This window comes from Delphinus delphis, chromosome 5 (genome assembly GCF_949987515.2).
Source record: "Delphinus delphis chromosome 5, mDelDel1.2, whole genome shotgun sequence".
Taxonomy (NCBI): domain Eukaryota; kingdom Metazoa; phylum Chordata; class Mammalia; order Artiodactyla; family Delphinidae; genus Delphinus; species Delphinus delphis.
The window spans coordinates 19,842,366-19,986,544 of record NC_082687.1 but is presented as its reverse complement, the minus strand read 5'-3'; the positions used below and the strand labels follow the sequence as shown (position 1 = coordinate 19,986,544).

The 144,179-nt window shown below is 39.2% G+C and overlaps 1 protein-coding gene and 1 pseudogene across 5 annotated transcripts; both read left to right on the top strand.

Moving 5' to 3' along the window:
- The first annotated feature begins 28,125 nt into the window (after positions 1–28,125).
- Positions 28,126–28,654, top strand: LOC132425682 (60S ribosome subunit biogenesis protein NIP7 homolog pseudogene; annotated as a pseudogene).
- A 38,570-nt stretch (positions 28,655–67,224) lies between these two features.
- On the top strand, positions 67,225–143,535 carry SLC39A8 (solute carrier family 39 member 8). Of its 5 annotated transcripts, XR_009519498.1 has the most exons (11): positions 67,651–67,770; positions 68,214–68,686; positions 92,996–93,158; positions 99,658–99,827; positions 102,756–102,878; positions 103,377–103,544; positions 135,707–135,914; positions 136,115–136,299; positions 138,427–138,459; positions 141,114–141,278; positions 142,199–143,535. XR_009519498.1 is itself a non-coding variant. In XM_060012049.1 (10 exons), the coding sequence occupies exons 2-10, from the start codon at positions 68,468–68,470 to the stop codon at positions 141,183–141,185; spliced, it is 1,341 nt and encodes a 446-aa protein (XP_059868032.1). In that variant the 5' UTR covers positions 67,651–67,770; positions 68,214–68,467; the 3' UTR covers positions 141,186–141,593. The 5 variants fall into 5 exon arrangements, 4 of the variants coding, with proteins under 4 accessions (XP_059868031.1, XP_059868032.1, XP_059868034.1 ...); XM_060012049.1 differs by lacking the exon at positions 142,199–143,535 and having other exon boundaries at positions 141,114–141,593; XM_060012051.1 differs by lacking the exons at positions 141,114–141,278; positions 142,199–143,535 and adding an exon at positions 139,082–139,896.
- Positions 143,536–144,179: the final 644 nt, after the last annotated feature.

Below are 144,179 nucleotides of genomic sequence, written 5' to 3'. Positions count from 1 at the left end.
ATGGATATGATCCACTAATGCTTGTAATAATGTTATTGCTAGTAAACTGTGCCATGCATACAAAAACCTTTAAATTTTTATGACTAGTTCATACAAAACAGAACAATGCTAGTTCATGGGATTAAACTGCCAATTATTTTCAACATCTGATATCTAAATAACCTGATTGGCAGGATTCCTAAAAATATTATGTCAAGGAAAAGTTAACACAAGGACCATGATGGATTCGTTTTGATTTGTGAATTATGAAAGGTCATTTTAATCCATGTTCCTATTGTTATTTCGGGGGAACAGTCAAAAGCAGATTTATCAAAGACGCTTACAATTTTAAAAATATATTTATTTATTTAAAAAATGAACCCATTACACGATAACATAAATAACATATTTATGTAAAATAACTATATATTCCAAACACATTTTTTCCCAAACGAAACATTTAGTGAGAAAAGTGGCATTATTTTCCAGTTTTGCTGTTTCTTTAATGTCTTGCTTAGTGCGGATGGCTGGATGCTTATATCTGCTTCTGCGGTCCATCTGCTGAAAATATATTGTTTGAAAGGCACTTGATTTAGTTACTGTTGAATGCCTAGGACCTACCAAAAGGCCTAGGACATAAAGAGCTCAACAATGCTGATTGAATAAATGATTAATGCCTAGCCTTTTTATTTGTACAAGTGCCTGAATTCTTCAGATTAATTTATGAGATTCTGTTTAAACTTAACAGCGGATATGGCCTTTACAATAAGCAGATTCATACTCTGTACATGCTGCTGGTTGAAGTGTGCTTCAGAGATTAGCACGGAGGGAATCACCAAGGAGCTTGTGAGAAATGCTGAATATCAGACTCTACCCCAGACCGCAGGAATCAGAATCTGCATTTAAACAAGATTCCCAGGTGACTGAGATGTACACTAGAGTCTGAGAAGCACTGTTTCAAAGCATTTTAGTTGCCATTATTATTTCCATGTAGCGATAGAATCCATTTTCTTCCATAGATTTCTGCTTTTCTAAATAAAATTATTCTATGACTAGACTTTGCACTGCTTTCTAATTGAGTCTTATGCAAAATAAGTTTTCACATCTTTGTTTCCCTCTTTCTTTTCTAAGCTTTGCTCAAGCTTAGAAACTGTGTGAAGTCCTTCTCCTGAACTGTGAATCGGGGGGGGGCTTTCTATAAGGGAAACTCCCTTCTAGGGCCATCTGATTGAAAATTTTAACTTAATGAACTGATGGTTGGCTATTTAGATAGAGCTACTTACACAGTTTTCTTCTTTTAAAAGAATGTTGGTTCAGTGTGCTGCAGACCGGCAGGGATTTAAGGGAAGACTTCCTGCCACAAAATATTTGTAACAGCTCCTGAAGGAGAAACTAACTATTACAAGTCAGGTCTTTAATTTAAAGTTGTTGTTGTTGTTGTTTTTCTAAGATTGCCCATGTATGAATTTATAGACGGGGTTGGATAACTTACTTGTTAATTTGTTATTTGCTTTTCACTTAATTAACTCAACAGCTTAGTTTTTATTAGAAGACAACTTTGGCCGTTTTTAGCTTGCTTAAAGTTATTAAGATTTTCAGTATAGAAAAGTAGTTACAATAGTGGTTGTTTTACTTTTCAATTTAATGAGATGCTTAAGTGTGTAGTTTCAGAGTCAGTTTCAGCATACAAAGCAGCCTGGGCCAGTGCCAGCTGCAGGTATGCTTTGGGGTGAGGCCATCCTTTGTTTGAGAAGAGGTCCATGTGCAGGTCTCATCGTGGTGGGAATCACTCTTTGTAGAAATGATCTGTTTGGGGAATTCCCTGGTGGTCCAGTGGTTAAGACTCTGTGCTTTCATTGCCATGGGCCTGGGTTTGGTCTGGGAACTAAGATGCCACAAGCCGCACTGGGCAGCCAAAAAAAAAAAAAGAAAACAGATCTGTTTATTAGCAGTTTGTATAGGATCCTAGAAAGAGCCTGGGCCTGGGACTTTGTGAAGTCAGACAGACTCAAGTCCTGTGACATCATGGGTCTCCTCAAACCTCTGGATCACTTTTTTTTTTTAAAGTTAAGTGCTACATATGGTCACTTTATCTTTGATAAAGGAGGCAGGAATGTACAGTGGAGAAAAGACAGCCTCTTCAATAAGTGGTGCTGGGAAAACTGGACAGGTACATGTAAAAGTATGAGATTAGATCACTCCCTAACACCATACACAAAAATAAACTCAAACTGGATTAAAGACCTAAATGTAAGGCCAGAAACTATCAAACTCTTAGAGGAAAATATAGGCAGAACACTCTATGACATAAATCACAGCAAGATCCTTTTTGATCCACCTCCTAGAGTAATGGAAACAAAAATAAACAAATGGGACCTAATGAAACTTAAAAGCTTTTGCACAGCAAAGGAAACCATAAACAAGACCAAGAGACAACCCTCAGAATGGGAGAAAATATTTGCAAATGAAGCAACTGACGAAGGATTAATCTCCAAAATTTATAAGCAGCTCATGCAGCTTAATGACAAAAAAACAAACAACCCAATCCAAAAATGGGCAGAAGACCTAAATAGACATTTCTCCAAAGAAGATATACAGATTGCCAACAAACACATGAAAGCATGCTCAACATCACTAATCATTAGAGAAATGCAAGTCAAAACTACAATGAGATATCATCGCACACCAGTCAGAATGGCCATCATCAAAAAATCTACAAACAATAAATGCTGGAGAGGGTGTGGAGAAAAGGGAACCCTCCTACACTGTTGGTGGGAATGTAAATTGATACAGCCACTATGGAGAACAGTATGGAGGTTCCTTAAAAAACTACAAATAGAACTACCATATGACCCAGCAATCCCACTACTGGGCATATACCCTGAGAAAACTATAATTCAAAAAGAGTCATGTACCAAAATGTTCATTGCAGCTCTCTTTACAATAGCCCGGAGATGGAAACAACCTAAGTGTCCATCATCGGATGAATGGATAAAGAAGATGTGGCACATATATACAATGGAATATTACTCAGCCATAAAAAGAAACGAAATTGAGCTATTTGTAATGAGGTGGATAGACCTAGAGTCTGTCATACAGAGTGAAGTAAGTCAGAAAGAGAGAGACAAATACCGTATGCTAACACATATATATGGAATTTAAGAAAAAAAAATGTCATGAAGAACCTAGGGGTAAGACAGGAATAGAGACACAGACCTACTGGAGAATGGACTTGAGGATATTGGGAGGGGGAAGGGTGAGCTGTGACAAAGCAAGAGAGAGGCATGGACATATATACACTACCAAACGTAAGGTAGATAGCTAGTGGGAAGCAGCCACATAGCACAGGGAGATCAGCTCGGTGCTTTGTGGCCACCTGGAGGGGTGGGATAGGGAGGGTGGGAGGGAGGGAGACGCAACAGGGAAGAGATATGGGAACATATGTATATATATAACTGATTCATTTTGTTGTAAAGCAGAAACTAACACACCATTGTAAAGCAATTATACTCCAATAAATATGTTAAAAGAAAAGTTAAGTGCTAGGTTTGAGCTCTAGTTTAATGGAAAGAACGTGCTCTTTGCTATCCTAGATTGAGAGCTCCTTGAGGGCAGCAATTGGTCTTTAAAGCGTATACTTCCCTGGCTTAGAAGAGGGCCAGCACACAGCAGGTGTCCAATAAATGTTTGTTTTCATTTTGTGGTATATTTATTTACTGGTTTATTGTTTCATTTTCTCATGGAACATGATTAGTAAGGACAGTGACTTGATTTTTTTGCTGGTCTGTGTGCCTCGGCCTCATATGATGCCTTGCACCTAGTAAGTGCTCAATACAAGTGAGGGCAAGAATGAAGTAGTGTCTAGGTGCTTGCTAATAGTTCAGGCACTACCCATTCATATTTTCTCAATTAATCCTTACGATATCCTTCTGATGCAACAGTAACTAGCATATATTAGCCTAGACAATGTTCTAGGATCAAAGTTCTTTACATTTATTCTCTCATCTGATGTTTGTGATAACCATTTGATACTTGAAAGTAGGTATTACTGTTATACTTTTCATTTCCTTATGAGAAAACTCAGACAACAGAAGGGTGAAGTAAGTTGCCCAAGGTCACGCTCATAGAGAACCAATCTAGGTTTTGAACCAAGTGGTTTGGCTCCAATATCTGTGCTCTTAACCACCAAAATAAAGTTGCTCATCAATTGTCCCATTTTGTGAGTGAGGAAGTTGAGATTATAATACAGCTCACCCTTGGACAACATGGGTTTTAACAGCGTGGGTCCACTTATACACGTATTTTTTTCAACAATAAATACACAGCACTACACAATCTGACGTTGATTGAATCTGCTGATGTGGAACCACGGAGATGGTTGAACAGAGGATAGGGAGGGCAGGGCAGGCTATAAATTATTCATCAATTTCTGACGGCGTGGTGGGTCAGCACCCCTAACTCCCTGCATTGAGGGTCAACTGTACCTACTTACCCCTTAATTGCACTTCTGTAAATTACCAAAGCAGGGAGTTGGATGTGAGTTGCCTACGTATAGGCTAGGGTTCTTTCCACTACACCACAATTCTAGATATTTCATTATGACCCTGGAGACAGGGATTTCCAAAAAGACCTAATATGTATTCCCATTGCCAAAAAGGTCAAAAAGGTTCATCATAAGAGGCACAGTAAAAACAAAACTCCCCTGCATTTCAACAAAGCCCTTTTAGGTATAAACCCGTAATATCCTTTGTGGCTCTAGTCAATATACTTTAAGAAAAATATGTAAAGATGTTGGGGAAAGTCCAAGGATTACATAGAAAAGGGATGGCAGAACTGCTGGGTGAGTGCATATTAGGAGACGAGGGTGCTTCAATCTAGGAAAACAAAACTGACAATGGATTTGCCTGACATCTAAGAATTATAAAACATATGACTGAATTTTTTTAAATTAATTAATTTTTATTTACTTATTTATTTTTATTTTTGGCTGCGTTGGGTCTTCGTTGCTGCTCATGGGCTTTCTCTAGTTGTGGCGAGCAGGGGCTACTCTTCATTGCAGTGCGAGGGCTTCTCATCGCGGTGGCTTCTCTTGTTGCCGAGCACGGGCTCTAGGTGCATGGGCTTCAGTAGTTGTGGCATGCAGGCTCTAGATCGCAGGCTCAGTAGTTGTGGCACACGAGCTTAGTTGCTCCACGGCATGCGGGATCTTCCTGGACCAGGGCTCGAACCCGTGTCCCCTGCATTGGCAGGTGGATTCTTAACCACTGTGCCACCAGGGAAGTCCCTGACTGAATTTTAAAACAAATCCTAAGATACCATTGAAGCTTAAGGAATTAAGATTTTTAGCGTTTAGTCTAAATAAAAAGTTTTAGACATTGGATTCTAAACTAAAGGAAGTACCTAAACCAATTTGGATGAATATATGAATGTGCTTTTAAATGTTTAAATAAGTCAGTGGACATATATTCCTAACATGGCATTGAGGAAAATTTGGCTTTCTTATCTATTATCCTTGAGTTAGACATCCGAGAGACTGGCGTCTGGAATCACACAGGCCGGGGCTTGAATCTCAATTCTGCCTCTTACTTGTTATGTGACCTTGGGCAATATTTTAAACCTCTTGGTTCCTCATTTTCCATATTTGTACAGTGGGACACTAATGATCCTCACTTCATAGATTTAGAGATCATTAATTGATTTAATTTTGAATTGCAGTAAACTCATTGAATTTAAACACATGAAAAGGACTTAAAAGAGAGACTGGGAGATCAGCTCAATGCTCTGTGACCACCTAGAGGGGTAGGATAGGGAGGGTGGGAGGGAGGCTAAAGAGGGAGGGGATATGGGGATATATGTATACATATAGCTGATTCACTTTGTTGTACAGCAGAAACTAACACAACATTTTAAAGCAATTATACTCCAATAAAGATGTAAAAAAAAAAGTTAAAAAAAAAATAAAACAGAGACTGGTATAGTGACAAGGTTCAATAAATGTTAGCTAATGTCATTAGCTTTTATGATGAACTACCTGCTCTTTGTACCAGTCAGTAGTTCTCAGTTGTAAGGAGATAATGCAGAGGTATTTCAGTAAAAGAACAGGATATATTATTTTCCCACACTGCAGAACTTCGCTGTGGAACCCTCTAGTGGTATGCTGGATTCGTCTGGGTAGGGTAGAGTGCATTGTCATTACTGTTCCCATCTGTTTGTATTTTCTAACAGAGAAGATTCGAAGACATTATGTCTCACAAAGATACTAAGAACTCTCTTATTAAACCTGAATCTTCTGTGCTGCTTCAAGTTGATTTTATATATAAGGCATGTGGGAAGGGAGCTCAATGAAGAAAATGACCAGGTAAATACCTAGTGAACGGTTCAATAAGTGGGCAGAAAACTCCCATGAACAGTGGACTGTGGCTGAGAAGTTAACTTGTTCCTTGACTCAGAGAGAAAAAAAGTCATACAGATACTGATACTAGGAGGCTAATTCTTTTTTCGTGTAGCAGTGGTCTAGCTTTTAATGCAACAAGTGATTAGAAAGTAGAAACCATCTCATCTGCAATAAATTCCAGTGTGTACTTCAGAAAGAAAGTACACACTTGAAAGTACAAGTATGACCTCTGTTGTAGAGATGCCAGCCACAATCCCAAAAAGGCAGGTTTAACAAGGAAAACATTCAATTTTGGTAATAAAACACAAAATTAGATGATTGTGCATAGGTATTTGTTTTTCAGGATGACTGAAGGATTTTAGATAATTACACATATTAAGAATTGGTCAAAAGAAAACGCTGTTAAAAAATTTGAGAAACTTGAACACTCATGTAGTTGTGTTGTAAGTGGGTTCAATTTTTTCAAAGAGCCATTGATACTGTGTAACAAGAACCATAAAAAAATTCATGCATTTTGACTGAAGTCCATTATTGGGAATTTGTTTTAATCAAAAAATTCCCCTGGGGCTTCCCTGGTGGCGCAGTGGTTGAGAGTCCACCTGCCGATGCAGGGGACACGGGTTCGTGCCCCGGTCAGGGAAGATCCCACATGCCGCGGAGCGGCTGGGTCCGTGAGCCATGGCCGCTGAGCCTGCGCGTCCGGAGCCTGTGCTCCGCAACGGGAGAGGCCACAACAGTGAGAGGCCCACGTACCGCACAAAAAAAAAAAAAAAAAAAAATTCCCCTGCCAAATACTCTTTCTGATCAAACTTTAGTCAGGCTCCTCTGAGCCCTCTTTTCAACTAGGCTTTGACCTTGGCCTTCCATGTCTGTCCTGTCCTCGCTGGGCCTGCATAGCCTAGTTTAGCAAGAATCCCCTCACCCTTGATATCTAATCATTCTTGATATCTGATCAAGTTCCGTATTCCTCACCTTTGATGTATGAGTCCTTGATCTGCCTTTAGGGAAAAATCCATGAGATGAGTTTAGCAAGAATCCCCCTACCCTTGAAGTCTCCTCTTAGCAATTTTTCCATCCATTGACCCCTCACCCTGCTTCTTGGCCATAAATCCCCACTTGTCCTTATTGTTTTCAGAGTTGAGCACAGTATGTCTTCCCTACTGCAACATTCTTGGATAAATTTTTCCTTGCTTTAACAAGTGTCGGATAATTTTTCTTTAACTCTGTCTATCCATCTTTGCTAGAGTAGAGAATTGAAAACAGGCTAAATATTTATTAGTAGGGGGTTGTTTTAAATAAATTTTAAAACATAATCTTTGAAATAGCACGCTGGCATTAATAAATAAACAGTGGCCAACATTAACAAGGCACTGTTATCTGCTTTGTATAGGTGCTTTATCCGCCGGACTTCCAAAAGAAACTGAGTCAGCAGGAGCCTAAGGGTGCAGCTTCTCCATTCTTTGCTCCATTCTTCTCTTCAGTGGCTTCCTCTGCTCCTTAGACCTCATGGCAGAAACCCTGGCTTCTGCACCACTGCTCACCTTCTTATTGTAGAGCAGACCCCTCTCCTTTTCTCCCTACAAGGGAGTAATATTGGAGGAAACAGTTCTATCCTTCGTTCTATTCCTGTGGCGTGCTCCTCCTCACAGAAGGAAGAATTCACATTATTTAAAACTATTCCATGAAAAGTACATTTTCACAGACCATTTTTTTCTTTTTAACTATAATAGAGCTAAAAGATTAATAAAGGTCTAGTTACAATTGATTGATTTAAACTGTAATGTAATGGAAAGATTTTTTTCTGCTTGTTTTTTGGTAACGGCAAAATTTCTATGTAAAATGAAAATATGGCAAAGAGAAAATGCCATGATGTTGATAATATTTTATTTTACTTAGTCCTAAAAGAGAGTTCCCATGAGCAATTATGATCCTATTGAGTAGAAACTCACAAAAGAAAAGCTTATTTCATAACCTACTAAGTTCCCTTATAGGGACAGTATTAACTCTTCCCTGTCAATTTAAAAGCTTTCTGAAAGAGAATCTATAAAGTGGGAAATTCAGGAAGCCCACGATTTTATCTAGCTATTCATCATTCTCTCTGAATTTCTTGCACATGGCCTGTTGAATGAGAATTTAAAGCAATCTTTACATGAAATCTTAAAATTATATATGATCTTCCAAATCAAACTGTGAAGCCACTATATGGGATTTTCACTATATAACTGTACTGTTGGCAAGAAACTCATGAAGTATCAAGTGCTATTCAAACATAGTTCTCTACAAGCCAACATTCAGAAAAACAATGAAAATAAACAAAAAGGATATATGTTAATAATGATATTATGAGGGACCACAGTAAATTTTGAAGCAAGCTACAAATTCTTTCCCTTTAGAACCCCGAGTCCCAATATTTTCATTAAGCCAAACCATTAGCTGCTAATAAATTTTAATCCCAAAATAAACCTTCCCTCCTAGACTAATGGCAAGAATTTAAAAAAATTTCTTTTTCAGTCAAAATTCTAGACTGAATCAAAAGGGAAGGAAAAAAAATTCATCCTCCTTGCCTTTTAGTAAGATTCAGAAATCAAGAGTAAATTAAGTCTGATAGAAAGATAACTTTATAATTCCTTCTTTCCAGATAAGGGATCAACATGTCAGCACTGGCTTCCTCCAAACTTGACAATGCCCAGTTCTTTCTGAGTGTGTGAGTGGCCGTGTTGGTGTATGTGGTCAGTCTGAAGGCTAAGCAAATGATTCACAGATGTATTCTAGCCATCTGCAAAATTGGAATGAGTAAATCATGACTCTGCATTTCCATAATGCTTGTCTTTATTTGCAAATGTTCACTCTATGTTTTCCCTTCCATGAACCTTTTGAATATAGCTTCATCTTGATTAATTTTCCTTAAAGTCACTTATGTTAACCGTAGAAATTATTAAAATCTGAAAAAAATACAATGCTATGATTCTTCAAGGTGAATTTGAGCTTAGAATATTTTAAATTAATGAATCTCTCTGGTAAAAATGAAATATTTCACCTCCCAGACCATTTGTTCTATAGGTAATTATTTTCATGATTTCATGTTATGCTTCCTGAGATTGTTAAAGCTTTAAAAATATTCGTTTAAATATAAATAGCAAACAATTGTATTTTGAGTTTAAAATAAATGACATATTAGAAAGCAAATGAATTAACAACAAAACAGAAACAATTTCACAGATACAGAGAACAAACTAGTAGTTAACAGTGGGGAGAGAGATGGGGAAGGGGCAAGGTATGGGATTAAGTGGTAAAAACTACTATTTTATACTATGTATAAAATAAATAAGATACAAGAATGTAATGTATAGCACAGGGAATATTGTCAGTATTTTATAATACCTTTAAATGGAGTATAATCTGTAAAAATATTGAATCATTATGTTGTACTCCTGAAACTAATATAATATTGTAAATCAACTATACTTCAATTAAAAATAAATAAAATAAAGTAAAATAAATGATATATTGAAAACTCTTTGAACTACTTTACAGATTTTTCAAGCTGTTAATAAAGTTTACTTGTGCTAAAATGCCCTTTCTGTAATAAGGTTTTATTATAGAATTAGGTAGGTATCTAGTCAGAATGTGAAAAGGCAACTTTAAAATCTAAAATCCTCTCTTGATTATTAAGAAATCTTCCTCCTTCCTCTCTTCCTTCCTTCCATCCTTTCCTCCCCACTCCCTCTGTCTGTCCGTCTGTCGGTCTGTTTCTTTCTTTTTCTTTTTTTTAAAGATGATCTCATTCTGGAATAAACATTCTTGCGAAATTCGCCAGGATTTTTGCCAAGCATAGTGCGTATATGTCAGCTGTTTTCTGGAAAATAATCGCACCGTGTAACAATATGTATTATTTTAATTAGTACTGAGGAATTTCTCCAAGATATTTCATCAGGTCAGTCTTTCTGACACAGGCAATGGCTTTTTACTTCCTGAAATGCTGATTAAGCAGATAGGTGACATTTGACATTTTATATAGGTGAACAAAATAATTGTTAAAATTAAGCCAGAACTCACAGAAGTAATAAATCACTTCCCACATATACAAAAGGCTTTAGGACCTGCCTCTTATGAGAACAGGGCATCTTTTATAGTGCAGTGTTCAAATTACCCAAAGGAAATAGTAACCAAACTCAATTTGTAGGAAGGCCACTCTCTGGGAAGGCCCTGGCACGCATGGGGAGATCAAAGTGCTTTGTCATAAGCTTCCAAGGCTTAGTCAGTCATCTGGAGCTGTTGTATTTCCAGGATACTTGCCTGTGTTTCTGTGTTAAATTCAAGAAGTATTGATTCCAAGATCTGAAAAAAGAGCACTTTGTGAAACTGTGTTGAGAAATTAAGAAACCCGTAAACACAGTTTTTAATAGTGCTGGAGAGGGGGACAGAAACTTTATTTCCTCTTTCCATCACTGTTCCTCAACATCACTGTCAGATGAACTAAAGATTAGGAACACAAGTGTTCATCTGAAAAGAAAGACATTTTGTCATCAACATGCCGTGTTACACAGTACCAATGTGATTTTCTAATGTAACAAAGCACACATTTGCATATTGGTTTTATATGTCTTCTGTGTGAATAAAGGTGAACACAGGTGGTTAGTCTGTTTTATTGTGAGGTTTTGTGGAGGCTGGCAGGCCACACGCTGTGGGTGAACTTGATCTCCTGTCAAAGAGGTGGTAATCACTGAGGTCAGTCCCTCTGGGTAGAGGAGGTTTTCAGACTGGAACTGGACTGATATTGGTTGGAGGAAAGGATTCTCCTCCTCTTCTAGGTCTTCATCTCTTAGTCTAAATAAATTAGGAGACACTGGTCTGTGCTTGTAGGTGGCGGGTTTTGAGACAGTGCACAGGCACTCAGACCCTGGAATCTAGGTCAAGCCAGGCTTCAGAAGTGCACATCATAGTTTGCAAGCTTTATAATCTATGTAGAGGATTGACTTTGCTCTGCTTCCACTTGGTTATTTATTTATTTATTGCCCTGTGGCACGTGGGATCTTAGTTCCCTGACCAGGGATCGAACCCACGCCCGCTGCACTGGACATGCACATATTCTTAACCACTGGACCGCCAGGGAAGTCCCCCACTTGGTATTTAAAAATGCTGTATTTTCCCACTTTCATCTGGTTCATCCCTCCATTTCTGAGTGTGGACAAGAAAATCGATATTAATAACTTGTCAGGACATGCTTTGCATTGCATAGGAATCCTGGGCTTTATTCAGTCTGGAAATTCAGGGAAGGCTGCAGTTTCAATCTGCACTGTTGTCGCAATCCCTTTTCATTGCCTGGTCCTACGGTACATTCAAAGTGGGGAGGCTCTACCTGTGATTTCCTCTCTTGTGCTTAACTCAGTGACAGATACCCTGCTGAGACCTCCAAGGCCCAATAACAGGGCCCAGGCTCCCGCAGCATGTGCTATATGTGAGGCTCTGCCACATCTGGGGGGCTGCGTCTGGGTGGGGTCTTGGTCTCCAATTGTGCGGGGGTTCTGTGGGAACATGCAGCCTGGCCCTCCCTCTTGCTCTCGGGGGACTCACCTACCAGGGCTCAGCCAATTTTTCTTTCTACCCAGAGTGGCAGCATTCTTTTTGAGCAATTTAGCCTAATTACCTGATACACCTTCCAAATAAAGGCCTGACTTTTTTTGGGGGTGGGTGGGTTAGGGGAGGGTTATTAGTGAGGATCAGTTCTATTTCTTTTTAGTTCCAAAACACAAAAAGGTCAGTTCCTTGCTACAACTCCACCCCCCAATGCTATCTCCAAGGGAATCCATTAGGATTTCTTCAGGCCCCAAGATTACCAAGCTCTAGTCTTTTCTACTGGAGAATTAAAATAAGGGCGGGGAAGGGATAATGATGGTTTCGTTTAATTTCCTCCTGTTGACTATTCAAAAACCAAGGGATTAGTTAAATATTTTCACCTATTTACCCTGATGGAGCTAGTATAATTTTGTTTCCATCAAGCTCCCTTTAGTTATTTCTTTTTATTTAGTCAAGTCTTGTTTAATATGTTAGCCCTTTTGTAGTTTTACTTGTTGGCATTAAAGAAAGGCTCTGTGTCCAAAAATAGGCCAGGAAGTTAAATGTGAAAGGTCACTCCATTTTTCCTCATCTTAAACCAACTTAGTTGTTGTCAGAAGTAAGATCCCTAAGGAGAAATTAATCTGTCAACTAGAGATGGGGCTTCAGGTGCCTGCTATCCTTTCTTTGTGTGACAATCCTTTGACAGTTTAGGAAGATCTGGATTTTATGTATATTAATGAGAAGAAAAATTTCTATACAAAAAGCTACAGCTGTGTTGGATTCCTATGCATTATGTGGCACTTACTGTTTTCAACTAGGGAAACCTCCTAAACCATGCATCTTGGGGCTGTGTTCCAAGGTGGCATAGTGTTTCTTTCTGATTGGCAGGAGAAATTAGGAAGAATTCTTAGCCTCAGAAGCAGGATGGAAGGGAAATGGAGTGATAATCACAGGGTTCCATGCCCCTTTCCAGCCCCCATTTCTTTTTTTACTTGTCAAGGCAGTATATAAATGAACATAAGTGAGCTGCACAAATTTCTCATTGGTTTTCTGCCTCTAAATCTTGACTTAGTAAAGTTTTGTTAATTAGTGACTATATATAAAGATTTGTGTGTGTGTGCCAATCATAAGTAGAAGCAGAGAAAAAATTAGTGAGATTCTGTTGACTAGGCTGGGCATATTAATATAGGAAACAAACAGTTATTTTAATATTTTGCCTCTTTTTGAGAATGAAATGATTAAAATACAAGAAAGTATATAGAAATTAACTAAATACTTTAAAGCAGATATTATAAATATGTCTAAAGAACTAAAAAAACTACACCTAAAAGAATAAACGGAAAGTATGAGAACGTCTCACAAATAAAGAATATCAGTAAAGAGATAAAAATTATTTTGAAAAAACAAGCAGGGCTTTCCCTTGTGGTGCAGTGGTTAAGAATACGCCTGCCAATGCAGGGGACACAGGTTTTGAGCCCTGGTCCGGGAAGATCCCACATGTCGTGGAGCAACTAAGCCCGTGTGCCACAACTACTGAGCCTGCGCTCTAGAGCCCATGAGCCACAACTACTGAAGTCCGCGCGCCTAGAGCCCGTGCTCTGCAACAAGAGAAGCCACCGCAATGAGAAGCCTGTGCACTGCAACAAAGAGTAGCCCCTGCTCGCCACAACTAGAGAAAGCCTGTGCACAGCAATGAAGACCCAATGCAGACAAAAATAAATAAATTAATTTTTTTTAAAAAAAAAAAAAGCAAAAAAATGTCTGGAGTTGAAAACTACCATAACTGAAATGATTTGAGCTGTCCAAAATAAAGAATTGGCAAACTTGGAGATAAGTCATTGTGATAGCCAGTCTGAGGAACAGAAGGAGAAAAGGACGAAGCATTATGGAGGAAGCAGAGAAATCAGAACCTTCAAAATTGTTAATTAGATGTAAAATGATGCAGCCACCTTGGGAAAGTTTGGCAGTTCCTCAAAATGTTAAGCATAGCTTTACTACATGACCCAGCAATTCTACTCCTAGGTATAAACCCAAGAGAAATTAGAGCATACACTTGCAAATCAACTTTTACAAGGATATTCATGACAGCACTATTCATAATGGTACAAAAGAAGATACTGTACAACCCAAATGTCCCTCAGCTGATGAATGGATAAATGAAGTGGCATAGCCATACAATGGAATATTATTTGACAATGAAAATGAAGTACTAATAAATGCTACATCATGGATGAACTTTGAAAACATTATGTTAAGTTAAAGAAGCCAGTTACCAAAGAACACGATTGTACAATTACATTTATTTGAAATTTCCAGAATAGGGAAATACATATGGAAAGTAGATTCATGGTTGCCAGGAATTAGGGAGAGGAGGGGATAAGAATTGACTGCAAATGGATATGAGGTTTCTTTGTGTAGTGGTCCATAGACTCTGGAATTAGGTCATGTGACGGTGGCACATCTATGTGAATATACTAAAAACACTGAATTATACACTTTAAAGGAAGACTTTTATGCTCTGTGAATTTATCTCAATAAAATTGTAATTTAAAAAAAGAAAGTGGTCATTTTTTAATGTGATCAACCTAGGTTGCACAGAATATTGTAAAAAAAAAACCCAACCCTGCAGTATATTTTCCTTTCTTTTGGAGTAGGTTATAGCTATTCTAATTTTTTTTTTAATGGATGAATAATTGCCCTCGAATGAGAGTAAACCATTTCTAACTCTTCATCAAAGTTCTCAAAGCCTCTTTAAAGGGAAATCTACTGCCACCTAGTGTCTAACTCCTAGAATAACTGAATTACTCTGCTTAGAAGTATTTTTTAAAATTGATAGAACCGCTTGGTGGCACTATGGACAAGTACATTAAAGGTACAACTTCCAATTTATGGACTAGTTGTTCTATCTCTGTTCATAAGAGTTGGTTAAATGTGACAAATACATTGCCTTCTTTTTCAGATTATCAGTGTTATATTTTCTAAGAAAATCTGGCATATCTTTGGAACTAAACCCTTATAAGTGATGAGAAACCTGAATATCTTCAGATATAATTTTTTTAAAGGTTTTTTTTGATATGGACCATTTTTTAAGTCTTCATTGAATTTTTGTTACAACATTGCTTCTGTTTTACGTTTGTTGGTTTTTTGGCCACGAGGCATGTGGGATCTTAGCTCCCCAACCAGGGATCGAACCTGCACCCTCTGCACTGGAAGGTGAAGTCTTAACCACTGGACCGCCAGGGAAGTCTCCAGATTTGAGTTTTGATTTTCGAAGATTTAAGGCTTTAAATAGTTCAGACTCGATTTACTTTTCCTCTCTGTTCTCCCCTTTTAGCCGTACAAATGTAGTACAAACCAATTTCAACACAGGAAGAGAGGTTTAAAACATTTGTGCAAATATTAAATGAAAATATGAAAGATTTTCCCAGATAATCCAAAAGAAGAAAGAAAAACAACTTAAATGAAACTATTTGATAACAAGGGCTCTTTGTATTTAGAAAGTGTGTTGCCGGGTGTGGGGATAACTTGTTTTAAGCATTAAATCTAGTGGGAAAAATTTACCTCTTAACAAGAACATCTGCCTGAGATGATGATTCATTATAAAGTGACACACAGCTTGGATGCAGAAAAATCAAGAATTCTACCATGAAAATTTTTGTAATTTATTATGTGAGCGTACTTCCCATATTATTATTATTATTTTTATGCCATCAAATTTGGTAGTTGTAGCAATGGGAAATGAAATTAATTCCATTTCCTATAATAGGCAGATTCTTGAAGAAATTAGTCTAATAAGATTTCTTCATGGTTACACAAGGAAGAGAAGGATAAAACAAATCAATGTTTGAAAACGTAACACCTGGTTAAAATAAACATTGTATCTCAAGCACATGAAATCATCAAATAAAATTTTGGTACTTAGTATCATGTAACATATATGTATTCATGTATCTATCCATCATATAGATATAACATACATCCATAAGGTCTACTATTGCTTTTGCAATTCTGTAAGTCTAATATATTACAGGTAAAGATATAACTACAATGACCTCATCTAAATACTGTTGCTAGTGAAACAGGAAGACTAACTGCCAACATACATTTTCGGTATGTTCTGGTAATAATGATTATTAAGATTTTAAAGGCTTACAAGAAATGAGTTCTCATAGCTTATCACAGAGCAAGAGCTTTTTACTTGTTTGATTAGATTTCTTTTTCATCCCTTTTGGTCTCTATTCTAAATCACCATCATTCTCCTCAACATTTAATTCACAGTGTTCTCCAAGCCTTGTCTGTTACTTAACTGAGAAAGTTGTGATCATCTGTCAATTGTCAGCCCTACCCCACACTTACTAGTATGTAAAGCATCTCCCTTTTTCCTTTCTTCATACACTGAGGACAACGTGCTCTTCCTGCCCAATACTAAACCCTCTCCTGGAGCCCTCAGTCTCTTTTTCCTTCCCCATCTCCATTGGGTGAACATTGCTTCTTTAATCATTCCCACACTGTTCCCCATCTTCCACCTTAATCTTTCTATTGGCTCTGATCCTGGACCCATCACAAACCTAAAGTCTTTCTCTTCCTTCAGAAAGAAAAACAAAAAAAATACCACCAAAATAATAATAAAAAATTCTCAGAAACAAAAAACAAAACAGACACTACAAACAACAACAATAGAAAACTACCCTTTTGTGACCTGAAATTCCCCTTTACCTTGCATTCCGTCTTTTCCCTCCCTTTCTTTTTTTCTGTGTGTGTTAGTTCTGCTTTATGTCAAAGTGAATCAGCTATACATATACATATATCCCCATATCGCCTCCCTCTTGCGTCTCCCTCCGACCCTCCCTATCCCACCCCTCTAGGTGGTCACAAAGCACCGAGCTGATTTCACTGTGCTATGCGGTGCTTCCCACTAGCTATCTATTTTATATTTGGTAGTGTATATATGTCCATGCCACTCTCTCATTTCGTCCCAGCTTATCCTTCCTCCTCCCCATATCCTCAAGTCCATTCTCTAGTAGGTCTGTGTCTGAAGTGGGTCTCTTGTAGACAGCATATATACGGGTCTTGTTTTTGTACCCATTCAGCTAGTCCATGTGTTTTGGTTGGAGCGTTTAATCCATTCACATTTAAGGTAATTATCGATATGTATGTTCCTATGACCATTTTCTTAATTGTTTTGGGTTTGTTACTATAGGCCTTTTCCTTCTCTTGTGTTTCCTGCCTAGAGAAGTTCCTTTAGCATTTGTTGTAAAGCCGGTTTTGTGGTGCTGAATTCTCTTAGCTTTTGCTTGTCTGTAAAGCTTTTAATTTCTCCATAAAATCTGAATGAGATCCTTGCTGGGTAATCTTGGTTGTAGGTTTTTCTCCTTCATCACTTTAAATATGTCCTGCCACTCCCTTCTGGCTTGCAGAGTTTCTGTTGAAAGATCAGCTGTTAACCTTATGGGGGTTCCCTTGTGTGTTATTTGTTGTTTTTCCCTTGCTGCTTTTAACATTTGTTCTATGTATTTTATTTATTTATTTATTTTTTTTATGTATTTTATTTTTGATAATTTGATTAATATGTGTCTTGGCGTGTTTCTCCTTGGATTTATCCTGTATGGGACCCTCTGTGCTTCCTGGACTTAACTATTTCCTTCACCATATTAGGGAATTTTTTTCAACTGTAATCTCTTCAAATATTTTCTCAGTCCGTTTCTTTTTCTCTTTTTCTTCTGGGACCCCTATAATTTGAATGTTGGTGCATTTAATGTTGTCCCAGAGGTCTCTGAGATTGTCCTCAATTCTTTTTATTCTTTTTTCTTTATTCTGCTCTGCAGTAGTTATTTCCACTATTTTATCTTCCAGGTCACTTATCCGTTCTTCTGCCTCAGTTATTCTGTTCTTCGCTCAGACAGGACGGGTTAAAGGAGCAGCTGCTTCGGGGGCTCTGGCTCACTCAGGCTGGGGGGGAGGGAGGGGCACGGAGTGTGGTGCGAGCCTGCGGCGGCAGAGGCTGGCGTGACGTTGCACCAGCCTGAGGCGCAGCGCCGTGCGTTCTCCGGCGGAAGGTGTCCCTGGATCACGGGACCCTGGCAGTGGCGGGCTGCACAGGCTCCCGGGAGGGGAGGTGTGGAGAGTGACCTGTGCTCGCACACAGGCTTCTTGGTGGCGGCAGCAGCAGCCTTAGCGTCTCATGCCCGTCTCTGGGGTCCGCGCTGATAGCTGCGGTTCGCGCCTGTCTCTGGAGCTCCTTTAAGCGGCGCTCTTAATCCCCTCTCCTCGCGCACCAGGAAACAGAGGCAAGAAAAAGTCTCTTGCCTCTTCGGCAGGTCCAGACTTTTTCCCGGAGTCCCTCCCGGCTAGCCGTGGCGCACTAGCCCCTTCAGGCTGTGTTCACGCCGCCAACCCCAGTCCTCTCCCTGGGATCCGGCCTCCGAAGCCCGAGCCTCAGCTCCCAGACTCCGTCCGCCCCGGCGGGGGAGCAGACAAGCCTCTCGGACTGGTGAGTGCTGGTCGGCACCGACCCTCCGTGCGGGGAATCTCTCCGCTTCGCCCTCCACACCCCTGTTGCTGTGCTCTCCTCCGCGGCTCCGAAGCTTTCCCCCTTCGCCACCCGCAGTCTCCGCCCGCGAAGGGGCTTCCTAGTGTGTGGAGACCTTTCCTCCCTCACAGCTCCCTCCCACTGGTGCAGGTCCCGTCCCTATTCTTTTGTCTCTGTTTTTTCTTTTTTCTTTTGCCCTACCCATGAGGTCTTCTGCCAGCATTCAGTAGGTGTTCTGTAGGAGTTGTTCCACGTGTAGATGTGTTTCTGATGTATTTGGGGAGGAAGGTGATCTCCACCTCTTACTCCTCCGCCATCTTAAAGGTCTCCTGTCCCTCCCTTCTTTGTCCGGAAGTTTTCTCCACTTTTCGCCCTCATTTCACTCAACTTACTAAATTCTTGTTTCTTCTCCCACCACTAGCCTTGTGATTTGTTAAAGTTGCCAGTGATCATTTTAACTCTAATTGGACCTATTTGCCAAATCTGAGAGAATTTATCACAGCCTTCTTCTTGAAACTATCCTATGTTCTCTTTGTAGCTTTTTTGTAATCCCTTCTTGGTCTTTTCTTAACCTGATCATTCCTGAAATGTTGATTTTCCTTTGTTTGATTCTCAAATTGTCTCTCTTCTAACTCTGCATCAAGAATTTTTAAGCCTAGGGTTCTTTAGGGGTCCACAGACCTCCTGAAATGGTGTGCAGAATTTGGGGTGTTTCGTTATGTGTAACTTTTTAGTGAGAAAGCTTTCTCAAAGGCATTCATGTCTCTCCAAAAGGTTAGTAACCACCATTCTACATGGTTTTCCAAGGTAATCTTAGCAATTAATTTAGTTTTTAAACAACTAATATACACGAAGTCCTAACCATATGCAAGTATAATAATTCTCGTTACTTTCAAAACAGTTGTATAAAGTAGGTGCGATAATCCCCATTTTACAGACTAAGGAGACACAGTTAGTAGGTAGTTGTCATGGTTTTAACTCCTATTTATTTGCTGATGATTTTCAAGCTCACATTTCCAGCCTAGATCTCCGAAGCTTCAGATAACTCATTAAGTCATTTCTGTGGATGCTGCATGGGCTGTCAAGCTCAACATTTCTGACACTGAATTATTATCTTCTTTCCCTGATCCATTTCTCCTGTATTCTACATTCAGGGGCCATGTTAGGGAGTCATCTTCATTGTTTCCTTTGCTCTCCTACATTGGACCAATCTTCAATCCTACCGAATTTAAGTGGAAATTATTGCTACTTCAGTTCAGGTCCCGATCATCTGGCTTTATGTATCAGTGTCCTACCTGCCTAAAATGCTTTGATGACACAGCACTGTGTGGTGACAGGATAAATGGGATATGAGGCCTCCCATGATCCAAACCCTACCTACCTCTCTACAACCATCTCCAGCCTCTCCCTTCCCATAAGTTACCCTTCAGTTACACTGAATTACTTGGTGTTCCTCCTAGATGTCCTTTTATTTCTCACTTGTATGCCTGTGCTCATGTTGTCTCCTCTTTCTGGAATGTACTTCACTTTCTTTTTCATCCAGCTAAGTCCTATTCATCCTCAGGTGTCACTTCATGAGACTTGAAGGCCTCCTTCCCTGGGCTAACATGATTTGCTGACAGAAAGGATGAGAAGGAAAAGAAATGAAGATGACTTCAAGGTTTTGGCCACAGCAACTAGAAAAATGGGATTGTCATTCTTTGAGACAGGAAAGACTGAGGCTTTATGGGCTAACATCATGATCTGGTTTTGGACATTTGGAGTTTGAATGACAGTTAGATTTCTGAGTGAAGTTATTGATTAGACATTCAGCTAGATGAGACTGGAATTCAGGGCCAGACTGAGATGTACATCAGCGTAGAGATGGTACTTAAAACGTCATGAGACTGAGTGAGAGTACCAGGGGAATGAACAAAGACAGAGGAGAATAGACCCAAAGACTGAGTCCCAAGGCATCTGTGTAGTAATAATCTGTTTATGGTATGTGTCCCCACCAAATGAGATCATGGTGCTCCTGGGCTGTTTTAGTTACCTTTTCCTTCTAAGTACCTTGTATAATATTGCATGTATAAGCTTTGCTTAGTAAATGCTTTTTGAATAAAACGAATGAATTGAGGGATGAGCTAAAATGGGTGATATTAAACAGAGGTCACCAAGTCAAATATCTACAGGACTCAAGCAACAATGCAGGTAAAAGAAGCATCTTCAGTGTAAGTAATAGGGAGTGGTACAGGTCATGGGAAATTGAAAAGTACATGCTTTGGCGAAAGGGGGAAACCTGGACTTAACTCCATTTGATTGCTACCATGCACAATGTGGGTCAAAGGCAGCCAAGTTTTCTGATTTCAAGAGAAGCTGGAAATCTTTGACTTTTTTAATGTAAGATTTTCTGTGAGCCAAGATTCTGCAGGTCAGATGAAATTTGTCCTAAATCTGTTCATTATCCTGACAGGTCATAACCTCTGATCAAGTAGTTCAACATTATTTTATAGGTGAAGAAAAGCAGGTTTTTCTATTATCTCTTACTAGATAGGGAGCTAAACTTTACAGGCAGCAAATTACTTTTTCACCTTTTGGCTAAGATTTTAGGCTGCCTTTTAGCTCCAACAGAAAAGCAGAAAAACTGTAACCATGAAGGCTGCTCAATAAATATTGTTATATGTATTCTTCTGCTTTAACTCGATTGCTTAAATCACTCCTTTAATTTGGATTCCGGAGATTTAATTACCACATATATCAGTTTTCCCATCTGAAAAATGGGGATACTAATCTTTACCTTAATTATCTAACAGGGTTATTATGAGAATCAAATAAGATAATCTGTGTTTAAGTGATTGAAAGGCTTAGATAGAATGTAGCTGTGATGTGCTAGCACACCACTCCAGAGGTTAATCCAGGATAAGGCATAAATAGCTGCCTAAGCTTAATGATCTTGGCCAGTTTGATATCATATAATGGGCTCCTTCCCAGGCACTTAATTGTTTTTCCCTCTAATTTTAAATTCTTATTAAACTTTGGGATCAGAAGATTATAGAATATTGTAATATGGAGTGTCTTGTTAATGGAAATTTAAAAATATTTCTTTCACTGAATAAGATATGAGAACCAACTGATACTCAAAGCATTAAAAATCCATTACATCTAGTTTAAGGAGATGTGACATGATACATTTCTTAAAGCTTTACTAGTTTTTCTAAGTGTTATTTATTTTCTGAGGAGGATTTCACTCTTAAAATTGTTTTCAGCAACCTAGTCATAAGTACTTCCACTTCTACATGATTATGGTTTTCTGAAGTTCCAGTTCATACCTTGTATCATTCTATGTCATTTTGTTATTAACAGAAAGTTAAATGGCTTTTAAAATCAACGTGGTTAAAAAAAACTCATAATATTTGCCATCTCAGTATTAATTTAGTATTGTTAAAAGTTGATAGTGTATTATTCTTAAAATATAAGAAGCATTTGTTGTCTCTTATTTTCCTTTCCATTGTTTTCTTCTAAAATTTCAGAAAAGATTGCTTGAGCATCACTTTTAGACAATTGAAATCATGTACAGATTTTGGTGGTTTTTGGTGGTTTTATTTTTATGATAGGGTCTCCAAGGTAGAAAAAACCTTTTCCCCCCCTATTTCCTGGATTTTATTAAAATTTTAAATTGAAGTTTAATTGACTTATTATATTAGTTTCAGGTGTACAAGGTAGTGATTCAATATTTTTATACACTCCAAATGATCATCATAAGTCTAGTTACCATCTGGCACCATACAAAGTTATTACGTTTATTATTGACTACATTACCCTTGCTGTACGTTTCACCCTTGTGACTCATTTATTTTGTAACTCGAAGTTTGTACCTCTTAATTTCCCTCACTTATTTCACTCATCCCAACACCCCTCTCCCCTCTGGCAGCCACCTGTTTGTGCTCTGTTCTCTTTGAGTCTCTTTTGTTATGTTTGTTCATTTGTTTCATTTTTTAGATTCCACATATAAGTGAAATCATATAGTATTTTTCTTCCTTTGACTTACTAAGCATAATATCCTCCTGGTCCATCCATGTTGTTGCAAATGGCAAAATTTCATTCTTTTCATGACTGAGCAACATTCACATCTTTTTAATCCATTCATCTATAGATGGACACTTTGGTTGCCTCCATACCTTGGTTATTGTAAATAATGCTGCAATGAACATAAGGGTGCATATATCTTTCTGAGCTACTGTTTTTGTTTTCTTTGGGAAAATGCCCAGGAGTGGAATTGCTGGATCATATGGTAGTTCTATTTTCAGTTTTTTGATGAACCTCCATAATGTTTTCCATAGTGGCTGTACCAATTTACATTCCCACCAGTAATGCACAAGGGTTTCCTTTTCTCCACATCCTCACCAACACTTACTTCTTGTCCCTTTGATTCTGACAGGCGTGAAGTGACATCTCTCAGTAGTTTTGATTTGCATTTCTCTGATGATTAGTGATGAGCATCTTTTTGTGTGTCTGTTGGCTATCTGTATGTCTTCTTTGGAAAAATGCCTGTTCAGGTCCTCTGCGCATTTTAAAATCTGGTTTACTTTTTGTTGTTGTTGTGTGAGTTCTTTGTATGTTTTGGATACTAACCCCTTATCAAAAATATGATTTGCAAATATCTTCTCTCATTCAGTTGGTTGCCTTTTCATTTTGTTTATGGTCTTCTTTGCTGTGCAAAAGCTTTTAAGTTTGATGAGGTAGCATTTGTTTATTTTTGCTTTTGTTTCTCTTGCCTGAGGAGACATTAAAAAAATATACTGGTACAATTTATGTCAAAGAGTGTTCTGCCTCTGTTTTCTTCTAGGAGTTTCATGATTCCAGGTCTTACATTTAGGTCTTTTTTTTTTTTTTTAAGAATCAATTTCATTTATTTATTTTTGGTTGCATTGGGTCTTCGTTGCTGTGCACAGGCTTTCTCTAGTTGCGGAGAGTGGGGGCTACTCTTTGTTGCGGTGTGCAGGCTTCTCATTGCAGTGGCTTTTCTTGTTGCGGAGCACGGGCTCTAGGCACACGGGCTTCAGTAGTTGTGGCGCATGGGCTCTAGAGCCCAGGCTCAGTAGTTGTGGCACATGGGCTTCGTTACTCTGTGGCATGTGGGATCTTCCTGGACCAGGGATCGAACCCGTGTCCCCTCCACTGGCAGGCAGCTTCTTAACCACTGTGCCACGAGGGAAGTCCCTACATTTAGGTCTTTAAAACATTTTGAATTAATTTTTATATATGGTATGAGAAAGTAGCCCAGTTTGATTTTTTTGCATGTAGTTGTCCAGTTTTCCCAACACGATTTACTGAAGAGGTAGTCTTTTCCCCATTGTATAGTCTTGCCTCCTTTGTTGTAGACTAATTGACCATGTAAATGTGTTCATTTCTGGACCCTCTATTCCATTTCATTGATCTATGTCTGTTTTTGTGCCAGTACCATGCTGTTTTTGATAACTGTAACTCTGCAGTATAGTTTAGAATCAAGGAGCATGATACCTTCAGCTTTGTTCTTCTTTCTCAAGATTGTTTTTAATCTTTGGGGTCTTCTGTGTTATCATACAATTTTTAGGATTATATGTCCTAGTTCTGTAAAAAATGCCATTGGTGTTTTGATAGGGATTGCACTGAATCTGTACATTGCCTTGGGTAGTATGGTCATTTTAACAATATTCATTTTTCCAATTTATGAGCACAGAATATCTTTCCATCTGGTTGTATCATCTTCAGTGGCACTGGGAAACATGACCATTTTAAATTGAGGCAAAATAACTGAGATACACTACAGTGTGAATGAAATTTGCAATTTGACTATACATCTCCATTTCTACTTTTTATAGCTTAGAAACTCATTTAGGATTAATGTTTCTTTGTCACATTTCTGCTAATGAAGCTTAACAATTCTGAGCAAGAAATCCTAGAGTTTTCAGGATTTTTTAAGATTATTATTCAGAATAAATGTTTCAGTAGAAACATTTTTTTAAACTGTAAGTTGGCTTCCTTTTAAGATCTTATATTATTGTTTTTATATAAATCAGATCATGGCTTGTAGTAATTTTTCATTTATTTAAAAATATGTGATACCTTCAGGGACTTCTATTATGAACAACCCAGCAGTTCTTTACCAGCTGTCTCTATTCTGCTTCTTAGCAAATCCTACCTACCACACATATACTTAGAAAGATTTCTTATCACAGGATTATGATTATTTATTAAATTATAACCTACTTCCTTTCAAAAAAGATTTGAGATATCTTACTGGATTGCACACATATCATAACATGAAAATTAAAGACACTTATTTACAGGGGAAAGAAATTTAGAATGTTGAGATACAACTAAAGAAAAAAGTTAATACACATAAATATATGCCACAAGGTCCCACACAACTCTTCAAAGACAACTACATATTTATACTTAGTTCTAAACTTCTGATAAGCCAAAGCTAAAAGGACAATATTATCACATAAAAAGAAATACTGTCTTAACAATATCAGTAATAATAATAGTAGCATAGTAATAGTAACAAAAATATTAATAAATGTAGCTAAAACTAAATAAGCTAACATTTTTCTGGTTATGAAATTTGAGAAAATTTTCTCCTCAAATTTAGTATTTTGGATGCTTAAGAGTAGGACATGGCATCCTTAAGAATAGGACATAGAGTCATAGAGTGGAAATATTATCAACAATATTCTTAAGATCAAAACAACTAGTTTTGTATAGCTGTTGCCTATAGTATCCTTCAATGTAAATTGAGAGCCTAAGGCCAAAGCACAATGCAGTAAATGCAATTCTCTGTAAGTAGGTAGTACAAAAAACCAGAACTATGAAATAAGCTTTCTTAATGTCTAGATTGGTCCAGGCGTAAATATCAAAACTATTTATTAGGCTGGGTGAACTTTATGCCCTTTAATTAGTCCTTCATGAATATTATTTCTTGCACTTTGACTTTTTCAAAAATTGAAGTATAGTTGATTTACAATGTTGTGTTAATTTCTGGTGTAGAGCAAAGAGACTCAGTTATTCATGTGTGTGTGTGTGTGTGTGTGTGTGTGTGTGTGTGTGTGTGTGTGTATATTTATATTCTTTTCCATTATGGTTTATCCCATGATGTTGAATACAGTTTCCTGTGCTATACAGTAGGACCCTCTTGTCCATCCATTCTATATGTAATAATTTGCATCTACTAACCCCAAACCCCCAGTCTATCCCTCCCCACCGCCCTCCCCCTTGGCAACCAGAAGTCTGTTCTCTTTGTCTGTGAGTCTGTTTCTGCTTTGTAAATAGGTTCATTTGTGTCATATTTTAGATTCACATATAAGTGATATCACATGGTATTTGTCTTTCTCTTTCTGACTTACTTCACTTATCTTGCACTTTGACTTTTGATAAAAGTTGGCCAGTGATGGACAACTGATTATTTGACAAATGTTTTGGAATAATTATTTGGTTTTACTAATTGAAATACATGTATTTTTAAAACTCATATACTTCAAAAAGTATATATTTTAAAAATCAACTGAGCAAAGACATACAAGTGAATGTCACCTGATGAAAATTAAGATGCCTAACTTAGACTTTGTTTTGAGTTGGAACTGGTCTACCTCTGAATAGAGGAGGTCTGGGATGACTGTAGACAGTATGAAGATTTTTCTCAGAAAACAATTCTGAGTCTGCTCCAGGATAAGGGCAAATCAATAAACAAAGTTCCAAAGTTCTATGCTCTAGACCATGGCTTGGACAATTTTAGCCTGGAAAATTTTCAAAGCAGAATTACCCATAGAAAAATTTCAGAAATCCATTTGTGAAATGTCTAAGTTTGACAGCTTTCTAGTCATCCTTCTGGGGAAAATGACTTGTGAAATGTACCCCATACTAATAAAAATGATTGACATGCTGTTTAGAATTGTTGGACATAAACCAGTTAAACCTTGGAGGACATCCGCCAGAAATATGAATTTGAGTTTACAGATAATTGACCTTAAATGAACTCATTCTATTACATGTTAGGAATATTGTGTATTGAGCCCAGTACTACCACAGAATATTTCTCTTTTTAGTCCCCCCACCCCCAAGGGGAATTATACTCGGGTTATAATATTGAGCTTGGTTTCTTTCAATTTCTAACACTCTTAATAAGACTGCTGTTAACTGGGTATTTGTCGACGAGTTAACAAACTGTAAATGTCACAATTTTCCACACAACTGCCAAGAAAGGTGGATAATTAAAATAAGTACTCAGAGGCCTTCTGAATTTCCACTTACTACCATGCACCAAAACTTTACGTTTTAGAGGTGCTCTCAGTGACTGAACTTGTGTATATATCATACTCGGTCACACAAAATGGCTCCTTTTCTCTACCAATGACCTCACACCTCCTTTATTAACATTTCTAATTTAACTCATGTGCTATATAGCATAGAGAATTCTAGGAGTAGATCAACAGACATCACCGTGGGAGGCTGGGGGTATGGAGGAAGGAAAAAGAAAGTTGGCATGTTCTAAGGCTTTAAAAAAATAACATTTTCCCTTTAACTTCTCTTCAAAAATTGCAAAAATAATATGAGTTTAGTGAGAGTGAAATAGAATAAAGATAAACAAAGAAAAAAATGAATGATTAATATTTTTTCTCACCTCCTCTCCCTGCCACCAACCTGGTGTATATCCTTTCGCACATTTCTACATGCTCGTTCATTCACAAACTGACTGGTACATATTAAATTCCATGGGTCTTGAATTCAGCTGCTCCATTCTCTCCACGGATCTGGCCTTGGACTCTGTGTTTCCTTCTGGATACCAAGCGGTTGCTGTAACATCTTGGGTTATGAAATGAGGTGTGTTAAGAAACATCAAAGAGCGCAACACAGATGGCTCTGGGAGCTCAGCTAGTATGACTCAGATGGCTGCGGATGACTTTACTGACTGGGGCTGGAGATGTAATTCTAGGACAGCTTCTGCACACATCTCTCCTAGGTGGAGATGGCTGAAGAACCGGCTCAGTTGAGATTGTTGGGGTTGTGTCTGTGTGTGCCGCTACGGCACGGTGGTCTCAGGGTAGTCAGACTTCTGTGGTGGCTCAGGTGGTTTCAAGGATGAGCAGAGCAGAAGCTCCACGGCTCTTTATGACCTCAACTTAGAAATCACATGGCAAGCTGCGCTCGCTCCTTGGCCAGGTGCTCCGGCTCGCGTTGCAGCCCCAAGCAGCTCAACTCCCTGAGGTAGCGGCCCACGTCAGGCTGCTCCCGCCACTGGGCCTCTGGGAAGCGGTCTCGGAACAGCGACGCCAGGTGCCCTTCATCCTCTACCTCCCCAAGACCAGCGGTGGTGGCCGTCACTGTGGCTGAGGCCGTAGCTGAGATGCGACTCTGGCCCTCGCCGCCATCTTCTCAGCAATAGCATCTCTTCCCCTCCTCCTCACCCAGGGAACCAGTTCCGAATCTCGGATGGGAAGCATCCTGGGTGCACTTCCGGTCTCTATGGTTCTCGCTAGGCCGGCTTTCTTTCCCCGATGGTCCTCCAGGCTACAGAGTGTTAGCGTGGGGAACGACTGGAAAACGGCTAGAGAGGCGCGGTTTGAAGTTGCCAAGAAGCGGCTGGGGGCTGACCTTCTGTTTCCGGTGACTGAGGCACGAGGACTCCGTGTTCCAACTGAGCTGGGAAATGCGGCCTCTGACTGAAGAGGAGACCCGTGTAATGTTTGAGATGATAGCAAAATCTTCAGCTGCTGGTCGACAAGCCCGATGACACCTGCTGTTTCAGGCTGCAGAACGACTGGCTGTATTACGTGAGTGAGAAGATCTTGAAGTTGACTGCCAATATCATCGGTGACAAGCAGGTATCTTTGGGAACGTGCTTCGGAAAATTCACTCAGACCCACAAGTTTTGGTTGTACATCACAGCTCTGGATTACCTAAAACCCTATGCCAAGTATAAAGTGTGGATAAAGCCTGGAGCAGAGCAGCCCTTCTTGTATGCTAACCATGTGCTGAAATCTGGACTAGGTCGAATCATTGAAAATACTTCTCAGTACCAGGGAGACATGGTGTACTCCATGACAGACATCCCTTTGGGCTTTGGGGTGGCAGCAAAGTCTACACAAGACTTCAGGAAAGTAGACCCCGTGGCGATTGCGGTATTTCATCAAGCAAGCACTGGGGAATATGTGTGGCACGAAGAGACATTGATTTAAAACAAAGTCATCACGAGGACTTAGGGCTGTGTGGAAGGGCCTAGCTTTGGTTCCTTTGTCTGTTTAGGCTCCACCGTCATGTTGAATTTTGTCAACTGTGACCTCTTCAGGGACTTCTTAGTTTAATATTCTCTCTATCATGGAGAAATGTAGGCTACATTCTTATAATGCAGAAATGGCTCAATAATGGAGTTTCAGATCGTTGTGACTGTGGCTAAATAGAATACTGTGTTTTCTGTTTGAATCAGAGGGCTTCTTGTTTTGAGTAACAGTCTAAATTGTTGGAATGGAGAAAAAGAATATCTTATTATTGTTATCTGTGATCACACTGTTTTCCAAACACATGATAAGAACATGATGGATTTTCTTAATTATTTATAAATACTATGAAAGATAGATATTGCCATATCAGAGTAGTAGGCCATGTCTGGGATTTTACAAATGAAATTTGGATAAAATAGTAAGATAAGTTTATTCTGCTGATTTTCTATATGGTAGGTGCTGTGGGTGTGGAAGAAAAACTTGGATTCAAACACCAGTTCTCACATCTACCAGCTGTATGGCCTTAGGTGAGTCATTAAACTTTAATAATTTTCATTTCCTTCTTCTGTTTAAAAAAACAACTTAACCATCTTCCTAAAAAAAGTTTTTAGAATTAGAAATCATGACTTTAAAGCACCTAGCACTGTGCCTGGCAAATGATAAGTGTTGAATAAGTGGTAAGAATTATTTTTATAATGCTTATACTAAGTATTTCTGCAACTAAGAGTAGGATCATATGAACAGAATTTGATTAGATCATCTTGACTTTTACAAGCGGTTTTCTCAATCTTTCTTTTTCTTGAATGGTATAATCCCGGGCTGAATGTTATTTTTATCACCTTGATTTCCTAAAACATAATTTCTCTTACAAATCTTTTGTTTTTTTAATTAAAAGAATTTAAATTGAAGTGCAGTTGATTTACAATACTGTGTAAGTTTCAGGTGTAGAGCAAAGTGATTCAGTTTTATATATTATATATATATATTTTTTTCATATTCTTATAAATCTTTACTTATCTGACTGGGCTGGACAAAAAGCACTAATCAGAGATCCTGAAATAATTCAGCTCTTCCATCTTTTCCCCATACCTTCCAAAATTATTTTTTAGAATTATTAAAATATTTTTTAATAAAAAACATATCACAGACAAAAAGTTTTTAAACTACCTGTATTGTAAAACAATTTCTTTAGTGAATGTACTGCTTATTTTAAATTCCAAAGATGACATCTCTAAAAATAAAGCATTTTTCAATTACCAAAAAAAAAAGAGAAAGAAATCATATGGTATTGCCTCTTCTGTACCCTATTGGTGGACAGAGTCACAAGCCCAGTGAGATCCAGGGGATGGGCACATGTGCTTACCTCTTGATGGGATGATGGGTACAGAATTTGTGGCCACTCCCAAAGAGTTTTCCTGTGAAATATTTATCTAAGAAGCTCATATTCGCATTATATCAAAGTAGAATATGGAAAAGCTAATAGGCTGATCATTTGTTTTGCTCCTTTAAAAGTTGCTGTTTTAAAAATAGGCCTGACTGTATTCTGAGTCTAACCAGGCAAGACCAATAGACTGCAATAGAGATTATAAGTGTCAAGGTCAGCCTGTCGGAGAAGACCTTGACTAAATCATGGCAAGAATTCTTTATTAGATACTTTATTTAGCTTAAGCTGTTAATCAGCTCTTCTAAAGGTGCAAACTTTCCTGAGAGTGAGGTAGAAATAGGCTGTCTCAAAGTTTAGGGTCATGGCCCTAAAAATAGAGCTGAGAAAAGCAAGCTTCTCAGGTGTCATGTGTGACTTCATGATCTCACCCAACACAATAATACTATTGGATTTTCCGTCTCCAAGTTTGCCTTCATTAGTGGTTCCAACAGTGAAACTCAGGCCCTGCACTGTCATTTATTATACCTAAGGTTTTATAGTGCAGCAAAAATTTATAGTAAGACCATGGCTAAGTGGTGGCCGTGGTACTAGGTGCCCAGATATAACAATGATTAAGGTAGGGTGGGGCTTCCCTGGTGGCGCAGTGGTTGAGAGTCTGCCTGCCGATGCAAGGGACATGGGTTCGTGCCCCGGTCCGGGAAGATCCCATGTGCCGCGGAGCGGCTGGGCCCGTGAGCCATGGCCGCTGAGCCTGTGCGTCTGGAGCCTGTGCTCCACAACGGGAGAGGCCACAACAGTCAGAGGCCCGCATACCACAAAAAAAAAAAAAAATAAGGTAGGGTGGCTGCCTTCAAAGAACACACAGTCTGGTGGGTGTTTCAGGCACATGAACAGATAAATTGCAACATAAGACATTACTTGTAAATGAACCATGTGATCTCAGAGGGAGAAGATCTACCTGCCTGGGTGTTCACAGTGGATTAGCACCTATAACCGCTCCATCTCTGTCCACACCTGAGCCTTTGAACCTTCTCTCCTATCTGGCCTACTAGGATGTCACTTTGATAGACTTCAAACCTGGTTTTTCCCTCTGCCTAGAATTTTTGCTTTTATGACTGACTTGGATATTTGTCTTTTGTCCTAATATTCCTCCTCCCTGCAATACTTTGTCTCAGCCCTGTTTTTATGGTCTCTGTGCTCTAAAGGCTGAAGGTAAGAGATTCATTCATTAAAATATATAAGTTGAACAGTATTCTATGCTGGGCAAAATGTTAGATGCTGGGGATACAGTGGCCAGCCAGTTAGAGTTCCTGTCTGTTGCAAGGAGCTTACTTCTAGTAGGATGCCTCCTAGACTCTTGGAATTAGGAGTCTGGGCTAGTCAAATGTGGGGTGGGTTAGACCCGGAGAAACTCAAGGAAACCTTTCTGACCAGGTGCGATTTGATTTATTATTATTATTATTTTCTAATGAAAAAAATAGAAGTTTTCCAGGTTGGGGTAGAGGTAGAGTAGGGGAAGGCCAGACATTTCATGCAGAGGGCATAACACATAAAAAACAGGAAGGGCATGGTCAATTTGGGAGTTAAAGAGAAATTCATTTGAGGGTGTAGTGAGGCATATCAGAGATTGAAGCTAGAGAAGTAGGTTGGGGTCATATTGGGAAAGGTCTTGAATGGCCCTTCTGGTTAAATTTTGATTTAATCCTGTAGGAAAGGGAGAGTCAGCAAATATTTAGAAGCAGGATCATGACAAAATTATATTTGTTGTTCTTTAAGACGATAAGCCCAGCAGGATGGTTGCAAGAGTGGAAAAAAGACAAGTAGCAGGAAGACCAGTTAGGAGATTACTGTATTAGCCTAGATGAGAACGTGTGAGCGCCTGAGCGAAGAGATCAAAAGAGGGGACAGAGGTTAATTCTGCAATCGGGCTTTAAGGTGGAATCAAGACCACCTGGCAACTCATTAGAACACTTGATGGATGGTAAGATCATGAGTCTAAGACGGAAAAAGAGGGAAGAGGAGCAGATTTGGTATGTAAGGGAACACCAGGTTTTGTTTTGGATACTTGGCTATTCAAGTGAAGATGTTCGGGAGGCAGCTGGAGACTTTGATCTGAATCTGAAGAGGGAGAGAAGATGGGCTGGAGACCCAATTTTTTGGAGGCTGTAAGAGAGGCAAATGAACAGAAGTTAAACAAATATTTGAGAAAGGAGAAAAACAGTCAACAAAGATTGTGGAATCAGTGAATAAGGAGGAGAAGCAGCAAAGATTAGCCTACTGGAAGGGAGGAAAAGTCAGATAGATGATTGGTGTTGCTTGACCAAAGTTCTTTGGGTGCCTGGTGCAAGTGTTGGCACATATGATGATGAAGGTGTAATAAGGAACAGTTGTTGGCTCTGCTGCTTAGGACGTTGCCACTGATGGTTGTACCAAAGGTGATATCCTATATGGTTTTGGGCCCTCCCTCTTGGTTCTTGCCAGTCAGGAGTCAGAATAGAGTTAGAACACTTCCCAGGCTGGTCTCACTCCTGAGAAGAAGAGGATCCTACTTGGTACACTACTTGGTAAACTACTTTCCAAAAGTTGAAAAACATGGGAGATATAATCTGCCTCTTGGGAGATAATAGCATTTTAGCTTTAACTCTAAACCAACTTCTCCGTTTCTGTGCCTGAATCTCATCTGCACGATGCATTTGGTTGAATATCACTTTTGTTTTTTATTGTACTAGAGATTTTTTTTTGTTTTTTTTTTTTGTCTGTGTTGGATCTTTGTTGCTACGTGCAGGCTTTCTCTAGTTGCGGCGAGCAGGGGCTACTCTTCGTTATGATGTGTGGGCTTCTCATTGCAGTGGCTTCTCTTTGTTGCAGAGCATGGGCTCTAGGTGCATGGGCTCAGTAGTTTGCGGGCTCTAGAGTGTAGGCTCGGTAGTTGTGGCACACGGGCTTAGTTGCTCTGCGGCATGTGGGATCTTCCCGGACCAGGGCTTGAACCCGTGTCCCCTGCATTGGCAGGCAGATTCTTAACCACTGCGCCGCCAGGGAAGTCCCTGGAGATGTTTTTGAGTTGGCATGTTATGCAATTTTATGCTGGGAAATATTTCAAATTTTCTAAAAACATCCTCCCCAAGGAAGTGTTAAGAATTTTCTCTTTCCTCCTCAAACATAAATATACAAGCTGACTACAAGAGAAGACTTTTGCCCAAATGTTATTTGTTTCCATAGTTTATGGAAACATTTACTTTCCATTGGGAAGTTTCTCTGGTTTCTCCTTGGATCACGTATCTGTAATTGATCTGATGCTCCATATCCTAGGCTAGCTTTGGTTACTGTTAGACAGGGTTTTAGTCTTCTAGGGCTGCCGCAACTAAATACTGTAGACTGGGTGGCTTAAACAACAGAAATTTATTTGCTCACATTTATAGAGGCTGGGAGTCCAAGATCAAGATGCTGTCAGGGTTGGTTTCTGGTGAGACCTCTCTTCCTGGCTTGTAGATGGCTGCATTCTTGCTGAGTCTTTATATGGCCTTTTCTCTGTGCTTTGCAACCCTGGTGTCTCTCTCTCTTCTTATAAGGCCACCAGTACGTATAAGTTAACCAAGTTAAGACGTCCACCATAGGACCTCATTGTCAAAATAAATTTTTAGGCTCAAGATGGAACTGCTCCTGCCTGGGGTGCCAAGTCAGCACATTGAAACCTAGAAAACGTTCATGTCCCTGTAAACCCTCTGTTTGACCGGAAACACGGTATATCCAGCCAGCCAATCCCCAAATGCCAAGCCAACTCTGGGCTCTACACTTATTTCCTCATTTCTTATTCATTTTCTGTTTTTCTCTGCCTTGTTCCTTCTTCTTTATCCTATAAAACTTTCTTGCCTTCTGCTCCATTTTGCAGTTCTCTGGACCCTTGGGAATGGAGACTGCCTGCTTCATGAAATGTTAAAGTTTGCTTGTATCACCTAAATTTTCTTCAATCATTTTTAACACTACAAAAAAGAGTTTTTCTCTCCGATGTCTTCCACGTACACTACTGCCTGAGTGTGTTGTGAGAATGTGAAATGTGACAATTCAGCCTACCTGATCCTCAGTTTCCTAATCTTTAAAATGGAGATAAGAATAACAGTCCCACCTATCTCACAATGGGATTTTTTCCTTTTCCTCTTCTCGGTATTAAATGCAATAATATTCAGAAAGTGCTTTACCAACTGAAGGTGCTATGTCTGAAATGTCCTTTCCCCAACTGCCTGATAAATGTTGACTTATTCTTAAGACCCAGACTAAATTATCACCTCCAGTGTGAGCCATTATTTTTCTTTATCATAATTGTTGACTGGTGGATAGGTGAAGTTTTTAACACCCCAGGGTCCAAATCTAATACAGGTAGAATATAAAAAGAGCATAGGTAATTTGCTGGAGTCTTGTAAGTAACCAGCACTAACTTGGGACGATACGGTCCTAAGTGTGTCCAGACACAGAGCAGACTTCCTGTCCCTTCCTTCCTTCTCGGCCCACTTCTTATCAATGTGGTATGGAAAGAGCATAAGATTTGAAGGTAGACTGATCAGGGTTTAAATCTTGATTCTGCAACTACCTACATATTTGACCTTGAGCATTTTACATCCATGAGCCTCAGTGCTCTACGAGTCGATCTGATACTTCAGATTTGGTTGCTTCCTCTGCATGGGCATGAAGTGCAGGGTCTGTGGGTACAAGGGAGGGAAGAGAGGAGTGGTGGAGAGGGAGAGGGAGAGGTAGGAGTATTGAGAACAGTGAGGACAAGCGGCATTTGTGCCAATCTTTGTGTTTTAATTGCCACAGCTGTTCCCAAATTGGGATCTAGCTCTAAAATTGATAAATCTTTTACGTTAATTTCCCACTAAGTTAAGTCAGGCTTCTATTATCTTTTACAAGTGGTGCTTTTTGTATTTTGAGGAGACAGATGTCACAGTTAATGCACAGATTTCTGGGAACTAGAGGAGGAAGCAGAAGGCCCATCTGGTAAAGCAGATGGGCAGGCCATGGATGACCGTCAAGCATGTGTGTGTTGGGTGTTGATTATTGTGTCGACCTGGTCTAGATTACAGGAGAGCTTGAATGTTCCAAGAAGGAAAAAAAATTTGGGGGGGGGCACTTGGGACTGAACAAAATAAATTAACCATCTCTGATTGGTTTCAGATTTGCAGATCTCTGAGGAATTTGAAAAGGGTCTGGCAATTAAGCAATAGTGGAAGCTCCACACACCGAATAAACTAAATATTTTGAGACTTGCACAAGTTCTGAAAATGGTCCAGGCATTTTTACTAAACATCTTCTACATTTCTCAAAACTGAAATGGTTGAAGGAAAAAAAAAGGAAACATCTAATGAGAAGAACGGACTAATTTATGAAAGGACAGAAAAGTTTTTTTATCCTAACGCTTTCAGTAAATGCTCTTTTATTCACGGATGATCTGTAATGCCCAGTAGTGACTTAGAGGTTTTCTCTCCCTGCCCTACCCAGCTGTGGAATACAGATTCATTCTTTTTATTAGAGTGATATTTTGTTCAATGGACAATGTTTATCCGTATCCATATCCAGTGATAGATTTAAAATATAGGTAATGTGGAAGTGGTTTGAGAGACTCCAGGGAAATGAATTGACAGGTAGCTAAGGGCAAAGTACTGTAGTCGTGACTGGGTTACAAACTGCTGGAAAGGGTGTAAAGATTCAAAGCAGACTTATAGGACTTGACAGCCTGTTCTTGTTCCACTGTCCTAGCCTTGATAATGCTGCGCTGTCTCCTAGTGCTGGAATGAGGATTCAAGAGTAGCATGCCATTTGTAAAGTTGGCACACTGTAGGTATTTTTCAAATGTTAGTTCCCTTTCCCTTAACTTCAAGTGCCAAAACCCTGCCCTTATCAAAATTACTTCCATCTTCAAGATGTGTGCGTGTGTGTGTGTGTGTGTGTGTGTGTACGCATATATGAGATGGGGGTGTTCTTAATAAAATACACGTGTTGGTGCAGTACCCCCAACGATTAATCAATCTTGAAAATGATGCTCAGCTCTGGATCATTTTGTTTTCATTTATTTAAGGGGCAATAAGTTTCTATTTTTTATTGTACTTTGGGCATAGATATAACGGGAGGCCTAAAAATTGGGGGGTTAGGGGAAGAAACATGTAGAATGGAAACTGTGGCACCATGTCCAGTATATAAAGGGGCAGGCCAAGGGCTTCTTTTGTTGGGTTCAAAGAGAGGCAGAAAGTGGCTGATGTGAAAAGCCTCTTTATTGGGGGGTTCAAAATAAGCTGAGTGTTGCAGGACAAGGCCTCAATAGGCTGCTGTGAGATGAAAGTTTCATCATAAGGACCATAGTCCTTGGACTTGGAGGCCATAGTCTTATTGATGTGGCAAGATTTTTGATTTGAAGAAAGGGCATACTTTGTAGGGAAATGGTAATAAGGCAAGATTCCTCAGGGTCAGTGGGGTGACTTAGCAACCCAATAATGTTGATGGGCATCTAATCTCTGAAAGGTCTTTGACCATACCTACCTAATAGTCTAGCTCTGATAATTCTGAGGTGGTGTGCTGATTGATATTCTCTTTGAAGAGAACTTTGAACTATAGTTTCAAACTAGAAAGAAAAAGTAATCAATAGTTAAAGAAAAGCAAGGCAGGTAATGAACCCTGGTTTAGGTGTTGAGTAGTTAAATGTACTGCAAATATATGCCAGGAATTTACACTGCGGAGTGAACTGGAAGCTGAACCTTCCCGGAAAATATTTCAATAAAGACTCTTGCTTCTTTCTTTGGTTCTTGCAGGAGACTATTTCAATTCCCCTTTTTACAGGCTGGAAAAAATAGTGCATGAGCAGACAAAGATAGTCAGAGTGACACTTGAGTTATGTAAAGCACAAAGCATCACACACATTTCCCTGCTGCAGGCCAGCACACCAGTGTGGACCCCAGCTCAGAGTTTTGTCAGAGGTCTGTCAGTCCTGCTTAATCAGGGAAAGACGTTTGGCTTAACACGTTTCTCTTTTCCCCACATCACACACTACAAAAACAAAAACCAAACCAAATAAAACACAACAAACAAAAGCAAAATCCCATACCAGACAATACATGATTTACCTCCATGGGGAATAAACATTACAGAAGCTGAACTCATGAAATAGTGAGTGTCTGATTAGCTGTCGCTGTGAGGTTGTTACCATTTTGTAGTCTGGCCCAGGTATGCTGTTCAACTGAAGAAGGTACTAAATCCAGGGATTTGGTGTTGAGATCTAATTATGGATCATAATTACTTGTGGGCTTTCAATGTGCCTGAAGATATAGTGACTGATGCAGGTCCAGGGCTCTGGACCTTTGCTCCTGGACTCACTATGGCCTCTTGCCTGAGAAGCTCTCCCCAAAGGAAGCTTCCTCACACATTTCTCTCAACTTCTACTCTTTCTGATCCAGGAAAGAGGCCAAGTGTTGTATATGTAATTCTTGAATATTTCCTTTGAAATTTGCATCTTGGTGGTCTGTCTCATAACTCAATTTTATATCTGATATATTTGATACCTTGGGTCTTCTAGTTGCAACTTCCAATTTAAGGTTCTGGGGTATGGGAATGGGGGTAGAGACAGATTTGGTGATCCTTATTTTCCCCTTTATGCTTATCTGTATTTTCTTAATTTTCTGTAATAACCACATATTAATTTTAAAATAAGAAAAATTCATATGAAAATATCACTCATTAATTTATCTTTTTACCTCTAAAATGCTCAATGATAACTTGGACAAATTTGTAATTGATACTACTCGTGTATAGAAACATTGTGTACATAAACAAGGCAAAACAGTGATTCTTTTTTTTTAGATTTATTTATTATTTATTTTATTTATTTTTGTCTGTGTCGGGTCTTAGTTGCAGCACACGGGATCTTCATTTCAGCGTGTAGGCTTCTCTCTAGCTGTGGTGTGTGGGTTTTCTCTTCTCTAGTTGTGGCACGCAGGCTCCAGAGCGCTTGGGCTCTGTAGTTTGTGGCTCGCAGGCTTTCTAGTTGAGGCGCACAAGCTCAGTAGTTGTGGCGCGTGGGCTTAGTTGCCCTGCGGCATGTGGGATCTTAGTTCCCTGACCAGGGATCAAACCCGTGTCCCCTGCATTGTAAAGCAGATTCTTTACCACTGGACCACCAGGGAAGTCCCCAAAACAGTAATTCTACTGCAAGTAATTCTCATTGTATCCTATCAGGTGACACACCATGGCTAATTGTCCCTTTACTGATGGAGCTAACATAGATCACTTTATCAAGATGTGTCTGCCTGGGTTTTCTATTGTAATGTTGCTTTTTCATTTTAATTAATAAATACTTGTGGGGAGACACCTTGAGATCAGGTAAAACCTTGTTTCTTATCCCACCTTCACCCATCAATTTTAGCATCTATTGATAATATTTGTGTAAATTTATTGTTACCATGATGATTGACAACTTGTGATTTTTCTAATTTCATCGTTCATTCTACACTTATTAGATGGCATTCTATGCTAAGGAAGAACTTTCTTTTCGCCCATTTATTTATTCATATATTTATTTATAGTCATGGTCCCTTGGATCCTTATTTTATCAAATGGGTTATAACTTTTTACTATTATTACTTATTTTGATACTCAAATTGCTCCAGATTCGGCAAGTAAGAGCTCTTTCAAATTGGTTACTGAGTTTGTTTGACATGTCACTATCATTTTTTGGACATGTTCTAGGTTCATCTTGTTCTCTCCCTATTCAAGTCCTGGAATTAGGCACTAATTCCAAGTGCCTTGGTTCCATTTAACGTAGAGTGATATTTAGAAGCCAAAGACCTGGGTGATCACATTCTCTCATTTCACATATATGCAATAGATATCCAGAGAGGATAAGTTGCTTGGAAAGGTCACATAATTAATCAGAAGCCACAGTCTGAACAGGAAGTCAAGATATCTGAGTCCCTGGAAGGTTCTGTCTTCACTGGGTCTTTCTGGTGCATTAGAAAATGGTTTATTTTTTAAAGTATCAAATTGAATTTCCATATTACAGTGGAGATTTGTTACTTTTCCCTCCTCAATATACCATTTCTTCCTTTTGGGAGACATCCCATTGTCACTCTTAGTTCACCCTCAGCCATCACCAAGTGTGGGACCAACTCTACTCTCTGGCTCCAGGGTTGGTCATGGACTCACGACTGGCTAATATGAGTCCCTGGGGCATCTGTGGAGCCATCAAGAAGGAGTCTTAGTCTCTGCTGGGACTGTTAGACTGGTAGGAGGTAAGCCTGACACTGCTGTGGGCAAATACAGCCCAAAGATGGACTTGATTACAGTTTAGGAAAAGTCTGACTATTAATGTAGCCCAGACATGAAGAGTTTCCTGAGGACGTCCTTAAGCCCTGGATCAATTTGTGCGTGAAACCATGTTGCATCCCTGAACTTCACTGTTGTGTGGTCTAGTAAATTCTTTTGTTTGTCTAAGGCAATTTGAGTTGGGCTTCTGTTACTTGAAACCAAAAGAGTAATATGTTCCCCTTAAAATCTTAATTTCTAAATCTGTGAAGCAGTAAAAGCATAGCTAGATTTATTTTCTGTTCAATTGATGTCAGGAAGTTTATTCCTTAATACTTTGATATAGGAGAAAGGAATGAGAAGTATTTGTTGAGTGCCTGGTCTATCAGGAAGAAAACCAGTCTCTTTGCTTAGTTAAATAACCCCAATTTCACCTATTTGAAGTTCCTAAGTGGTGAAGATTATTACTTAGCCACATAGATCACCAGTGTAAACCACGTCATTTTTCAACAGAATTTATCTTTTTTTTTTTTCGCGGTACGCGGGCCTCTCACTGTTGGGACCGCTCCCATTGCGGAACACAGGCTCCGGACGGGCAGGCTCAGCGGCCATGGCTCACGGGCCCAGCCGCTCCGCGGCACGTAGGATCTTCCCAGACCGGGGCACGAACCCGTGTCCCCTGCATCGGCAGGCGGACTCTCAACCACTGCGCCACCAGGGAAGCCCCTATCTTTGCTTTTAATAGTTAGCCTCTCTAGACATATGATTGCTATTGTGAAATAATGGTGGTTCATTTACCTCAGTTAAAAATAGAAATATTCTTAACAGGAATGGTTGATGGACTGTTCAATTTTCAGGGTGTTCATCCTCCTTAAAGTTGTTCCAAACTAGGTAGCTGCTTCAGGGAAACATGGGTAGGATGTTAATGGTGGAGTGACACATATAAAACAATTATACTCCAAGTTTGCTTATTAATAGAAGTCTGGGACCTAAAAGAAACCAGGCAGCCAACTTATGAGATAGTTTTATATATTATAACATTTCTTCTAGTAAAATAGTTTAAAGAATGCATGTTCATTTATTAATGTGATTTGATTATAAAACATACACTTACAACTATTGTTTATATATATATATTTTTTTAATTTTAATTTTTTTTATTGGAGTATAGTTACTTTACACTTCTGTGTCAGTTTCTGCTGTACAGCAAGCCATACGTATGCATATATCCCTTCTTTTCTAATTTCCTTCCCATTTAGACAACTATTATTTAATATCTCAATTATAAAATATAAAGAAAGCTTAATATATTTTAAGTAAATTAATGATGATAATATTTATTCAGCACCTATGTTATGTTAGACATTATTAATTAACTCATTTAATGCTCACAATAATCCCACTAAGCTGAGCAAATTTTATTCCTATTTTTGGAGGTTAAGAAATCAGTAACCTGGGACTTCCCTGGCGGTCCAGTGGTTGAGACTTCGCCTTCCAATGCAGGGGGTGCGGGTTCGATCCCTGGTCGGGGAGCTAAGATCCCACATGCCTTGTGGCCAAAAAACCAAAACATAAAACAGAAGCAATATTGTAACAAATTCAATAAAGACTAAAAATGGTCCACATTAAAAAAAAAGAGAGAAATCAGTAACCTGGTGTCCAAGATCACACAATTATAGGAGGTGGATTTCTACAGAAGTTTACCTATCAAGGTAAGTTCCTTTGATCCTCCAAACAGTACTAAATTTTACTAAATTTCATGTGCTAGTGATGATGGTTAATTTTATGTGTCAACTTGGCTAAGGCACTATACCCAGATATTTGGTCAAACATTTTTCTAGAAGTTTCTGTGAAGGTGTTTTTTACATGAGATTAACATGTAAATCAGTAGACTTTGAGTAAAGAGTTTCAATTATTTGATAATGAAAGACACGTATATTAAAGGAGGTTAACACTTTTGTTACTCGAGTCACAGTTCAACATTCTGCCAGTGGATCAATTAGTCTTAATAACACTCACTGAAGGAGCTTGAGATAAGCATGTAGGGAGTCCTTACTTGCTCTCCAAGTTTCCATTAAAGGAGTCCCCAAAGTACAGTTATGTGCGTAGAGAAGCAAAAGTCCTCATAACACGAAAACGTTTACTAATGAACTTCTACTTACAAAATTAATCTCCACTTACGCATCCCTTCCCTTTAACACCACTAGACATTATGAAGCCTACAGAATGCCTTCTCTATCAGCCCCTGACTGATTTTTGGATGCCAGGATAAAAGGAAAGTCAATTGCAAAGTGAAATTCCAAATCTTGCAAAAAGGTAGGATTACATGCAGTATTGAACACAATGTTGAAGAACTTCTCAGCCTTTTTACTGCAAAAGAACATTAGGCACAATTAAATCAGTTAGCAATAGAAGACAAAGGAAATCTACCCAGATGACAGAGTTTTTAGTTCTTTTTATTTTAATGAAAATTTTACATAAAACGAAATGCATAAATTGCTGACTTCGACAAATACTTCTGCCTGTGCAACTCAAATCCCTATTGAAATATAAACCTTTACCATCACACCAGAAACCTTGTGCTCTTTTCCAATTAATATTCATACCCACTGTTCCAGAGAAAACTATTATATGCATTTTTTCCCACCATAGATTAAAGTAGCCTGTTGTAGAAGTTCCCATAAATATATTCGTGCAGTATGTGCTCTTTTGTGTAAAGTGTCTTTTCATTCAAGACACTCTGTGAAATTCACCCATGTGATTACATGTATCAGTAACTTATTCCTTTTTATTTTGGAGTCATATTTTATTATATAAACATACCACAGTTTATGATGGACATTTGGGCTGTCTGCAGTGTTTAACAATTATGAATAAAGTTGTGAAGAGAATTCATGTACAAATGTTTTTATAATCATATACAGCTGTCCCTTCATATCCCAGGAGATTGGATCTAGGACCCCTGTGGATTCCAAAATCCGCAAATTCTCAAGACCCTTATGTACAATGGTGTAGAACAGTCAGTCCTCTGCGCCTGCAGGTCCCACAGCTATGGGTATGGAGGGCTGACTGTACTTTCATTTCTCTTGTGCAAATCCCTGGAAATGGAATTGATGTGTCTCAGACCACGTGTGTTTTGCTTTACAAGACACTAGCAGACCTCTTCCTTAAGTGCTCATACCATTCTCATTTAGTTTTAAAAAATGACCATATTGGTTGTAATGTGGAGAGGATTGTAAGAATTCAGGAATAGAAGCTGGGAAGCCAGAATATTCACAGCTGATAGTCAGAACCTCGGTGCAGGTTTTACACAGAATTTCTGTAAAATATTTGTATGATTTTTAATTGTTAGTAAAGCTGATATCAGACTCAGAATGTGATAACTAACCACAGGGCCAGTCTCAGCTGTGTACTTTGGAAATATGTAAGGAATTTAAAACTCAAGTCCTACTTACGGCAAAGAGTCCTTCATTTTAGAGATGGTAATCCTCGTAAATCACGCAGGGAAGATATTCCTGTGAGCCTCTGTGCCATTTTCCAAGTGAGTGAGGAGGTGTCAAATAAAGCTGTATTAGTTTTTTTTTTCTTCCCATCAGAAGGCTTATATACTTTTTCTTTTTTATTACAAAATAAAAGCAGATCCAGAAAAACCACACAAAGGAATTATATAGCTCTGAATTTTTATAAGCTGAACACTTAACTACCACTCAGGCCAAAATATAGAGTTTTGCCAGTCATTCCAGAAGCCCCTCCAGGTGACCTGTCCCACAGACCTGCCCCTCTTTCCAAAGGTAATCACTTTCTTCTTTGTGATTTTATCACTTAAGTATGCATCATTTGATACTACAGTTGATTTTGCCTATTAAAAACTCGATATGTTGTATGTCTCTTTTGATCTATGGGCTTATCCTCCATTCTAGTCTCTGCCTTACAGTTTGTGGAAGAACCTCGACCATTTCACTAAAGTGTTTCGCAGTCTGGACTTTGTCGATCACATCCTCATGGTGAAGTTCAACACGCTGTTTTATCCTCCATATTTCCTGAACATTAGCAGCTGGATCCAGGAGCTTGGTCAGACTCAGATTAATTCCATGGACCCATATGTCTGAGTGTTTTTCTGATGTTAGCAGACATTGACACTCATTGCCTCAAATCATTCATTGGGGGTCACTAAAAGGGTGATGCTCTAATTCTATCATTTGGTTTTCAATTATTAGCTGAAATACTTTTATTAGAGATGACTCTTTCACCTACTGTTGGGCTACCTAGTAGTACGATTTATATAGGAAAGGCAGGATACATTTGTGATTAGTGTTCTTTACTCACCTGTTTTTATGTAAAAAATTGGAATTGGTTTCATAGCATCCTCTGAACGTGAGTGATTAGTTTTATAGATGTATAGGGTGAGGGAGTTGGAAAAAGATTTTGAAAAATTCTCTTACCTGGAATGCTAGCAATTGTGCTAGCATTCGAAAGGAATGACTGTTTTGTCAAGTTTTATATTGTGTGAATGTAATTGTGTGTGTGTGCATGTGTGTGTGTGACAGGAGAAACAACTGGCACAATAAAAATGTTGATGAATAATTGTATTTTGGCTAATACAACTAGCACTCCTCATTTGCTACACAGAAAGTTTTCTGTAAAGCAAGACAAATTACCACTGTTTGTTTGTACTATGACATAACACACTGCATTCAATCACCACCTGTATGGAAGTTTCTGTTCTTATATTTATATAAAAAATTTTAAGTAGCCATTTTACTTACTTCACACATTCTTACTCACAAAAGTATTCTATTGCAGGACGAAGGAAAGTTAGGAATCATAGAAGTACCTGGTTAAGAGTTAATATGGGAAGATCTAAAGTTGATCTGACTTATATAATCTCACTTTATTTCTTTCATGCAGGAAGTAGAATAACTTCGCCTCCAAAAAATAAAAGAGAAGGGCCACACTTCCATGAAAAGGCTGTCCTTTGGAGGTCAGACATTTTGGGACATGGGATCGTAGCCCTAATCTGGGCACAGTGTCTGTGGCTCCCGTTCAGGTTGGGTGACTCCTCTGCACTCAGCACACCACTGCTCCATGTCTTTAAAGAGGGACAACCATAAGGTATCTTTGTTTACTCTCCAGAGGTGAAAAGGCAATTAAGTAAATCTGCATATTTTTTTTCAAGCCTCAGATAGAATTGGGAACACACCTAAGTCTGGAAAACCCTGTCCCCGGGGCTTTTTCAGCTGATGTCCTCTCTTTAGGCTAGCCGATGGGTCTGTTGAGATTTAAAATCATTATTCTATATGTCCTGTGCAATAATTAAAAGGTATTATGAAATCTCCAGTGGCGCCCTACCCCAGTTTTAGACTTCATTTCTCAGATATCTCTCATTCTCTACCTTATAAGGACTTCTAGTAGAAACTTGCATAATTGCTTGTATTTCAGGGAAGGGAACTTTAAAAAATATTTTTCAAATTCCCCTCCCCCTTAAAAATAGGACTATGCTTAAGCAACACTAGGAAGTACTTTCTGTAAATAATCTATGAATTGTGTATCAAAGTTTAACACTGAAGTTGTTGCTCATTTCAGAGCTAAAATGGTTCTGTCTCTAACTCTGGCTTTGTTTTGATTATGTTATTTATTTTGTAAGTGATGTCATTCTCTTAATGGGGTTAAGGTGTAAACTGGTGAAATGGAAAACAGCATAGTTACTATTTAATGTAGAGGAATAATTAAGAGTGCCATTATGAACCAAGGCCCCCCCCACCCCCCACCCCGCCACCGTAGATTACTGATTAGGATAAGCTGATTTTAGCCAGTTTCTATGCCTGAGTTCTGAATCCTGGTTGTTTGAACTACGTATTGCTGAAGCTGCCATCTGTGAGTAGGTTGATTGACCCAACTTAATCAGCAATCAATCTGTGCTAGCTGTGGCCACTCTGTGCTACCTGAGGAGGTATAAAGGTGAACAAAACATGCCCCCATCCTTGAGGAACATATATCCTAAAGCATTGTTACCCAAAGTGTGGGCCATAGACCAGCCCCAGCCCGCAAACTGTTTCTTACCTAGTCAATTATGAAATAAGTACAGCAATTGAGAGAAAACGTTTAAGAAATATGACAGAAATTTAACAGATTAATTTTGTGTGTTGATATCATTCTGCTAGTTATTTATTTTTATTGTATTTTTTAAAAGTATTGGTCTGAGACAGACTGGAAATTTAAAAATATTGGTTCTATGCCACTGATAGTTTCAGAAGCACCAGTTAAAGGTGTAAGTCAGACATGTTAGTTCAAATTTTTTGATAATGAACATCATAAAAAATGCCTTTATATGTTTCATATGTAAGTACACATACATATGTTACACATACATATGTAAAACAGAAATGAAACTCCTAAGAAATATTTACCTTTAGTCTAAATAATTCTTGCCTTGATATTTCTATTTACTTCTCTTTTATTGTATAAAAAAATAAATTGGTATTAACCCACAAAGTGGGCTGTTATGACCAATTTGAACACTATGTGCTAAGGGGTATGATTTAAAGGTATCTTTTCCTAAACCCTCTTATGGATGTTGCATTTCTAGAATTGGAAGTTGAGATTTTTGGTTCTCTGTTAAAGCAAACATCTTTGGAAAGGAGCTAAATATTGCCAGCCTTATATCTTAGAGTGAATGATTTATTAATTTTTCTGGAAAGTCAGTTATATTAGAGGAAAGAATAGAGGAAACATAGAAGCCTGAAATGTGTGCCTGAAAGGGACCAAAGGTGAGAGAGATTTCTGAGAAAGAAATCTTACCTTTACCATTTTACCTAGAGGGTACCACAATAAGTACAAAATAAAATTGATATTTATTGCTAAGATAAGACCTTAGTAGTTCATTCTCTGAATGAAGAAAAAAGAATCTGGAAAGGAGGTTAAGCCAGGACTGGCAAAAAGGACAGTAATGCATCATTTCTTAACTCTGTAGATAAGATATTAACCAGTATTTCTGGAAGGTGGAAGACTGGAAAGGGAGTGGTTTGGACCAGAAGAGGAAAGGCAGGAGAGTGTGGGGTTTACCTTTCTTTAAGCAAGGTGTGACAATGGCCCATAATAAAAGTGACTCAGGTCCTCAGGTTTAGGCAAGGTGCCTAGTCTGGGTCTTCTATCTTTTGTTGCCAAAACTCAGTCCCACTAGAATTATCTGTCCAAACAAGTCAATGCAGAGGGAATTAAGAAAACTGGCTCAAAGCTCATCAGTGGTATTGTTAGGAGGACAGAAGAGTTCAGGCAGCTGGTGTTTTCCTGGTGATTCTAAAGATTGAAAAAAAAAGATCATATCAGAAGAGTGGCTTAGGGCACATGCCTAAATTAGTGGGTGCAGAGAAGGACTCTTTCTAGTTTGTTGTGAGAGTCCCAGGTTGACAGCTGGAATTTCAATGTGTTGGTATGTTCTGCACCTCCATGATTTTGTCTGGGCCGAGGGGTTATTTATTAACACTGCAGGGTTATTTTGTACCAGGTCACTTTGTCAGTATGTAGAATATGGCAATTTCACGCTCAAACCTGAGGTGTTAATGAAGCACAAACAGTAGTCAGTGAGTGAAGTCAAATAATCTAAATAGGGCACAATGGCTGCATTAAATTGTATCGTAGCCCATCTGATCTCTTTTACCAGTTGCATGAGACTACTTTTCTCTGAACGGACCAATACCCTTAAAAGAAAGATCGATTTTCTCTTATTTAATAGAGGCATGAAGTATTATTTGCAACTCAGTCCTCAAAAATTTGTAACTGAAACGTTCTCCTTAATTCGGAGTCAAGTCTGTGGAACTGGAATAACCAGATGAGATAATCCATTTTCTCTTTGTCAGCTTATAGAGAAGGAGTCAGATGAACAGGTATGGCCACACTGCATTCTTCCCACAATAACAATCACTCAGGTGCCGAGGAGAAGCCCAGCGCAATCTCTGTTGCGTGAGAGGAAGCAAGTGGATCTGTCCTCACCTCCTTGAGACTGAAGAGGAGGGGAAGGTTGTGTGTGACTTTGATATTAAAGCCTTGCATTATTCCAGGAGTCCCCCACTTGCCCTACACTAGAAGCAAGAGAATTTGGCTGGATGGTGGGATCAGGAATCTCCCTGGATGTCATGCCCTGAGGAAAACTTTGCCATTTTTGGTAATAGTGTAAAATAACTCAGAACTAACACATGGATGTGACCGCTACCCCTCAATGCAGATGCTCCTCACTCTCTACTCCCTCTCAGAGATAGAGGGAAATTCTAGCTAAGTCACACCTTGTGATGCTACTGGCCTGGGGCAGAGATGAGAGCCTGCAGAGGCAGCAGTGGACCATGGGATGGATCTAGAAGCTCTGAGCCTCTTCTTGTCGAGGAGCAGTGAGTACCTACTTGAGATCATTGGGGAGTCACGACACCTGCCTCCTCTGGCACTATGCTATCATCACTTCATTGATTCTGCAGTGAACCGTATTCTAAAGGTTTTATCGGGAGATTTGTTCTGTGAACATACACTCTTAGTTCTGTTTCACAGGAAGAGATGTGAGAACTTTAAGGGCATGAACAAGTCAAATGACCACCTTGGAAGACTAATTCACTGTCTTCAAGACATTAGCATTTGAACATTTCACTTGATTTCACAATCACGATAAATAACAAAGAGCAGCGTGGAACATGGGACCAGCCAACGGCTCGAGAATGGCTGACTTCAGGAGATGGACACTCCATCCTCAGGAAGTCCAGGCAGAAGAGTCTTGATTATTATAGCACATCCCTCCCCATTCCTGGATTGCAGTTGGGTAAAACATTGGGCCATAGACCAGGGATTCCCAACCCATGTGGGGCAGGCGTTCACAAGGGCACGGTGAAATGAGAAAAGTCGCAAAATGGAGTGGGTTTTTCATAAGACCAAGTTTATTGCATTTAATGGAATTTTTCTTACTTTAAGGTTATGCTTTTACATTCTGGGTGAGAAAATGTCCCTCCTTTTTAAGGGCTATTGTGGAAAGAGTGAATGTGTGTGTATGTGCACACACACATATAGATTCAATATGCTTACTTGGCAAAAGAAAGTGGAAAACTCTCTCTTTCTGACTCTCGGGGAAATTGTACTGGTCTCTTAAGTTCCAAGGTCTGGGAGCCACAATTTTGTACAGTGTTTTGTACACTGGAAGGTCAAAGATGGAGTTCATTATAGCCCATTGCTTAAAAAAATTAATAGATTTATTTTAAAGTAGTTTTAGTTTTACAGAAGAATGAATGGAAAATACAGAGAGTTTCTATAAATCCCCTCCCATTCCCCCAGTTTCCTCTATCATTGACATCTTACATTAGTGGGGTGCATTTCTTATAATAGATGAGTCAATATTGATACATTATTATTAGCTAAAGTCCATAGTTTACATTAGGGTTCACTACTTGTGTTGCAAATTCTATGGGTTTTGACAATATATAGTGACATGTATCCACCATTATAGTATCATACAGTACAGTTTCACTGCCCTAAAAATCCTCTGTGCTCTGCCTATTCATCCTTCCCTCTACCTGAGCCACTGGCAACCACTGATCTTTTCACTGTCTCCAGACTATTTTCCGCTTTCCAGAATATTGTGTAGTTGGAATCATATAACATGTAGCCTTTTCAGATTGGGGCCTCTTTCACTTATCAGTAGCTTTAATATTTTTCCATGACTTTTATGGCTTGATAGCTCATTTCTCTTTATTATTGGATAATATTCCATTGTCTGGATGGACCACAGTTTGTTTATCCATTCTGAAGGACATCTTGGCTGCCTCCAACTTTTGACAATTATGAATAAAGTTTCATCTTAGCCTAATTTTTGCATTTAAAAATACATAATGTTATATTCATTTGCTACTATTAAAAGAGTATTCAATATGAGATTTTAGAAAGTACAAGAAATATAAAAAAGAAAAGTATTATTGGTAATCTCATGCCAAAGATAACACTAGTAACTGTTAGTGTATATCCATACTCTTTTTTTAACCTAAATCTATATCTAGCTATATCTAGAACCTATATCTATGTCTACATATGCTTCTATTAATTCTTTAAAAACTTTGGTATCATACATATACATTATGTATGTTACTATATATAGCATATATGGTTTTGTATCTTAGTTTTTTCCCACGTAACATTATGTGTACATATTTTCAAATCTTTAAATTTTATTTTTGAGGAATATGATATTTAATAACTACACAGTGACTCATTATATGATAAGTGTTTTTAAAAATGAACTATATGTTCATTCTTCTCCTAGTAAAATATGAACTCTAAGAAGATAAGGGTTTTAGTCTGTTTTGTTTACAGGCAATCCTTCAGTACATAGAAGAGTGTCTGGCAGGCACATAAAAGGCACTCTAAAAAAAAACTTTCGTTGAATAAATGAAAGAATTGTGTTTTTGAAATTTGTATGATTTCGTTAACTACTCCTTAGAATCAACCCAGCACTTGGTTTTGGTGAAAGTTATTGCCTCCTAAATTGAGGATCAAAATAATTGTGCAGTCTCAAATATAGTGTTTTTAAGGAATGGTTTACTATAGTGGCTTTTTCATATAGTTAGTGATGACAATATATCTACAACTGAGGGTTTTTCAGTGATGCCGTATCTCTTCTCTTGAGAACAGTTAAGCATTATTGTTAAGAGACTGGTAAGGAATAAAGCTTTGTCTTGAGCAGAGCAACTCTACCTGGATTATGCTGGAAGCAACTCTTGGTTGCAGTGATGCCCTGATGATAGGGTCTCAGCTAGGAAGTGCTTCTTGATACTTCCTGGATGGGAACCACTTACGCAGAGTGATTGGTGAGGTTACACATATTCCTGTAGATTGCCCAGGAAACCAACCTCTCCATTTTAGCTGATTGGAGATTCTTACTGATGTTCTCAAGTGTTGGCATTTACTTGTCCAACAAGACCAAGAGGCGTGGATTGGCAGTGATTACACGTTGTTTAGATAGTTGATAGCTGGAAAGGGCAGTTCACCAGGATATCCTGGCAATATTCTTAGATTTAGCAAGGGGCAGGGCAGTGAACAGACATAGAAGGCTTCTGATTTCAGAGCAAGGACTTGAGGTGGAAGCAGCAAGAGGAGAAATCATGGAGTCAAAGGCCTGGAACAGATTTTACTTCTCAGCCTTACTGAGAGGCTAATTCTGTTTAGCACCTCATTGTTTCATTGGGTGAGGTCTTACATTAAAACCGTGTCATTAAAAGTCATTTAAAAATTTACTAATTTATGGGATTGACTTAATTTTCCATTTGAAAATGCCTGCTTTGTATTACAAACATTTAAAATTGCTTTCTAAGTAATAGATTAAAAGAGTCTGAGTAGGCATGTATCCATGGTTACAGCAGTAATGGTATCAAAGATTTCTGAAGATGGCATTTTTGTCCTAGATTTTTATAGAGTCTATTTATTAATCTTCCTTCTGGTTTGCTTCAACACTTTCTATATGATTTGAAAACTTGTTTGCCAGTCTTTTTGTTATTAAAAATCTTTAGTAACACTATTTAACAATTTTACTTGTATTCATTAATTCATTTATTTTACCAATATTTATTGAATACCTAAAATATGTGAAGTTCTTTAGACACGGTGGGGAATAAAAACCCTCAAAAAGTAGGACTTCCCTGGTGGCGCAGTGGTTGAGAGTCCGCCTGCCGATGCAGGGGATACAAGTTCGTGTCCCGGTCCAGGAAGATCCCACATGCCGCGGAGCGGCTGGGCCCGTGAGCCATGGCTGCTGAGCCTGCGCTCCGCAACGGGAGAGGCCACAACAGTGAGAGGCCCGTGTACCGCAAAATAAATAAATAAATAAAAAGTATATTGATTGTATGACCTGAACAAATAAACAGGCAATTAAAATATAGCATAATATGTTTTAGGAACACATAGGAGAGGCACCTAATCAAACAATTAACATCAGAGGTTTTCAAGGGTAAGTGCCAGCTAAACTAGGAAGGGTAAAGATGAGTGGTAGTGGTGACGAGGAGTGGAGAAGGACATTTCAAGAGGCAGGAGCCGCGTGTGCAAAGGCCCTGAGGTGAGAGATCGCATGGCTGGTCAGAGACCTAAAAACAGCTTAATCGGACTAGTCTAAGTGAAAAGTGAGAGACGAGATTGGGGAGGAAAACTAGGTCTAAAAGACCTTGCAAATCATGTTAAGGACGTGATGCTAGAGACAATGGGAACTATTTGAAGGTTTTTATGAGTAAGTAGGATCAAATAGTCCATTTAGAAAGCACACACTGACTTCCCTGTGGAGAACAATTTGGTGAGGGGCAATTCACAAGGCAAAGAGATTAGTTAGAGATCGTAGTATTATCCAGGTCATAGTTGATGGTGGCTTGAACCCAGGGTAAAGGCAGTGGGCTTGGAGAGAGTAGATTAATTTGAAAGCCATGGTAGAATCACCAGAACTTAATAACTGATGGCCAGATAAAATGGATAAAGGAGAAAGCTAAGGGAATGACATTGACAGTCTTAGTGCGGGATCCCCTTACATGCAAGTCTGAGACAAGGACTGGGGTTCAGGAAGTTTATTTTAGAGGCAATCCCAGGAAGTAAGACTGAGGAAATGGAGAGAGTGAGTCAGGAAAGGAGAAAAGCCAGTTCTGTGAAGGAGGAAAGCCAATCAAGTGTGCCCTACTGAACTCTTTATTGCTGCAGAAACTGGAGCACAGTCTTCTAGGGGATCTTCTGAGGAACCATACTGAAATCTCTCAGAAGGGTCTCTCTGGAAGACTGCATACGGGTTCTTTATTCCCTCCTGTCTCTTTGGTTTGTTGCCTCCAGGGACGTTAACTCCTAGCTGCTGAGCAAGTTCTTAGAACTCTGGAGAAAACCCTGAGGCAGAAAATCTGAGAGAACTACTTGAGGTGAAACTGGAGTTAGAGATGGGCTGCGGGGATTTGACATGGGGCTCAAGTAGGGTCTACTACAGTGACCATGTTTTTGGTTCAGGCAACTAGATGCACTGGCATATGTAAAATTCTTGAAATGTTTTTGAGATGTCCGTGTGGTGAGACCCAGTAGGCAGTGGGATGTGATTTAGTGATTAGACCTAACACCACAGTGGTGAGTTGCGGAGCCATAGCCTAATCACAGGTCGTGTATTAGTTTGCTAGGGCTGCCAAAGCAAAGTTCCCCAGACTGAGGGGCTGAAACAACAGGAATTATTTTCTCAGAGTTCTGGAAGCTAGAAGTCCAAGACCACAATGTTGAGAGGGGTGATTTCTTGTGAGGCTTCTCTCTTTGGCTGTCTTCTCCCTGTGTCATCACCTGGTCTTTCCTCTGTGTCTATCTGGGCCCGAATCTCCTCTTCTTATAACAACAGCAGTTATATATTGGATTAGGCCCACCTCAGTGATTTCATTTTAATTTAATTACCTCTTTAAAGACCCTAGCTCCAAATGAAGTCTCATTCTGAGGTACTGGGGGTTAGGGCTTCAACATATGGATTTTGATGGGACACAGTTCAGCCCATAACAGGTAGTAATCCACACGAGGGGAATAGATAAGCTTCTTCAAGAAATATGAATGAGAAAAAAAGGGCCTTGAACAGGGTTTGGAGGGAAACCATCAGGTAACAGGATTAACACTAACAGCACTAACCTTTAACACTAACAGAACAGATTGGAAAAGAGTTTAGAAAAGTAGGAGGAAACCAGGAGATTGTGGCTTCATGAAGGACAGGGCCGGATTGTTTCAAGAAGAAGAGAGTAGGCAGCCAATGCCAAAGGCTGCTGAGAGACATAGAGGAGGGAAGCCAGGAGGTTGCTGAGCCCGTGGGTTGATCATTGAAAAGAAGTTGCAAAACTTTGGCTGAGAGAAGAGTGAAATAGTGCGGTGGCTCCAGTGGAGCGTGGAGTAGGGGGCTGGGTTTGAGTACTACTACTGGGAAGAACCACCAGGGAGGAAAGGGCTGTGGGTGGAAGAGAGAGAGGTGAGTCATGCCTGAGGTGGAGGAAGAGAAAAGGATTCATAGCTCAGTTACAGGACTGGCCTTAGATAAGTGTAGGGACACCTCTCCTCTTTGTCCAGGGTGGAAGGAGTAAGTGATGGGAAAAATGACTGGAAAGTAAGGAGTGGTTATGAAGGCTGAGTTTTGGGGGAGAGAAGATAGTTTGAGTTAAACAAAGAGTTGAAGTAAGATTTCATAAAATAGCATGCAAATGTATTTTTATAAATATTTTTATGTTGTTCAATCTAGTATCACTTTCAGTCTTGAAATTTCTAGAGTCCATTTTCTTCATGAAATCAGAAAGTAGATGTATTTTGTCAGAGATGACATTAACACAAATATGATACACAGTGTCATAGAATTTTTGTTATTGTGTGTATACATGGATGATTAAATGGTATTGTTATATTACTCTAGTCCAAAAAATAGCTTGAATAAAATACATAGTGCTCTTCTTCTAGGGAGGCCTTGATAGGAAGTGAAACAATGTAGCCCTGATGTCTGCAGTTAGCAAAGTTTCAGTATGTTTAATGTGCTGCCTTATCTTGCTGTAGAGCTACTCTTTACTACTGATAAGGAGGGTAGTGGAGAAATGGAAAGATAAGTTTATGTGGATATAGATGGTTGATTACTGTGAACTATCACATCATGGACTAATGTGATGATAGTCCTGTTCACACTTTAGATAATGCATTTTATGAATACGTTTAACAGCGCTCCTTAATTTTCGGTTCTAACTCAGTTCATTGTGCAAAACTTCTGCTTCTCTTCAGAGCATTGAACTGAGCAAGGAATCTTTATTAATCGCATTTGTTTGCATAATATCTCTGATTTCATATTCCTCTCTATAAATTGCCTTAATATCCAGGAGGAAGTTATTTTTTCTCATTTAATATAATTAAGATAATAATTTAATATAATTATAATATATTTAAGATAATAATCTTAAATGACAATGAAATTATAAGGTGGGGTTAGTAATGAGGGATTTTAGTGGAAATTAAACTGATTTGATAGTGAAAAGCTTTTATCCAAGTTTGCATTTTATCGTTTGCCCACTTAGATGTCACAGGACAGCCTTTTGGTTCTTAAGTCATTTAATTTCCAAATCTGTAAGATAAAAGTTAAAAAAACTCCTTTCCTTAATACATAGGATGAATATGAAGATTAATATCTGCTAATAGCTTTGGAAGTTATAATATAAAATAAAGACATAACAGTTTACCTTAGGGTAAAATATTAGTGGTAACATATGCTTGCAAAACATAAAAACCCTTTTTATTAGTAACCTTCAAATCCTTGAAAAGTTATTACAAAATACTTGCAAAATTTATTGCATCCATAAATAAAGAGTGCTTTAAATCCAAGAGGAAATTTTATGTATCACATGTAATTAATAATCTAAAAGCAAATGCATTGCACTGTTCCACAAAATTTCACTAAGAACCTACTGAGTGCCAGGGCCTGGAGCATAGTAGTGAAAAAATACATCAATTCCCTGTCCTTTTGGAACTTAGAGTCCAGTGAGGCAGATAGACAATAGCGAAATTAAGAAATAAACATACAATATTATTTGTTTTGAAGAAAAACAAAGTACAATAAGTTACTTTGACAAAAGCGGTTTTGAGGAGTGGTGGAAGAGGTGGGGATCCTGACCAGAATAAGTGGGTTAGAAAATGGGGGGGGGGTGCAAGTGAGGACAGCAATTAAAAGTAACTCTTAAAAATATTTGCTATAAAAAGGAAGCAAAGGAATAGGATGCTAGTTTAAGGGAGTTTTAGGGTCAAGGGAATTTTTAAGTGATAAGATAATGTTTTCTGCTCATTGGGAATAATTTAGTATGAAGTGGAAATGATGTATTAGTTTCTAGGGCTGCTGTAACAAAGTACCACAAATTCGATGGCTTAGAACAACAGAAATTTATTGTCTCATGTGCAGTTCTGGAAGCTAGAAGTCTGAAAACAAGTTGTTGGCAGGGCTATACTCCCTCTGAAACCCTTAGGGGAAACTTTTCTTGCGTATTCCTAGCTTCTGGTGGTTTGTGGGTAATCTCTGACATTCCTTGGCTTCCTGTTGCATAGCTCCAATATCAGCCTTCATCATCCCAAGGTGCTCTTCTCTGTGTCTTCAAGTGTCTATCTTCTTATAAGGATGCCAATAATATTGCATCAGGGCCCACCCAACTCCAGCTAATTTCATCTGCAGTGATCTTATTTCCAAACAAGGTCATGTTCTGAGTTACTGAGGATTAGGACTTTAACATATCTTCTTTTGAGGAACACAATTCAACCTACATCAAATAGAGTGATAGCTCAAGAGGTACATAGTGGGAAAGGAACTTTTCAGACATAAGAGATAATGTTTTTTTTCTTGGGAATGATGTAGTACCAAGGGAAAAACTGATGATATTGTAGGAGAGAGAAGGTATAATTGTGGGAACAAAGACCTTGAGTAAGCAAGAGAGGATGGGAACCATTGTACCAGTGGAGGACTGGTCTTGGAAAAACGGATGGGAAGTTCATTGGCTCTAACAGAAGAGAAGGCAGAGCTTAGGGATTCAGGTAAGGGTGGACTGTAGATCTGTTGGTGGGAAAAGAAATTTCTTTTCTGAGTGTTTGTATTTTTGCAGTGAAAAAGAAACAAATGTTTCTGACTTGAACTTCGGATCAATATAATAATCACAGTTAGTATTGTTTTAGGGAACTGTGGTCCATGTGAAAGTACAGTGCAGTGCTTGAGACAAACGCACACAGACCCACACATTCTTATGTCTTTCTGCTAGATACTTTACATATATTATTTACTTTAATCCTCACAACATTTGACAAAGGAATTTTCTGGCAAAAGAACTTTTTCTATATACCATAAAGGTTTAAAGTATTAAATATGTTTCCATAGTAGTTCAGAGGTTATCTAAGAGCACATTGTCAGTAGGTCCTTTGAAGTTTGAAATGTAATCAGTACAAAGGTCAGAAGAATAGTTTAAAAAATTCAATAGATTAAAATATAGATTTTTAATAGATTAAAATATGGGATATAGATTAAAGATAATTAGTGAGGGCTTCCCTGGTGGTGCAGTGGTTGAGAGTCCGCCTGCCGATGCAGGGGACATGGGTTCGTGCCCCGGTCCGGGAGGATCCCACATGCCGCGGAGCGGCTGGGCCTGTGAGCCACGGCCGCTGAGCCTGCGCGTTTGGAGCCTGTGCTCCACAACGGGAGAGGCCACAACAGTGAGAGGCCCGCGTACAGCAAAAAAAAAAAAAAAAGATCAATTAGTGAATATTTACCCAAAACTAAATCATTTTATTAATATCACTGTTAATCAATAATCAGTTTTGTGTTAGCAGTAACAGGACCAAGAGACCTAAAAGCAAACCAAACCACGTCTTTTGTCATTTAAAACTTTTAGGGAACTCTATATTGCTTGTTTGTCATGTATTTTGGATAATAATTAGCCGTTAGAAGAATCCAGGCTGAGAAAACCATTAGAAGAATCCAGCCATTAGAAGAATCCCCCAACACAAAAAACAAATGAAACGAAATAAACCAAACCCATGTTAACAGCTGTAAAAGAGTTGCAAGTAGAAATGCAGTGTGAACAAGCACACTTAGGGTCCTCATAACCGATTTCATGGGCTGATCAAACACCGAAGCCTCTTTGTACTTTAACCTGGCTGCTTGGCCAGAAGCCCAGTCCAGGAGGCATTCTCTTTCTGTTTTAGGTTCTCAAACATAGATCCATTGTTAGTAGGTAGTGGTCTTTACCATCCTTTTCAGTATTTATATCAAAAGAAGATTACAAATTTAAAATGTATACTGTTTATGATTTTTAGTGTTAGCTCTTGTTTCATTTGAGTCAATACTTAAAAACCAGTTTACTTTTCTGTATTTAACCTACCTTTGATTTTTGTCACTCCTAATATTTAAGAATATAAACTATATGTGAAGCGTTCTTGTCTGATTAAGGCAATGAATTAATGTTCCAAATGTTCACACACTAGAATTAAAATTCAAGCCAAGATTATATAAGGAAAATAACATCTGTAAGAAAATGATGGTATTTAAACAACTACACATTAATCTGGATGATAGAGTAAGAATGCTGTTATCTTCACTGTAGGCTTTCCCCAGACCTACTGCATAGACCGCATTGTCCCGGAGAGATCATGTCTTCATACTCACTGTGGATTGGAGAGAGTAATTACAGATATTAGTTTTGTTGATGGCACTGGAGCTACAGTTATAAATATTGAATTCTATAGTGTCAGCGGAGTCATAGACTAGTAAAAAAAATGACAGTGATATAAATGTTCTCTAATTATCTTAAAACCCAGGCATCTTTGAACCTACTCTAGAAAGTGTTTTGATATGATCTGATCTGTGGTGACTCCCAGCCCCATTCTTTAGTTCTTAAACCTATGGCACAGCCAGGCGCAGAGTATGCTGATGGTAATGCTGTGCACACCTCCTTCTTTTCTAATCCCAGTCACTTTGCTTATCTCACTCTCCAGGGATGGCCAAAACAGAGCATTACAAACCTTTCTCAAGATAAGAGAGCAGAAAGGACACTAGGGTACAACTTTGAGCTTCAACTTTCTGTCTGAACTTTCTGAAAGACAAACTTATTTTGGCTCCAAGTTTGTTCCAAGATTATTCTATGCCTTCTTTAAAAATTCATATCCTAGAATCACAAAATGGTGAAGAATAAAATAGGCAGGGGCCTAATAGAAATAATTTTGCATTACAAAGATTGAAAATTTAAATGTAACATTGGCAAAAACTTGCTTTGTATTAACTTTCAGTGGATTAAGTAAGAAACAACTTGAGAAGTTACTTGTTCCTATTTTAGGTACTTTAGATTAAATTTTTAGTTTTATTTATATATATATATATATATATATTTATTTATTTATTTTATTTTAGAGTAAAAATCTCTAAAATATTAGTCCTATGCAATGTTTTAGATGAAAACTTGCAAAGTGGTAGCTACCCAGAATGCATTGGACCATTTATTGTATCTTAATCCTTTGGATTTTAAAGTTTTAGTCTACCTTTTATGTAGGAGGGTATAATTGCAGTTGGAAAGTTTCATGGAGTATAAAAATTCTGGCGTTGGGGGACTTTTTTCCCTAGTAAATATTGAGTTTGCTGACTCAATTCTTGTTCTTGCTGTGAGTCTGTAATTAACCACATAGACAAGGAGAAAGCAGGGTTCTTTCCTCAAATTAAAGGAAATCCCACAGGCATGATATTCAGTGGAAATTTTTAATGGCTTTTTTAATGAAAAGCTGTTTATATCCTCATTCTACTTAACTCTCTAACTTTTAATTTTGTTGTTGCTAGTTTAAAATTAATAGTAAAAACTTAATTGTGAAATCATTTTTCAGAAGATTTAGAAAATATAAAAAATTATAAAAATTTCATATTACAACCATCCGTAGATGATCATGTTGATGATTTTGTTCATTAAATTCTTTTCTTTATGCATCTTTATTTTATTTCTTACAAAAATGAATTCAACATCACTTAAAAATATTATGACTGTATCAGCAACGTTTCTTCATGACATTTAAAACAATGAAAACTGTATTTAAAGAACAACTACAGTGGGAGCGTGAGAGCTCAAATATATAATAAACCCTCAAGCTAGTTTGGAAATTACAGTTTGGAGATGTAATTTCATTTTTAATAATAAAACTAACTGGGAAATGTCAAAGGAAATATGAACTTAATTCAGTATATGAAACATATTATCAAATTCATACCATTATAGAACATTTCCTTCTACCCTCCTTCTTTCTTTTTCCTTCCCTCAAATTCATAAATGATAGATAATAAAGAAATGAAAAAAATCCATCTGAACTCTGTATTTTCCCGGAATTAACTCCATTATACCAATTCTTTTCTTTTTTGTAGATGAGAGGAACCTAGGCGATAGTCCTGGGAGTTTGGAATAAAGCAACTACTTATTCCTCCTTATTACTTATTCCTGTATCAACCTTAAAAAGACTCACAATGTTTTTGTTTGAGCAAATATTTAGGCTTCTTTTAACACGAATTTTTTTCATATCTAATTTAGTTTCCAAACTGCAGTGGAAAACAGATTTTTCACTTGTGAGAACAAACATGTTTTGGGTAACTTGAATTAAGAATTAGGCTGGGTTTCCAGAAGACATCCAAGATCTATTAGTTGTCCATAGACTTTAAGAAATACACATGTACCAGATGAAGCATTTCTAGAGATTGTGCCTGGAACATAAAAATCCTGGACATTAGTAAATCCATCATTTTCTCAGTGGCATCAGATTTTATGTCTGAGGAATATTTCTTCTTTCACAAGTACAAGTTGAACATTTCCCTACAGTTTCTAGGATATTAAGATATTTTTTTTTGAACATTGTTTCCTGTGTTTTCGAATTAATATCTTTCCCTGTAACATCTATCCTGCTTTTACTGTACATTTGTGTACATTTTTATTCCAAGTACATTTATCTATGTTAAGACTTTCCCATAAGAATGGCTCATAGTTAAGTGTAAAGCTGCAGGTACCAAAGCTTGATTTTTCATTTGCGTATGCCAAGAATAATTTTCGTCCTTCTGAAATATACCAAACAAAGGCATCAGAATAAGAAATCAAACTAGAAAACATTAAAGTTTTATGATTAAATGACAAATTCCATCCAAGTTAAAAAAAAAAAAAAAGCAGCGTTTTCGAAAATGGGCTCTCTGGACCATGCTGTGGCCCTACAGACCAGTAATTTTCCAGTCTAGAGAGGATGAGCTGCCTGGCCTGTTTGATGTTGTTACATGTGTCAGACAGACAAGTTGTCACAGTGCTGTCAACCGTGCTCAAGAGGATATCTCAATCTGGTTTGGCTAGTTTGAAATTTTAGTCTTCCTTGGCTTTGTAGATTATAAAATACTTTAATTTGTTTATCTGAATGAACTATCAAAACAACCCTGTGAGGTATACAAAGAGCTGAGGGACTCAAACTACACAGACTACAAAACTGTTCACGCCGTTTCCGTTAAAATGAGAACTCAAGTCTTCTGATTCTTATTCCATTGTTCTTTCCCCAGTACTGCGCTGCTGGACCTTGGGTTGGTTAGTCTATGGTGCCACGCTTAGAGATCACACACATCTTTCAAACAAGAGTCACAGATGAATGCTTCATATTGTGAGAGTTCTTCTGCAGCAAGAATGTGGTATGAATGAGCCTCAGGGAAAAGACTAGAAGTGAAGCCGGTCAAAAGGATTCTTAGGTAGATTTAAGCTCCTCATACGGCACACATGCACCGTAGAGAGAACACTCGCTCTGTTTGCTTTTTTACTTCCAATAGTCTCATTTAAACTCTTAAGTTAAAAATGCTTTGTGAACTATCACTGCTTTATGCCAGTGATAACATTGGCATAAAAATATTGCAAATAGTGCCTGGGTCCGTTATCACTTTTTAATTCTTAATCTTTTGTATTTTAATGTGAATGGAGATATTTAATGTGAGTGGAAAATAAAAGATTTGCAGGAAGGGAAGGCAAGGGAAGAGGACGTGGGTCCAGGTGTTAAGAGGTTGAGAAGTCAGAGGAGAAAACAGTTCCTTACCACAGTTTCATTTCATAAATTTGCCGGAGGCTAGGCTTTGTACTAAGATCTTATCTTGAAAACAAAATTCTTAACTGTTCTCACATGATGCAATTTCCTAGCAGCTCCATTTCACTCCAGCTTTGGGCCTCTGACCCTCAAGTGTTGGGAGAGTTGAGATATGCGAAGCCCTCATTCCAAGGAGAATTATTCATGCCTATGGTTCAGCTGACCCCATCCGCCATCAAAGACTTGGGGCTGTTCCGGATTCACAGAGTGAAAGGAGTTGGATGCCTTTCAGGGCTATTTTTATAAACCCATGCTATTTTTGTTAGCTTTCTGTGATGAAAAAGCACGTCAACCCCACAGCAGGGCATCTCCGTGCCGCTCAGGGCTCTCCTCCCTGGGCTCATGGAAGCACCTTGATTCTAACGCCTCGAGTGTCCACTTTAGAGGCTGCCTAGAGTTCTAACACCGTCTACATTTCGACTTTTTTTTTTTTTTGCGGTACGCGGGCCTCTCACTGTTGGGGCCTCTCCCGTTGCGGAGCACAGGCTCCAGAGGCGCAGGCTCAGCGGCCATAGCTCACGGGCCCAGCCGCACCGCGGCATGTGGGATCTTCCCGGACCGGGACACGAACCTGTGTCCCCTGCATCGGCAGGCGGACTCTCAACCACTGCGCCACCAGGGAAGCCCTCGACATTTTTTTATTCTTTTAAAGTAAGACATACCTTTTGAGAAATCCAAACTCCATAGAAGTGTATAAAGAAGATACACTAAAAAAAAAAAAAAAAAAAAGAAAAAGAAGATACATTTTTCTCATTCTTCCCTCCACAGAAAGGTATTATTCTTCCGTCGGAATCCCTGCTCCCCAAACCTACTCTTTAGGAGGAAGACGTTGTAAATAGCTTGGTGCATAAACCCCCAGACATTTGATATTGTAAGTACAAACACACACACACACACATATGTTGTTTATATTGTTTTACAACATATTCTGCTTCTACTTTTTTTCATTAATTTATTCAACATCTTCCCATGAGCGTGCATAACATTTTCCAAAAATTCTAAGAATATCTTTAAAAAATTGTATGGTATTATAGGTATTATAAAGCACAGAAAACATGGTGAGGTCATGGTGAGTGAGCCGAGCTGAATGGGAACAAAAGACCAATAGCAGGGATATTGGTCCATTATGAGGAAGAAGAGCTAGGAAGAATGTAGGCTGCTATAATTTTCAGTTTCATTTACTCAATTAAATTAAAGTCACATGCGTAATGCTCTCCAAACATTGACAGGTGTTTACTTTTGGTGGTAAAATGGAAAGAGGCAGATTTAGGCCCAGTGTTACTTACCCATGTCACTCAACGCTCCTGAGTTTTCCTTTCCTCACTCAAAAATGACCAGATTAGCGTCAATGATATCTATGGTTCTTTCCATTTCTGATTAGCACTTTAATTTCCTGGAAAAAACCTCAAGAATTTAGTTAGATATAAAGTAGTCTTTGTTCCAAGGTTCTGGGTTGTTTTTGTCCATTTTCCAAAAGCAGTTCACTAGGCTGATTACACAGGTCACATTACCTTACCATTTTAAAAAGCTTATAATAATACCGACATTCTGTTTTACAGTTTATAAAGAGTTTTCACACACCTTACCATATCAGATTTTCACAGTTATTCAGTGACATAGATTGAGCAGATATGACTTTCATCCACAGTTTATAGACTAAGAGTTAAATTCAGAGACTTGCAGAAATCTGATTCCTACCTACGTTGTTTGTAGCATTGGTGGCTGAAGAGTCATACAATCTGGATAGAGTCATTATCTTGCTGCCATTTGGGAATTTTATGTGTGGCATGTTTGTAATAATAATGAATGAATATTATTTGATACTCGTCATACGGGGAAAAAGGAGGTTTAAATTCGCTGAGGAGAATTTTAACCACAGATGATCAGCAGGAAAGTTTTGGAGCATCACTAGGGGAGGACCTCTTTGACCCATTGGAACCTTGTGTTCCTGCTCCAGACTCTGCAGTTCCAAAGATCCTTTGTAGCTCTCCTTGCTTTTCAGGTCTCTCAGGCTTTTTACTTTGCACTTCTTTGTCCTGGAATGTGCTTACTCCTGTCTTTCTGTCAAACTTCTACTTGTCTTTCAAGCTCAAGGGTTATTGCTCTGTGAATTATTTGCTCAGCATCTTCTGCAGACATAAGTTCTCTAATCTCTCTCCACCGCAACCTTTAAAATCTCCGTAATAGCAACCATCTTCCTTCTGTCTAACTTGAACTACAGGCTTCTTAAAGGTAAAACAAAATGCATGTTTTCATTTTTGTTTTCCCGAACATTACGGACTATGACACAGGTGCCAAAAATATGTCTTGAATGAGTCAATTAATTTTACGGAATATTATCAAGTTGGGATTTTAGCAAAATTTTAGTATTAATTTCTGTGTAATTTGTTGCAGGAACGTTCTCCTTTCCTTATTCATACTCAATATTTTATTTTTAAAGATTTGATGCAATTACAAGCTTACAGAAAAGTTACAAGCACAGTACAAAGACCTTTCCCCTGCAAACCATTTGAGTGTAAGTTGCTGCTCTGATGCTCCATTATCTTGGAATACTTTACATGTATTTCCTACATTTTTTGACCACTTCCTTGTTTTTAGGCACAGCAGCAGATTCCAGGTTCATCTTGGTCTTGGCCTGCTCAGTCCTGGAACCAACCCTTTTTCTAAGGAGCTCTGATTCCCTACTAGTGGAGAATAGTTCTTAGAAGCCAAGCTCAGGGCCCTGTATATGCTTATTGCTATTAGGGCATCACCATTTCCTGCCCTTCCTGGTGGACAGAGCTAGGGGTTATTTACAGCAATATCTATTTTCATTTGTTTATATACTGAAAACCATGAACTAACACTGGTATCTCCAACACCTAGTCATGGGCTCATTCTAGTTTTCTCCCTCTTGATGTTTGCAACTCCCTTTTCTGACAGTGAAAAAACTGGCTACTATTATCTTTAATATATTTACTTATTTAATGGATCCCTTTATACATGACTAATCTTCTATTTCTGATGCCATCTCCTTCCCTCCTGACTCCCTCCTTCTCCTCCTTGGGTCCTCCTTCTATAATCCCGAAATTCCAAATTTCAATTTGGGGGATGGGTTTCCACACACACCCAAGCCATTCTCAGGTACCAGCTGGGTGTCCTACAATTCAACTCAGTGCTAACACTATCTGCCTGGAGATAGAGTCAGAGCTCACAGTTTAAGGGCTCATTCCTGCAAGACGGTCCCCCCACCCATGTCAGTCACAAAGTCCAGGTTGCCACTCGTGCTTCTAATAAACTGTCTATAGATCTGAGATTCCAATGATGCAGAGAACTCAAGAGAAATGTTTTACTTCCTCCATCCCCAGTTTATTATAAAAAAATAACTCAGGAATAGCCAGATGGAAGAGATACAAGGGGTAAGGTTTGGGGAAAGGGGGTGGAGCTTCTTTCCTCTCTGAACACACCACTCTCCATGAATCTCCACGTGTTCACCAACCTGTACTCTCTCCCAACCCAGTCCTTTTGGGTTTTTATGAAGGCTTCATTACATAGGCATGATTGATTAAACCATTGACTATTAGTGATTGATTCAACCTCCAGCTGCTCTCCTCTCCCCAGAGGGTCAAGAGGGTGGGATTGAAAATTCTAAACTTCTTATCACATGGTTGGTTTCCTTGGCAACCAGCCCCATCCTTAGGTGGGGGTCCAAAAGTCACCTTTAACACTTGCATCACTTAGGAAATTCCAAGGGTTTTAGGAGCTCTGTGCCAGAAACAGAGATGAAGACCAAATATCTTTTTCTCATTATAAATCACACTAGCACACACCCCAGGTCAGGCTGCCCTCCTCACTGCACAGACCCTGGTACCTCGTGTTGCTGCTTGGCAGGGTCTGCCCCCGCACCCTGTCCATCTCAGACATTCTGTGCAGGGCCACAGTCAAGCACCAAGGCCCTCCTCACCCACCCAGCCTCTGACTTCACAATCGGCTGCTTCTCTTTCTCTCCTCTGACCCAAGGATGCCCTCCAATCTTTGCTCTGACTCTTGACACCCCACATCAGGGCACTGCTTTGTGTAGATGCCCTCCTTTCCAGCTTGGGCTCTGACAAACTGTACTAGGAAGGAAGCTTCACTCATCATACTTGGGTGCTGACATTCTGTGCTAGGGTGCATGAATATACTCTTACCTCATTAGGGATGCATCCTCTGATTTCCAAAGTTTCCTCCCTCAATCTTGACACCTTCGTCACCCTGCTTGGGCTCTAACAGCTCACGCTAAATTTCCCTCCCACTTGGATACCTTCTTCCCTTGTTCAGGTTCCAACACCCTTCTTTGGGCCACTGTGACTGCCCACCACACAGACACTATTTAGTATGCTATGCTTCCCCCTGATGGCTTTAGGACTGGGAGAGAGAGAAAGAGAAAAGGGGAAGAAAGGAAAAGACATACCATTTCCTAGGTTTACTGTTTAGTCCTTCCAGAGGAAAATGAATGCATGGAAAAGTTTAAAAGTGGCCAATTTGCTCCTTATTTGCAATAGTACTAAAAGATTTGGACTTAGAAAAATTTGAAAGAGATTAGAAAAATAACATTTGATGTTAAATGCCCTTTCAAGTGGAGAATTGAACTTTTATTTATCTTCTAGGTGTTTCATGTTTTGTTCTGATAGATGACTTCTAGATTAGACATTTAGAAATGAAAAGGCTGGAATGAATATTTGTGCTTCTATCCCAATTTTTTTTTCATAGATGAGGGAATTGAGTCTTGGTTAGGTCAAATGACTTTCCCAGGTTTCCCAGGTGACATAGTCAGAAAGGAAAAGGACATGTTTCTACATCCTGGCCAGTGTTCTTGGCACTCTCCCGTCATTATGATCATTTAAAATTAGTTGACCTTTAAGGCAAATTTCTGAGAAAAATTAGTTTTTACATTACACCTTATGTTTTTAATTGGAAGTCCTTTTCTTCAGTAATGATATTGCTGGTAGAATGCTATATTTTTTTGGCCCTAAAACATTATCTAAGTAGTACTTTGGTGATTATATCTCACTAGAGTGGAAGGAATTAGCCTCACCAATTTGGTAGTTAGTAACTTGTAATTTTCTGAATCCTCTCTTTTAATTGCATGCTTACATTATGTTAACTGTTTTTGGTAAAGATGCCAAGCAAGAAGATTATTATTTATTTTACTATTTATCATCTTGTGGCGTTGATGGACTGGCAAAATGTATATATATATAGACACAAATGGCTGATAAATAAAATTTTATTTGGAAAATCCACAATATAAAATTTGAAACCCATTTACATTTGTGGAAAGTCCAACATCTTATCAACGTTGCAGTTCAACCTGGGAAAGAATAGCTTGTTGGGTGTAGGTGAACCATCTAGAGTGTTCATTGATTTCCAAGATCACCTTGAGTTGCTGGGGTCAAAGGAAAAATAGGCAACAAACTATATTTAAGGATCCAAGAAAAATCTTGAAGAGTCCCCATCAGTTGTGTAATTTAAGAGCTGAAGTGTGACATGAACTTATTTCTGGCCCTTGGGTGAGATACTTGCCCTTTTTGCACCAATGTAATTCTGTAAATTAGTATCAACGAATACACAGATTTTATAGTTGGAAAGGACACACCATCAAGATCATTTTGTTGATCTCCCTCCAAGGCAGGAATCCTACATACCCCTGAGTTTGAATCACTTTCAATCATGGGGAAATCACTACCTCCCAAAGAAGTTGTGCCTTATTTTCTGCAGAAACTTTCCTCTTGGTAACTTTGCCTTGTTACTGCTGCCTTCTGCCCTCTGTAGTTAAAACACAGTTAAACCCTCTCCATATGACAGCCCTGCAGTTATGTCCCCCTTGGATGTTCATCCTTCTGGAATTTTCTCTCCCTGTCTCTTTCTTCCATCATCTAAGTTCCTCATGGGAAATGAGATTCTTTCCCCTGCCTTTTGTCTGGACTAAGTGCCTCTTTTAAAATGTGCTATTTTAGGAGGCTGTGCACTCTCCCCCATGACAGACAAGAAGAACGCTTTGAGTTCCTCTTATTGTCCTTAGCCATGTAACAGTGATTCGTGGTTTCACTTTATTTCTGGACAGTTGTAGCCACTAGACACAACCTTTGCCCTCAAACACCGCATTCACTTTGCACAAGCTTGCTGACCTCACACCTAAGTCAGCTTTTCTTGAACCCTCATCTGAACAAACAAACATTCATTCTGATCTGCGGATATCCCTTGCGGCGTCAGGAAGGGCCGGCTTGAGCAGTGCCGGCTCAGAGAGCTCGCCACCACCGCTACAGATTTGGTTTCCCTTTTCTCCTGATGTTAAGTAAGACAAAAAACCAATTCCTGCTAATCTCTTAGACAATGCAAAGGGTTCCAGACTCTATTCCAGGAAGTTGGTTTCGACAAGCTAACAAAGAGACCATCGAGACCAGAAAGGAGGCTAGGAATACGGACCAGGAGGTGGCATTCAGGTAACCCCCAGGGGGGACGGCGGGGAGCTGGCTCTGCCGAGGGTGGGAATGCGCCACGGCAGCCAGGAGAGACGGCCAGAGGCTGTGCGCCCCGGCGTGGACGCGCGCGGGAGTTCAGGCCGGAGGATGTGTCACCACGTGCTGCAGGGAGGCGGGGACAGAGCCTCCAGTTATCAGTAAAGAGCGCAGGGCAGGATCTCGGAGTTTCACAGCGGACTTGCCTGGGATAGTGTTAGAGTGAGAGAGAGAGAGAGACTGACTCACGTGGACATAAACAGACGGAGAAACAAACAGACGAGGTGAGAGCCTAGCAGGCTAGCTAACCTACTAGCTTGCCATTGCAGAGAAGAGATCTGGGAGAGGGAGGGTCCCGTTTAGACACTCAAACCCCAGGACACCGGAGGGGCCATTTCCTGCAGCTTCCTGGGGGCTACACGTCTCACCCCTTATAAGTTTGCTGTGAGGGAATTAAGCAGAAAGAAAGAAGAGGAGGTGGGGTTCTACAGCCCATGTACTTTAAGTTCTTCCTAAGAAGTGGCGCGGTGTAGGGCTTTCTATCCGGAAAGAGCATGTGTCATCACACTGCACGCTAATCCTGGGACGTTTGCGAACCCGGCTCCGGGGCAGTTGGCCCCATGCCCGGCCGGGCGTTCGAGGGCTTCGGCCTCGCAGTGCTCCCGGGGACGGCCGGCGGTAGCCGGGTGGCCTTTATCTCTGTCCCCCTTTGTCCTCTTTATCTCAGGCTCTCCAGGAGGCCCGGGGGCCCGCTCTGTCTATCGCTCCCCACCCCCAGCGGCACCGCCACTTCAATGCCCGGCAGGTCGCGGGCTGCTGCTCTTTCGAAGGCGGCGGAGGACCAAGGGCGCCCCGCGCCACCGCTGACTCGGACCGGCGCCGACGCCTGACCCGCGCCCTTGGGCACCGACTCGGGTGCGCCCGGCGCTTCCCTGTGCGCTCCAGTCCGTTTCAGGCCCGCGAGGGGCAGCCCCGGCCAGGATGGCCCCGGGCCGGGCGGTGGCTGGGCTTTTGCTCCTGGCGGCCGCCGGCCTCGGAGGGGAGGCGGCGGGGCCCGCGCTCGCCTTCAGCGAGGATGTGCTGAGCGTGTTCGGCGCGAACCTGAGCCTGTCGGCGGCGCAGCTCGGGCGCTTGTTGGAGCAGCTGGGAGCCGCCCCTGTGGAGGGCGACCCCGAGCCCGGGCAGCTGCACTTCAACCAGGTAGGGCGCGGGCCCGGCCGCCCTTCCCCGCCGGGGTTTCCGGAGACGTCCATTTGCCCAGGAACGCTGTTTAATGGGGAAAAGTGCTGGAGAAAGAATTTCGTTACGTTTCTCCAGTGTGAGGCGGGTCCTGCTTTTCACTAGACCTGTCTCTCTGGCCGGGGTTAAAGTGCTGGCGGTGACGAGGAAGCCAGAAATTGCAGTTTTATGCCCGATGAACTGAGTCCTCAGACGCTTGTGGTTATAAGGTTTTATGCAAAAGTTTATGAAGTAGTCGAGAGCGGGAAGCATCTTAGATAGGAATGGCGTTTTAGATAGGAATGGCGTCCTGAAGTCTTCCCGGCAGAGACAGTGGCTCACAGGCCACCCTCGTTAACAGTAGCTCGGTGGGTAACGACTGCTATCGAGATGTAATGTAGTTGTGTCTTTCTGGTGTACGTTACCCGAGGCATTTGGGTCTGAAGGGCCTACTGTATAGAGATAGGGAGGCCGAGGGGGGCCCTGAGACCAAGATCAAGCATCCAGTCGGTGGGTCGAACTGGGTTTAAAGCCATAGCTTTTAGTCATCTGTCAGGTCAAGGGTTTGATTCGAATTTTCATTCATTCATTCAAAAACGAACAAACAAACCTATCTTAGGACATATTCACAGTATTATACAGGCATTTGGTAATTCCTAAAATTTAAGGGTCACCATGAGTTACCTAGGAGCAATTAAGACCATACCTGCTAGTAAACTGCAAAAAGGATGATATTATAGATTCTTCGTTATTTCCGTCATAAATATTCTATGATTATTTCTTAAAATTGTGAAGTAAGCGAAGTGTGCTTTTGGCATCCTCCCCCAAACTTCTCTCTACTTTTAAAAACTCTGTTTACTCAGTGGTTTGGTATTTTTTTTCCTTCTGCTCTGGTTCCAGTGATAACTGATGATGAATGGCAGTGTTCAGTATTTTCTGTATTGTCACTTCTGCGTGATATTAGTTTGTGTTACAAAAAGTTTTTGTGGTCCAAGTTGCTTCGGAAATGCTGCATACTATACTCCACTCTTGGAAATCTAGCATTTCCCGATGTATTTGACCTTAGATTACAGTTAGGGAAACTTTAATCAGATAAATTCCTTGCTAATAACATTATAGTTTGGCATTCTTTTTGTTAGAAATATCTTACCTCATTTAAAACATGCAGTATTCAACAAGTATAAGGCTCTGATGCCATGAGGGATCAAAGTGACCTCCCTTTGATGTAGAAGGGTTTTGTGGTCCTCTTATGCATGTTCTTTAGTAAACTATAGATCCAATTCTGGCATGGCATTACAGTTGGTTCAATGTCTAAAAAATGATACATTGGAAAAACTGAAATGACCCCATGTTATACTGATATTTTAGAAAATAAAGCAAACAACTTTCTAAGTATTTTCTGTCGAGCTGCAGTCTCTTCAAGTGGGGGAAACAGCTGACCTGACTAAAGCATTTCTAGGTAGGAGTAGGGGCGGTCATATGCTTGGAAAGAAGCTTGGGGACTTGACTTGCAGCTGCGTATCTGTAGCCCACACATTGTTTTGACTTAAATTATCTCCTTATGTTGCAATGTCTGGAGGTGTTGATGAATTATAAAGGAACAAAAGACTGCTGAGCCACGCAATGTCTGGAGGTGTTGATGAATTATAAAGGGACAATAGACCGCTGAGCCACGCCTTGGCAAAGACACTGGAAAATACACCTAAATAATTTAGGAAAATTGCTTAAGTTTATTAGCAGTATGAGTCCCAGTTTATGAGTAAGTAGGACACCTCAATAGGTAAATTATAAGTATGTTGACACCTTGTTTCTCACTCTTCTGTTTGCATATTTAACTACCCTCATCATGGCCTCTGTGGGCATCAAAAAGAGATGGGAAGAAGCCCATAGTTTGGAAATAAAGGGAAGCCGTGGAAAATTTATCACTTAATCAGACCTAGCGAACATCTGTTGGATGTTCTAAAAAGTCCTAATGAAAACAATCATCAGTTAAATGGTGTCGAATGAAATGCCATTCCAGAAGAATCTATTAATTTGCTGACATTTATTTCTGCTCCAGTAGGAAGTCATCCAGTTTGGAGGAAAATTTAGGTCTGTTAATATCTCCATACCTTAAAGAATGCAATTTTAGTTTCCTTACCTGCAGCAAAGTAGAATAATAATATATGTGAAAAGCTTGATTTTCTGACTTTGCAGAAGGTTGAAAAGATAGAATTAATTTCTTTGGGCCAGGGATTTATTGAATCTTCTATGAGATCTGTTTACAGATGACATTGTTCCTTTAGATGAGGGCTTAGGTCAGCTTTTCCCATGTAATAGGACTACTGTACTAAAAATTGAGACAATTTTGGAAGGTCTTCTAGTATTTTTTCAGTGTCCTTAAGTACTATTAAAAGAACTTGTTGCTTTGGGATATCAAAGTGACCTGAGTTCAAACTGGAAACAATAGAATAACTGAGTTTACTGTTTTGCTTCTTATGGTTTCTGAGGGTACAAAGAGCAGGTAGAAGAAGCAACCCAAACAAGTGAGAGGAGGGAGTTCTTTTATCTAAAGGGGTCTCTGGGGCCCATGACTGAGTGTAAGTCTGCTGTATCTCAGGGAGTTTCTAAAATACAAAGGGAAGCCCCAGCTGAGTGAATGCCCTGAGTGATTAATTTAGGGGATTTAAGAATGGGCTCAGTGCCACCTTTTGTTTGTTCAGATGTTCCTTTCTCATTCTCCAAGTGGTCTTTTCTCTTAATTTCTCCTTCAGAACACCTCACCTCTAAATGATCACACTAAGCTGCAGTGGAAATGGCTCCATTTAAATAACTCAGTCTCCTGAGGAGGCTTAGTGGGCGTGATGGAGATGTGGGTGTGGGTGTGGCAGGTTGGCATGTGCGGCAACCTTTGTTTCCCACCATCACTCAACCTTAGACTTTTGCTTCTCTCTCCTAACTTTATTTTTTCATTTGATACGTATCCTGCAGCGCATCTTCTTTTTTTCTTTCACAGGTTGCCTGAACTTTGTTTTTAAATCCCTTTCAATTCACCTTCAATCTTCCTAAAGCAATACTTGGAGTATGCCTCTCTTCTTTCAGATCTCCTCCATGAACTGTCTCTTGGCTGGTGAAATCTAAATCTGAAGGCTGACTTCTGAGGCTCTGCACCGCAAGGTTGACCCTGAGACGTTAAGCTGCCTGCCCAGACCTAGCACTCACTCAATTAAATTATTCATTCTTCTATGAAATCACTTATACTTCTACTCAACCACTTTTCTACCTCATCATCTTCCTTGCACCCTTCCTGTTTCCAACTGCAATGTCCTATTTTTCCTTGAATTGCCCTATCAAAATCTTAAATTTTAAAAAAACCCAGCTAAACTCCATAAAACCTTTCTGGGGCATCACAACCACCACTGATTTGCTGTCTTTTTGAATTCTTGAAATTTTTTATTATGCTAACGACACTTAGCTATTCATGTGTTCAACAAATATTTCAAATAACTACTATACTCTGATTAGAGTGGTCCCTTAAAAGTACAAATCTAATCATATTGCTCATTTTATTAAAACAATTAAATGCCTTCAAGATAAACTTTAAACACTTTAATGTGGCTTAAGCCTTTTTATGATCTGATTCCTGTATATTTCTCAAGCTTTATCCTTTGCTATTATTCCAGTCTTCATGGACTGCCGGTAGTTCCTGGTTCGCCATATATGTGTGCTTATGTTTTAGGTATCAGTTTAGACATGACTTCTTCCGAGAAGCCTTTCTTAGCCTGCTCAGGGGTTTAGTAGGAGCCCCTTTTTATGTGACCCTATATTAATTGGTGCCTATGAAATCATAACATATTATATATTGCAATTATAATATGGACATAATTTTATACATATTATAAATTTCTGTTTATATGGCTTCTCCTCGACCCCAACACACACACCCAATATGATTTTGAACAGATTGAAGGGATTGATCTGACTCATCTCTCTAGGGGCTAGTGTAGTGCCTGGTACATAACATGTATTCATTATATATATTTTTGAATGAATGAGTGAAGATGGTTTAATATGAGTAAGGCAATTTGAGCCCTCACATGACTTTACAGTTAATAGGTAGACGTATGACATGTGCACGCGTAACTATAATGCACGATAGAAGGATATGTCTGATTAAAGAATTTCAGAGACAATGGAATGGGATCAGGCTTGTGTTTTTGGAAAATTCATCTGCATGAGGGTGTGGAAAGTGTCGGAGTGGGTCCAGAGAGGAGCTGAGGAGGAAACTGCAGTGGTTTGTAGGAGATGTAATGATTGCTTGATCCTGGAGGCCGTCAGGAGGTACATAAAAGCTCTGCCTTCTTCTGGAAGAGCAGCCGTGACTGAAGAGTAGGCAAAAGCCCCAAAGGTAGATATTTTCTACTTCAGTCTTTTGCCTGTAGCAGTCAGTCATTTAACTATTGTTAGAGCTTTCCTTTCATTAGTTTATGGCCCAAGGATGCCAGAGGGAGAGGCAGTGAGGTAACTCTTGGCTTACTTCAATGGATGGCCAGGCTAGCGGTCTGTAGCAAACAGAAGGGGTGTATGTGTGTGGTCATTACATGCATGTTGTGCGCATAGCTTGTTGTTGCTCAGTGTACTTTTTCTTGGGTTGGGGGGTTAACGGTGCATTAGATGAGGGAGGTTCTGGGAAGCACTGATCATGGAAGGAGGGGAGAAAGAGCATCTCTCTCCCTCTTTTTTTTTTTTTTTTCCTTTATATTCTGAGAAATGGGGGGGGTAAATCTTCTAGGAATGCCTTCCAACCTGCTCGTTCAGGTGAGAAACTGGCAGGAAAGGCCAGACCGAAGGGCCAGGTTGTGCTTAGGTCTCCGGTGGCTTTTCCTTCAAGACAGTGGATCTATTTTGATATATTATATCACTCTCATTTAAGTTGACTGTGTACAGTGTGATCATTGTTTCCAGAAGGTTTTAGGAAAATGAGAGACACTCATAATTCATTTAACTGTGACGTCAAGAGCTTAGTTTGCTTTTGTGCCAGGGATGATTGGGACCCATATGAGAAAATACCCTTCATTCTTTCCATCTCTAACTCCCAAACTTGCATCTTTACCCACTACCCTAGGAGTCACATAGACCCTTTTGTCCATAACATAATTATATCTAGGATTTATTGGATTTTTCCTGTGCGACATAACTCTTAACCACTTTATCTGTATTAACGCATTTCAAAATCACAACAATCCTGTGATACAGATACCATTATTAACTTAATTTTACACATGAGAAATATGTGATGCTGAGAGATTAAGTACTTGACCAAAATCACACAGGAAGTGGTAAAACCTCAGGCAGTCCTAAATCCTAGAGTGGATTTTTTGAATTATAGTTTAGAAAATCATACTCTCCCTAGCCAGGGCGACTGTTAATCTCAGATTTTGATCTATGAGTAGAAGTTACAAATCATCAGTCGCTTATGTAGCTCCATTGCTTAGTCATGTTAAGGGAACAGTATTAAGACTACAGAAACTACAATGATGATAACAGGTCCTTGTCCTCAGAGAGCTTATAATCTAATTAAGAAATAAGGTGGAGGGCTTCCCTGGTGGCGCAGTGGTTGGGAGTCCGCCGGCCGATGCAGGGGACGCCGGTTCGTGCCCCGGTCCGGAAGGATCCCACATGCCGCGGAGCGGCTGGGCCCGTGAGCCATGGCCGCTGAGCCTGCGCGTCTGGAGCCTGTACTCCGCAACGGGAGAGGCCACAACAGTGAGAGGCCCGCGTACGGCAAAAAAAAAAAAAAAGAAAGAAGGTGGAAACTTGTGAAAAGTATGCAAGGCAAACTTCAGTAGTTAAGTAATCACTGAAAGAAATATTACAAGACGTATCACTAGGCTGCTGCCAAACAAATACTTTTGGGAGCCATGTTCTGTGGGAGGCTTCTGGGAAACACCTTGTGGAGGAGTTACAAGTCAGTCAATTCTCCTTTTGGAGGATTTTGCTTGTTTGTTTTGGTTTTTAAAATACTTACTGGATGAACATCTGCTTGTGCCAAATGTGTCTGTGCTGTTAATCACAAGAGGAATTTTCTTGTGGGTTACATGAATTCTCTTTTATAGAATGAAAATTTCTTTAATTCTTTCTTATATAATGAATTTTTCTTGGAGAAAATATTTTGGCAACAATAGTTTTCCTAATTCTGAGTTTCAGAAGTTTTCCTGGAGAAAGGCATATTAATCAGCTTCTTCTTCTATGGATAGACTGCAGGTAATGGGAGAAACATCCATGTCTAGTGTTAAATTTTTCAGTCCTGTTCTCACTTTTACTCTAGAAAAATTCTGCCAATGAATTCACTCTCTCTTCAGGCAGTTTAGAATGTAAGTCCTCCTTTTTTTTTTTTTTTTTTTTTTTTGCGGTACGTGGGCCTCTCACTGTTGTGGCCTCTCCCGTTGCGGAGCACAGGCTCCAGACGCGCAGGCTCAGCGGCCATGGCTCATGGGCCCAGCCGCTCTGCGGCATGTGGGATCTTCCCGGACCGGGGCACGAACCCGTGTCCCCTGCATCAGCAGGCGGACTCTCAACCACTGCGCCACCAGGGAAACCCAGTCCTCCTTTTTTAAAAAAAAAATTCTGCCATCTTCTCTCTGGCAGATAATCCTTTTTTTTTTTTTTTTTTTTAACGTGTTAATTATCTTTTTTCTTTTCGCGGTACACGGGCCTCTCACTGCCGTGGCCTCTCCCGTTGCGGAGCACTTGCGGAGCACAGGCTCCGGACACGCAGGCTCAGCGGCCATGGCTCACGGGCCTAGCCGCTCCGCAGCATGTGGGATCTTCCCAGACCGGGGCATGAACTCGTCTTCCCTGCATCGGCAGGCGGACTCTCAACCACTGTGCCACCAGGGAAGCCCCTCTTTTTTCTTTTTTAATTGACGTATAGTTGATGTGCAGTATTATATAAGTTACAGGTGTACAATACAGTGATTCACAACTTTTAAAGATTATACTCTATTTATAGTTATTATAAAATATTGGCTGTATTTCCTGTGTTGTACAATACATCCTTGTAGCTTATTTTATACATAATAGTTTGTTCCTCTTAATCCTGTAAGTCCTCCTTTTTCATGCCTGTGAAGCAGCTGCATTGCTGACTGCACAACACTGCAGAAAGCGGACTGTGCATCGGTGCTAGGGAATGAGTTGAAGCAATGAGGGAAGAGTAGGTGAGCAGATTACTTTAACAGAATTACTAACCCTAACAGAGGTACTAACTCTAACAGAATTACTAACTCTTAGAATCTCATTGCTGCTAGATGGGAGTTTGAGCTCTCACACAGTTACCAGGAGAGGGAGTGGTAAACTTTTCCCCTTCATTGAGATAGATCTTTATTTCTCTCTAGAGATATTCAAAGTAGAGTAGCTGTGTGGGAGATTTTCAGCTTCTATGCTTTCCATGGTTCACACCATCTCTCTGTTTCCAGGTGATGCCCACATTGGGAGATGTTGATGGTCAGGGACTTTTTTTCCCCATCATAAAAACCCGTTGCTTCTCAACTATGACTGCAGTTTAAGAGTTTTTTCTTTAAATTCAATATACATTTGAAACCTCTATGTTAAATTTCTTTTGGTGGTAGTAGAGGTCGGGGGTGGAAAATAGGAATGTAAATAGGCATGGAAAACAGGCCTGAAGTTGAGAAGGAATGGCATTCCTCAGGGTAAAGAAAAGCAACCCCCTAATGAGGGTAGCCTGATGTGATTGGTAACAAGAGTTTGCCAGTTATTTGGATTCACAGTGGCATGTCCTCAAGCGACTGTCCATATTACTAAGTGCACACAGTTAATATTAGGATCATTTACAATGCAATTTATTTAAAAAAAAAGAATGTTACTAAACTCTAGACAACCTAAGAAACTTGTAGTTTTCAGAGAGTGTTCCCATTTCCAACTTCAGATGATGGTAGGATTCCTGTTTGTAATTGAAACTAATTAATTTATTCTCAAACTATTCCCAGTTGTCTGTTTCAGGAGCCAAATGGGTTTGCCGAGCCTTGACGTTTATTTTATAAAGAAATGAAACTATCACTGAATTACCTTTGTGATGATGGGATGTGGCAACATAGAAAATCTTCAGAATGGAGCCTTGTTTAGTTTGGTTTCTGTCTCCTTCCAAAAGTCCTCTGTTGTTTTTCTTGGCCTGAAGCTTAAGGAGAACAAAAACAAAAATCTGTGAATCTAGATCAAAGGTGTTAACCTGAAAAGTAGTATTATGCCTTTGAAGTCCAAATATTTAATACCTTGACTTTTTTTATACTTAACTAAATAGTTAGAGAAATAAAAAAACCAAGTGAGCATTGATAAGGCCTCTAAGACTTTAGTTCTGTTTTAGTTCTATTTTTGAACCTATTCAAAAATAATACACTTGTCATTGGTATATTCAATGGGCTTCTTAGGTCTCTAACTGTAGTAGGAATACAACATAATGGTTAACAATTTGTCCTTGGGGTTTAAACAGACCTGTGCTGAAATTCTAATCACTTATTAGCTGGGAATCACAGACAAATGACTTAGCCTCTTTAATCCTCAGTTTTCACGTCTTTGAATTGAAAAAATGAACCTTACTCATAGGATGGTTGTGAACGAAAATATAAGAACAATAATAATAATTACTGAGTATCGCTGTATTTTAGGCACTTCTATATTTACTACTATGTGTATTACATGTAGTAACTCAAACAATCTGTTTTTTCCCATTACCTGTATTACTTAAAAAAATAATAACAAGAAAGACAATGCATGTAAAATACTTAGCATCATGCCTGGCTCAAACTGTATGCTCAATGCATAGTTATTATATTATAATACTGTATTAGTTGATATAGCTTAACAATAGCTTAACTACCCTTAACAAAATTGTCTTTCACTGGAGGCCTGAGCACCTGAGGGTTACTCAACTTTGAGGAAAGCAAGGCTATAAAAAGACAGTAAGGATTAATTGAAATAAAAAGTTCAGTGAGAAATACATCAGTCCAGTGACTTTGGTTTCAGTGGTGACTCATCTTGAGAAAGGCTTTTACCATTTGTCTCTTCCTCCCTTTCATCAAGCACTAGTAATAAACTCCTGAAAAATGTGAACTCCTGAAAATGTAAACCTTAGGTCCTCCCAGAGGACTTCTGAGGCTATATTTAGGAGTTGGCTTTGTTTTATTATTTTTGTCCAAATTTTACATCAATACTGAAATGTGAATGATTGGAAATCCATATTATACTTGTAGAAATTGATGTAATTGTGCTTTTTTTTTTTTTTTTTTTTTTTTGCGGTGCGCGGGCCTCTCACTGTTGTGGCCTCTCCCGTTGCGGAGCAACAGGCTCCGGACGCGCAGGCTCAGCGGCCATGGCTCACGGGCCCAGCCGCTCCGCGGCACGTGGGATCTTCCCAGACCGGGGCACGAACCCGTGTCCCGTGCATTGGCAGGCGGACTCTCAACCACTGCGCCACCAGGGAAGCCCTGTAATTGTGCTTTTAAATTTAGATTTACCTCAGGACCTCTGTATGGGTTTTGCAGGCCAGAAGAACCCAGGGTCCTCCACATTCAGCTGTGACCTTATTAGTTGGGAGGCAGGTAAGAGGACAGGAGCCACTTTGGTCTGACTATGATAAGTCAGGGATGTGTCTCTTCAGGGACAGGGAAAGAGAAGTTAGTCCAAACTTAAAAAGAGAGAGGTAAAATCAGTAAGACGATTCTGAGTTGGGTAACAGATCCTGCTTTAAATGAATATTGAACACATATGCTAGAAAACACATGGACCCTTCTGTTAAGGGATGCACCCTACTGATGATACCAGGTACTTGAGTTTGAATATCAAATCATGATGCTCTGCAGTTTTCTTTAGGAGCAGGGATCTCAGAATTCATGTATATTCTTTGGTTACTTTACCTACACATCTTTTGAGAAAGTCTAGACACTGGCTCTGTCCCTAATCTTGGGATGAATGCCCTTTAAGTAAATGTTCAGGTAGGACCTTCACTCCAGCAGAGGGAGCAGATCCTATCCTAATAGCAGTGATAGTTAACATTTATGGAGTACTTATCATGTACCAGGCATTGTGCTCAGTACCTTCTTATATACCATCCCATTAAGCCTCTTAATCTCACAGGGTGAGTACTCTAGGTATTCCCATGAGGAAACCCAGTCTCAGCGAGGTTGAATACCTCCCTCAGAGTCATAGCTCAGAAGTGGCAGAGTGAGGATTCCAGTCCAGAGTGACTAGACTTCAAAACCCAGGCTGTCTCTCCACTGTTGCTCCACATATACCAAAGAATATCCTCCCACGGAGGGGCTGGTTTATTTTCCAAAAATCTTTGTGCCTCAGATGTCATCCAAGTGCCTCGGTGTCAGAGTAGAACTGATGCTAGTTTCCTGAAGCCACTGGGAACAGTACAATCATTGAAAGCAGGAAGGTATTTTCTGCTGAGATTTCTTTTGTTTCAGGAAAACAAGAAAAAAAATTATTATTACTATTTTTCCTGCTGGAGCTGTCTCTGCAATAGTGAGGTCTAGCTCTAAAACAAGATTATTAATTTCTTCACAAGCTATTTTTCAACCTTGCAATGTTATTTCCTGATCATTGACATTTGATACTCCAAACAGTGTTGTGTGAGAGAATTGGGACATAGCAGTTTCCCCAGAAACTGAGGCACAAAGAAGTCTTTGGCAGAAGTCACCAGGTGCCCAAATTTGACTGGGAGAACAGAGGTGCCAATTTTGAATCCTCAGTTCTTCTCCATTGTGCTGGTTTTAGGCAGGTGCTGCCTTAGCGTGGCCCCTGTGCTATGAATCCCCTGAATATCCCATGGTCTTCATGCCTTACTTTCTTTATATAACTGGGTGGTGGACATGTATGAAGTCTATTCCATTTTCTCACCTTCCAGACACTCCTCAGCACATTGCGGTATGGCTCTGTCCCCAATACTTCCTTAAAATTGCTCTATAGGACGTCACCCAGACCTTCTTATTGCTGAATACAATGAGAGATTCTCAGGCTTTACCTCTGTGTTAATTTCGACAGTGTTGAACACATCCTACTTGACACACATCCTCTCCTTGCCCACAGCTGTGTCTACCTTGGTTTGGTTTTCTTACCTCTCTGGCTGCTTCTTTTCAATTTCAGTGTCTTTTGCTCATCCTTTAAATATCGGTGTTCCTTGGGGTTCTATCCTAAGCACTCTTCCTTTTGATTTTGCACACTCTCTCTGTGCAACCTCAGTCTCTCCTCTGGCTGCAGTTATCACCTGTCTGTGGGTGCTTTCTGCTTAGGTTGGCTTGGTTCACATTTCTCTCCTGAGGCTTAGCCATGCACATCCTGGTTGCCGACTGATGTCTAACTCTCTCCCCTCTCCAACTCAGCAGGTCTAAACCTGTCCCAAATGGAACTCATCAACTCCATCCTTTCTCCATCAACACCTTCTGGTACAGTAAGTCCCCTACATACAAATGAGTACTATTCCAGGAGCACGTTTGTAAGTCTGGTTTGTTCGTAAGTCCAATAGAGTTAGCCTAGGTACCCAAGTAACACAATCGGCTATATAGTATACTTTTCACACAAATAATACATAAAAAAACCAACAAACACACAAAATAAAGAAAACATTTTTAATCTTACAGTACCTTGAAAAATACAGTAGTACAGTACAACAGCTGGCATCAGGGGCTGGCATCCAGTGAACAGGCAAGAAGAGTCACTGACTGGAGGAGAGAGAGGAGGTGGGAGATGGTAGAGCTGAAGGATCGTCAGCAACAGGAGACGGAGGGCAAGCTGCAATTTCACTCACGTCTGACACTGAGGCCACAGGTTCTGGTTCCTTGTTGGATTCAATTCTATCTACCCTCTTGAAAAAGCGATCCAGTGATGTCTGGGTAGTAGCTCTTTTTTTCTCGTCATTGATGACATGGTAGCACTGGATTGCATTTTGAATGGCTGCTGCAACCTTCGTGCACCATTCTAAATTTGGGTCCTGTGCCTTAAAAACTAACAGTGCCTCCTCAAATAAAGAAAAGCCCCTTCGCATTTCCCGTGTTGTGAATCTCTTCGGTTCTTCAGTTACTTCTTCCTCTCATCTCTCTTTGTCCTTTCTCTGGGCCTCCAGTTCCGTCAGGTCTTCATTAGTAAGCTCCTTGTGTTGCACAGCAGGGAGTTCAGTGTTATTAGAATGCGCAACATCTACCATCTTGTAGCCTCACTCCACTCCCTCAATTATTTTCACTTTTGTTTCCATCGTCATCGCTTGGCGCTTCTTAGCAGTACCAGCTACATCACTGCTGCTTTTATGCTTGCTTCTGGACATCCTGGGCTTGAACTAAGGATACTGTACTACTGTACTCTATACAGTCCTGTACAGTAAAGTACACAAAAGCACAACCACTTGTAGAGGATGCACACACATGACAATGTACGCCAGACACGTGAACTAACTTATGTGATTGGACATGCGAATGCACTTTCGCATCTTTGAAAGTTCGCAACTTGAAGGTTCGTATGTAGAGGACTTATTGTAATCCTGTCTTGTCAGTCTCATTGATCAGTGTCACCATACTCTCCGCTGACTAAGCTGAAAAACGGGATGTTATTCTTGAGTCCTCTCTATCTCTACTTCCCATTTCAAACGCGCATAAGTCGTGTCACAATAGCTTAAATACTGCTTACTTAATATCTCTAAATTCCAGTGTTCTCTTTAGTGTAGGGGGGATCATTTTATCTACTTTGTGGGATTGTTGTGAGATTTAATTAGATACAGATCTTGCATTCTGTTTGTGCCTGGTGTTATGCTGCCCATGGCATTCCGTGCTGCCCCGTGTCCTATCTTTCACATTGCTGCCAGATTTATATCCCAATTACGTGAAACTGATCATTTCACCATCTTCAAATGACTTCTAATTACTGTTAGAATAAAATCTAAACTTCTTGCCTGGTATTTAAGGCCCTGCAGTACCTACCCTTACCCCCCATATTTCTCCAACTTTATTTCTCCTTTTTTCTTCACATCTCATCTTAGATGTTGTTTTCTCCAGGAATCCTTGGACAATCCCATTCCTTTAGGGTAGGTTAGTTATTCTGTCTTCTTCACATTCATGGATCCTACCCTAGCACTTACTGAGCCATACTGTAATTACTATTTTAAAAAAATCTGAACCCTGTACTAGTCTGTGATATCTATTGTGAGGTTAAGGACTGGGTTTATCTCAGTCACCTTCTTTATTCCTGTAACTAGCATAGTGTCTAGCATATAGTAGGTATTCAGGAAATATTTGTTAAATGAATGAATAACTTCAACGTTTTACAAGAAATTTTACACCAATATAACTTCTAAAATTATTTCAGTCAACCTAGATGTCTCATTTAGTTCAAAGTAAGCCAGCAATCCATTTATTTGATGCAGACACATTAATAAAAAAATAGTAGAAAAGAAACAGTATGTTAAAATTGAACCTGTGTGTCATATCAGCAGAAGGAAATAATTAAGTTTTTATTCCTTCTAATTTCTGAAATTTTTAGAGTTCTTTGGTCATAATTTAGACTCAGATTTTCTCCATAGCCCATAGCTGTAATTTTTATGGCAACTTGGAAACATTGATGTCAGTATTAGTTTATTTGTAGTATCAGGGCTCTACTGAATTGATGCCGGGTAAGTTTTATAGAATGAACAAGGCAACTTGTGACTAGAAAATTTGATTCTTCAGAGTTCCTAGTAAATAAGTCTCAGGTTATCAATTTGTATTTCTCAGAATTATATTCAGTCACTAGGTGCTAGTTTCTAATCTTCTTTCATTCCCTGCCCTTTCCTTAATCTATCATGTTAGTGATTGTTATAAGTTGAGTGACTTATGTGTCTGAAGCTTGCTAGGAGTTGAGGAAGATATGAAATAATACATCCTTCCTCTCTAGATGTTCATGATCTTATTAAAGAGATATCCATTTTCACGAGCATATGGTAATACGAGCAAGCACACGGTAAGTGCTAAACATGTAAATCCTATGGATAGGGGAATCTGGAGAGCATAGCAATATTAAGTAGAGGCAGTGGGGCCAAATATAGGACAGACAGAAGTTGGATACTTTGAGAGGAGGTATCTCAGAATTCTAGGTAGGACTCATGGGGCATGCAAAGTCAGAGTGAAGGTAAAATACAAGGCATTAGAACTGCTTGGTTAAAACAGAGAGTTTAAGGATGCTTTTGGTGGAGGACAAAAGGAGGAAGGAAGGTTGGGGACAGATAATTCTTCAGTGTTAGGTCTTTAGACTCTTGGCAGAAGGAAAGATTTTTTTTGGCGTGTGTGTTGGGGGCCAGTTTGAGCAGAAGATTGACAACGGCAATATTTCAGTAGAAATAGTCTTGTGTGTGGGGTGAGTAAGGATAAACAAGATGAGCCATGTATTGGGTAAGGTTAGTTAGAAGTTCCCAGCTTGTCAGTTAAATGCAAGGGCCCATCTGTCATTCTTATGCTCTAGGCCAAACCTGTTGGTCTCAGGACCCTTTTTTACTCTTAAAAATTATTGAGGACCCCAATATACTAAAGTACATGTGGTTTATATCTATTGATATCTACCATTATAGAAATTAATGTTAAGAAAAATTTAAAATATTTGTTTAACATGTAAAAAATAACAGTAATAAGGCCATGTCACGTTAACCTTGTTTTTCAAATGAAAAATAACTGTATTTACCATGACAAGAAATTAGTGAGGAGAATGGCATTGTCTTACATTTTTGCAAATCTCTAATGTCTGACTTAGTAGAAGATAGTTGAATTCTCATATGTGCTTCTGTGTTCCATCTGTTGTGACATGTCATTTAGCCTCTGGAATATCCATTGTTCACTCATGAAAGAATGAGAGTGAAAAAGGAAAATGCAGTTTTAGAATTATTATGAAAATCATGTTGACCTTGCATTTTCTCTGGCAGGTTCTTGGTAACCCCTGGGCGGGGCGGGGGGGTGTCCTTGGACTGCACTTTGAGAACCACTGTGCCAAAGTGTTGTGATATGATTGGGTCTGTGATGGACAAGGTCATTCCATGTACACAGAGGTTAGATGACTTTGAGGATGAGCTCACTTCTTGTGGCATCTGCCCCAGCCTTGAGTTGGAGAAGGGGCAAGCCTTCCACACTTTATCTCCCAGGGGACTTAGTGGGGAGCCCTTGGCGAGAAGCAAGGCCAAAAGACCTTTTAGTCTTGGCAGCAAAAGGGAGGAGGCCTAGGGGACTATCTTGCTGGTGATGGAAAGCAGAGTGGCCCCAGCCCCTGGAGCCAGGTCAGGATCATGAAGTCAAAAATCCAGATTACTTGTGCTCTGACACCACACCAGGCTTCTGGGGGTGAGAGAGCCTTGGAAACTGCACGTAGAGGGGGGGCAGGGCTGAGAACCTTGTCAGTAGCTGTGGTCATCAGAAGATGTTGTAAACCTCTTTTAAAGAGTGTATCACAGCTTTTAAAATTTCTTTTTCTTTAGTAAAAATTAAAAAGAAATTCCAGCCTGTCTTAATTGTGTTTGGAGGAACCTGTACAAAGATTGGAAAACCCTCGTGATTTAACTTTATTTTCTTAATTAAAATAGGAATACATGCATATTGCCTAAAACTTTGGCAAATACAGAGAAGCAGAAAGGAAAAAACAAAAAAATCTTTCATAATTTCACCACCAGAGGTAAACACTGTTAACATTTTGAAGCATGTTATCTCCAGATTTTTTTTTTAACATCTTTATTGGAGTATAATTGCTTTACAATGGTGTGTTAGTTTCTGCTGTATAACAAAGTGAATCAGTTATACATATACATATACCCCATATCTCCTCCCTCTTGCATCTCCGTTCCACCCTCCCTATCCCACCCCTCTAGGTGGACACAAAGCACCGAGCTGCTCTCCCTGTGCTATGTGGCTGCTTCCCACTAGCTATCTATTTTACATTTGGTAGTGTATATATGTCCATGCCACTCTCTCACTTCGTCCCAGCTTACCCTTCCCCCTCCCTGTGTCCTTAAGCCCATTCTCTACGTGTGCCTCTTTATTCCTGTTCTGCCCCTAAGTTCTTCAGAACCATTTTTTTTTAAGATTCCATATATATGTGTTAGCATACTGTATTTGTTTTTCTTTTTCTGACTTACTTCACTCTGTATGACAGACTCTAGGTCCACCCACCTCACTACAAATAACTCACTTTCGTTTCTTTTTATGGCTGAGTAATATTCCATTGTGTATATGTGCCACATCTTCTTTATCCATTCATCTGTCGATGGACACTTAGGTTGCTTCCATGTCCTGGCTATTGTAAATAGAGCTGCAATGAAGAAAATATTTGCAAATGAAGCAACTGACAAAAGATTAGTCTTTAAAATTTACAAGAAGCTCATGCAGCTCAATATGAAAAAAACAAACAACCCAATCCAAAAATGGGCAGAAGACGTAAATAGACATTTCTCCAAAGAAGATATACAGACTGCCAACAAACACATGAAAGGATGCTCAACATCGCTAATGTGATGCAAATCAAAACTACAATGAGGTATCACCTCACACTGGTCAGAATGGCCATCATCAAAAAATCTACAAACAGTAAATGCTGGAGAGAGTGTGGAGAAAAGGGAACCCTCTTGCACCATATCTCCAGATTTTATTTAACCTTATTTAGAGCAGTGGTATCATTCTATACATATTGCTTTGTAATAATCTGTTTTTTCCCTTATCAATGTATCATAAAATAAAGCATCTTTCTCCTTTAAATAATATATCCAGGAAAGGCTCTTTTTTTGGAAGAGCTTTGAGAATGTGTATAAGCTTTGGAAGAGCTTTGAGGAAGAGCTTTGAGAATGTGTATAAGCACGTGTGTGTGTGCACGCCTGTGTACATTGTGGGAGGGACTGCATCAGCACCATAGTGGCTTCAGTAAGAACTGTAAGGAAATCTGCAGGAAAAATGGAAGACCAAATCTTGGGGAAACAGAGCTGGGATCACTTGATTAGCCACCTTTTACACCTTAGAAGATCATCTTTCTGGAATGTTCTTTGCTCAAACCTTAGAAAACTCTTTTATCATGGTGAAATAATCATGAGTAAACTTTAAAGAGGAAATTAATTGGGAAAAAGTTCAAAAGAAAGTTGGTAGGGGGTGATTGAGCACATATATATGTTGTGCAAGAGCCAGGCGGTTTGGAAGTGGTATGCAAGTTCCTTGTAACTGCGGTTGGGTAGTTCCATTGTTGCGTCAGGAACAAACCTGGAAGCGATGCCCATGGTCACTCCCACTTTGCCGCTTCTGCTGCCAGAGTGGAGCATTTAAATCACCAGTTCCTTGACGTTGTGCGGTCGCCCCTGAAGGGGAAAGTTAATGGGACTGTTCACTGGTTTCAGGGTCAGAAATGGCCTCCCAATTGTTAAACTCAAACCACCCTTTTAAGCTTTAAATATTTACATTCTTCTCTTGGGATATTTGTCCAGTTGCCATATTTGAAACATTCTTGTATATACTTCATCTTCTTTTGCTTTTATACTTGTTTTGCTTTTATATCATTTTGTTTAGGTTACTACTATGAACAGGTTTTGCAATTGGTTTTAAAAATTACTGTGAAGACAAGTGAGGGGTTCATTCATTCATGTACTAATTTGTTCATTCAACAAGTATTTACTAAGCCCTGCTGTGTGCCAGGCATACAGTATTATATTGTTAGTATTAGCATTAGTAAATACTAAGGTGGATATGAGCTCAAGGATTCCAGAAGTTTCTTTCCCATCACATAATGATTTTGGATCTTCATCTTTTCCTCTTCCTAATACACTCTTAACAATCTGAGACCAGTTCCTGGCCTCGTAGTTGTATGGTTATATGATGGTAGCTTAGAAGGATGAAGCAACATATTGGCTTCTCTGCTTGAAATGCAGGAATACTGGGTTTAAAAAAGTTTGTGTGACTCAATTACTTGACAACCCAGAAAAACTGACAGGACTTGATATTTCATTCTAATTTTGATCGTCACTGAGTCTAAATGCATCAGGAGAGCTCTCTCTCCCTGCCTTGAGAGCTCAGCCATACCTGTAGCCGTGGCCTTATTAGGAAGGTGAGCTGCTCAGCTTCCACAGAATCACAGGCCGTGCAAAACAGAATCTGAAACCACCTCTGGGGTGACCTTTGAGTGGGATGATATTTCATTTGTGGCATAGTGTGAAGGCCTAGGCTTAATGGGTACGGGATCATATGGTCTTATTGCTTTGTATTATTTAGTGGATGCCATTTGACTAGACAGCCAAGTAGAGAAGACAGCCCATGTGTTGGGAAAAGAAGGGTAGAGAAGCTTATCTTTTTGTTTTCACACAGGTTCTGGACGTAACATTCCTTTGCTAGCTTTAAAAATGTCTTTTAGGGCTTCCCTGGTGGCGCAGTGTTTGAGAGTCCACCTGCCGATGCAGGGGACACAGGTTCGTGCCCCAGTCCGGGAAGATCCCACATGTCATGGAGCGGCTGGGCCTGTGAGCCATGGCCGCTGAGCATGTGCGTCCGGAGCCTGTGCTCTGCAACAGGAGAGGCCACAACAGTAAGAGGCCCACGTACCGCAAAAAAAAAAAAAAAAAAAAAAAGTCTTTTAAATAATTACTTTATGTATCGGTTAGGACTCTTTCATTTGTCAGTAAAAGAAGCTTACGTGAAATTAGCTTAAGTCAAAAAGGAAATTCATTGACTCAGGTAACTGAAGATTCAAGGGCAGAAGCAGCTTTAGGCACAGATGTATCCAGGGGATTAGTGATGGTATTGGGTACCTGCCTTTCTCTGCTTATTAGTTCACCTTCTTTCACATAGTGGAAAAGTGGCCTAAGGAGCCCACAGACTTGTAGCAATCCTAGTGGAAGAAGATTTCTTCAAATAGCTCCACCAGAGAGTGGACAAGTGTGGGTCCTATGTTCCCTGGTCAGCCCCGACTAAATCACATAGAGGGAGGCTCCCATCGCAGGCAGGTGGTCTGTTACTGGATGATGGGGAAGGAGTCTCAGGCAGGCAAAAATGATAAGCATTCACTGGCCTTAATTATTTCTTATGTTTTGGGCTTTTCTCGCTCTGTCTTATTTTCTGGCTCCCTTTCCTGCTTTTGCACAAATTATATGTGTATTCCCAAAGTTTCTTTCCTCTTTCTGTACTCTCTCTCCTGATGATCTCCTCCACTCCCACTTAACTGCTATCTCCTTACAGAAGACAGCCACATCCTTCTCTCCGGCCTCTAGCTGTCTCAGAGAAAGCTCACTCATCATTTCCATCCGGTGTCCCACAGGCACCACTGCAACTTTAAATGTCTAAAATGAAACTTGCCACCATCCTCCGAAATGCCTTTCTTTTCCTAGGTTCTCTAATCACACCAGTAGCAATATCCTCTTTCTACTTTCCCGGAATTCTAACCTCAAAGTCGTTTATGACTGTTTCCTCTGCATATTATTTCTGCTTCATATGAACTCTCATAGTTCTTTATAATTACTTTATCACCTTCTCTCTGGTTTTATAGATACTGGTGTATCTGATTTCTTCTGCTGAAATTATTTTGGTTTCTTGATGGAAGGTATGACGACTTATTTTTCTCTGTACTATTTCTTTCTCTGTTGTCACCCTCCACCTTCCACTCCTTCCATCAATGTCATACACAGAATTTTATGATGCAGTAAATACTTGTTGAATGAAGGAAAGAATTTATGTGATGTGTAGTATAATTACATGGTTATTATACTTGGTATTGTTAAAGAAAACCAGAGTCTGACAGTAAGGTAATAAAAACAGATTTTATTCAAGAACTATTGCAGTAGGGGAAAAGGGACCTCAGTATAGAACTGGGCTCAGTTCTGAATACATCATGGACAAGTGGGGATGTATAGCCAAGGAACAGAGTGGGGGTCAGTGGATGGGAAGTTACTAAGAGGAAACATCAGGGGTAGGGAGGGAGTTTGGTTAAATAGACCTAACAGGATTCCTGCTGAAGCCAGGGTAATCAGATATCAGGGTGAGGAATGAAGAACTTGACCAGACATTGAGGATATTAAGATAATATCAAGTATTAAGGCTAGGGGGTTCTCTCTAAACAGACTTGGCAGGATTCTTGCTAAAACTGGGCAGTGCCAGCCCTACAAGGATGGATGCAAGGCCGAAGCCTAGAGGACTTAGAAGAACCTGACTAAAGTTTAGTTAAGTAGAGAGCCTGTGTAATTATCTACACTGTGTAATCTCAAATCTTGCCTAGCTCCTTGGCATTTATTATAAGCAGATTTCCACTGTATAAAATGTTGAGGGAGGAATTTGCCCTAATCATTCAACCTTCCCCCGTCCTCACTGTTCAGGCCCTGGGCGCTCATCCTGTTTGTCTCTGCTCTGGGAAGCACTGCCCTTTCTTAGACAACTGCTTTCTTTGTGTCAGGTTCAACTCTGTTAAATCAAAGCACAATAAAAATCAGTATTGTTTAAAGCCAAATAGGGTGCAGTATAAAACTATTTGCGTTCCACTTGCTGGTAGATAGCTATTTAATGAAACTAATTAATTAATTTTCACTCATAACTTCACTCCTTTATTTTTATTTATTTTTTAAATTAAAATATAGTTGACGTACAATATTATGTTAGTTTTAGGTGTCCTATGTAGTGATTTGACATTTGTAGACATTATAAAATGATCACCTTGATAAGTAGTAACTATCTGTCCCCACACAAAGTTATTACAATATTATTGACCATGTTCCTTATGTTGTATATTACAACCCCATGGCTAATTTATTTCATAACTGGAAGTTTGTACCTCTTAATCCCCTACATCTAATTCACGCCCCCCCAGCCCCCTTTCTGGCAACCTCTGTTTGTTTTCTGAAGGTAGATCGCTAATTTAAATAAGGCAGGCCTGTCGTTAATTCAGTTTTGTCACACTGTTAGTAGTCCATCCTCATTCTAAAATCATAAAGCAAGGCCTAGAGTTCTGTCATCTCTGTACCTTTTTGTTCTTTCTGAACAGATCATCAAGACTCTCAGCTATCTTTCAATATTGAGTATGTGTTCCTTGATTGCATTGGTTTTTTTTTTTTTTCCCCTAACTGTATGTAGGACAGTGTCTTTAATGATGTACAATGGGCAGTCTGGGTATCCTTAAGGATAGTGACTTGAAAACTCTTGACTGCCACTTATAGTAAAAAATGAACTTTATATTGTGGTCCAGTATACATGTGCATGGTATGTATAAAGTGTAACTGAAGCAAAAGTTTGACTAAGCAATACTTCTGTTATGTGTGATACACTCTGTAGTTGCTATTACATTGTTTTTTACTTACTGATAAAATGCTCTCTGTGATGTTGTAAGTGGATTTTCTGATCCGCTAATGGGTCACAATTAGAGTCTAAAAGGAACTGCTTAACAGTCATCAAGTTTTACGAAGTCTTAGATTGTTCATTCTGAGAAGACTTTTGCAAATTATCTATGGGCAGCATCCGTTTTCCTCCTATTTTGGAGTTGGAGGAACTTCCTTGCAGGGAAACAGTGCTGCTTTGTATTTTCACTTCTACACCTATTTATTCCTGGAATCATGCAGTGGGGCAGTCGAGCCACATGGACTCTGTAATTTTATTTTATTTTTTTTGGCAGCGCTGCACAGCTTGCGGGAATCTTAGTTCCCCAACCAGAGATTGAACCTGGGCCCTCAGCAGTGAAAGCACGGAGTCCTAACCACTGGACCACCAGGGAATTCCCTGGACTCTGTAATTTTTGAGCCTAGCATTTATGCTTCTGGGTGTCTTCACAGTAATGAATAAACTATACCCACTTTCTCTCCCTCCATTGGCTATCAAGCTATTTTCTCCCTCCATTGGTTCATTATCCCTTATTCTTGGTCTTAGGGAAGACTGTTAACAGAGCATTGAGTGTTGTCTCCTATTCTAGGGATGGCACACAGCTATCATTGTCACGAACCCAAAGGAGAGTTTAGGTTCAGTAAAGAACAGTTTTAGGCACATTCTTAGATGTTACAAAAATGGTGTGTACGTGTGCATTTTCTTTAAGGCAACTGAAGTCTTACCTTTTGACAACTCCATACAATTTGATGTATTTGATGTTTTTCATCTTTCCTTCATAATCAGTAGTGATCTTTTACCAAATCTTACATTTTTCATTTGATTGTTTCTGTTGTGAGGGGAATTACAGCACTTTATGATGAAACAGTTAACAACAACTTTTGAGTTCTTGGTACGGTTCATAGTGTGTCAGTGACTTTGGGCTCCCATAACAAAATACTGTAGCCTGGGTGGCTCAAACAAGAGAAATTTATTTTCTCACAGACTGGAGACTGCAAGTCCAAGATCAAGGTGCCAGAAGGGTTGGTGTCCGGTAAGAGCTCTCTCCTTGGATTGCAGATGGCTGCTTAAGACAAGGTGTCTCTTCTTATGAAGCCACTAATCCAGTTGGAGCAGGGCCTCCCCCTCATGACTTTATCTGACCCTAATTACTTTCCAAAGGCCCCATAACCAAATATCATCACATTGGGGGTTAGAGCTTCAATATATACGTTTGCGGAGGACACAATCCAGTCTAGAGTACAAAGCTAAGGTCTTAGTGGGGTTTAAATATTGGCTGAAGTATGCAAAGAAACGTTCTTTGCAGTTATTAAAGATAGACGTTTTTCTTTGAGTGAATGGGTATTTTTCATACTCTATAATTCTTATAACATTTATTAGCAGTAGTAACACATTTAATTTCTTTTATAGTCTTCTTAATAATGCAAGTATATAGAAGAAAGTTTACAGTTAAAATATGCCCAAGAGTAAAACGGTACTTTTAAAATGTTATTTCTGCAGAGAACTTTTTTCTAATGCAGAGTCTATTCCTTATTAACAGTTAAATGAACTTCTAAACAGCCTAGCACCATTATAATATAGAAATATTGTAATATAGAAAAGCTACCCGCCATCATTGAGAATAATAGATATTTTAGCAAGCAACAATTTGTTCTAAAGACAAATTGTCTCTCTCTCACTTCTATATTTTAAAACAACTTTTATGTATTGAGATTATTATTGCAGTCCAGGATGGATGAACTTCTTAACCATGAAGTTGTAAGGGAACCAGGTGTGTTTGTCTACAAGAAACGGTATACAGAGGTATTCCAATAGCCTCCACAAAATACCTATTCAAACTGAGGAAAAACAGAGATGGGAGATTGAGGACATAGAATTGTTTTAAAGCTCTTTGTGTGAATTGGTGTTGGTCCACTGATAATATATATTTTTTAACATTTTTATTGGAGTATAATTGCTTTACAATGGTGTGTTAGTTTCTGCTTTATAGCAAAGTGAATCAGCTATACATATACATGCATCCTCATATCTCCTCCCTCTTGCATCTCCCTCTGACCCTCCCTATCCCACCCTTCTAGGTGGTCACAGAGCATGCAGCTGGTCTCCCTGTGCTATGCAGCTGCTTCCCACTAACTATTTTACATTTGGTAATGTATATATGTCCATGCCACTCTCTCACTTCGTCCCAGCTTACCCTTCCCCCACCCCGTGTCCTCAAGGCCATTCTCTACATCTGCATCTTTATTCCTGTCCTGCCGCTAGGTTCTTCAGAACCATTTTTTTTTAAGATTCCATATATATGAGTTAGCATACTGTATTTATTTTTCTCTTCCTGACTTACTTCACTCTGTATGACAGACTCTAGGTCCATCCACCTCACTACAAATAACTCAATTTCATTTCTTTTTATGGCTGAGTAATATTCCATTGTATATATGTACCACATCTTCTTTATCCATTCATCTGTTGATACATTTTTATAGTGACTTTTTGTAGAAGAGGTAGTGTTGGGCTTCCCTGTTGGCGCAATGGTTAAGAATCCGCCTGCCAAGGCAGGGGACATGGGTTCCAGACCTGGTCTGGGAAGATCCCACATGCTGCGGAGCAACTAAGCCTGTGCGCCACAACTATTGAGCCTGTGCTCTAGAGCCTGTGAGCCACAACTACTGAAGCCCTCATGCCACAACTACTGAGCCCACACGCCTAGAGCCCGTGCTCCACAACAGGAGAAGCCACTGCAATGAGAAGCCTGCACACCGCAACAAAGAGTAGCCCCCACTCGCCGCAACTAGAGAAAGCCCATGCGCAGCAACAAAGACCCAACGCAGCCAAAAATAAATAAATTAAAAAAAAAAAGAGGTAGTGTTGTGTGTCTAGAGGAAGTAGTCCATGCCTCTTTACAGTATCTTTGCTTGCAGCCTTTTACTCTGTTGACACATATATGGTTACTTTGTTTCTTCTATTTCAGTGTTTATCGGCGGAAGAGATCTTTTCCCTTCATGGATTTTCAAATGCTACACAGATCACCAGCTCAGACTTCTCTGTCATCTGTCCAGCAGTCTTACAGCAATTGAACTTTCACCCTTGCGATGATCGGCCCAAACACAAAACAAAACCAAGTCTTTCAGAGGGTATGTTGCAAGCTTTTTCTCCCATTTGTTTGAAAACTCTGTGAGCTAGTCTAAAATGAAATTAAGATGCTTCTTTTTCTGCTTTATTGCTCTTAATTAATCTACGTAGAATCCCTTGGTAAAAAAATACTTATATTCTGGAAGTCTTTAGAATAAATATCATTAGAACTCATTTAAGCTTCAGAAGTTATGCTCTTTTATTTATGGAGTCAAAATTTTACTTGGTACCAATGGAAAATTTTATACAATTCAGTCCTTGATTTTAAGCAATACATGTTTTATGTTGTGTATATGGGATGGCACATTCACTATTTGGGTCATAATTGATCAATTTCCATTATGTTGTACTTATATTATTTTAAAACCTGTCAATTTATCTGTCATTGTCAGTAAAGAGATAAGGAAACTAGTGTGGTTCTAGATTAAATCTTAAGGTACTGAGTTATTACTGCTTTAATTTTCATAAATAAAAGAAATGCCAGTGACTCTTTTAAGTGCCTTTAGTGGTGTTGCCATAGGTATTGTAAAGAAATTTTTAAATATAAGAAAGTAAGTGTATTCTTACTGTATAGTCCACATACTTAATTAAACAGGTAGAAGAGTTCTTTCACCAATGAGATAGATCAGTTGCTGAGGGGCAATTTCTTGGTATTCCCAAATTGCTACCTGCCCCACATGAGTATTTTAATTCTCATTTTTTTGGTTCCTTTATTTTCTGTGTATTAAGCATTCAGTAGTGAACAAGAAGAAAAATTCCCTGCCCTCTTAGGGCTTACAATGTAGCGAAGAAAAGAAATAGGAAACATTTATACAAACAAGCAAATAAATTATATAATTTCAGAGTGATAAATGCTATGAAGAAAATAAAGTAGGTAAAGGATAGGAGATGGTGGGTGAGTGTGATTTTAGATGGGTCAAGGGAGGCCTCTCTGATGAGATTACATTTGAACAGAGTCCTGACTGAGGAGAGGGAGAGGGCCATGGCTAGATCTTCTCTGGGGGACAGCATTCTTGGTCTAGGGAACAGCAGCATAAGCTTGGGGATGAGCTTGACATGTGTAAGGGACAGCGAGAAAGCATGTGTGTCTGGAGCACAGTGAGCGGGAAGCAGAGTAGGAGATGGTAGCCAGGGGCCAGAAAGGGAGGGCTTGTACGGTGTGGTAAACTGATTGAATTTTATTCTGAATGTGGTATGAAGACACTGTAGGGTCCTAAACAGGGGAGTGATGTGATTTTATTTGGATTTGTGAAAGATGATTCTACCTGCAGTTTGAAGAATAAATTGTGAAGGGGCAAGAGTAGAAGCAAGGAGATGGGTCCGGGGACTACGGCCAGGGCTGGTGCTCAGCTTGACGGGGGCTTGGTCTAAGGTGGGAGTGGAGGAGTAAGGAGATCTGGTCAGATTCAGGATGGATTTTGGAGACTGTGCTAATGTGGTTCGCCTCTGCACTGGATGTGTGGGAGGGAAAGATGAATCCAAGTTTAAGCCAGAGAAACTGCATAGATGGTTGCACCATATCCTGGGATGGACAAGACTGGGGAAGGAGCACTTTGTTGTGGAGGAAGCGAGTGGTGAGGACCAAGAGTATAATTTTTGGTGTGGTTAGTCCAAGATGTCGATGTAGACCCACAAGGGGGCGTGTCCAGTGGGCAGCGGCACACGCATACTTGGATTTCAGAGAATAGTGGAGGCTGGAAATTTGTCATCTCAGAGATGGTGTTTGGAGCCACTGGTCTGAGTGAGCACATCTAACGTGAATATAGATGGAGAATATAAAGAGAGGAAAGATGAAGAAGAAAAGGGAAGCCTCAACAAAGGGAGTGCCTGTTTTATTGGGCTGGCCGAAAAGTTTGTTCTGTAACATGAAAAACCTGAACGAACTTTTTGGGCAGCCCGATACTAACTTTTGGATTCCTTTGTGTATATATGAGCATTTTAATCTCACGATATATGAATAAAAGGGGTAACAACAAAGACAAAAATAACAACAACAGCCAACTTTTATGTAGTCCTTTCTATAACCGATACTTTTCCAAGTTCTTTCATATGTTAACTCAATTAATCTTTGCACAACTGTATGATGGAACAACTATTCCCATTTTACAGCCAAGTACACTGAGGTGCAGAGAGTTCAAAGTCATTTGCTCAAGATTTATACAGCTTGTACGTGGTAGAGCCAGGTTCAAACCCAGGCTGTCTCAGCTTCAGAACCCATGTTCTCTTTTGTATTCTATATTTACATATACAAAGAATAGAAATTACCAACCATAATTTATCAATACAATTAGAGATTTTGTGAGTAACAATAATTTCAGAGCTCATTGTTCAAACAAATATTTTTTCTAGATATTTGCTATTTTAAATGATATTTTAAACAATGAAATGCCCTGGATTCTTTATATAATAGTTCACTTAATATAGAGTCAGTTTTGAGCTCATTCAAGGGAATGGAAAACCAAAATAAAAGCAAGCCAAACTCTGATATTTCAATGGGCAGATAAAAGAATCTCACTTACCTGAGACCTTACAGTTTGTGATTTTGAAATTGCCTCTCAGGTACTTTATAAACTCATATTGATGAGTGCAATAAACTGATGGTAAATTAAATTCTCTAGGAGATTAATTACATTTTAGCAATAAGTTAATGGTCCAAAGTTGCCTCATTTTTTTTTTTTAAGATCACAGAATACCATTCAGTTCAAATAACAGATAAGAGTAATAGTATCTTATCCTTAATAGTATCCCTGAAAATCACACTGTCCAACTCTGTAATACAGTTGATGACATAAGTCTATGTTCCAGAGAGGTTAAATGGCTTCCTCTAGGTACATACCTGAGGGGGGATGAGAGCCCAGGGCTCCTGATTCCTGGTTTGCTGATCTTTCATTGTATAACAGTGAGAGAAATGAACTAAAATTTACATGATGTCTACTTACTAACTTAAAAAATATATATAATGGCATTTATTGAAGAGTTACTATATTACAGGGTCTGAATTAACTGGTTTTATTTCAATTCTTCTAAAAACTCTATGAAATAGGAGAATTAAATTTGCTTAAACAGGTGAAGTTCTTAGAAGAATCTGAACACATTGTGGCCATTCAATAAATGTTCGCTATTGTTACTAATATTCCTTGAAAATGTATTAAAATTCTTCAGAGTTCACTAAGAAGCGGAGAGAAAGGATTTTCTCTGAAACAGATCATTAGAGGGAGTCCTTTGTGTATATGGAGAGGTCCAAGGAGTATTCTTATACTAATTCATTCTTTGGTGCTCAGATTGAGTGGATGAATGAACCTTTTTTTCCTGAATAATGTGCTAACAATGCAAGAAGGGGAGACTATGCTGTGTGCCTGGAGCATGATGGTTCCCACTCCCACAGTTCCCCAAGTGGTTCTGATGTGCACAATAATAGTAAGGAAGGTTAGAAATGTTGGACAAGCAAATGAGTTGGTATTTTTTTGACAGAGTTCTGGACTGCACCTTGAAAATATGGCATTCATTCATTGATCAAGATATGTGTGCTATTTGCTGGGCAACATTCTAGGCTCTGAGGAAGAATAAAACATAGCCCCTGTCCTTGAAAATCTTATAATTTGTATCATGTAGACGAATATATAAGTGATAAAATGATGGTAGCACACAAGAAATGGTAAGTGGTCCAAATACCTTCAAAGAACTGTGGGAAACTTGATGAGCAAGTGATTGCTGCCTGGAAAATCCAGAAAAGTTTCATGGAGGAGGTCTTTGCATTGGCTTGGAGAGCCGTGTGTAAGTTCATCAGGCAATGAAGATAGAAAAGGTGTTTTCAGATAAAGAACCACAGTGCAAAGGTAATTCTATATTTGGAAAACATTGTGTTTCCATAAAGGCCACGTTGATAAGGGGGTAAGTAACATTGGAGAGATTGTGTGGCAGTCCGTTGATGAAGGGCAGCTGCAAATAGGGGCACGAGATGATCAGAACTGTGTTTTAGGATAATAAGATTGGTGTCCATGTCAAGTAGGGGGAGGAAGACCAGACAGAAAGCTGTCAGTGCACCAGATGAGAAGTGGGAGGTGATGGGATGGAGAACGTGGAGTGAGATATCTCAAGCAAAATTCATAGAGTTTGGTCACTAATTGTCTTTGGAATTGACTGTGGAGAGTGAGACATTGAGATCCTGATGTTTCTGCTATTTACAGAGACAGTGGACAAGGGTAGTGAAATAGGATTTCTCAGGGGAAGCTGATGAGTTTAATATGCGTGGTGGCTTTGCCTCTGTTTGGTACTCAAAAAGTTCTTTGCATTTCGATTTTAATTTCCAACTTGTATATATCTTGTCTACCTAATTAGATTATAAATATTTGTTGAATGAATAAACACATGTAGGCTAGCGATGGGATAGAAGACTGTTTGTTTTAAGGGCAACTACACATAGATTATACCATGGAGGAAGAGGTGGGGTTGAGAACTTCTTCGAAGTGGAAATGCTAAGGGGAGTGGGTAGTATTGCTTTAGGTGATAAGGAAAGAAATGGGAATGAGGTGGACCTTTGTGAGTCCCGTGAGATGACTCTGGGGCATGGTTAGGGGCCTGGAACTGATAGGAAAGTATCTGCAGAAGATAAAGGCATGGTCGGTGCTGCGATGGTTCTTGTGGTAACATTGTAATGTGTATTATCTGTCCTTTTCATGTGGTACTCAGCACAAGCTACCTTGTTTTGCTTTGTGTATGTGTGGGCCCTCTAGCGTCCCCAAGCCAAAGGTCCAAGCTCCTTGTTGGCAGGAAGCACGGTTTGGTCTACAATCTAGGCTCCATAAATGTTTGCTAAGATGGCTTATTTGTAGTTAGAATCACAAGAATAATGGTGAGCAATCCTGTATTCATGAAGCACAATGTAAGATGTTCACAGTTTTGTTGAGTCTCTTGAGCTTTTTAAAAATTAGATTACCTCTAAGGGGTAATGAAACATATTGCTAATGAATGTGGGCCCTGGAGCCAGACTGGGTTCAAAATCTTGCATTCTATTCACATGACTTGGGCAGCTGATTTGAACTCCACGTACCTTGGTTTCCTCAACTGCATGAAGGAGGTAGTAGTAGTACTTGCTTCGCAGGGTTTTGTGAAGATCCAATGAATTAATACAGGTTAGTCACTTAGTATGGTGCCCGGCACATGGCAAACACTCTCCAAGCATTTGGTGTTACTACGTACTCCACTGACAGTGTCAATGAGGAAAGTGCCCCGACATTTAAAAATGTTTTGTGGGCATTTTAAAGAAGTGACAATGCAGAGGCAGCTTTCTAACCTTTCACACTGTCCTTAGTGCACAGTCAGTGAGGCTGCAGGCAAAGCCAATGTCACACAGTTCTGGGGGCAGTTTGTATCTCAGCCTGCACTGCCACCTGCCCCTGTACGGTTCACAGTCTGTTTCACTCGCATTCCCATGTTTTTGTTTTGTTTTGTTTTGTTTTGTTTTGTTTTGTTTTTGCGGTACGCAGGCCTCTCACTGCTGTGGCCTCTCCCGTTGCGGAGCACAGGCTCCGGACGCGCAGGCTCAGCGGCCATGGCTCACGGGCCCAGCCGCTCCGCGGCATGTGGGATCTTCCCGGACCGGGGCACGAACCCATGTCCCCTGCATCGGCAGGTGGACTCTCAACCATTGCGCCACCAGGGAAACCCTCCCATGTTGTTTTTAAACCATCCCCTCTAGGATAACCGGGGAGATATTGACCTTAGGATGCCATCCCTTCATTTCATTTTAAGGAACATTTATTAAGCACCACCAGGGGGCCAGGCCCTAGGATGGAGACATGAAGAATGCTCCATGACCCTTTTCACCACTGTCTCCACCCTATGGGATATTGTTGCCTTTGTCCGAGACTGGTAGGGTGAGTTGTGCAACATATCCACTCTCTGCTGCTGCCATGTGCTCCCTTCTTGAGTGCTCACTGCACTGGGGCTCCCTGGAGGCCCAGGCAGGGGGCTGAGGTGCTGTCTTCCCGGAGGAGGTGCTGTCCACAGGGCCTGCAGACAAATGATTATGACGAGCTCAGTGTCAGCAACTATGGTCATCTTGAAGCTAACAACCCCACCCATCTGCTTGCCCTCGTCACCCCATATCTTCTCCCCGAAACCCACACTGCCTCTGTTAGTCCCCTGAAAGGCCTAGTTTTAAACTGGGCTTTGAGCCACAGATGCAGCTAGGTAGCTCGGAGCCTGTGGGCCTCGGGTGATCACTCTGCTAGATGTTCTTCAAATTCCCTGCAAGCTATAAAAGTCTGTAATCCCATAATGATGACTTAGGACTGAGGAAAGCATAGGCAGTGTTACTATTAATATTTATATTCTCTGTAATTTTCTATGTAATTTTCAGTGAGAAGTTTTCGTTGTTTTAAAGAGGATACCTGTTTCAAGCTTTTAAAGGTGAAATGTGTTTCAGACTTAATGTACAGTAAGATGTCATTTGGCTCCTATGCTCTAATTAACTTCTACTCTTTTCCCTCTGATCCACAGTTTGGGGATATGGCTTCCTGTCAGTGACAGTTATTAATCTGGCATCTCTCCTCGGACTGATTTTGACTCCGTTGATAAAGAAATCTTACTTCCCTAAGATTTTGACCTATTTTGTGGGGCTGGCTATTGGGACTCTATTTTCAAATGCAATTTTCCAACTTATACCAGAGGTAAGGAGGTTGGCTGTTCGTTTCTGTGAATAATTGGTTCTTTGAAATGTTTCAGCACTTTGTACATTTTAAGCCTCCATAATTCTTGCAGCATTTTATGGTCTGGTTTATAGTGTTTTGGATAAGAGAAAGCTGAATCACAGCAAATGAAGAAACTTGTCCCAAGCTGCAGGGGAAGTCAGCGTCAGAGAGAAAATTAATATTCTGGGAGGCCAGGCACCAGGACGTGCTCAGACAGCTCTGGGACACCTCGGAAGGCCTTACAACTCTATTCTGTCTCACATTTGGCAAATTTAATTTTTCTACACTCTTTTTATTATTTACTTATTTATTTCTGAAGTGCACGCAGTGTCAAATTTACTAAGATATACAACAGAATTCCTCCATGGATCAGTTCGGTGCTTTGTGACCACCTAGAGGGGTGGGATAGGAAGGGTGGGAAGGCAACGCAAGAGGGAGGGGATATGGGGATATATGTATATGTATAGCTGATTCACTTTGTGATAAAGCAGAAACTAACCATTGTAAAGCAATTATTCTCCAATAAAGATGTTAAAAAAAATTCCTCCATATATTTACTACAGCTAAAGAAGACTAGAGGGTAAATTAGAACATGGTTGACAAACCTTTTCATTCTTTTTGATTGTGGATAAAAATCAATCGAGGGCCAATAAATAAACAGCAGCTTATTTTTTCCTTTGGTAAAATGTATTATTGATCTGCCGTTGACTACAGTGTGCTATTCAGTTTGTCAGCACATGATATATATATGTTTTATTTCAAATCTATAGTGTGGCCATATAAGGAAGAGAGATGGAGTGAGGAGAATAAGTGAGAGGAAAAGAGACAGGAAGGAGAAAGAGATATTAACAGGAGGGAGTCACAAAGGGAAACTAGAGAAACACATATACACGTGGACAGTATCTCCCCATTCAAGATGGAGGGGCAAGCTCTGAACAAAAGGAAAACATACAGTATCACCTTCAGCTCATAAGTTTTAGAAAATTATTAACTAAAGCTCCTTTTAGTTTTCGCAGCTATATATGAAAGTGGGGCTGTAACTTCTTAAAGTCATAGTTTTTTTTATTATTATTATATCTAGAAAGGACCTAGGAGAACATCTACTTCAAAGCCTCAATTGTAGAGATGAAAAAACCAAAATCCAAGGGGATTAAATGACTTGATTACAGCCTTATAATCAGCTAGTAACAAAGCTAGGATGACAAAACAGATTTTCTGATTTTAAAAATTATATGTAATATATTTGATATAGTATTATATATATTAACTCACCTGATTTGTGGTGAGTCAAATTAAATGAAACAAACTGACATGGTATGTGGACTGAGGATTGTACATTTATGATTTTGATGTTTCCTGTTTTATTGAAAATGTAATAATACATTAAAATGTCTATTAGGAAAATAAGAAACTTCTTCAACAGCACTTATAGAGGTTCTTTTGCCTTTCTGTGATCATTAGAGAATTATGGATGTGAGCAGAGAATTATGTAAACACTAGAGAATCTATCTTTTTAATAATACCCCCAATTTACATAGTTATTTCTTTTTTAAAATTTTTTTAAAAAATTTATTTACTTTTTATTTTTGGCTGTGTTGGGTCTTGGCTGCGGTGCATGGGCTTTCTCTAGTTGCAGCGAGCGGGGGCTACTCTTCATTGCGGTGCACGGGCTTCTCATTGCGGTGGCTTCTCTTGTTGCGGAGCGCGGTCTCTAGGTGCGCGGGCTTCAGTAGTTGTGGCACGTGGGCTCAGTAGTTGTGGCTCGCGGGCTCTAGAGTACAGGCTCAGTAGTTGTGGTGCATGGGCTTAGTTGCTCCGCAGCGTGTGGGATCTTCCCTGACCAGGGCTCAAACCCGTGTCCCCTGCATTGGCAGGCGGATTCTTAACCACTGAGCCACCAGGGAAGTCCTGATAGTTATTTCTTTTGTGGCAAAATTATTTCCCCTTTGCTATTTTATTTTATAACCACTGTGTTAGTTATATAGAGTAGGTATTTCTATGCCATTTTTGCACTGTGTAAATAGGTCCGGAGAGGTCACTGAAAAGAAGATGTGGCATGAGGTCTCCCCAGAGATAGATGTAGAACAAGAACCCAGGCATTTTCTATTCTAGACTGCTGTTCACAGGGGACATTGACAATGTGTGGAATGGTATAAAGCTGTGGCTTTTCACATGTTATGCTCCCCTGCTATTTTACTTATTTTAAGTTTGTATTTCTTGTCTGCCTAGAACATCATGACTCTATAATTTCAAGCTCCAGCTCTTGTCCTGTGTCCTTTAAACAATGAATTATTTCATTCTCATCATTTGTGAGTGTGTGTGTATGTGTGTGTGTGAGTGCCTGGTACCTTATATCTTTTCTTCCTTATTCTGGGGCTCAGTCCTCGATTTATTTATCTCTTTAGGACTTACTAGGACCCTCTAAGTTCAAGGGGCTCTCTCTTGGGAAAACAGTAATCCAAGTGACCTACCATATTTGCTTTAAAAAGTTGACTCTGGAAATTATGGGCAAATATATTACTTTTAGAAAAAGTGGATAATCAATGTCTCATTTGTCTTAATTACCCATGTCTAATATTATCTTATAAATATAGGAATCAGTGCTGCTTTTTTATTGATAAAAGTTTACTTTCTCAAGGCAAGTATCGCTGAAGGTGTTATAGCTAGGAAACTATAAGGTACTCTGGGGGCTTTATTTAATAGGACTTCCTCCGGTTATAAGACTTCAGTGCTATCTCTTACAGTTTGATTACTCAGATTTCAGAGTTTTTGTTTTATGATTTTGGCAGGTAAATCCCCAATATTAACTGGATGTGAAGGATGGACTTAGGACTGTGGTGAAAATTATTTACTGAATCAAATTAAATTACTTGGTCTTACCTGAATTGCCTTTTTTTTCTCCCTTAGGCATTTGGATTCAATCCCAAAATTGACAACTATGTTGAGAAGGCAGTTGCCGTGTTTGGTGGATTTTACATACTTTTCTTTTTTGAAAGAACGCTTAAGATGTTATTGAAGACGTATGGTCAGGTAAATGGACTTTATTTAAAATGTTTGATGTTTTACCCACTAAAGCTACTTTATATAGGCAAATAAAGGCAGGAATTTTATTCTTACAATTATGTGAACAGTTCAGTTATTAGACTTGTGAATGTGAGGAGAGAAAGAAAAAGATCAATATATTGATAAGTATAAGAGGAACACTTGATTCTTATTGTAGAATTTGGAGTAAATACTAACAATTTAATGTCCAATAACAGATGCACATAATTTGTATTCCATTCATATCCATCAACATAAGAAGGTATATGCACCCTAACATGAAAAAACAAAAACAGGAGAATCTAATAAATGAAGATACATTTAAAGGAAGAGAAATTTTATAAATCTAAAAAGATTATACTACATACGGAATAGATATAAAATTTTTCTCTTATAAATAAAAACCATTACCTTCTCTATTTTCTTACCTGTATGAGCCATCTTTGTTTCTTCTTATAACCTTTTCCTCCCTTATTTTTCTTGTAGGATGGTCATACCCACTTTGGAAATGATGACTTTGGTTCTTCTCGAGAAAAAACTCATCAACCTAAAACGTTACCTGCCATCAATGGTGTGACATGTTATGCAAATCCAGCTGTCACAGAGCCTAATGGACACATCCATTTTGATAACGTCAGTGTGGTATCCCTACAGGTATTGTAATTCTCTTTACTGCGTCCTTCACACTATGTGAAGACTGCTGTGCATGCAGCCAGTCAGTATTTTGCACAGTTAATTGTATCAGACTTATTCCTGCGTGTGTGGGATAAGTGGAATGTAAGTTTGTTTCTTTGTCCACTTTCCCTCTGTCAGTTTACTGCAAATATGCGAGTTTAGCAATAAATTGTAGGCTGCTGGGTTGGAGGCTTTAGTATTCTCTAAGATTGTTTAACTATGTAAGAATTACTAAGATTTATACAATGATACGTTGCAAAATTAATTTAGAGCATTTCTCTTATTTTGCAATTCTTTCGAGATACAAAACCAAAGAATCCCTTTGGGTGATTTTGAAACTGAAAGAAGACTTGTAAGCTATTAAAATTGTGTTCATTAATTAATTGATTTAGAATTTTCATTCCCATTTTCTAAATAATGTTAATAGGTATTATTTCTTGAGCAAGTATTATATGCCAGATAATAAGCCAGCACTTATTTTATCTCATTTACTTTTTTTTTTTTTTTTTTTTGTGTGGTACGCGGGCCTCTCACTGTTGTGGCCTCTCCCGTTGCGGAGCACAGGCTCCGGATGTGCAGGCCCAGCGGCCATGGCTCACGGGCCCAGCCGCTCCGCGGCATGTGGGATCTTCCCGGACCGGGGCACGAACCCACGTCCCCTGCATCGGCAGGCGGACTCTCAACCACTGCGCCACCAGGGAAGCCCTCATTTACTTTTTATAACAACTATTAAAAGTAGGGATTCTTTTCTACATATTAGAACTACATATTAGAACTATTAGAACTAAAAGTAGGGATTATTTTCTTTGTATTAGAATTATTTGGAAATCAAACCCAAATTATGTATGCAAAAATGAGAAGTTATTGGAAAGATAGTGGCTATCTAATGGGATAACCAAGCTATAGGAAGATCAACAACCCTGGAACCATTAGAATTATTAGGACTCCCACTCCCTTCTCCTCTCTGCATCTTAGAGTCGTTCTCTTTTTTCACTGTGGACGGGCTCCTTCATAAACGGGAAACATAGCCACTAGCAACTCCTGGGATTTATGTTTTATAATTTCGGCTACTAGAAGGAAACTGACCTGCCTCCTTAAGTCCTAAATCCAAAATTTCTGGCGAGTGTCTCCTTGGTCCAGCTTGAATTAGATGTCCACTTCTAGACTAATCTAAGTGCTTAGAGGGTTGGGCGCTTTGTATGGCCCCAAGGGAATATGGATGCGGTAGAAGAGTGGTCATTAAAAGGGAGACTGGGATGCTAGTGTCATGGGTGTCCACACACGTCTCATTTGACAGATTAAGAAAGTGGAACTTTGGATGCCAAATAACCTCTCCAGGGTCTCTCAGCTCATAAATGACAGATCCAAAAGCTATAAAGTTAAATACAATATAAAAGATGATAATTAAAAATAAAATCAGAAGGAAGTCAGCTAAGAAACAAAAGCAGAGAAAAGATATTTGGAAGAGGTTATTAACGCAAATGATCTGAGTTTCCTTCTGGAAAGAAAATATGATTGGTCCTATACTTCTTCCCACCCGATTAAGGAAAATCTCAGGAGGGATTGAAAAGGCAGTTTTATGTGAGCACTAAGCTAAGAGAGGAAATTATTTCATGCAATATAATGAATGATGCTTTTAGGCAAGACTTTGCAAAGAATAAGTAAATGTTCAAATAGATAATTTCCTTTAATAATTACAGCTAACCTTTATTAAATGTTCAAGGACTATGCCTAGAACTTTAGATGAGTGATCTCATTTGATTCTCATAGTAGCCTAGGAGACAAGCACTCTTATAATTAGGAGATTGTGGCTTAGAGAGGTTAAATAAACCCAAGGACACACATCTCCTAATGATGAAGCTTCTATCAGGACTGAGGCCATCTGATGCGGAAGCTTGCACTTGCCTTGCTGGATTGCCTTCATTATGTCACTGCTCTGCTAGGATCAAGATGATAACATTAACTCTTAATAAATATTAAGTTTTGTAGAGGGAAGAAGATAATTTTGGCCCATGGTCAGTGCTTTCTGAGAACAAATAAAATTGATCTGCTCAGAAGTTTGACTTTAGTTTTAAAGTTTTAGGACTCCTGGTTTCTGATTCACAGTGGCCAGAAGACATGTTTGCTGTAAACACAAACACCGTGGCAAAGATGGGGTCCTAGACGTGATCCTGTTTTACATAATTTAGAAATATCAATCAAATGGCCCTTCTTTCTCTGCTTCTGGTAGTAATGCTAATATACAGGCTTTCATTCATTTATTTAATAAACATTTATTGAGTACTTGCTCACTGTCCTAGGCACTGGGGATTCAGAAGCAAACAAATTCTTGTGAAGCTTATAGTTTATTCAGCAGAAAGAGATAATATAGAAAAGAGTAAAACAAGAAAATATCAGGTAGCATTAACTATTTTGATGAAAATAAAACATGGTGATGTGGCAGTGACATGTGGAGGCTTCTTTGATCTATCAAGAACGGGCCCTTAAGAGGTCAGCGGAGAATTGGATAATGAGAGAGAAGAACCAGCCATGAAAATATCTGGGAAAATAATGTTCCAAAAGCTTTGAGAATAATCAGATGGGTCCCATACAAGGGAACTGGAAGCTGAATGGCGTTGGATTTCCTGACATCAATGCTGGAGACCAGTGGCACAGTACCTTCAATATTCTGAACAGAGGCAACTGTGGAATTGTAAACCTGGGTAAACTACCAGTCTAGTGAGAGAGCAGAATGAAGCTAGGAGTCTTGAAATCTACTTCTAGGAATGAGAAGTCCACCTGAAGTAGAGAAGGTGTGTGCCAGGATGACAGCCATGACCAGGCCTTGATGAGCCACATAAAAAGTCCTGATGCTAATTTCCTCTGGGGACTATTTTCTGGCCGTTTTGGTTGTAGGTATAATCTCTAGTGAAGAGAGATTTAAACAAATTGAGCAACGCACTGTTGTTTTCAGTTTTCTCTTCACATCGCATTAAAAACAACGGGAAGAAGAGACATTTAAGAAATGCTTTCAGGGTCCAGATATTGCTTTAAGAGACAATAGGTAGAGAAATATGAGTGATATTGATTTTAATAATAAAATTAGAATATTTTCTAGTATTTTATATGATGAGAATATATTTAACCTGGGTGACCCCATTACAATGATTGAACATGACATGTAAAATTCATGGTTTGTTTCGAAGCCCAAGCATTGCCCCGAGAATTTTGTTGACGATTCCTGTTTTTACTGTTTTGACACAGTGAAGTTTTTCCAAATTGAAGATAATAAGAAACCATCTAAGAGTGAGTTAAGAAAAGTAGTTTAATTTGACATTGCTATCAAAAGAACACAAATTATATGACAATCTGGATTAAAACAACATGATTCTTGGTTTTTCTGGAATATAGGAAGAACAAAAGAAATGTTATAGAATAATTAAAATGCATGACTTAGGGATGTCTTTATCAATATTCATCCCGACAATTTTGGTTCATCACCGAATACTCAGAAATGCAATAATGTTTAAGTTGAGTTGCCTTTGGTATTTTGTCTGTATTCACTCATATAAAAACTATAGTTTTGGGGCTTCCCTGGTGGCGCAGTGGTTGAGAGTCCACCTGCAGATGCAGGGGACACGAGTTCGTGCCCCGGTCCGGGAAGATCGGGCATGTAGGAGCATTCATGTTCTGGGGGGAAGGTAGCAGTGATAGAGGCATAATAAGGAAGCAGTTATGAGGGACAGACTGGAGCTCAGGATTCCATTTCTCCAGTTATCCCCGTTATTGCCTCTAAGTAATGTTTCACATCTCACCCTGTGACACTTGCTGTGTTCCTTTCTCTCTCTGACTACTACGCAAACACAGGGAAAAGTCATTGCGGTAACTCTGCAGCCGGGTGGGTCTTTTCCCCCTGAGTCTACAGCTTCAGAAAGACTGTGTTTAATAGACGTTGATTCCTCAGGAATGTCAGGTACTTCGGAGAGTTTTAGCTCTTCAAGGCCACTAGAGGGCCCATCTAGCTCATTCCTCCAGTAATACAAAATCAGTGTCTTTTTCTAAATGAAACCTCCTGTGCTTTCATTTAAGAATGAATGTTATTAAATATGAAGTGATATGAGCCACTTATTCTTCCTAATAGAAGAACAATTAATATCAGCCATTTTTAGAAACTGACTATTGTGAATTTTATGTTTAAAATCGAGGTGCAATGAAGTGGAATTTAACTGCGAAGTGTGGTGATGTTATTACTTTGTCAATAACTGAAAGGAAGTGATGCTCTACAAATATAAAGATAACATCTTTGAGGTGCTTGGGGTATCCATGAGAGTCCAAGAGATTTTAAAAAGACTTCATTCATTCAAGTATTTATTGAGTACCTAATATGCACTTGGCATTATTCTAAGTACTGAGAATTCATCAGTGGGGTGGAACAAACTTTCTGCCCTTCCATAGCATAACTGAAGTATTGTATAATATACCAAAATATTATACACAAAAGTGGAAAGCATCCTTTTTTCAAGTCCCAAAAAACCAAATCAGAAGCTCTGTGTATATGTATGGGGCTGGCCTACTGCTCTTTTCTCTTGCGTGATGGGTTTTTCTCCATTCTTGCCCAGAGGTGGGAAGGATGGTGCCCATATTGGGAAGGAGGGTGGGAGAGGAAGGGGTTGAAGCACTGTGAATATCTGACTTGATACCCTTGTCTTCAGTGCTTTGTGTCTTTGAATCGAGGGCCTCTTCTGGTTCAGTTTCCCCAGTGGGTAAATCTCTAGTCATCATTTGGAGTGGCTGCCTTGCTGAATTGGTTTGGGAGCAATAATCTGGGGGTTTTATTGCTCCCTGAATAAATGTACAACTGATTTCCTTTTTCTAGTTCCGCTCTTTCTCTCGGAGGCAGTTGCCGCCTCCATTCTCTAAACTTTTCTGATGTTTTGGGCCCTGCATCACTTTGTTTCTTTTGACTTTCTTCCTCTGTGGAGTCAGAACTCATCCTCCTCTTTTCATCCTCCAAAATAAATATCTCAGCGCTCTCGTCTTCGGTTCTTTCTGTCCTTGTGACTTATGTCATTTTTAGTCTTTAATTTTAGGAAGTCTCAGGAGGGACTAGAGGAAAATATGTATGTCTAGTGTGCCATGTTTCACCAAAGACCTATTCACTACTTTAAATCATATAGTTATTTTTTTAAATACATCTCTATTGGAGTATAATTGCTTCACAATACTGTGTTAGTTTCTGTTGTACAACGAAGTGAGTCAGCCATTTGCATACATATATCCCCATATCCCCTCCCTCTTGCGCCTCCCTCCCACCCTCCCTATCCCACCCCTCTAGGTCATCACAAAGCACCGAGCTGATCTCCCTGTGCTGTGCGGCTGCTCCCCACTAGCTACCTGTTTTACATTTGGTAGTTTTTGAATATCACAAGATTTAAAAACAGAAGTCAGTTACTTCCTTTTATGGGGTTATACTAACAATTAGTTAAAATTGAAAATGATACCTGTAATAAATTATATAAGAAGTGGTTTTCATTGGTCCTGATTGACAGATGCTTACAAAAAAGCTGGTTGAGTTAGAGGCAAACACTGCCCTACACAATCATGAGGAGGAATTCTGAGTACACCTTGGTTGTTGGTGGCATTTGTTTTCTCACTGGATCCATCTCCATGCTTCCTTGCACCCCACAGACTATTTTATCAAGCTGCAGTCTGTGTGTTTTGAAAGTCATAAAAATTTGTACTTGAATCTGCTCTGAGTTTAGCCCACGCTTTACTAAGTCCACTTTTATTCATTTTTAGTGAACACCTTTTCACATTTTCAAGAATAACTGTTCCAAAAAATTTTTCATTACTCCACAAAATTCTCACTACAACCTTTTCTTCCTTTAAGGAGGAGACTGCGAAGATTATTTGGAATCTCTGTGAACTTTGCTGTCTCACCCCATCTGTTACTTCCTGAAAAGTGCTCTGTGCATCTGCTCTCTACCTTCCCTTTTGTGTCAGAACTTGTATCCTTTCTCTTCTTTTAAGGCCAGTTCCTCCACATGGGCTCATCTTTCCCATGGCCTCTTCCTGTTTCACTTATCTCTCCTGAATCTTTCCTTCTCCTCGTGTCTACAAACATTGAAAGTCTGTTCTTCCTTAAACTATTCTTTTTTCCTGACTCTGCTGCTCCCTAAGATTTCTCAAATCTTCTCCTTCTCTACACTGTCCAACTCCTTGAAACATCAGCTAATACTGAAATAAGAATATGTGTCAGACATTGTCTTAAATGCTTTACATATATTAACTCATTTACTGCTCAGAGTAACAACTGTATGAAGTGAGTACAGTAACTATCTCCATCTTAAGGATGTGAAACTGATACACAGAGAAGTTGAGTAACTTAGCCAAGGTCACATGGGTACCAAGTTAGGATTTAAGCCCAGGCTTCCTGGCTCCTGGGATGGTTAACCATTACCCTGACTACACTGCCTATTATTTCCATTTGTTGACTAGTTTTTATGTGCTCCCTGCTCTTATTCATCATCTCCTGAAATGTTTGTTGTAATTCAGAAATTCACTACCTATTCTCTGAAATTTCTCTCTGGAATGATACAAGTGATTTTTCTAGGCAGCAGGCTGTATTCTTAACACTCATTCTCATCCTTTCTGAGGCATTCCTGTAGTTTAGCACACATCTGAGTACCTATTATTGGCTAAATGCTAGGAATATTAAAGGCAGATTTTTTACTGGAACTTACTTCCTCCCTTTTGGAATTACTCATTAGATAGTTTTTGTGACACGATGCTATTTTTCTCCTGCCATTTTAGCTACCATTTTCTTGGTGCTTTCTCAGAATCTCCTTTTCTTGGCAGGACAGCTGGGAGGAGGGAGCAAGGGTTTTGGAGTTACATGGGGCCAATGTTAACGTCTCGGCAATAAAATACGTTGCATGATTTGGGGAAAGTTAGTTAACATCTCTGAGTCTTTGTTCACTCATCTGTAAAATGAGCAAAAATCCTTAAATTAATAAGTTTTTGTGAAAATTATTTACTATAGGCCAACTATGTAACAATGTGTCTGACATTATATGTGTACAATCAATGTATATTTCCCTCCCTCTTCCATTCACCAAATTTTTTTCTTCGCTTTCCTACATTTTTAATCATAGTGATCTCATCAGATCCTATCGCTTCACTTTTCATTCCTGTGGGATTAACTTTTAAATCTATGTGCATAATTATTTGCAGATCATCATTTAGAAGAGGGCTTCTTATACTACGCCATAAAGGCTTTTGTATTGATTTGTATTTTTTTCAGTGGGATAGAGTACCACAATGAAAGGATAAAAACATATAGAATTCCATGCTTTCTCATCTTTATTATTTACCCTTTAAAACATTTGAGTGCCTTTTCTAGAAATTAAAGTTTGATTTTTAAAACTTGAAGGCTGTTTGGTAGTAAAGAAAACTTTCCGAATGCAAATGCCTGCAAGGTTGCCACTGACTTCTGTCAGACTAAGAGAACTTGAAACATTTACTCACCCTGGAATAAAACTTTAAAGCCCAACGTAACTTGCCACTGGAATGATATTATCAGTTTTTGCATTGCAGATTCTCTATCCGAGTTGTTCAGCTACACACTCATCCATCCAGTTGTATCTGTCATACTCTGACACATTCAGTTCATTTGAAAGGACATGAAAGTAATGGCACCTTAATTATGCAGGGAGGATATTTGATTGTCGTGTTATTGAAATAATTGGGCTGCATAAAATCTTTTAAAATTGAGTTAAAAGTTGTAGTTAGTGCTGTTAACTTTTTAAATCTGGATACAGACATTTTATACAGATAAATTCTAAAGATGAAAAATTTAGTGATACAAAATGTAAAAATGATAATTTGAAAGATGAGATAGAGCACCAGTGAATCAAGTCACGTGACTAGAGATGGTACCTGCAATCTAAATTAAATCAGAACTAAAGTGGAGAGGTTCGGAATGTCAACCAGAGCAACTTGCCAGAAAGGGGAGCTATCCATTAAGTACCACGTTTGCTCTTCCAGATAAGACCATGTCCCAAATACGTAAATTTGGGGCTTCCCTGGTGGCACAGTGGTTGAGAATCTGCCTGTCAATGCAGGGGACACGGGTTCGAGCCCTGGTCTGGGAGGATCCCACGTGCCGCGGAGCAACTAGGCCCGTGAGCCACAATTACTGAGCCTGCGCGTCTGGAGCCTGTGCTCCGCAACAAGACAGGCCGCGATAGTGAGAGGCCCGCGCACTGCGATGAAGAGTGGCCCCCACTTGCCGCAACTAGAGAAAGCCCTCGCACAGAAACGAAGACCCAACACAGCCAAAAATAAATAAATTAATTAATTTTAAAAAAAAGCACCAAATACGTAAATTTGGCAGAAACATTTTAGTTGATACCAAGTGTAAGGAAGGATTTAGGGTTATCGTTGTTCCTTAAATTAGCCAGTCATTTGGCCAGCTAAGACATCCCTGTTTTCACACAGGGAGGCTGGTAGCATCACCATTGACACAGCAAATTCATAGAGAAAGAGTCTGTACTACCGACTCTTAGGTCAGCTGGGAGAATCGAATAAGGTAATGTACAGTACGTGAAAGTGCTTTGAAATGTACCCAAATCTGTACTATTTAATCTATTTGAAGGACAAACAGTTGCTTAAGGGTCTCAGTCAGGGACTGCTATGATATCCAAATGAAAAGGGAATATTTTAGTTACTCATAAACATTTATACGGTTAATACTTTTTGTAGAGTTTATAATTTTAACCATTTGTATGCAAACATAATTAAAATGTTATGAAATTTTGAGTTCTGGGTATAACTTTTAGAGTTTTAGGGTTTTCTTTTGCCTTTGTAAATGGACCACACACACAATTTAATTTCTGTTAAATAATGAATATCTTAAAGTAAAAAAAAGAAAGAAAAGGCATTCAAAAGTGAGACATTCCCAGAGAAGTCTTCTCAACCTCCCTAGAAATTGCCAGAGAAATCCTGACTGATTTCTGTCCCACATACTGTTTGCCAAAGAATCATTAAAAATTCACTCAAAAAGAGTACTACTCATAGTGGACAGAAACCTTTTATGACTTATCAGGATAAGATGCCAAAAACTGCTTGGTTTCCAACTTGATTTACAAAATGCAGAGTGAGAGAGAAAACAGAAGATCTGTTTGATGTTGGTGGGAAAAAAAGAAAGACATATTTGATAAGAGTTCCAGATAGTATTGGCCTGTCTTGGCAAGAGTTGGTCTTCTGGGATGGAAAGACCAAAAATGAGTGCATGAGCCTGTGTTTCAGAAAAAATTATAGTGTGATTAACAGAAATGAAGCAGTTGGAAAGAGAACTCTGGAAGAAGGAGGGGAGGAGGAAAGATGATTACTTCTTCTCTAAATGAAAACATTTTTATGGAGGCAAAACATATGTATGGAAAAGTGCACAGAAAAGAAAATAATTTATTGTTGTATACTATGGATGCCTTAAGGCACTCGTGTTTAACTGTCTCACAGAAACTCTGTGAGAAAGGTTGGGGTACATAGCTAGACTTGTAAGAAATGGGTCATACAGTACACACGTATGTAATTTTATTGAAGAACAACAAGTTGCTCTCTAAACTGTTATGCTTATTTACACTCTCAGCAGCAGCACAATTCACATTTTCTCCACCTCTTTAGCAATTGTTGGAAATTTTAGACTTCAAAAAATCTATTGCTTATTTAATGAATTTGGAACGGTATCTTTCTGTGATTAACCTTTGTATGTTTCTGATTACTAGTGAAGTTGAGCATCTCTTCATATGCTTATTGGCCATTTTACTTTTGTGTTTCCTGTTCATCTATGTCACAGATTTTTAGTTGAGTTGCTTATCTTTTTTCTTATTGATTTGTATGAAAGAAAATTTATTCTGAGTCTTGTTAAAATGGCAAGGAAGACTTTATTCAAGATTATAGAGATAGGGGTCAACTCTATTACAGTAGAGTAGAGAGATGGGGCTCAACTCGGAATATAGCAAAGACAGCTGAGGATTTATGGCTAACAAGCAGAGTGAGGTTGTCAGTGGATAGAGAATTACTAAGAGGAGACATCAAGAGTAAGAGGGATCCTTGTTAAACCAACTTGACAGCATTCTTGCTAAAGGCAGGCCAAGATGATCAGATATCAAGAATATGGGGATTCTTACTAAATTGACTTAGCAGGATTCTTGCTACAACTGGACTCTGGAAGGAGGGGCAAAGAAGCCCATGAATGAGGTCTAGTTGAGAACAGGGCTCAGAGGATCCTGACTAAAGTTTAGTCAAGGATAATCTTTGTCATTTGTAGGAGTTTTGTATATATTCTGGGTGCTAATCTTCATTGATTAAATGGATTACAAATATATTCTCAAAGTCTCTGACTTCTCTTTTCACTTTGTTTATATTTTATTTTTTAAAAGTTTTAATTTTAATGTAGTCAAACATATCAATACTTTTATTCAAGCTTTCTACTTTCTGTATTTTGCTTAAGATAGCTTCCCTTTGCCAAAGTAAAGAAGATATTCTTCTGTATTTTTTTCCAAAAGGTTTAATATTCCATGTGGAATTTATTTTTGTATATAAAAAAAGAGACACTTTTTGCTTTCTGTATAGATAAGCAGTTAGCCTAGCTTCTTTTATTGAATAGATCATCTTATCTCTGCCATATGTCAAGTTTCTATATATCAATGTGTTTATACTAGACTTTTTATTGTCTTTCATTTGTCTAAAAAATTTCTGCCTTATGACCACAGTACCTTAATTATTATAATTTGTAGTGAACATAGAATGCCCCAAGACAAGGCTCTTCACCTTGTTGTTTTCACTGAAAGTTATCTTTGTTCTTCCCTATCAATATTTTGGGGATTTTTATTGACAGTGCATTGAACCTAGAGATCAGTTGAGGGGCAGCTAACATCTTATATGAGATTTCAGATTTTCTTTGTTTTGTAATTTTCTATAAAAATGTCTTTAGAGTGTTCTGTTAGATTTATTCCTAATTACTTTGTAGCTCTGCAAGTATTATACAAGGTGTTGTTTCCTATTCCATTTTCTAATTAGTTATTATATAGTAGTACATTGAATTCAGTATATTGGTTTTAAACCTGCAGTATTGCTGAACTCTCCTGCAATTCTTTGTATTTTATTTATTTACTCTTTTAGATTTTCTGTGTAGATGTCAATGAGCAAAGAAGCAAATTTTTTCTTCTTTTACAGTTGTTACAACTCTTTTTTTCTTATTACAATGGCAAGGATTCACAGGATAATGCTGAGTAGAAGTAGTGATAGCTGGTGTTTCATCTTGTTTCTGACTTTGATGGGTACACTTCTAAGTTCAGTAGGTTGCTGGCTTTAGTTTTTTTTTTTTTTCAATAGATACCATTAATTAGATCAAGAAACTTCTCTCATATTCAGAATTTACTAAGAGTTTTTCTCAATGTTGAACTTTATTGGAATTTTTTTCTTTTTCTGTACTATAAAGTATGGATAATCTATACTTAATTTTTTTATTTTAATTTTTTTATTTTATAAATTTTAATTAAAAACTTAAAAAAAATGTTTGTTATTTAAAAATTTTAGAAATCCAGGAGGAAAAATGTATCTCTGTTAAGAATCTGCAATGCTTCTCTCTTTCTGAGAAGAATGTTTTTTTTTTTACTTTTACAATTGAGGACTCTTAAAGCAGAGTGAAAGACTAAATGAATAAATAAGAATATTTTCTGGCAAAAATTGTGTCATTTCCAAACTACAGTATTATTCAGTAGGTGTTAATTGATTAGTAACATGAAAGTTAGAGCAACTTTGTTTTGTCAGAAGAACTTGAGTCAAAATAATGCCATTTGCAGCAACATGGATGGACCTAGAGATTATCATACTAAGTGAAGTAAGTCAGACCGAGAAGGACAAATATCATATATCACTTATATGTGGAATCTAAAAAATGATACAAATGAACTTATTTACAAAACAGAAATAGACTCAGAAACACAGAAAACAAACTTATGGTTGCTAAAGGGGAGGGAAGGGAAAGGGATAAATTGGGAGTTTGGATTAACAGGCACAAACTACTATATATAAAATAGATAAACAACAAGGACCTACTGTATAGCATAGGGAACTATATTGAATATCTTGTAATAACCTATAATGGAAGCGACTTTGTAAAAGAATATACATATATGTTTACACACACATATTATCTGAATCACTTTGCTGTACACCTGAAACTAACACATCATTGTAAATCAACTATACTTTACCACTACTCAGGTTACTTTACTTTTCTAAAACTATTTCTTTTCATCTTTAAATTGGCAAAAGTCTCTACCAATCAGGATTATTACAAACAAAATGAAATATTTTAAAAGTAATGAAAACATACAGCTATGAAGTAAATATTAAATCTTATTACAACCACGTCCATACTACCAAACATGACCATCTTCCTGAGAAGTTATGGGGATTAAGTGAGAGCAGCAGTAGCCAACCTTGTGTGTGGCCTCAAAGCCACAACGTTCTCTATTTCAGTGGCAGAATATTGATTGGGCAGCTCTTGATTTCGAGTAGGGAGCCTGGTACAAAGTTGTGGGCTCATATGTCAGGTTTATAAGCACAAGTCAACTGGAAGGAGGAAAGCATTTTATGCAGTGGGTTTTCTGTGAAAATATGGTGGGGTACATTTTGAAGGTTCAAAAATAGATGGATTACTTCAGTGCAGGAGCAATTTATAGTCAAGAGTTATATTAATGAAGGTTTCCAAAAGAGTTGAGAACAGGGTTTTCATGGAAGTTTGCAGAGAATAAAACCAAATAGCAAGTTTGAATAAAGGATAAGGAAGGCAGTTGACTTTTGAGGTTGATTTGCTTTCCCTTTAGACCAAAACTTCTCAGCGTCGAAGTTCATTAGAAGACACTTTGGTGCACAAAATCCCATGCAGTGGGCAATGCTGTCCTCAGGGACATTGGAGAGGAATGTAGAAGAGAATGGCCAGGGGCTGGGGTGGGATGGAGTGGTGCTATGTTTCCAGCAGTAAAGAGAAGAAACCTCATAGACCTTCAGTATACTGCAGACTCTCCTTGATAATATGTCTTTGTTTGCATTGCCCCAGCACAGAGTAATGATTGAGAATAATCAATCAGCTTCCATAATAATAAGTTTATCTGAAGATGGAGAACTGCTGTGTGTGGGGGGCGGGGGGAGAGAAAAATTTGGAAGAATTTTCAAGAAAGTAGAGATTGGAGGTTCTGCCCTGACAGCTGAAACTATGGTCAGGAGGAGAGGTCTGGAGGGTATTTAGAATGGTGCTGTGTGTACTAAGTAGTCTTTCCTTGGTGTTTTCAAAAAGTTCTTAGTAAAGAATTTATAAATTTTCAATGCTTCTGAAGTCAGATATAGCTACTTCTTAGGGATTACTTTGCTACAGTAGGCTATAAGGAGAGGAAATGCCAGATTTAATAAATAGATGCAGAAAAAGACTAGAGAAGTGAATTATTTCAAGGAGTTTGTCATCAAAGGGAAGAAGAATGAGGAAGAACAGCAGTTCAGGGGAGGATGACGATTCAGGAATTCGTTAATCTAAAGGAGATTGCAGACAGAGAGGAAAGGCTGGAGTGGACAGCCAGAGGTTGGGGAAGCAGAGAACAATGGAAGTCCTGGCAAGAAGGTCTGATGCAGCAAATTCTTAGAGAAGAAACTAAAAGAGAATTAGGACACGAGTGGAACTGCTGATCTTCAAAAGGAGAAGGGATTTTATGCTAAGATCTAGCGGAAGGTGGAGAATGTGTTTGTGGGCGGAGGGGTGTGTGTGTGTCAGATGCCTCCATCTCAGGCAGGTGGGAAGTAGCAGTAAGGAGCATGGGGTTGGCGAAGAGAGGAAAAGCTTGGAATAGGTTCTCTGTTAATGTAGTTAAGAGGGGATTAGAGATGATAACAGATTGCTGGGTAGAAAGGCAGATTTCTCAACCCTGAGCCTGTGTCCTTACTTTCAGGGGTGGAAATGTTGACCTTTACATCCTGGACTCACAAACTCAAGCAATACTCTGCATAGGTGCAAGGCGGAGACGGTGATACTCCACCTGGGTAGACTCCCACACTGTTGCAGACCCCGAGAACAGCATGCCTGCAACCTTTGGAGGGTTCTGGGAACCAGGGGGTCACATATGAAAGTAGCCTGCTCCTGTGTATGAAGTTCCAAAAATATCATTTTGCGCTCTGCCTCCTGAAAGCTGTCCCCGCACAGATTTTCTTTTCTCTGGTCTGTGAGCCATAGTCAGTGTCAGGTAGAACAATTCATCAATAAGCATGTTAGATTTCTGTTACCTGTCACTCCTGCATAATTAACAGCAATAATTGTGATGGTGGTAGTTAGTGGTGTGATGTTGGTGGTGTAGATCTTGTGCAGGGAATATACTGAGTACTAGACAGATGTTATTCATGTACAGCCTCGATTGGTAGGTGTGATTATCTCCATTTCACAGATGAGGAAACTGAATTTCAGAGAGGTTAGGATTTTTTTGAAATTAGATCTGTCAAACTCAAAGTTCTTTTACCAAAGCCATGTTGCTTTCTGATGTGCATATTTCTCATCAGTTAAAATGACTACTTTTTAAAAACAATTTTTTTGTTGAATGAAAGGTTCTTTAAATTCTATAGTGCTTTTTAATTTTCAAAAGTTTCACACAGATGTCTTCATATAATCCCATAATAACCCTTTTTTTGGTCTCTTACCCCTATTATATTGCCCCTCCACCCATTCCCTCTCCCCACTGGTAACCGCTAGTTTGTTCTCTGTATCTGTGAGTCTGCTTCTTTTTTGTTATTTTCACTAGTTTGTTGTGTATTTTAGATTTCACATATAAGTGATCTCATACAGCATTTGTCTTTCTCTGTCTGACTTATTTCACTTAGCATAATGCCTTCCAAATCCTTCCATGTTGCTGCAAATGGCAAAATTTCATTATTTTTTATGGCTGAGTAGTATTCCATCATGTGTATGTATGTATGTATGTATCTGTCTATCATCTATCTCACATATTCTTTATCCATTCATGTGTTGATAGACATTTAGGTTGCTTCCATGTCTTGGCTGTTGTAAATAGTGCTGCTATGAACATTGTGGTACATTTACCTTTTTGAATTAGTGTTTTTTGACTACTTTTAATGAACAAATATAAATACATTTTTTGTGGGAAAAAATTCTGTCCACTTATTAAGAATCTACCATGTACTTGGAATTCCTTAAAGGTAGGTATATCCATGTAAAAATAGTTATAGTGTGGTGTGATGAGTACTCTAGTAGATGTATACACAAGTTGCTGTGCTGAGAAAGATGTGGCACATGTTGGAGTGGGAAGTGATGCAGATGAAGTGGTCCCAGATGCTTTCCTGAGAAGATGATGCTTGTACCAATTGTGAAGGATAGGTGTGAGATTGCTAAGTAAATAAGATAGGATGAAATAGGTGCGGAGGGTACTACCAATTATTGTTTGTAAGCATTTGGCCATTTCTAATTTTTAAAAATTTAAGCAAGTACCCCTGTAGAACAGGTCTTAAGAATCCCCCTTAGGAAGCTGTTTGATGAAATGCATGAACTTTTGCAACAGAAGAATGTACAGACCCACCAATTATTACATCCAATTTAAAGTGTGTACACCCCTACAACTGAAACACCCTTACAACCTCCCAGCTAATCGTCTCTGATATAGAGAGATACTTGATAAAAGAAAATAAATGCCCAGGGGTGGGAGTAGAGAGCACTGTAGTAGGTGCCTTACAGCTATTATGTTTAATTCCTACAGAAGTCCTGGGAAATAGGTATTAAGTCTATTTACAGATTTAATTAAGACTCAGTTAAGTTAAAAAACTCACACAGGTTCACACAGATAATAAATGGCAAAGTTATGATGAGATCCCCTCCTGGGGTCTTGAGTTCCAAACCCATGTTCCTTCCGTATATAGGCATGACACGACCTTCCTAACGGGAACGTTGCTCTAATCGGTTCTGATTTCTAACCATGAACTTACAAATGAACTTTTGCAGTGCAACTTGAGGATTGCCTGCAGAGTGAAACCTCATTAAATTTGACTCTGCTAACCTGTCATAGTTAATAATGTATGATTTGTTATACATTTTGCTTGTAGACTGGGCCGTAGAGTACTTTGGCATCCTCTATAAAAATTGCTTTTGAAATAATTTGTTAGGAAGATGCACCTAAAGTTTTCAAGTTATCTCAAGAAACACCAAGTTGTTATTTGTAATTGAGATGCTACATTAATCTTATCCATACAACGTGGCAGGTTTTCTGAAGGCCCTCTACCACACCCCATGCTTGCTGTGGAAGCTATTTGTGAGTGTGAATTCTGGAAAGCTATAAAAGTGTATTTATCTAAACATGTTCTATACTAAATTGCTTTCACTAAACAGGCAGGACTTATCCCTATTTAAAATTAGTGAGGTTTTACTCAATTAGGCTTGATGTCAAGTTAATTTTTCCCCCATTAGTATAATGAAGAATTGCTGTGTTGCTTTGTTGTGCATATGCTGATTGATAAAAAAAATTGAGGATGAATGCCAATACATTTTTCTTTTGAAAAATGAGGAAAAAAATTACGAGGTTCAAGTAAATTATTCCGGGCATCAGAAAGAGTTGCTTAATTTTATTATGCAAACTAGCATAAGCAATGGAAAAATGTAAATATATATTCTATTGCTGGTGTCCCTTTAACATCAGCTTTTTCAGGCTTTTTTAAAGGTTGAATTATAAAAGATGTCCATGTCATAAACACTGGGCTTGCCAAAATTGGTCTCTTTTTAAAAAAAATTTTGCTGTTTGCTCATTTGAAAATATTTATGTGGTGCTATATTTTTTACATGCTGCATCTTGCAGTTTGGGAATACTGGATCAAGACCCGGTGAGTAATTTTTACTCAGTGGATTGCATGATGGAAAATTTGCCAAAGCATGAGATGTTTTATTGTAATAAGTAAAATTCATGTCCCAAGGAGAGGCTATTGGGGAGGCAGAATTTATTCTATATTCTAGTATTCCATATTATATTTATTCTATATATTTCAAAAATAAGAATCCTAAATTAGAAAGATCACAAAGCTAAAGTATCTTGCAAATGAAGTGTGGTCTTGCCAAGATTTTTTCTGAGTTTAACACTACTACACTCTGTAGTAGAGCATTAGCAGATTGTCACACACACACACACACACACACACACACACACACACACAGAGATGTTTATCTGCCTATATATTCCTATCTATTCAGTTTTATGTCTGAGGCAAATGTCCAGATCACACAAAACACTTTTATAACTAGAAATACTTCACTGATTATCTTAGTGAATAGAAAATAATTGAAGGTGTTTAAAGACCAAATTACGTGTTCAGTCTTAATAAATTACCATCAGGTTGCAGTCAGATCATTTATTGGGTGGTGGAATTTGATTTTACCATGTGCTTGCTTTTTAGATAGGGGATTTCAGTCCCTTTTTGAGGATCTCAGTGCAATTAAGTTAATGACTCTTCATTTTTGTTAATTAAGTGGTGACTTTCTCAAACTGTCTTTAACTTTGTTCACCGTGTTGATCAGTGGCCCAATTTATTCAGATCTATTGTATGTTTGAGTTCTTATCAGTGAAAAGGAGAAACCTCAATGTGTGAGCCCCCATTTCTTTTTTTTTTTTTTTTTTTTTTTGTGGTACGCGGGCCTCTCACTGTTGTGGCCTCTCCCGTTGCGGAGCACAGGCTCCGGACGCGCAGGCTCAGCAGCCATGGCTCACGGGCCCAGCCGCTCCGCGGCATGTGGGATCTTCCCGGACCGGGGCACGAACCCGTGTCCCCTGCATCGGCAGGCGGACTCTCAACCACCGCGCCACCAGGGAAAACCCCCCCATTTCTTTTTAAAGTGGTTCTTTTTGCTTCTTATTTCTGATATCAGGTATCAGAGCATTAAAAGTAAAAAAAAGAACAAACTTTATTGAATCTTCTTCTACTGAGGATATCAAATTGCTTAATGAGCATGACTTTATTAAACCTTTATAGCAACTCAGTGAAGGCAGATTAAAGAAAAAAATTCAATGGCCGAGAAAGCACCAATAAAGATCACCTTTGAAGTTTCAGTAAACCATGCAGGTCTCTGGTTTGATGCTTTCTAGTTTATCTACTTTTATCACTAGGTTATAAAATACATATCAGAAAAACTGAAGTGAGGGATCATCAATAGTTTTCTAGGCTGCAAAACAAACAAATCTAGAGATTGTTTTACATTTGGAAAGTAAAATTTCAAAGATCCTTTACTGGGAGGGCATCATTTTGCAGAAAATTTCTCTGGATTCTTTGTAGTTTTTCTGACTTGGACCAAAATTTCAGTCATGCAACTTATATATTAAAACAATAAAGGCAATCTTAAACCGAGCCTTCTTTTGTGGTAACATTTCACATTCTGAATGACATCCTGGTCTGTAGGTCAAATCAGTAAAGCTGTATTAATGGGCAGGAGTATGGTATTTAGTTTTTCATTCTGTCGCTCATTCACTTGTCATGTATCCTGTGATCACATGCCTAATGCCAGTCTCTGTTCCACCCCCTGGAGATATTGTGGCAAATTAGACAGAAAATGTCTCTGATCTCTGGCACTGTTTTTGTTCCAGTGGGTACATAGCCCAACATTATAGGGTTACAGACGCTGTGCAGGGAATTGAAATGTGGTGATGTCTGGGCAGCTCGTTTGGGTGGTCAGGAACGTATTTAAGCTAAAATCTGAACTGTAGGAAGCAGCTCTCTATGCAAAGGTCAGGGAGAAGACGGTCATGGCTGTGGAAACAGCCAGCACAAAGTCTCCAGGGTGGGAAAGAGTTTGGTGGGTTTTAGGAATTGAAAGAAGTCAGAGTAGCCAAGGCACAAGGGATGCTGGCATGAAATGACATTGGAGAAAATTTTAGATGGAACTCCTTCAAAGTAAGTGTTACTGTGTTTTAACGTTTAAATAAGTATCGATAATCTCAAATAAGCCTCTGGTTCTAAAATTACATTTTATTAAATTAAATGTAACAGATTCAGGAAGAGACAGTCAAAAAACAACTGTATAGTTCCTATCCATACTGCAGTCTGTAAACAACAGATGATATGGAGTAGATTTGAAAGCCCAAGATGGTGTTTTATTCCCTCAGTGATTGGAGGTATTATTTTAAGTGTGTCTGAAGTGTTAGCAAACCCCAAAACATCAGCTTAGTGTATTCTACTCAGAACCAGAGGTATGGGCTTCCCTGGTGGCGCACTGGTTGAGAGTCCGCCTACAGATGCAGGGAGCACGGGTTCGTGCCCCGGTCCGGGAAGATCCCACATGCCGCGGGGCGGCTGGGCCCGTGAGCCATGGCCGCTGAGCCTGCGCGTCCGGAGCCTGTGCTCCGCAACGGGAAAGGCCACGACAGTGAGAGGCCCGCATACTGCAAAAAAAAACCCAAAAAACAAAAACCCAGAGGTACTTGAATTACAGGCACCTTCCATGATGGAGACTGGCAACAACAATAAAATAACCCATTATCATAGGAATAAATTACTGAACACAGAATTTCTTATCTGGAAAAACTCAGTCCTTTTGAGCAGTCTTCTCTGCCTTTTATTGCGTGGGCTTAGGAGTCAAATCATCTGGGTTCAATGGCTTTTCCATCTCTAGCTGTGTGGTTTTGGTCCAGCCCTTACCTCTAGTACCTGCATTACTGCATCTGTGATTGGATGTTAGAGGTGCTCAGCTCATGGCGTTTAGCAGAGTACCTTGCAAATGGTAAGCACTCAACAGTGTTAGTCACCTTTGTTGCTACTATGATATTTTGCCCCCTTCCTCCAACAATCTTCTGAAAAACGTGTAAGTATCCTCGAGTTAGATGCAAGGCGGCTGCTGGTAAAAGTCTTCTGCCCTTTGGAGGTCACCGGGACGGATGTGGAAGCACTGATGTCTGCTGACTAGGATGTGATTTGGCATCCCATTACTCCATCCAGTTCAGCAAAACAAGACCCCCCCCTCCCCTTGATTTATTTAAAAGAAAAATTTACTGAACACCTACTAATGTTAAACTTTGGGCTGAAATGAAAAAAAAAATCCTTGTCCACAAGGAGCTTTTGATCTGGCTCCACGACGTTAAAGAATTGGTGACAAAACAAGCAAAGAAAAAAACACTTCTGCACTTTCAGAGTGTTTTTTTTTAATGTAGATGAACCAGTTTGGAATTGATTAATGAACATTTTTCCATGCACCCTTTACCCATGTTGTGTAACTGCCCTTATGTTTGTTCTTTGGAAAGACTGGAATAGATGCTTCATGTGACAATGATTTGTGAACCTGTCATGAGAGAAAATGTACTTTTACTATTACTTGACCTTCATTTATTCAGACAACAAATGTTCAGAGTGCCTGCAGTGCTAGATACTGGATGAACAGGAGTGAATAAGAGAAAATAAAACCCCATATTTTCTGGAGATCACAGGTGTAGTTTGTTTGGCATAGAAGGTTAAATCCTGTCTCTGCTCCTTTCTAGAGGTGTGACTTTGGGCAAGTTACTTAATTAACCTCTTTATAACTCAATTTCCTCATCTATAAAATGGAACTAATAACCTCATGGGGTTATTGTGAAGATTAAATGACTTTACTACTAATGACTTGTGCTACTACTATTATCACTTTACTGTTCTGAGTTCCCTGAGTACATCCTGTGTCTTTCATGCTCAATTCCTCACTATCAAATGTCTTTTCTTGAATATTAAAAAAGAATGTATATATATATATGTATAACTGAATCACTTTGCCATACAGCAGAAATTAACACAATATTGTAAATCAACTATACCTCAATACAAATTTCTTAAACTGGTGAGCAAATCTTCAGAGTATCCATTTGCATCTTTAAGAGGGAATGAGGTTCTGGTACCCTTATCCCCTTTGTCGTTCTCACCCCTCACTCTCCACATACAAAGTAGAGATGCTCTGTTTTTCTAAACTGTTGAAATATAGACCGGGGCCGGCTGCCTCTTCAGAGAACAGGGTTATTTCTAACCCTCTGTTGCTCGCCTTCTTCTCTACTGGCAGAGTGCCTGTTTCTTAGTGGCCCGCCTGTGGTCCTCATCACCTCTTCTGTCGTGGTGACTGTGGTTGGTACTTGCTCTTGTCCCTCTTGTCACCTGTCACCCCTTGCCTCTTATCACTTTCCCAGACTTCTTGCTCTAAGAGGCTTGCGTTTCTAGATCTCTGCCAATCAGACAGCCTGCCCTCGTCTTTTGCAGGGCTCGATAGTCAATCACTTGTAGTACACTGGGTGGGATCTTCTTTATTTCAGTTCTTTTCACATAATTCATGTCAAATGGTAATTACAACACAGGCAGCTGCTGCATGGCATTGGTTCCTCTACCACATCCCACCCTACTCCTGTTTCCTCCTCTGAATTATTCTGGGAGACTTGATGCTGAGCAATGTAGATATCCCTGCCGTTGGGGAACCCCATTTTTCAGGAGCCCCGCAACAAATTTCTCCAACTTAAATGAAAATTTAACCAATTTCCTGGTGCTCTGACTTCCTTTAAGGCTTCTCAGTAACAATGAGAGTTGTGTGGGCTGGGGAGTACATCATGTAAGCTTTTTCTAAGAAACGATATCCTGCTTCTCAAACGTATCAGAGCACTAATGCCCTCCTCCATCTGTAGTAACAGTAGGCATCCTTTTAGAGAGGCGTAAGTAGTCCATTAGGGTAACTGTAAATACTTAATTAGTATATACTCTAAGTTCCATTGGCAAAATAGTAACATAATTTCTTGAAAACCCCTCAGATTTCTCCTAAATTATTTTTATCAGGACAGTAAAATGATATGGTCCCAACTGCAAATGAAAGACAATTATTTCAACTCCTAAAGAGCTAAATAACTTCAATCACCTCTCACAGAAGGGATGGAGGGAAAGGAAACAATTTTCAAGCTTTCGGGAAATTATTATTTTCTCGTTAATGGTTATTTTCATTGGCAAAGAGAGTTTTGAAAATAGTTATGAGGTTTGTCTTGAAACCAAATGACTAGAGACTAAGTGCATTTGAATTATATTTGGTTATATGCATTAAAGATAAAATTAATTTCTCTTTTCTCATATGAAGTCTGATTTTGGTTATAGCGAGCTGAGACTGACCCTTAAGGGCTAGAGGAAGGACAAAGGAACCACCAGCTATAAAGTCCATTGAAATCTCTTGAAAATATAGCCATAAAAGCAAAGCCCATCGAAATTTTATATTTGTATAGTGCCTTTAACTCTTTATATCTTTGTGTCTATTTAATCCTTTTTGTAAGTTTTCCTGTTCAAATATACATGATAGTATATGAAGAGTCTGTGAGTGTTGTGTGTGGAGTGAGCATTTAACTTTGAATCAGTCGTGTCCTTTCCAGAATGAGGTGGCACTTTCAAGGATAAATAAAAAATAGAAAAAGGGCAGTTTACAAAACTCTGGGCAAGTTGTGGGTGAACCACAGGGGAGAGTACAGTAAACCTGGGGCTTGAAATGGTGGAGCAGTTAGCAATCTTATGTCCAAAGGGAAAGGGGAAGGAAGAAGCTACTAGAACTGGGAGGGAACTAATCTTGGACAGAAAGCCACTGTTCAGTGGAGCAGTGACCTTTAATTAGGGACATAGCCAGCCTAAGTTGCCCCTCAAGGAGGGAGCCTGGGGGATAAATTAAGCAAACATTGGGATGGCCAATGAAAGATACCAAGTGACATTTATAGTCAGGTCTTCTCGCTCACTTTATTACTGAGAGCATCCTCAGTGATAGGCTCTTAAGAGATTTAATGGAATAGAATTGTCTTCATATTCTGTGCCTTTTACAAGAGGTCCATCTATATATTTTTTCCAGATCTCTGCCAGCAGTTTCCAGTTTTGTTTTTTGAAAGTCTCTGATCACCTGGCCAACTCTTTTAGCACCCACCCATGAGTTAGAGTAGATGTATATCTCAGGCCATTACTTCTACAGGAAGTTCAACACAACACTCAAAAGTTCTGCCCACTTGGAGGATTTATCTTTATTGTTTTAAGTTCATTGTGAGTAAGATTGTATAGCTGGTTGGTGCTGGAACACTCACTATTCACAGTTAACTGGCTATAGGAAATGCCCCATGTAGCCTTATTGTTGTTAAGGGGAAAGAGATGAACTATGAGGTTTAGATTATGAGAGTCTGAATCGACTGCCATTGCAATTTGTGTCTTCAAGACTGGTGTGGGCTTGTACTCGTATATACAATTTAATGATGGAATGCTGGTGGGAACAGCTGATTTATGGCTTGCTGGGAATGATCTCAGGGCCACTAGATGTTCCATGGGCACAAGGTAAGTCTCTAGAAGGACCTAGGAACAAGCAAGGAACTGCTTTTGAGATAAAGAATAGTTTATGGCAAAAAAGGTCATGGCTTTAACCTAACATCTTAAGGGTCTGCACTGTGATTCTCTGATCAGGGATTGCCAGAAGGCTCCTTTCAGCATCTCTGTCTGCCACAGATTATTCCAATTCCACTGGCTCTGCTGGGTCCTAAGAACCAACTGGCAGGAAAGCTTGCAATATAGCCTAGAGCTTGCAGAGTGCTTTCATGTTCTGGGCTTCATTGAAAATTGAAGCCCACCCATGGGCAACCAATGTCCCACTTCCCCATACTTTGAATATATGAAAAACCCAATTAAATTCCATTTTTGGGGGTCTGTTTTTTATGGCCACTTCCAGTACCAGTGATTCTATCAGGATCCCAATGGGAAACAGATGGATTACTCAGATTAGAATAATTTGAGGAAGATTTATTTATAAGGTGTGAGTGGGTTATAAGAGTAGCGCATGACCCAGGGACCAGTAATGGTAAAGTTGTTACCACCCCTGGGCCCAAAGGATGGCGAAGAAGGAGCAGTTACTAGAACCTGGGAAGAGAGTTGTCTTGAGAAGAGCTGTATTCTCCATTTGAGGGTCACTGACAGCTTGAGGTGACCACACAAAGGGGTATCAGAGGAATAAGTACCCTGACTTCTCCTTTCTTTCTCCCCCTAAGCTCCCTCTGGGGCTTCCCAGTGGTCTATTTCAAATGGAAACCAGAGGATAAGAAGCCTGTAGCAGTGGCCCATTCAGGAAAACAGCTTCAGGACAGAGAGCGGGGCGAGAGCGTGGAGAGTCATTCTAAAAGGGCAGAGGGGAATTAATTGTCATGGGCCTGAAGTTTGAGTTTGGACTATAAATTCCAGCAACATGGAATTTGCTGGAATTTATAGTAAAATAAACATCTTTTATTTATATTTCTGTCCTCGGTTCCTAGCACCATTCCTGCCTGCTTTAAAATAGGTGTTTGGTAACTAATTAAGGAGCCTAATCCCAACACCTCCTGTGTGATGTCGAGCAAGTCATTTATATTCTTAGACAGTCATTCTCCTCATCTCTAAAATTAGGATACTACTATCTGTTCTGTTTTACTCATGAGGATGTTGTAAAGGTCAACAGGAAACGAAGACACTAATATATGCCAGTGCTTTGTAAACTGTGAAATGCTGAATACGCAAGATACTACTTTACATCTTAGAGATTCCTTTCTTCCTATACCAGTCAGTTATCTGACTCATATAAACTTACTAATTTAGATTGCATACATTTCACAGTGGGTTTTACCTTCTGGCTAATTAACCTCCTGACTCTTTCATACACCTTGAACTCCAGTAGTTGAAAGCTCAGTAGCTTTCTTCAAGTGTATATTTATGTCCAAGCTCAAGCACCCTTGTTAAAAGTTTTCCTTGTTTATTTTTAACACGTGTCACTGCACCCTCTCACTTCTCTAAAGCTCTTTTTTGGGTAGATTTACTTTTTCTCCTATTTTCTCCAATCATCTTGATCAATATGCTCCTGAATTTATTCAGGGATCATATGTGAGCAATCTTCTGTCTTGCACACTTTTCTCTTAGGCAGTTTTTGTTTTTCTTCCTTTTAATAATACTGTGTTCATCTGTACTTTGTTAGGTAAAATGATCTGTGCGACACAGTAATAACTATTCACGGAGCACTTAGCAGTTCATAAACATCTTATTTAATCATCACAACAATCCTATGAAGTTAGTAGTAGTATTTTCTCCATTCTACAGATAAGGAATCTGAAGTCAGATTCCAAGTAATTTTTTTTTAAGAGCAGTTTTAAGTTCATAGCAAAATTGAGAAGAAAGTACAGAGATTTCCCATATATCCCCTTCCTCACACTTGCCTAGCCTCCCCCATTATCAATATCCCCCAGCAAGTCAGTACCTTTGTTACAATTGATGAACCTGCATTGACACATCATAAGCGCCCAAAGTCCATAGTTTATAGTTCACTCTTGGTGTTGTACATTCCATGGGTTTCGACAAATGTGTAATATAGCCACCATTGTAGTATCATATAGAGTATGTTCACTGCCCTAAAAATTCTCTGTGCTCCACCTATCCATCCCTTTCTTTTTCCCCAGCTCCTGGCAACCACTGATCTTTTTACTGTCTCCCGTTTTGCCATTTTCAGAATGTCAAATAGTTGGAATCATAGAATGTAGCCTTTTCAGATTGGCCTCTTTCACTTAGTAATATGCATTTAAGATTCATCCATGTCTTTTCATGGCTTGATAGCTCATTTGGGGGTGTGTGTAACAAGATTCCGTTGTCTGGATGTACCATAGTTTATTTATCCATTCACCTAATTAAGGAGATCTTAGTTGCTTCCAAGTTTTGGCAATTAGGAATAAAGGTGCTGTAAACAACAGGTTTTGATGTGGACATAAGTCTCCAACTTCTTTGGGTAAACACCAAGGAGCATAATTTCTGAATCATATGGGAAGGGTATGTTTAGTTTTATAAGAAACTGACAAAATGTCTTCCAAAGCGGCTGCACCATTTTGCATTCCCTCCAGCAATGAATGAGAGTACCTGTTGCTCCACATCCTTGCCAGTATTTGGTGTTGTCAGTGTTCCTGAGTTTGGCCATTCTAATAGGTGTGTAGTGTTATCTTGCTTTAATTTGCATTTTCCTGATGACATATGATGTCATATCCTTATCTGCCATCTGTATGTCTTCTTTGATGAAGTGTCTGTAAAAGTCTTTAGCCCATTGTTTAATAGGGTTTTGTGTTTTCTTATTGTTTAGTTTTAAGACCTCCTTGTATATTTTAAGTCCTTTATCAGATGTGTCTTTTACAAATATTTTCTCACATTCTGTGGCTTGTCTTCTCATTCTATTGACATTGTCTTTTGCAAAGCAGAAGTTTTAAAATTTTAATAAAGTCCAGGCTATCAATTATTTCTTTCATGGATTATGCTTTTGGTGTTGTATCTAAAGAGTCATGGCCATACTCAGGGTCATCTAGGTTTTCTCCTGTGTTATCTTCTAGGAGTTTTAGAGTTTTGCATTTGCATTTAGGTCTGTGATCCATTTTGAGTTCATTTTTGTGAAGGGTGTCAAACCTGTGTCTAGGTTTATTTATTTATTTTTATTCATGTGGATGTCCACTTCTTCCAGTACTATTTGTTGAGAAGACTGTCTTTCTCCATTGTATTGCTTTTGCTTCTTTGTCAAAGACAAGTTGACCGTATTTATATGCGTCTACTTCCGGGCTCTCTATTCTGTTCCATTGATGTTTGTCTACTCTTTCATCAGTACCACACCATCTTGATTACTGTAGGTTTATAGTAAGTCTTGAAATCAGATAGTGTCAGTTCTCCAAATTCGTTTCTTTCCTTCAATGTTGTGTTAGCTGTTCTAGGTATTTTGCGTTTTCATATAAACTTTAGAATCACAAAATATCCACAAAATAACTTGCTGGGATTTTGACTGGGATTGTACTGAATCTATAGATCAAATTGGGAAGGACTGACATCTTGACAATTCTATGTTGAGTCCTCTAATGCATGAACAGAATAGTTTTTCTTTGGTTTCTTTCATTATAGTTTTGTGCTTTTCCTCATATAGATCTTCTACATATTTTGTTAGATTTATACCTAAGTATTTCATTTTTAGGGGGTGCTAATGTAAATGGTATTATGATTTTAATTTCAGATTCAACTTATTCATTGCTGGTTTATTGGAAAGCAACTATTATATATTAACCTGTGTCCTGCAACCTTGCTATACTTGCTTATTATATTCTAGGAGCTTTTTTTAAAAATTCTTTTGCATTTTCTACATAGACATATGCCAACAAAAACAGTTTTATTTATTTCTTCCCTATGTGTGTATACCTTTTATTTCCTTTTCTTGTCTTATGTTAGCTAGGACCCAAGTAACTTTCCAAATGACACAGAGCTGTTATGTAGCAGAGCCATTACTTAATCTCACACCCATTTTGTGCCAAAGCCCATACCCTTTAATCATTAAGCTAGCTAGCATTCAGTGCCCCTTTCTTTAACTCTCACCTCTCTTTATTTGCAGCCTCTTAAAATAATATTTTATTGTTTTTATTTATATTACATTCACTTCTCTTTTATGGGCATAGATTTTATGTTCCTTTGCATACAATTTTCAGCTCTTGTTTGTTTACTTATACTTCCTTTTGCCATCTTTGTTACGTTTTTTGAAGTGTTTCTACTTTCCTTTTTGACGTTTTTTTTTTTTTTTTTACCAGAGTTCTTGCTCTGCAAAATTCTTTCAGCATGGGATGTAGAATTTGAAATTTAACTTTCACCTGCAGTGGTTGCTCACTTTTACCTTCTTATCAAGAAAATATATAGACAATAAACCACAAAACCATTTTTATTAATCATGACTCACCTTGCCTCCTCCAATGCACAGTGAGGTCTGACAGTGCTCATGCCATTAACTTAACAAAAGAAGTTGCACTTAGTGGGACAATACACCCTCTTTTTAATGCAGACCAAACAGGCCAGGCAGCTTGCTTCTTCAGCTTTACCTTGTTCGATGATGATAACTCCTGAGTCATCACAGGTTCACTTTTCCCTCTCCTGAGGTTCTCACCCCATGGCTTTAATGTTTTGTTTTCTGAGTATTGAAATAATATATAATAAGTGCAAAAAAAAAAAAAAAATCCAGGACACCCATAAAAGATAAAAGAAAAACACCAAGGATTATCCACAGTATTATCTCCTAGGGAGAACCATGATTCGCATTTTTGTATATATCTTTCCAAGTATGTTTGTGCTTTAGACCATCATGAAATTATATTAATAACTTTTACAAAAAGATGCCCACTAGACATGTTATTTATATATATATATATATATATATATATATATATATATATATAAACCTCAATGCTATGTTTTGGGCATCTTTACATGTGGAAAAATAAAATATTCATCATCTCCACTACTCTGCATAGTATTTCACCGCAGCTGTAAGCCATATTTATATGATCTGTGTCCTATGCAGGAGAGCTAAATTCTTTTTTTTTGCGGTACGCGGGCCTCTCACCGCTGTGGCCTCTCCCGTTGCGGAGCACAGGCTCCGGACGCGCAGGCTCAGCGGCCATGGCTCACGGGCCCAGCCGCCCCGCGGCATGTGGGATCTTCCCTGACCGGGGCACGAACCCATGTCCCCTCATCGGCAGGCGGACTCTCAACCACTGCGCCACCAGGGAAGCCCCTCGTCTTCCTCTTTTGATTTCTCTTCCTTTTCCTCCCAACTCGTGCCACTCCTCCTTCTCCTTGTGTCCCTCTTTGGTCTTCTTCCTCCTTGCTTAAACTCAGACTGCTCTGCAATACGCATACCTGCCTTCTTCCATTTGATTTCTTAGTACATTTTTTCCTTTTACTTTATGCTTCTTCCCCTCCGTACTTGTGTTGGGATTCTACTCAGTGTCCTCTCTCCTCTCATAACTTTGTTCCATGCTATTCTTTCCCCCCCTATTCTGATTAGTCTGCACTTTGCTTTGACTTTCATTTTCATTAATTACTAAGGTGAGCAATGTTAAGAGCCTTGCTGATGATTACACAGTAATTCTTGTCAGAGCCGAGCAAGAACTTGGTTCTCCTGGACCATCTAGTGATGGTCTTTTCACTAGATTGAGTTGCCTTATCCTGGCTGAGGTTAGAAAGAGCCTCACATTTAGTATACAAGTCAAACAAGGAAGAAAGCAAGCAAGCAACAACAGCAAAGAAAAATAAAAAATAAAGGGAAAGAGAAGAATAGTCCCTAATTTAACTAAAGGGACTTGACTTAATTGTCTCTCTGCACAGTGACTTTGTTCCAGCTGAATTAAAAGAGAACTGTTTGTGAATGTTTGCCTTCTTTCATTTGTTCTAAGACTATTAAAAATGTATAACTGTCAACTTACCCAACAGTGTCATTTGAGACCTAAGATTATAAGGCTAAAAGGAAGCATAATAAATAGAGTCAGTAATATCTGTACTCAGAGGTAAGAGAACCATGCCTGATACATTAATTTAATTTCTTTTTCCAAATTAAAGGAGTTTGTGTACAGACTCTGTACAAAATATCAGGCAGTCAAGACTTGGTCTTATAATCTTTCCCCTAAATCATCACAAGTAAATAAGGAAATTATAAATATGTGATTAGGTAAACCAAGTTGGAAGAGAGAAACAAGGGGTCTTATTAAATGTATCTTGGCAGTAGGTTTTTGCAAAGCCAAGGTCACTTCCTCTGTGGCTTTTTCTCATGACTGCCTTTGTTTCTCTTTTGGCAATAATTGCTTCCTGATCCGGAGCATTTCTTATCCAAGCTACCCATTTGACATGAACTAAGTCACTGTTGTTTATTATGTTGTGCATTTAAGATATATCAATTAATTAAATTAATTAAACAAGGAGACAATTAAGCTGAGGTGGCTGTAATGTCATATACAAGCAATCCAAAATCTAAGCCTGTAAATGTCTCAATGTTACAAAATCAAAACCTAAGGACAATCCATTGCAAACAGCCATCTAGGCTTTAAGCCGTAGCCAGTCAATAATTTTCTTGCTTTGCTTCCGTCTTTCTTCAGTAAAAGTGTCTCCCTGAGCTTCCTGTCCATGGAATGCTCCTAACCACTTCTGGTTTGACACTGCCAGATTGGAACCCATTCTTGATCAAATAAGATCTTAAACTTTTTCATTTGCCTCAGTTTATGTTTTTAACACTATACAGTAAAAAGACCACATTTGAAAACCAGATGGAATTCTTTTTATGCGGATGAGAATTGCCTTTTAAAGTAAAAGGAGGTTAAATACTTATTCCAATGTTGCTTCCAGTGTTTTTGAGAGAAAGGGGGTATTCTCCTTGCAAATTGCCTTCAGACTTTATCACAAACAGGAGGTGTTCCCTACCCCCCACCATAAGTTTCGAGTAGTAGAACAGTTACTAGAAAAAGCACACTTCTTTCTTTTGTATCCCTAGGAAGTTCACCAGCCTTTCTGTGCTTTAGTGTCCTCAACCATAAAATGATGGATAATAGCAGTACTTAACTCATAGAATGGCTCTAAAGGAATGAAATATCTAAATTGCTTAGTACAGTGCCTGGCACATAATAAACACCATATGCCTTTGCTGTTACTGTTTCTACCGCTACTAACAGCTAGCAACTACTACTGACAATCCTCCCTCCTTTCATATTAATTTAAGAATTTATTGGCTCCAGGGCTTCCCTGGTGGCGCAGTGGTTGAGAGTCCGCCTGCCGATGCAGGGGACATGGGTTCGTGCCCCGGTCCGGGAAGATCCCACATGCCGCGGAGCGGCTGGGTCCCTGAGCCATGGCCGCTGAGCCTGCGCGTCCGGAGCCTGTGCTCCGCAACGGGAGAGGCCACAACAGTGGGAGGCCCGCATAACGCAAAAAAAAAAAGAATTTATTGGCACCAAATGACTTTTGGCTGTGTCTACAAACAAAAAACATCCCTCAAAGCTGAAGATTTGTCACTAATGAAACAGTGAAAAGATGTGTGGCAGGATCTACCTTCAATTCTGAAAGGAGGTCCCCAAACAGTTTTGAGCAATGAAGTGACGTCAGAGTACACGCACAACCGCGCACATGATTGCTCTGAAGGAAGCCCTTTTCAGCTGATATATGTTGCACATTTTTAAAAGAGTCGGTCGTATACTTTACATCTTGTTTCTCCAAGGTAAATACGCTTCTTGAAGATAGAAGCTGTATTTTCCACTTCTGTGCACTTTGCATAGCATACAGTACACTGTTGTACAAATTGCAGGTGTTCAATAAATATGTTGATTAGCTGCTGAGGTAGAGTTGCAGGAAGGAGAACTAGGAATAAAATGTTCTCCAGTTAATTGAAAATTGCTTCCCTGCTTAAAAATGAATTTGCCTTTTATTATCTTTTTCCACAGTTTCTGGAAGATGTTACAGTTGGCATTTGTCATTTGATTTTATACAATTTTGTAAATTTGATTGAAATTTGAATTCTTGCAAAGGGTCTGTTGTAGGGTTTTCTATTTTTATTATTGTTTCAAAGTGGAAAGAAGTGTTGTGTAAAAGCAAGCCTGTTCCAATCACACTTCATGGAATTTGTTAAGAGAATCATTGAGATTTAGAGCTTGTAGGGACCACGTTGTTACAGCCTAAACATGCAGCACACTACCTGAATACCGTGGAAACTTAATAAGTCATTGAAAAATAAATGAACCATTGAGTACACTCTCTTCACTTCACAATTGAAGAAACTTAGGCCCAGATTCCTTGCCCGCAGTCACACAGTGGCATAAGATAGATTAAAATAAATGTTCCTTGATATCATCATGCTTTAAATATGGATCTCACATTTCAATTGTAACATGGAAGAGACTTTAAATTTAGTCTTTGACAAACTTCTTTTACTTTAAAGAATGTGAATAAATCAAATTCTTGGTTAGTATCAGTTACACTTTAGGAAGGCAGTCGTAAGAATTTGTTCATACAAGTCGAAAGGATTGTTTGAAGGTGAAACCAAAGCGAAATGTTTTTCAAGTGGTTTGTTCAAGGCCTGTCAATCTCTTCCTTTCCTTTCTCCCTCCCATAAGTTTTTTTCTGTTTTTATGTGATTAGGGTTTCCTATCTACTATGAAAGACTTTCTGGTGGAGACATTTGTCTTTCTCAACACATAACACATCCACTTCTGTGCATCGCTTAGACTTTCAAGAAATATTGGTGGTATCCTGTTGACTGATTTTCTGTTATTTTGCAGGATGGAAAAAAAGAGTCAAGCTCATGTACCTGTATGAAGGGGCCGCAGCTCTCAGAAATAGGGACCATTGCCTGGATGATAACGCTCAGTGATGCCCTCCACAATTTCATCGACGGCCTGGCCATCGGGGCCTCCTGCACCTTGTCTCTTCTGCAGGGACTCAGCACTTCGATCGCCATCCTGTGCGAGGAGTTCCCTCATGAGTTAGGTAAGGGACTCTGCTCTTGTTCTCCAAGTCCAGTGCTTCTTGGTTTCAGGGGAGGGAGACGTTTCAGGTGACACACTCTTAAAAATCCTGCTGATGCCTCAAAAAGATGGAGCCCTTTTTTAGACAATGATGATTTTCTTTTATTTCATCCCCAAATAGGAAAGTAACCCTACTCACTTGATGTGTTCTTCTTCTTTTAGGGGACTTTGTGATCCTACTCAATGCAGGAATGAGTACTCGACAAGCCTTGTTATTCAATTTCCTTTCTGCGTGTTCCTGCTATGTTGGGCTAGCTTTTGGCATCTTGGTGGGCAATAATTTTGCTCCAAATATTATATTTGCCCTTGCTGGAGGCATGTTCCTCTATATTTCTCTGGCGGATATGGTAAGAAATTTTAAGATTTTTATCTTGTTTTAATTTAAATTTGGAATGACACATCTGGGTTATGAATTGACTAAGGGTGACCTTTTGCTTTCCACAGTGTGGAAGGCCTTTCTGTTGTAGTTTAAAATATTCCTGGTCCAACAGATAACTCTTTTTCAGTAGTTTGTACTAATAGTGATTTGAAAGTGATTCTCCTTGATTGTTTGATCTAGGATCTCATTGACAGAGGATGAAATGACTTATTTTTGCTGAAGGAGAGATATCTTCCCGGGTGTTTGGCCTTGTGGGTAAAGCTTGTATTCTATAGTATGTCTCCATGGGACTTTCCTCTCTTCTTTTGTTAGGATGTCACATTCAGAAGGGAATAACTTGTTAAAGTAAATAGCATTTTGTTATTTCAAAGTTCTGAACAGTGAGAGCCTTTTGAGTTAAACTAAAACTGGTAAATTAAAATTGAACGGTATTTACTTGGGACGGTATATATTTGTATCTATGTTTATGTCTATGCTGTGTCTGTCTTTATGTCTGTGTGTGTGTAAGAGAGAGAATACCAATGGTCCTGTGCATTTTCAAATAAATCGTGGACAGCTTTCTAGAAAATGAAAATGTGCTAAGTGGATGCAACTCAAGGAATGTTTCTTTTGCATTTGGAACTGAGGATGTATTACATACATAATTTAATAATTTAATGTCCTTCACCTGCGTTCTTAGTTCCAAATGATAACTGTCTAGCTCTGTTCATTGTTCTGTGCAGGCCCTTATAAGTGCAAGGATTTCATCTCTTAGAACCATCACTGCATTTATGTTTTTCTTCACAGAATTAATGGCTCATAGCATATTTTATGCTAGGTCATCACTTCTCCTTTCTGTAATGTAAGAACCGTATCTATTAGAGTTATTCAATTTAAAGAAATAATACTAATAAATGATGCTGTATATACTTACGTGCTTTTTTCAGAAAGCATACTTGCTTCTTTCAGAGCGGTTTCATAAATGTCATCCATTTTATCCCAGTAAGTTTTCTCAAATCAGGCAGGTGGATTGACAGTGGATTCTGGAGACCTCTTGGATGCTTTGGGACAATGCACCGCTGTATGCATTGTATGTATAGCAAATCAATGTGTGTATAGCAGATCACTTTGAAATATGTTTTGAAATGATGGCATTTACAGATCTCCTCATGAAGCCTTTTCAGTAGAAGTTATATGCTGAGAAAGGATAGCTTTTAAGTACAGAACTTGGGGTTTTAATTGCTTTCACTGCAATAAGATTGTTTTAGTCTTCAAGAACAGAGCACAGTTTATTTAAAAACCTTATGATTTTGCAAGCAAAAGGAAACAAATTGAAGAGAACAGGAATTAAATATATAGTGATTTCTAAAAATGTATTTAATCAGCTACTATTGATTGATATTTTTGTATCAGGCTTGGAAATTGTGGACCCTGGAGGGAGCAAAAAAGGCACAGTCCCCGTGTTCCTGGGGCTTCTGTCTACAAAGAGGGGAACCTGAAATTCAACAAGCAAACAAAATCACACACATGATTACATAATTACAAATAAAAAACTGTGAAATGAAAGGAAAAACAATATATATGCTGAAAGATGATAATAAGGGAACCTAAATTAGGAGGGCCTAAGAGAAGCCTTCCGACGAAAGTAAGATTTAAGCTGAAACTTCAAAGATTTAGCTCATTGAACATTTTGAGGGAAAAGCGTTCAGATAGAGGTTTTGGTGGGTGTGAAGATGTTGAGGATGGAAAGAGGCTGGATGCATTTGAGGTCCAAAAAGAATGGTGTGGACGGAGCACAGAGAGCAAAGAAGAGAGCTGGGGGGGAGAGAGAGAGAGAGAGAGAGAGAGAGAGAGAGAGAGAGAGAGAGAGAGAGACATAAAATGAGGTACATCCCATCCCACTGTATTGACTCACTTGGGGAACACTATTTTCGTACTTTTCTTCTTGTTGATGTCTAGTAGGGCTGGATATCACTGTTATGCTCTCTATACTAAAACATCTAAACAACTCAGAGAAATGCTCGTCCCCTCCCACCTCCACAGGAATCTATCAGTGACAGTTTTATGTTCTCCCACAAGATGGCAACAGTTATCTAACAATATATCTTTCCTCTAGTTTCCAGAGATGAATGATATGCTGAGAGAAAAGGTAACTGGAAGAAAAACCGATTTCACCTTCTTCATGATTCAGAATGCTGGGGTATTAACTGGATTCACAGCCATTCTGCTCATTACTTTGTATGCAGGAGAAATTGAATTGGAGTAATGGGAAGTGAAAGATGGTGTTGTTAACGAAGGCATTTAATAAATAAAACAGCTCCTATTTGGTTAAAAGATAATTTTGTTTTCAGCTGTAGGTCAAGAAAGCTGATTGTTGGTTTTCTGATCTGTGACATAGGCCATTATTTGTTGTTAAAAATCCTTCAAAAAGCTTTTCAGTTCCAGCCTGAGAGGCCTGATACATGAGGTATTTGTTAAATACTCACTTTTTTTTATGTTTCATGCACACTAAAAATCATCACAGAGCAAGAAACGACGCATTCTATAATCATTTTGACACCAAGACTTGGAGAAAAATACAGACTAGGCCGTATAAGCCTTTGAACCTCTATGGTTGTATCAAATGTTCAAGTAGTTTCAGAGTGGTTTTCTTTGAATTAATTTGTTTTAGTGCTTTCACAAGCAGGTACACAGATACAAATGATTCCAAGGCCTTAGTGAACCCAGGAGAGAAAGATTGCTCATAACTTTTGTTTTGTTTTATATTTCAGTTACGGACTTCTAGGATTGTTTTGGAAACCATCCTGAAATAATATGAATTTTGAAATCAGTAAAGTTTTGTTAGCCCTACTAAGTCCAGACTTAGTGTAAACTCCACCAGATTCCGTAAAAAGCCAGAATTGCTTTCTTATGACTTACGTTATGGTTGTACCATGGCAAACGGCAGAACAGTGTGTAAAGCTGGTGACAACAACGTTTCAGTATCCAATGTGTTTGCTTGTGAAGGTGAAGAAAATGTTCGTTTACAGAAAGAAATTGAATGTAATTTTAAGCAATTTACTTTTAAAGATGAACACAACTATTTAGCAGAGGATATTTTAAGTAAATGCGAAATAACAGCTGGACGGCTGTATGCCAAAGACTGATTGGCTAGGAAATCTATGTTCCTTATGGGTGATTGAGAGACATTCAGAAAATACTTCTTTTGTGTTCAGCCTACATTTTTCCTATATTGTATACCTTGCAAAATAATTCCACACACCATGGTTATTTTTCTACCCTTTATAAAAGATAGAGCCTGTTTATTCATTTAGGAGATACAAAAAGTTGGTCTATAATTGAAAGTTCTAACCCCAATTCACACTCCCAAGTCGTTTAAGGAAAGATGATTTGACAGTGAGGAAAATGATTGAAAGAAGCCAACAATGATCTCAGGAATTATATTTTTCTACAGACCATAAAATGATGTCACATAGCAATAATGCAGATGGGATGAATATTTAACATGTATGTTAATGTACATTTCACTCTATGACTGACAATTAAAGAATATTGTTTGACCAAACAGTAAACACCATTGAATCCATGTATTGTGTCATTCGTTATTCATTTTAATATGTATTTTTTGTGTGACTTCCATGTACTTGGTATTATGAGGGAGAGAAATAGCTATGTTTATTTCAAAGATATTCAGCAAATACTGTAAATATTAATCATTGTTCATTAAAATCAGTAAACATAGAATCTATTTTTATCATTTCACCTGTTTACATTCAATCTTTTGTTTTTTGGTCTCTCCCCTTGTGGAGCACAGGCTCCGGACGTGCAGGCTCAGCGGCCATGGCTCACGGGCCCAGCCGCTCCGCAGCATGTGGGATCTTCCCGGACTGGGGCACGAACCCGTGTGCCCTGCAGCGGCAGGCAGACTCTCAACCACTGCGCCACCAGGGAAGCCCTACATTCAATCTTAAGAAATAATCTTTACCTCTTTAAAGCACAGATTGTATGTCTGGGTTAAGAAGCTATTTGCAACATGATATTAAAACAAGATAGTTTGGGCTTCCCTGGTGACACAGTGGTTGAGAGTCCACCTGCCGATGCAGGGCACACGGGTTCGTGCCCCAGTCCGGGAAGATCCCACATGCCGCGGAGCGGCTGGGCCCGTGAGCCATGGCCGCTGAGCCTGCGCGTCTGGAGCCTGTGCTCCGCAAGGAGAGAGACCACAGCAGTGAGAGGCCCACGTACTGCAAAAAAAAAAAAAAAAAACAAGATAGTTTAACAAACTCTCATTTGGTGTAGATCAGCGTATATGTGGACTGTCTGGGTGCTTCATGTTACTCTCTCCATGTGTTGATCTTTTGGCCATTTTCCTCAACTCTGAGGAGAACAGAGGCAATAGGGTATGAAGACCAAAAAAGCAAAACAGAAAATTTCTACTTATTAGAGGCTATGGTTCCAGGTAGAAGGTAGGATATGGGAAGCCGTGCTTAAATTTAAATTATCCTAGATAACAAAATGTAAACCTATCAGTCAACATACCTTATCCTGAGACATTCATTATACCAGTTGAATATTTTATAATTTCAGGCTTTAAAGGTGCTAGTATGGCAAACCAAAAATGATTTCAATGCGTTATATGGGCGTGTATACTTTTATTTTTGCGTTATTGAACTTTATAACAATGATTACTAATTTGGCATTTTTTGAGTACTGAATCAGACCCTGTCTTAGTCTGTTTAGGCTGCTATAGCAAAATACCACAGACTGAATAGGTTATAAACAACCGAAATATATCTCTTACAGTTCTGGAGGCTGGAAGTCCAAGCTCAAGGCACAGGCGGGTTTGGTGTCTGGTTTGTAGATGGCGCCTTCTAGCTGTGTCCTCAGGTGGTGGAAGGGCAAGGGATCTCTCTGGAGCCTCTTTTATAAGAGCACTAATCTCCTTCATGAGGGCGCCACCCTTTTGATGTAAGTATTTCCCAAAGCCCTTACCTCCTAATATCATCATCTTTTGGGGGTTAGGATTTCAACATATGAGTTTTGGGGGGACGTAAACATTCAGACCATAGGAGACCTCTATTACCATACTCATGTGGAGTAACAACCAACCCGAAGAATCTGAAGACCCCAGGCTCACAGCGACAGGTTATTCTCATGCCCACGGGTCTGATGAGCAGATCCAGCCTGGACTCTGCTGGGTCGCTCCACTTCAGGCTCATGTCGGTTGGGCCAGTGTAGTAAGAGGTGCTGCAGAGTCAAGTGGCAGATAGACATGCAATTCTAACGCAGGAGGAGAGTGAAGAGTGCAAATGGGTTCAATCTACCCTATGCAGATTTATTATTTCATTTTCCTTAGAAAATATCTAATACAAATTCACCCAAAGTTTCCAGAACTACTTTCATGTTTGAACTTAGTATTTAATACCAACTCCTTTTTATGAGAATATTATTGTCTTTCCCTTACCAGTGTAAGTTATTGTGTGTAGATGTATGGATGTCACACTGGTTTGCTGTAAGTCAGGATAATCTGTGTTTCTTCAGTTTGCAAGTCTGACCCTGTGAGGTTCACTTCTATAGCAGTTGCTTAGCAGTGCCAATGTGAGAGTCCAGTTGTATAATAGCCCCTGAAGAGCATTTCATAATGACCTCTAGATGTTTAGTATTTCCAACCTACCAACCCAACATCTAAGAGGGTTTCTTTAACTAGGAGCTTAAATTTTTGAAAAATGAATTAATTGTGAAGAACCAAAGAGCGCTCTGATTTACCAGGTAATTAGTGTAGGTGTATTAACAGAACTAATTATTGATGGTCTGTGCCAGGGGAACATTAACTACCAATGTGTCCTCCATGCTCTGATTGGCATTGTCTTCACTTTGTTTCTTAACAGTAGGCTACCGTGATTTCCAGACTCCCTCTGTTTTATTTAAGGTCCATCACAGTACAAGAGGTTGACAATACAAGAGGTTCTAACTCTGTGATAAATAAATTCCTTAGCACTGATGTTGCTGCATCTGCTTTCTCACTGACACTCTGCCTTCCCCCAACTGTGGGTTGAAATACCTGTGTAAGATTGCATTGCCCTTAACTTCCTTTCTGTGCTGAGTGCTCACAGAGCCTTCTCTCATGGTCATTTAACTCCTTATACTGGAGGCTCCCAATCAGGGACTTTACTAGTAAAATTTCAGGTAAGCTAAGGCAGCGGGATAAACTGAAAACTCCAAATTCCTGTTCCATTAATTCTGAGACATTCTTGAGGAACTTACAGCTGTGTGAAAAGGAAAATCGTCTGTTGGAATCTGGTAAGGCCAAGAAAATGCCAGCATCGTTGCATTTAGGATTCGCTAGCATAGAATAACAGGCATGTAAACATGTTAGGTTCACTTTCCTTCCTATAAAAGGAGTGTGGAAGAAGCAGTGCAGGGCTGGCATTGCGGGTCCTTGGTCATTGGGAATCCCGGCTCCTTTGACTTGTAATCTTTGGCTTCTGACTTTAAGATTACTTTATATGCTAAAGTGTTTGCTAGAGAGATCCCACCTAAATTCCACATAGCAGGAAGGAGGAAGGGGTAGAAAGGCAAAAACTTCACACCTAGCTCTTCATCCCCCTTAAAGGAGCTTTCTCAGAAGTAATATACAGCAATCTCCACTTATAGTCACGTATCAGATTTAGTCACAGGCCACACCAACTTGCAGGGGAAGCTGGGAAATGATGCTTTTAGCTGGATATACTACCACCGATAAAGTCAGGGTTCTGTTTCCAAGAAGAAGCGAAGGATGGATACTGGGTAGCAGAGTGACTGTGTCAGGTAAAGACAGGCTTGCATCTGGTTCACTTGGGGAACTTATCATTCTAGGTGGTTCTGACACAGCCAGCTCAGGGAACTGCTGCTTTTAGGGATTCTCATGACTTCTTTCAGATTAATTCCTTGATACTTTGACCATTTTAATTATACTGGGCCACCTGACCAATCTTACCTTACAAACAGTATTGTTCATACACACTTGTACTTTCTAGTTTCTCTGTCGCAGCCTGTTGTATTATTTATTTACCTTGAAGACATCTTGTGTTTTTCACAGGACGGTCTACCTTCTAAGGAAACAAACAAACAGAAAACCAGAAACCCCAAAACAAAAAAGAAACCTCTTTTTCTCTATGGACGTTCATCTTTCTATTTGAAACTCTTCTGATTATGGGGCTCAAACCCAGAACTGTAAAACTAAGTACTGTCAGTAGAAATTGGCAAAAACAAATTTAAAAAGTCATTTGTTTTTTTCCTCTCTCGTTATGGGTCATTACAGCTATGTAGCATAAGCTAAGTTGGATCAGAAATGTTATCTGATTTTTGTAGATAATTAAATGAGCTACTGGTGGCACCAAATCTTACATCGCTTAGTTTGGATATATACAGCAAGAATATTTTTCATGGGTAGGGCTTGCATGTTTTAAACTTTATATAATGGTTTAATTCCTGTTGCAGCGGTTGTGCATGGGAGTCCAACAACTGTATACACCTATCTGTGGGAAAACCCCAATAGGGCAACACGTGGATAATTTATGACCATGCTTGTGGTCACCAAAGGGATGTTTGATCAGGGGTCATGGGAGAGAAAAATAAAGATGAAATATTTTGAATTACAGGGGCAGGTCTTATAGGAAGAATTCAAGTCAGAACTATTTCCCTCCCTCACAAAGCTGAGGAAGTTTACAAAACCTGTCTCCTTCTGGATTTTGTGGTAACTCCATCAGAAGGCCCTGCAGACAGCCCAGGAGGGGCCACTGCAGTTATGGACACAGTGGACTGGTGTCTGACTCCCTTCCTGGAAGCAGAGAGACTGAGAGGAGGCTGGCAGGCGGCTTTGGAGGCCAC

What these genes read in the sequence shown, in the direction of transcription:
- SLC39A8 (XM_060012048.1), top strand. Translation starts at nt 68,468, where the DNA reads ATGGCCCCGGGCCGGGCGGTGGCTGGGCTTTTGCTCCTGGCGGCCGCC. An exon ending in GGCAGCTGCACTTCAACCAG is followed by an intron (nt 68,687 to 92,995) that starts GTAGGGCGCGGG and finishes CTTCTATTTCAG; the next exon opens with TGTTTATCGGCGGAAGAGAT. An exon ending in TCAGTGTGGTATCCCTACAG is followed by an intron (nt 103,545 to 135,706) that starts GTATTGTAATTC and finishes GTTATTTTGCAG; the next exon opens with GATGGAAAAAAAGAGTCAAG.